This window comes from Agelaius phoeniceus (assembly GCF_051311805.1).
Source record: "Agelaius phoeniceus isolate bAgePho1 chromosome W unlocalized genomic scaffold, bAgePho1.hap1 SUPER_W_unloc_2, whole genome shotgun sequence".
In the NCBI taxonomy this organism is placed as follows: domain Eukaryota; kingdom Metazoa; phylum Chordata; class Aves; order Passeriformes; family Icteridae; genus Agelaius; species Agelaius phoeniceus.
Window position 1 is genome coordinate 9,377,508 of NW_027509867.1, and position 141,335 is coordinate 9,518,842.

General features: G+C 53.5%; 3 protein-coding genes across 3 annotated transcripts; all 3 read left to right on the top strand.

Moving 5' to 3' along the window:
* Positions 1 to 8,467: 8,467 nt before the first annotated feature.
* LOC143692715 (uncharacterized) lies at positions 8,468 to 86,162 on the top strand. The gene is made up of 3 exons (XM_077172957.1): positions 8,468 to 8,683; positions 28,128 to 29,145; positions 85,510 to 86,162. Exons 1-3 carry the CDS (start codon positions 8,468 to 8,470, stop codon positions 86,160 to 86,162), a joined length of 1,887 nt encoding a protein of 628 aa, XP_077029072.1.
* On the top strand, positions 36,995 to 37,927 carry LOC143692733 (olfactory receptor 14A16-like). The gene has a single exon (XM_077172976.1). It carries the CDS (start codon positions 36,995 to 36,997, stop codon positions 37,925 to 37,927), a length of 933 nt encoding a protein of 310 aa, XP_077029091.1.
* A 6,730-nt stretch (positions 86,163 to 92,892) lies between the features above and the next one.
* LOC143692735 (olfactory receptor 14J1-like) lies at positions 92,893 to 93,825 on the top strand. The gene has a single exon (XM_077172978.1). The coding sequence runs from the start codon at positions 92,893 to 92,895 to the stop codon at positions 93,823 to 93,825; it is 933 nt and encodes a 310-aa protein (XP_077029093.1).
* Positions 93,826 to 141,335: the final 47,510 nt, after the last annotated feature.

A 141,335-nucleotide genomic window follows, 5' to 3' on the forward strand; every position in this document is an offset into this window, starting at 1 on the left:
GTGGCTGCAGCTAAAGCTTTAGAACAATCAGACCATCCTGGGTGCCTGTTGAGTAAGCAAACCAATGCTGCCTCCCTCACATTGAGTGGCTGCTCTCAGACACAGAGACCATCAGACACGCCACCTTGCAGAACAGCAATAGAGTTTTTACTCTGGGCACATGGGCATGGCTGTGTAGACTCTGAGGGCATGTGCTGCATGAACCTCTCCAGCCACAGCGAGTCAATCCACAAGAGCATTCAGGTACTGAAGGAAGGGTTCAAGAAGCTTCAAGTGGAAAACAAAGACTGCGTCAATAAAGTCTTCCAATCCAAGGGACTAAAGGGTTGGATGATATCTACTAAAACAGGACTATTCATTCTCTTTGTTGTTGTTATTGTATTATTAATTGTCCCATGTTTGTCTGAATGCTTTAAGAAAGACTTAGAAAATTCTTTCAGTTCTATCTTTGTTGTAAAGCAGAAAGGGGGAAGATACCCAACACAGGCTCCTCAGGGACTACTTGGAGGAGAGAATTGGAGGCCAGGATGGCACAAAAACCTCTCAGAGACTCAGTGTGGGAAGAAAAATCCTTAAAAGTACCTAAAAGTATTCTTAAATCCATAAAGTACCTGAAAAAACTTGAGTATCTGAAAGTATTAATGAGCCCCACTGAGTGTCAGTACAAAGCTCTCAAGGGACTCATTAAAGCAGATAATTGGGGCCATGATTGCACAAACCTCTCACAGAGTCTGTAACAAAAATGAAACACCAAGTACCTTCAAATAACTGAAGTACCTTGAAGTATTAATGAGCCCCACTGAGTGTTGTTACTGACAAAGCCTCTTCAGGGACTAATTACAGCAGATAATTGGAGGCCATGATTGCACAAACCTCTCAGAGACTCCAAGGCCAAAGCCAAAGCCAAAGTCCTTTGAAAAAGCTGCAGTCCCTGCAGGGAGCATGAAGGAGCCCCCAGGGCCATTGCTGAGCAAGGCTCCCCAGGGACTCCTTGCAGCAGATCCTTGAGGCCACTGGGATGTGGGCTAGGGGGGGATGCTGAGGGCAGCACAAGGGGCTGACAGTGCCCAGCCTGGCTGGGGCTGTGCCAGGAGGCCCCAGGGCCTCAGGACAAGGTGTCTCCTCCCAGCCCTTGCTGGCACAGACCCTGCTGTGCCCCAGGGCACCAAGACTTGGCTTCTCTTTGTCCCCACCTGTCATCACTGCCTGCAGTTCTCTGCTCTGCCTGGGGCCTGGGGACACTTGCTCAGTCGTGTCCCTCAGTGGGACCCATTAAAAGTCCAAGAAACTTTGGAGTTGGATTCTGCCTTGGAGTTCCTGAGAGGTTTCTTCAGCTCCCTCTCAGGGACTGATGTTCAGGGCCTGAGCACAAAGCCCCAGAGGCTGATTAAAGTCCTTGTGCTGTGTCTGTGCTGCTGAGCTGGGCTGGGCTCCTGGCACAGAGGCAGCTCCTGGTCACCAAGAAGAGCTTCAAAAGCACATTTCTCTGGATGAGCAGCTCTTGTGCCAGCCCAGCAGGGCTGGGGCACTGCCTGCAGCCAGCCCAGGCACAGCACAGAGGCACAGAGAGCTTCAATCAGTCAGGGCTGGGAAGGGGCTGAGAAGTGCCTGGGGCACAATCACTGCCAGCCCTTGGCACAGGAACCTCTGGCTGCAGGACAGTGCAGCTGCAGCTCCTGGAGCCATCTCCTCAAGCTGGAACATGCCAATGCCTCCAGAGCCTGTGAGTACAACTCGGGGTATTTCTGGTGCAGGGGAGGTGAAAGGTTCATGAAGCTCTGACATGCTCAAGGGTTCTGGTCAGTCATAGAATATTTCCAAGTCTAGGATTTTGATAAAATAGAAGAAATTTCTTAAGACTTTGTATTCCGTTTCCTACTATTGAAGAATGGTAGGGAGGTGGTGATAATTATTAAAGGATGATTATAAATTTTGACAATTGCCTGTAATATCTGACCTGGTAAATTTTGCTTATGAATTATTATTTATGAAATTTTGAAAGTTCCCAAGACATCTGAACTGTTGCTTTTAGTGACCAATAGGTTCACAGGAGATCCCTAATGTGCTTTCAGCCACTCTGCCCATGGACAGCAGCAGCATCACCTTTGCTGGAGCCATCAGGCTCAGTCTGAGCTGTCCTTTCTCCACGCTGCAAACAGAACCTGCCCCCAGCCAGTGCCCTGCAAACAGGCAGGGTTCTTTAGGGCCAAGGAGAGTGCACAGAGATTTGGGGTCTGTGAGTGCTGGCAGGGAGAGATCAGGCACAGGGAAACACCTGCAGGAGGGAAATCTGCAGGAAGCAGAGAGAAGATCAGGCAATGAGAGAAAACAAAGCCCAGCAATGCTGTGGCAGGGAGAGTTTAGAGATGCCCACAGGAGCCCCTGCAGTGCAGCCCCTCCCTCTGAACAAGCCCCCTCCCTCCTGTGCCCCAGCCAAGCCTCTGCCCTCAGGGCCGGGGCTCCAAGGCGTGCAGCCCCTCCTGTGCAGGCAGAGCTGCAGCAGAGCCGTGGGGCAGCTCTGCAGCCCCGGGCCCAGTTCCCTCTGCAGAGCACAGGGCTGGGAGCAGCTGCCCGGCCCTGGGGGCTCTGGCAGGGGCACAGCTGGCTCAGGGTGACGCTGTCCCCAGGGCCCGGCTCTGGGCAATGCTGTCAGGGCAGCCAGGGTAGGAGCTGCATCTCCCTCAATCCAATGCCATCAAAAGGACACTTGGAAGTCTCCCTGAGATTTCAGTCCAAGCTGGGAGCTTCAATCCAAGGTGCAAACCTGTCCTAGGGCACCTCTGAGTTATGAGATTCATGGGGAAAGGCAGAGGTGTTGTGACACTGAAAATGCTTCTGGGTTGGTGAAATGAGCAAAGTGAGTCCTTGGCTACAAAAGTGGAGCTGGGCTGTGGTGGATCCATTTGCTCTCAGCAGTGCCTCGTGGAATTTAGGGGAAAACATGGGAAGGTGATCATCCTCCACCTGAGAGAGTTTAAAACCCAGATAAACTCTGAACAAGTCAGAATGACAGACAAACTCCCCTCCACCTCTTCTAATCACTTTGCCTCACAGAACTTGCTCTGTTCTCCCTGAGTGCAGAAAGAATGTTGAGGGTTTCTCATATTCAAGAATACCAGGAGACACATGGGGGGAGCGTAAAAAGAAAACCTCAGAACTCTTAAACACCGAAGCATTTAATTTAAAATCAAATTAATCCATGTATGTTACAGAGGAGGGTGTATGGGAAATGGCTTTGATTTTGGTTACAGGTATCTCCTCTAACACTTCATTGTCCCATTCTCCATGAACAGGTGCCCATGTGCAGCCCCAGCAAATGTCCAACAGCAGCTCCATCAGGCACTTCCTCCTGCTGGCATTGGCAGACACGCGGCAGCTGCAGCCCCTGCACTTCTGCCTCTTGCTGGGCATCTCCCTGGCTGCCCTCCTGGGCAACGGCCTCATCATCAGCGCCGTAGCCTGCAGCCACCACCTGCACACGCCCATGTTCTTCTTCCTGCTCAACCTGGCCCTCTCTGACCTGGGCTCCATCTGCACCACTGTCCCCAAAGCCATGCACAATTCCCTCTGGGACACCAGCAACATCTGCTACACTGGATGTGCTGCTCAGGTCTTTTTCTTTCTCTTCTTCATCTCAGCAGAGTATTTCCTCCTGACCGTGATGTGCTACGACCGCTACGTGTCCATCTGCAAACCCCTGCACTACGGGACCCTCCTGGGCAGCAGAGCTTGTGCCCACATGGCAGCAGCTGCCTGGGCCAGTGCCTTTCTCACTGCTCTCATGCACACGGCCAATACATTTTCCCTGCCCCTGTGCCATGGCAATGCCCTGGGCCAGTTCTTCTGTGAAATCCCACAGATCCTCAAGCTCTCCTGCTCAAATTCCTACCTCAGGAAACTTGGTCCCCCTATGGGTAGTGCTTTCCTGTTCTTTGACTGTTTTGTGTTCATTGTTTTCTCCTATGTGCAGATCTTCAGGGCTGTGCTGAGGATCCCCTCTGAGCAGGGACGGCACAAAGTCTTTTCCACCTGCCTCCCTCACCTGGCTGTGGTCTCACTGTTTATCAGCACCTCATTTTTTTCCTACCTGAAACCACTTTCAATGTCATCCCCATCCCTGGATCTGGCCCTGTCAGTTCTGTACTCAGTGGTGCCTCCAGCCCTGAACCCCCTCATCTACAGCCTGAGGAACCAGGAGCTCAAGGCTGCAGTGTGGAGACTGATGACTGGATGGTTTCAGAAACATTAAACTGCTGGCCAATTTCTGCAAATCACTTGCAATAAAAATACTCTTTCATACTTCTTGTTGGTTTGGTTGTGGGTCTTTTTCTTTTGTTATTTTTTTTTACTATTGCCCACAAAGAAATGTCATTGCTTGTGGCATTTCTCATTTTGTTTCCCTCCACCTATCTTGTGGCCACAGACTGTGTCAATGAGGGGCTGCAGTCTTGGGGGCTTTAAAAGAACTCTAGGATCTCCTAGCAGAGTTTTCTGCAGAGATGCCCTTGTGTTGCCTTCTCTGGAGCTGCAGCAGCAATGTCTGTGTGCAGAGCTGGGGCAGATCAGTGCTGGCCCAGCAGCTGTGCCCAGCAGCAGCAGCAGCAGCAGCACTTGGTGTTGCCAGTGCTGCTGCCGTGGCCCTGCCCCGCTGCCCTGGTGGCCCTGGTGTTGCTGCAGGGCCTGAGTGCTCTCGGGGCCGGGCACAGCCCTGGGGGTGGCAGTGCCGGGGCTGCAGCAGGGCCAGGCCATGGGCACTGCTGGGGCAGCGCTGACGCCTCAGGCCAGGCCCTGGGGGCTCCAGGCTCCTTGCCCAGGCTCTCTCAAGAACACGGCCAGGCCAATGCTCAGCACAGAAACCCCCGTCAGCAGCCCCAGGCTGGCCGTGGGCAGGCTGGGGGCAAACAGCATGGCTGGGGCTCTGCAAGGGCCCTGGGGCAGACGGGAAGGAGCAGCAGAGCAGGGGCTGATCCATGCCCAGTGCGCTGCACAGCCCAGGGCAGCGTCCCAGAGCGTCCTCATGCAGCTGCCAACAACATCCCCCCTCTGCAGCCCTGGCCTCTCCCCCAGCTCACACAGGTGCCCCATCCTTGCAGGCACAGACACGGCAGCACTGCCTCAGCAGCCCCTGTTTGCATTGCACACAGCAGGGCCAGCACCCCCATGCTGTTGCTGTGGGGACATGAACCTGAGGGAGCACAAATGCCAGCAGCCCCTGGGGCCAGCAAGGCCTGCGGGACACCAGGGAAACCACTCAGCTTTGTCCTGGCCTCTGCACTCAGCCAGAAAGTTTGTTCCCATCAGCTGGGAGTTTCCTGTGCCACTGCAGATGCTGTTGCTCAGAGCCAGGGCTGCCTGGCAGCAACCCCCAAACTGCCCTGACCATTTCCTTTGTGCCACCTTTGCTTTCTTTTCTCTTCCTGATAAGAATTTCTTCCTATTGACCACCCCAGGGGGGCTAGAACTGGACACTGCAGTCCTGCCCAACCAGTGCCCAGCACAGGGGAAGTATCCCTTCCCTGCTCTTGCTGCCCACATCATTCCTGATCCATAGAAGTGCCAGGGTTTGGATGAGGGAAATGGTGAGGAGGGGATGGGGACAAAGTGTTTTTGATTGTCAGCCATGAAGGGTCTTCTTCTTCATATCTATTCAAACTCAATTAGAAGGTGCTGAGAATGAATATCAACTGAGGAGAGCTGATATCCTTCTATAAACAGGAAAAGGAAACAAGACAAAACAATCCTCTCGCATTGTTTTCGATATAGTACATTCACTTTGAATAGAGTTCTCAAATCAGTCTAAATACCACAGAAGAATTGAAGATTTGAATTATTCCCTGGGTCTTTTCTTGTTTGGGCATTTTGAGCAAATGTTTATGAGCCTTTCTCACTGAATTCATGAACTGAAGAGCTCAAGAAAGAAGAGGCCTCTGGAGTAGTAAAACTCATCAGCAAACTCCAAGTGGCTGAGGATCCATGCCCATGAGAGCAGCAATGAGCAGAAATGGGCACAGCTTTGTGGCTGCCCCAGCTCTGGCATGGGCCCTGGGCCTGGAGCAGGAGCAGCTCTTGAGGGCCCCAAGGCCGGGGCTCTGGTGCTGCCCTGGGCAGATGGGATGGCAGCAGGGGCTGCAGAGCTGTCAGCACCTCAGCCTGAGGGGAGCAGGGCAGCCAGGGAGCCTCCTTTGGCCTTGACCAAGCACCTTCCCCCATGGCTGGGGCTGAGTCCTGTGGCAGCTGCAGCTGCTGCTGTGCCCTTGGCAGGGGCTGAGGCTGTGGGGCCAGTGGCCAGAGCAGCCTGGCCTGAGCAGAGCTGTGGGGCCAGAGCCGGCTGGGCTGGGCTGGGCTCAGAGAGGCCCTTGGTGCTGCCCAGAGCTCAGGGCAGCTGGCAGAGCTTGCAGGGAGCTGGGCTGGGCTCCGAGAGCCTGGCCCAGAAACCATCAGTGTCCATCTCAGCCTAGCTGAGCGTGCAGGGGCAGGACTCAGGCCAGGCCTTGTGGGGCAGGGCCAGCGCCTGTGCAAGGCATTGCAAACAGGCAAGTGGGCCAGAGAGGAGGCTGCTCTGTGCCCTTGGTGGCATGGACAGAGCAGGGAGGGGGCCCAGGTCATTTGTCAGCGCCAGCCTCTGTGCCCATGCGTTGGCAGCCCTGGCTGCTGAGCCCAGCTTTGGCCTGGGCTGAGTTTGGCTGTGGCCCAGCTCCATCCTCCTGCGGGGCTCAGGGCCTGTTCCCGGCCATGGCCAGCCCTGGCTGCCTCTCTGCTGGCCCAGAGGCCGGCAGAGCCCGGGGCAGGGCTGTCTGTGCAGCCCCACAGGTACCACGGGCTCTGCAGGAGCTGGCAGGGGCTGCCCAGCAGGGAGGCCATGGGGCACAGAGCCCCAAGGCTGCTGTGGGCACCACGGCACCGGGGACGTTCCCAGCCGCAATGCTCCTGGCCTGGGCTGGGCCTGCACAGGGGCTGGGCCACTGTCGCAGACATTTTTTCACTAAAAATCCTTCCTTTAGGATTTTTCCTTCTGAGAAGCTGAGAGGCCTCAGGGACAGAATGTAAACAATGGTTATCTGCTGCTGTAGAATGCAACAGGTCCACCTGTGATTGGCCCATCTTGGATGTTTATAATTAATGACCAATCAAGGACCGAGCTATGTCGGACAGAGTCTGAGAGAGCTGCCTTTTTTATCATTCTCTTCTTTTCTATTCTTAGCTTAGTTAGCATCTGAGGAAACCTTTTCCTTTCCTATTTCTTTTTAGTATAGTTATAATATAATATATATATATATCATAAAATAATAAATCAAGCCTTCTGAACATGGAGTCAACATTCTTGTCTCTTCCCTCATCCAAGAACCCCTGTGAACACGGTCACTATTCGTGACCCCGAGTGACTGAAGGGGAAAATCATCACTTGGTGAGACCCCCAGAGGAGCTGCTGCATTTGGGTAAACCCCGAGTGTGTGGCATTGCTGGTCACCTCACAAGTGACCACAGAAGTGGATTCTAGCCAGGAGCTGAAGAACTGAAGATCCTGATTTGGACAGAGTTCACAGCAAGGCTGACCACAGAGAGAACCTTCTGAAAAGCCTCTGGGAAGATGGCCAGAAAGCTCAGCAGCACCAAGCAGCTGGCCAGAGCGTGCTGGACACTGTCACAAGGTTCTGTTAGCTTTTCCCCTCCTGAAAATGCTGCCCTTCACAGTTTGTGGCTGCAAATGTGGAGGACCCCTCTCACAGAGGCAGAGGTTCCTTTCTCCCCTTCAGAGGAGAGACTTATTGCCCTCTGGCACAAATGGGGTGAAGAGGATGGAATTCTCCTGTAGGAGAGATATTTCTATGAGTTTTTCAATGGGCAAAGCTCTTTGGGTTTTCTATGAATGTACTCTATGCCCTTTATATGTTTGTGTGTGAGTGCATGGAATCCATTTTCCAAGTAGTTTTGAACAGTGGGTTCGGGTACCCCCGGATTTATCCAGTGTTCAGCGCACTTTTTCCGGTGTTGAAATGGAGAGCAGCTGTTTTTCCCTAGATTGCTAACTGCATGGGGCAAGCCCCATTCCCCCCAGTTCTTGTGGGAGGAGACCCTTTGGAGGGGGACGATCTGCTGCTTCCCAGCCCCCCTGAATCGCAGCAGGGGGGGGGCGAAGTTTTGCCCGGAGCCAAAGAAGTTTTTTTTCCTGCGTTTTTGGAGCATGCTCAGACGGAGCCGTCTTTTCCCCCCCTCGTCTCTCTCCGGGGCGGCACCGCCCTGGCAGCCCTGCAGGCCCCACCCCGCCTGGGCCCCTGGACCCCGCCCTGCTCAGAGCTGGGGGCGACATCAGTGCCCGAGGTCCCGTCTCTGGGGCCCGCGGGGCCGCCTCCCGTGCCTGGGGGGCCGCTCCAGCTCTCCCCGCGGCCGCTTCTCTGGGCAGCCCCGCCCGCGGCTCCACCGGCTTCTGCGCCTGGGCGGCTGACCTCCGAAACAGCGCTTCCCACGGATGCGCCGGTGTTGCCAGGCAACGGAGATCCGGCATCGCTTCCGCCGCTTCCCGCGGCTGCACCGGTGTTGCCAGGCAACAGAGATCCGGTGTCGCTTCCACCGCTTCCCGCGGCTGCGCCGGTGTTGCCAGGCAATGGAGATCCGGTGTCGCTTCCGCCGCTTCCCGCGGCTGCGCCGGTGTTGCCAGGCGACAACGACGCGGCTGCTGCTTCCGGCCCGGCGGGGGGTGCATTCTCTTCGGCCTCACTGCCCCCTCCAGCCCCACCGGCGGCTTCGCCACCTTACGCCGAATCAGTCCCAGTTCAGGATGCTGCTGAAAATGACACCGAGCCCGGGAGCCCCTCGGAGCTGCCCACGGTCCCGCCGCCCCCGGCAGCAGCTGCCACGGCGGCTCCTGCACCCAGCGTGACTCCCCCCTGAGTTTTTCGGGCTGTCCCGGGGCGGCCTCTGTGGGTGGAGCTGGGACAGGGGAAGAGGGCGTCTGCCTCTCCTTCCATGGAGGAGGCATGGCCCGACAGCTGGGTGTGGGTGCAGCCCGGCTGCCTGCTTTCAAACTCAGCGCTCTTGGCAGGGTGGGGGGTGTTTGGTCGGGGACTGCCCCTTGGAGGTTGCCATCCCTGCCGTCCCTCACGAGCCCCAGTGGCATCAGGGAGGTGGCTCCAGAAAGTTCTGCCCCCGGTCCCCTGGCCGGAGAGGTTTGGCGTGGTGCTGGGAGGCAGATGGGAGGAACACCTTTTGCATTTGCATTGCAGAGGCAAGGGGAACAGCGGGAAGCGGTCATCACTTGTTTGCTATGGGGAACAAACATTCCCAGACCCGAGATGAAGATCCTCGGGGCAGCTTCTGTCCCCCCATTGCTGGCATGCCTCGGTGATTTTGGGGGAGGAAGCGTTTGGTCACCTGTTCTGCCATTGTACTGGCAGCAGGGTGCAGGTCTGTGCCAATGCAGAGCCTGCCACGTGGGCCAGGCCTGGGCTGTTGGGCTCGGGTCCCTGGACCAGGGCCACCTCCTGGCCTCCTGCTGGGTTTGGGGGCTTTGCTTCCCCCTTCAGGTCCTGGGCCACCGTTTTGTGGGCCAGGTCTGGGGTTCCTGATCCTTCCACATGGGCCAGGGCACACCAGGGCCTCTCTCTGGCTCCTCTGCTGCTGCTGCTCTTTCCGACAAGAAAAAAAAAAAAAAAATTGAATAAAAAAGGGTGAAAGAGCTGGCAGCAGCTCAGAGGCATTGAGGAGCCAGGGATTGGCTTCAGCCCAAGTTGTTCAATAAAGGGCTGTGGCAAGACATTTCAGAAATTTTCTCAAAATTGTTTGAAGACTGTCAATGGACTTTTGATAACTATTGATGGACTTTTCTGTAGCAAGCCTGTTTCAGGACCAAAAGAAACTTTCAGATATGGCAAAGAGGAACATCTTCAAGCCATGGACTTTTCCTGAAACTCAGCTGCTTGGACTTGAATTTTCTTTGCATTGTTTTTGCATTTTCTTATATTATAAAATTGTTTTAGTAATATGATAGAATTTTATGTTCTACGGGTGAAGAAATTCCCAGTGCATTCTACAGGAGCACTTGAGTGGAGTTTGATTGGCAACAGATAACCTGTCAAGTGTTTGTCTTTTTCTTCGGCATGAGTACAGCAGAGAAAATTACAAACACTTTTTCCTTTTAATTTAACTAAATAAAAAATGGTGACATGTCGCAGACATCTTTTGTGAAAAATCCTTTCTTAGGATTTTTCCTTGTGAGAAGCTGCAGTTTCAGTAACCAAAGTAAACAATGGTTATCTGCTGCTGTGGAATGCAACAGGTAGACCCATGATTGGTCTCCTGTGGGTGTTTGGATTTCTTGACCACTCATGGCAGAGCTGGCTCTTGCTCTGTCTGAGACACAGATCTTTGTTATTCATTCTTTTCTATTCTTAGCTTAGCTAGCTTCTCAAGAAACCTTTTCCTTTCTATTGCTTTTAGTATAGTCTTAATGTAACATATATCATAAAATAATACATCAAGCCTTCAGATCATGGAGTCAACATTCTCGTCTCTTCTTCATCCTGAAAACCCTTGTGACCACAGTCACAGGGTACGGCTACAAGGGCTGAGATTTCATCTCCTTCCAGCTGGGACGCGGGAGCTTTGCAGGGTCGGACGATGCTGCCTGGATCACCCAGAGGTGCTGGGAATCCAAAAGGATCATGGTGGAGCAAGTGAAGCATTTCCTGGTACACACCTGTGTGGAAGGGCCCCCAAAATACATCAGACATGGTCGGGAGGCTCTGGAGCACAAAGGTGGGCGTGGGAGGGGAAGGGCAATTCCTATGGGAATGGGGTATTCAGGAATGGGGGACTTGGGAATGCAGGAATTGCCATGGAATTTCCATGGCCAGATCTCACTCTCATTCCAGTCAGGTGAGAATTCCATGGATGGATCTCCCCCCTAACCCACTGCCATGGGAATTCCATGGAGAAATGATTTGAATTGATGACCAATCCAATGCCAGCAGTGCAATGAGATCTAATCCCTGCTGGGATTCCATGGGACCTCAATCCCAATCCTTTACCCAGGCTGGCTCTGCTGTGCCCGTGGCAGCACCAGGGGAGTGCCCTGTCCCTGCCCTGAGCCCAGCACGAGCCTTTCCTTGGCTGTTCTGTGCCCTGCCCGGGGCAGGAGGGCACAGCCAGAGTGGCTTTGGTGGCCCCGGGCACCCGGCTAGGCTGCAGCCACTGCAGGGGCTCCTGGGAAATGTTCCAGAGCAAAGCTTAAAGCAAACAACAGTTCCTGGAGGGGATTCTGCCCCTGGGCCTGTGCTGGGAGCCCAAGGGCAACAGCCCAAAGTGCTGGAGCTCAGTGTCCCTTGGCCAGGCCGTGTTCCCTGGCTGTGCCCTGTCCCTCAGCTGTGCCCTGTCCCTGTCCCCTGTCCCTCAGCTGTGCCCTGTCCCTCAGCTGTGCCCTGTCCCTGTCCCCTGTCCCTCGGCTCTGTGGGGCCGGGGCTGGCAGCAGGACCCAGAGCAGCCCTGGGGGAGAACAACCCTGAGCCCCAGCTGGGCCAGTTCCCCCCAGGTCACTCCCACCATGGGCCCTGTGGCTCCCAGTCACCCCCAGGATGGTCCCAGTCACTTCCAGTTACACTCAGTATGTTCCCAGTATCATCCCGGTCACTCCCAGTATGATCTCAGTATAATCCCAGCATGATCCCAGCACAGTCCCAGGTGTTTCCATTCACCCCTACTATAGTTCCAGGCACTGCCAGTATGGTTCCAGCCACTCCCAGTATGATTCCAGTATGAACCCAGTCACTCTCAGTACGGTGCCATTTGCCCCCAGTATGGTCCCAGTCACTCCAAGTCACCCAGTATGATTCCAGTCACTCCCAGATGCCCCCAGTATTATTCCAGTAACTTCTTTTATGGTTCCTCTGTGATCCCAGTCACTCCCGGTCTCCGCCAGTATATCCTAATTGCTCCCAGTACCTTCCAGCATGATTCCAGTTGCTCATAGCCACTCCCAGTCACCTCCAGCACAATTCCAGTCACTTCCTGTATATCCCAGTTGCCCCAGCATGGTCTCAGTTGCCCTCAGTCTGCTCCCAGTCACTTCCAGTGAGATCCCAGAATGACCCCAGTCACCCTCACTCAGTGTGGTTCCAGTTGCTCCCAGTATGATCCCATTTGTCCCAGCATGGTCCCATTTCCTCCCAGTGTGATCCCAGTTGCCTCTAGCACAGACCCAGTCCATCCCAGTATGATCCTACTCTGATGCCATGATGATTCCAGTTGCTCCCAGTATGGTCCTGGTTGCTCCCAGTCTGATCCCAGTTGCTCTCAGTGGCCCCTAGCATAGACCCATCGACCCAAGAATGATCCCAGTATGAGTCCACTATGATCCCAGTCTCCCCCAGTATGGTCCCAGTCAATCCCAGTTGCCCCAAGTATAGACTAGTCACTGCCAATTCCTCCAGGCGTCCATGGTTGAGATTGGGTTTGCACCTCCAAAATTCCCTATATCCAAAGACTGCTCCAAAACAAAATCTGCCATTCCTGACAAGTCTGGCTGGCCTTGGCCTGGTGAGGCTCTCACCTGCCTCCCAAACACTGGGGCTCCGTGCTTTCCTTCCTATGGAAAAGAACTGCCCTTCTTGTCCAGATCCCCATGGCCAAATTTGTGTTCCACCTCCAACATTGCCTGTTGTGACAGATTGTAGGAGATTGTTGGCTCAAAACTTTTCATATGGGGGAGGATGAAGGGGCAGGTCAAGCCTTGCCCTGCCCTGTGACCCCAGCCCTGCCCTGCCCTGGAACCCCAATCCCCCCAGAGCCTCTATCCCAGCCCAGCAGTGGCTGCCAGTCCCTGGCACAGCACAGGCAATGCTCCACAGCCACCTCTGCAGCCCCAGCCCAGCTCCTGAGGGACCAAATGAGCCCAAGCCCCACCTGGGGGAAGGGCCCAGGGAGACCAAGGGGTATTGAAGGCTGACCACAAGGCAAGCACACATCTTGACCCTGCATCCTCTTGGAATTTCCATCTGAACAGTGCTGGAATCCAGGAGTTGGTAGTTGTGTGTGTGTGCTTCTCTAAATCTTATTTGTCTTCCTCTCTCTCTCTGTCTACTTCTTATATTTTCGTCCTCTTGCAAATTTTGAGTAACTTGAAATTGAACAGGCTTAGAGTTTGTGTAGTTGAATGGGCCAAGTTAATGCTTTGAGAAGTGTTTTTTGTCGATTGAATGTTGTACCAAAACTTTTGCCAAAGTTTCTCTGATTTTCTAAAGTTACCAGTAAAGGCTGGTTTGTTGTTTTGACCTTGTGAGAATCTCTTGTTGGTATTACTGCAGTACATCCAACTCAGAGTACACAAACAGCTGTAATTCCTTTTAAATGTCTCACTGAGGGAGTTGTTCGGGGGATGGGAGTCAGGGATTCTCTGTCCTGTCCCCACGGTCTCTGGGCAGGGATGGCCTCACTGGGGGCTGCTGACATCCTCAGCAACTTGGAGGCTGCTGCTGAATTTTCCTGCTCCAGAGGCTTGTTCAGCCTTCAGCTCTTCAGTGCAGGAATTCAGTGTCCCAGGGCTCATGAACATTCAGAACACCTGCACAAGCCAAGCCTCTGGGAATCATTTGATTTTAATTTTCAAATAATTTGTGGTTACGTCAATCTCAGTAGTGTATTCAAAGTGAATACATGATATTTAAAAAGACAGTGAGAAAACATTTTTTAGGTCCTGTTAAGGATTTTTTCCTGTTTATAAATCGATATGTGCAGTCTCCAATTGACACTGAGTCCAAGCACCTCCTCATGCAGTTTGAATAGAGATGAAAATCAAGACCCTTCCTGGCTGACAATCAATCAGACTCTGTCCCTACCCCCAGCCCACCATTTCCCCCATCCAAGCCCTGGCACTCAGAGCAGCCTTGTGCAAATCTGAGCTCCCTCCAGACCAGGCTGCACCTGCAGCTTTCAGCTCCTTGGCTCCAACTCCCACCTGCTTTCCTTGGAGAAGGAGCTGCCCGAGACACAGAGGGATGTTTATTTCTTGTCAGCCAGCAAAGCCAAGGGAAGGCACAGCTCCATCAAATGCCAAAGTCATTCTTCTCCCTGGCTCTGCCCTGCCCCTGATTCCCCCATCCTCTCCTGTTTCCTTCATCCTTCCTTTGCCAGGCAATTTCTGGGTCAAGGCAGCTCTGCTCTGGGGATGGAGGGAGGTCCAAGTGCCACCACTGGAGTGGGAACCACAACTCATCAGGTTTGTGTCCTTTGAGGGAGCAGGAACTCATGAGACTCAGAGGCAACGAAATGTTTCTTCTCATGGCCAACATAATAAAAATTGTGACCATGATAAAATTTAAGAAACATCAGAAGACTTCCCTCAATTCCTTGTGAAATCTCAGCAATATCTGACATGTCTACCAGCCACAAGGGATAGCCATAAAGGAAGGTCTTTAGACAAAGACATAAGAAGAGGTGAGATAAAAGATAAAACTACAACTAAGATGCTGATTAATGAGTTATTTAAACTTCTGAAAGAGTGGGCAACTCCCTTAAGCTCAAAGCATGAAGCCAGTCAAGGGACACTCATTGGAAGGACCAGAAAACAGCTGCAGGAGGAAATCTAGGAGAAAGGGGAAGGACATAGATCCAGCTGCTCTAAATAAAGACATGTCCTTAGACATGGCCATTTAACCAGGAGAGCTGGAAACACCTAAAGGAAGAGGGTCATGACATATTAGACTGAGTGTTGGTGACAAGAGCAGAGGGGAAGATCAGTATTTCTTCTCCTGCAATCAGTAGAAGGATCCAGTAAATCCAGGAAATTCCTTTTCTTGGCAGGAATACTTTGCCATTTCTTAAAAGTACTCAAACGACCCAGATAATTAAGATTTGCTTGTATATTAACAAACAAACAGGTATTAACACCTGTGCCCCTTTCAGGCAGACATCCACTGTGTGCCCATGAACAGGCAGTGCCACTTGTGCCCTGAGGTGCGCAGCTGGGATTGGATCTCTCCCAGAGCACCTGAGGGAGAGCAGAGCACCTTGCAAGCTGCAGGTCCCTGACAGCCCCACAGGGCTCCTGTCCCATCAACATCTGCTCTGCTCCAGTCTGAAACAGGGCCCAGCATGGTGCCGGGATCATCAGAGAGCTGAGGTGTGAGCTGGAATTCAATGGCCTCCCCATCCCGCAGCAGCCCTGCATTTCCCTGCTGCAGCCTTGGTCTCCAGCCCAGCCATGGAGGCTCTTTGGGCTCTGGAGTGTTGCTGCAGCCCCCAAGGGCAGCTGAGCTCTGCCTTTGGCACAGTCAGGCCTGGCCAGCGCAGGCCATGCTCAGCAATTGCTTGTGTGTGCCTGGCCTTGCTGTCAGCCCCGTGAGCGGCTGCGTGGCCCCTTTGTGGCCCTGTGCTGGCCCAGCCATGGTGGCCCAGCCCCTGTGCAGGCCCAGCCCAGGCCAGGAGCATTGCGGCTGGGAGCAGCCCCTGTGCCGTGGTGCCCACAGCAGCCTTGGGGCTCTGTGCCCCATGGCCTCCCTGCTGGGCAGCCTCTGCCAGCTCCTGCAGAGCCCGTGGCACCTGTGGGGCTGCACAGACAGCCCTGCCCCGGGCTCTGCCGGTCTCTGGGCCAGCAGAGAGGCAGCCAGGGCTGGCCATGGCCGGGAACAGGCCCTGAGCCCCGCAGGAGGATGGAGCTGGGCCACAGCCAAACTCAGCCCAGGCCAAAGCTGGGCTCAGCAGCCAGGGCTGCCAACGCATGGGCACAGAGGCTGGCGCTGACAAATGTCCTGGGCCCCCTCCCTGCTCTGTCCCTGCCACAGAGGGCACAGAGCAGCCTCCTCTCTGGGCCACTTGCCTGTTTGCAATGCCTTGCACAGGCGCTGGCCCTGCCCCACAAGGCCTGGCCTGAGTCCTGCCCCTGCACGCTCAGCCAGGCTGAGATGGACACTGATGGTTTCTGGGCCAGGCTCTCGGAGCCCAGCCCAGCTCCCTGCAAGCTCTGCCAGCTGCCCTGAGCTCTGGGCAGCACCAAGGGCCTCTCTGAGCCCAGCCCAGCCCAGCCGGCTCTGGCCCCACAGCTCTGCTCAGGCCAGGCTGCTCTGGCCACTGGCCCCACGGCCTCAGCCCCTGCCAAGGGCACAGCAGCAGCTGCAGCTGCCACAGGACTCAGCCCCAGCCATGGGGGAAGGTGCTGGGCCAAGGCCAAAGGAGGCTCCCTGGCTGCCCTGCTCCCCTCGGCCTGAGGTGCTGAGAGCTCTGCAGCCCCTGCTGCCATCCCATCTGCCCAGGGCAGCACAACAGCCCCGGCCTTGGGGCCCTCAAGAGCTGCTCCTGCTCCAGGCCCAGGACCCATGCCAAAGCTGGGACAGCAGCCACAAAGCTGTGCCCATTTCTGTTCATTGCTGTTTTGATGGGGATGGATCCTCAGCCACTTGGATTTCACTGATGAATTTTAATACTCCAGAGGCCTCTTCTTTCTTGAGCTCTTCAGATCAGGAAATCAGTGAGAAGAGATCATAAACATTTGTTCAGAATACCTGAACAAGAAAAGGCCCTGGGGAATATTTCAAATTTTCAATTCTTAATGTGTTTAGTTGTACAAATGACAGAAGTCTACTCAAAGTGAATATACAATAGTATAAAACAATGCTGACAGCACAGTTTTCTTCAGTTAAGTTTTATTTTCCTGTTTATAGCTTGATCTTAGCAATTTCCAATTGATATTGATCCCCAGCAGCTTTTAATGCAGTCGGAACAGATATGAAGATCAAGACCCTTCATGGCTAACAATCAATAACACTTTGTCCCCACCCCCTCCCCACCATTTCTCTCATCCAACCCCTGGAACTCCTATGGATCAGGAATGGTGTGGCCAGCAGGAGCAGGGCAGTGATTCTTCCCCTGTGCTCAGCACTGCTTGGGCAGCACCTTGAGTGCTGTGTCCCGTTCTGGGCCCCCCAATTTAGGAAGGACATGGAGAGGATGGAGCATGTGCAGAGAAGGGCAATGAAGCTGATGAGGCTTCTGGAACACAAGTCATGTGAGGAGTGGCTGAGGGAGCTGGGATTGTTTATCCTGGAGAAGAGGAGGCTCAGGGGAGACAAGGCAGTGTCAGGGCACAGGTTGGACTTGATGATCCCCAAGGCCTTTTCCAACCTTGCTGATTCTGGGGTTCTCTGAAACCACCCTTGGAGCAGTTGCAGGATGAGCCCTGGGCCTCCTCTTCAGAAGCTCCAGCAGCCCAGGTCCCTCAGCTTCTCCTGGCAGCCCCAAAGCCCATCCTGTCAGTCCTGCAGAGCCTCTGCAGCTCCTCCTCATTGCCCAGAACAGGGAGCCCCAGAGGCAGACACAGCAGCCCAGATGTGCCCCCCTGGCTGGGGTGCCTCTGGCAAGGGAGCAGCAGCAGGCACTGCAGGAGCCTGCAGACAATTCCTGCAGCACTTGTAGGATGATCCTGCTGCCCAAGGGACGTTCCCATGGGGCCAAGTAAGGAACTGCAATGGGGAGTGGGGCCAGAGAGGAAAGGGCAAACAGGGATGGGCTGTTTGCAGGGGAGGGAACACAGGAGGGCAATTGGAAGAAATTTGTACCAGGGAAGAGTAAAGAAAGCAAAGGTGCAGCCAAGGAAATGCTCAGGGCAGTTTGGGGGTGGCTGTCAAGCAGCCCTGGCTCTGAGCAACAGCGTCTGCAGTGGCACAGGAAACTCCCAGCTGATGGGAACAAACTTTCTGGCTGAGTGCAGAGGCCAGGACAAAGCTGAGTGGTTTCCCTGGTGTCCCCCAGCCCTGGCTGGCCCCAGGGGCTGGTGGCATTTGTGCTCCCTCAGGTTCATGTCCCCACAGCAACAGCATGGGGGTGCTGGCCCTGCTGTGTGCAATGCAAACAGGGGCTGCTGAGGCAGTGCTGCCGTGTCTGTGCCTGCAAGGATGGGGCACCTGTGTGAGCTGGGGGAGAGGCCAGGGCTGCAGAGGGGGGATGTTGTTGGCAGCTGCATGAGGACGCTCTGGGATGCTGCCCTGGGCTGGGCAGCGCACTGGGCATGGATCAGCACCTGCTCTGCTGCTCCTTCCCATCTGCCCCAGGGCCCTTGCAGAGCCCCAGCCATGCTGTTTGCCCCCAGCCTGCCCACGGCCAGCCTGGGGCTGCTGACGGGGGTTTCTGTGCTGAGCCTTGGCCTGGCCGTGCTCTTGAGAGAGCCTGGGCAAGGAGCCTGGAGCCCCCAGGGCCTGGCCTGAGGCGTCAGCGCTGCCCCAGCAGTGCCCATGGCCTGTCCCTGCTGCAGCCCCGGCACTGCCACCCCAGGGCTGTGCCCGGCCCCGAGAGCACTCAGGCCCTGCAGCAACACCAGGGCCACCAGGGCAGCGGGGCAGGGCCACGGCAGCAGCACTGGCAACACCAAGTGCTGCTGCTGCTGCTGCTGCTGGGCACAGCTGCTGGGCCAGCACTGATCTGCCCCAGCTCTGCACACAGACATTGCTGCTGCAGCTCCAGAGAAGGCAACACAAGGGCATCTCTGCAGAAAACTCTGCTGGGAGGTACTTTAGTTCCTTTTGTGCCCCCAAGAGCACAGCCCCTCATTGACACAGTCTGTGTCCACAGGGAAGGAGGAGAGAAACAAAATGAGAAATTGCACAAGGAATGGCTTTTCTTCTTTGACAATATGAAAAAAGAAAAACAAAGGAAAAGTGAAAGAAAAAACAAAGGAAATGAAACCACAGAGAAAAATAAAAGATGAGTTTTATTACAAGTGATTTGTAAACACTGGCCAGCAGTTTAATGACCCTGAAAGCATCCAGTCATCAGTCTCCACACTGCTGCCTTGAGCTCCTGGTTCCTCAGGCTGTAGATGAGGGGGTTCAGGGCTGGAGGCACCACCGAGTACAGAACTGACAGGGCCAGATCCAGGGATGGGGAGGACATGGAGGGGGGCTTCAGGTGGGTAAATATGCTAGTACTGACTAAGAGAGAGACCACAGCCAGGTGAGGGAGGCAGGTGGAAAAGGCTTTGTGCCGTCCCTGCTCAGAGGGGATCCTTACCACAGCCCCGAAGATCTGCACATAGGAGAAAACAATGAACACAAAACAGCCAAAACCTAAAGAGGCACTGACAGCAATGAGCCCAAGTTCTCTGAGGTTGGACTGTGAGCAGGAGAGCTTGAGGATCTGTGGGATTTCACAGAAGAACTGGCCCACGGCATTGCCATGGCACAGGGGCAGGGAAAATGTATTGGCTGTGTGCGTGAGAGCAGTGAGAAAGGCACTGGCCCAGGCAGCTGCTGCCATGTGGGCACAAGCTCTGCTGCCCAGGAGGGTCCCGTAGTGCAGGGGTTTGCAGATGGACACGTAGCGGTCGTAGCACATCACGGTCAGGAGGAAATACTCTGTTGAAATGAAGAAGAGAAAGAAAAAGAGCTGAGCAGCACATCCAGTGTAGGAGATGTTGCTGGTGTCCCAGAGGGAATTGTGCATGGCTTTGGGGACAGTGGTGCAGATGGAGCCCAGGTCAGCGAGGGCCAGGTTGAGCAGGAAGAAGAACATGGGCGTGTGCAGGTGGTGGCCGCAGGCTACGGCGCTGATGATGAGGCCGTTGCCCAGGAGGGCAGCCAGGGAGATGCCCAGCAAGAGGCAGAAGTGCAGGAGCTGCAGCTGCCGCATGTCTGCCAATGCCAGCAGGAGGAAGTGCCTGATGGAGCTGCTGTTGGACATTTGCTGGGGCTGCACATGGGCACCTGTTCATGGAGAAAAGGACAGTGAAGTTTTGGAGGACATACCTGTAACCAAAATCAAAGCCATTTCCAATACCCCCTCCCTCGGAAAATACACAGATACTCTTTTGTTTTTAGGAGTTCTGGGTTTTTTTAAAAACCTCCCCCATGTTTTTCCTGGTGTTCTAGGATATCAGAAAGCCTCAGAATTTCTGCTGCCCCCAGGGAAAACAGAGTGCATTCTGCGAGTCAAAGTGATGAGTGGAGAGTGAGGGGATATGGTCTGGTTCATTCTGACTTATTCAGAGTTCCTCAGGGTTTTACCTTGCTCAGGTGGAGGGTGATCACCTTCCCATGCTTCCCCAAAAATGTCACCAGGCACTGCTTAGAGCAGATGATTCCACCACAGCCCAGCTCCACATTTGTAGCCAAGGACTCACATTGGTCATTTCACCAACCCAGCAGCATTTTCAGTGTCACAACACCTCTGCCTTTGCCCATCAATCTCATAACTCAGAGATGCTCTAGGACAGGTTTGTGCCCTGGATTGGAGCTCCCAGCTTGGACTGAAATCTCAGGGAGACTTCCAATTGTCCTTCTGATGGCATTGGATTGAGGGAGATGCAGCTCATTCCCTGGCTGCACTGACAGCATTGCCCAGAGCTGGGCACTGGGGACAGCGTCACCCTGAGCCAGCTGTGCCCCCTCCAGAGCCCCCAGGGCCGGGCAGCTGCTCCCAGCCCTGTGCTCTGCAGAGGGAACTGGGCCCGGGGCTGCAGAGCTGCCCCATGGCTCTGCTGCAGCTCTGCCTGCACAGGAGGGGCTGCACGCCTTGGAGCCCCGGGCCTGAGGGCAGAGGCTTGGCTGGGGCACAGGAGGGAGGGGGCTTGTTCAGAGGGAGGGGCTGCACTGCAGGGGCTCCTGTGGGCATCTCTAAACTCTCCCTGCCACAGCATTGCTGGGCTTTGTTTTCTCCCATTGCCTGATCTTCTCTCTGCTTCCTGCAGATTTCCCTCCTGCAGGTGTTTCCCTGTGCCTGATCTCTCCCTGCCAGCACTCACAGACCCCAAATCTCTGTGCACTCTCCTTGGCCCTACAGAACCCTGCCTGTTTGCAGGGCACTGGCTGGGGGCAGGTTCTGTTTGCAGCGTGGAGAAAGGGCAGCTCAGACTGAGCCTGATGGCTCCAGCAAAGGTGATGCTGCTGCTGTCCATGGGCAGAGTGGCTGAAAGCACATTAGGGATCTCCTGTGAACCTCCTGATCACTAAAAGTAACAGTCTGGATGTCTCAGGCACTTGTCAAAATTGATGATTAATAATTCATTATCATCCTTTTAATATTTTTACTGCCCCCCCCCCTTCCCTTCTTCCCCATATTTTTCATACAGTTGGAAACAGAATAGAAAGTCTTTGGAAATTTCCTCATTTTTATCAAAATCCTTGTCTTGGAAATATTCTGTGACTGATCAGGACCCCTCAGCATGTCAGAGCTTCATGAGCATTTCACCTCCCCTGCACCAGAAATACTCAGAGTTGTACTCACAGAGTCTGTAGTCATTGGGATGTTCCAGCTGCAGGAGATGGCTCCAGGAGCTGCAGCTGCATTGTCCTGCAGCCAGAGGTTCCTGTGCCAAGGGCTGGCAGTGATTGTGCCCCAGGCACTTCTCAGCCCCTTCCCAGCCCTGACTGATTGAAGCTCTCTGTGCCTCTGGGCTGTGCCCGGGCTGGCTGCAGGCAGTGCCCCAGCCCTGCTGGGCTGGCAGAAGAGCTGCTCATCCAGAGAAATGTGCTTTTGAAGCTCTTCTTGGTGACCAGGAGCTGCCTCTGTGCCAGGAGCCCAGCCCAGCTCAGCAGCACAGACACAGCACAAGGACTTTAATCAGCCTCTGGGGCTTTGTGCTCAGGCCCTGAACATCAGTCCCTGAGAGGGAGCTGAAGAAACCTCTCCAGAACTCCCAAGGCAGAATGCAACTCCAAAGTTTCTTGGACTTTTAATGGCTCCCAGAGAGGGACACGACTGAGCAAGTGTCCCCAGGCCTCAGGCAGAGCAGAGAACTGCAGGCAGTGATGACAGGTGGGGACAAAGAGAAGCCAAGTCTTGGTGCCCTGGGGCACAGCAGGGTCTGTGCCAGCAAGGGCTGGGAGGAGACACCTTGTCCTGAGGCCCTGGGGCCTCCTGGCACAGCCCCAGCCAGGCTGGGCACTGTCAGCCCCTTGTGCTGCCCTCAGCATCCCCCCCTAGCCCACATCCCAGTGGCCTCAAGGATCTGCTGCAAGGAGTCCCTGGGAAGCCTTGCTCAGCAATGGCCCTGGGGGCTCCTTCATGCTCCCTGCAGGGACTGCAGGTTTTTCAAAGGACTTTGGCTTTGGCTTTTGCCTTGGAGTCTCTGAGAGCTTTGTGCAATCCTGGCCTCCAATTATCTGCTGTAATTAGTCCCTGGAGAGGCTTTGTCAGTAACAACACTCAGTGGGGCTCATTAATACTTCGGGGTACTTCAGTTATTTGAAGGTACTTGGTGTTTCCCTTTTGATACAGACTCTGTGAGAGGTTTGTGCAATCATGGCCCCAATTATCTGCTTTAATGAGTCCCTGGAGAGCGTTATACTGACACTCAGTCGTGCTCAGTAATGCTTTGAGCTTCTCAAATTTTTTAAGGTAGTTTGGAATTTCCTTTCTACACTGAGACTCTGAGAGGTTTTTGGTCAATCCTGGCCTCCAATTGTCTCCTCCAAGGAGTCCATGAGGAGCCTGTGAGGGGCATGGACCTCACTGAGACCCATTCATGCTTTGAGACACTTTGGGGTTTTCTTCTGCCTTTGACTCCTGGAAAGGTTTGTGCAATCTCCTCTCAGGCCCTGAGGTTCCAGGGCTCAGCTCCAAATGCACCACAGGTTTCATCAGGATGCAGCAAGTCCTGACAAACCATGGCTCTGCTGATGGGATCCCAGAAGCACAGAATTGGCTGAGCTGGGAGGGACCCATCAGGATCCTCCAGTCCAACTGCTGGCCCTGCACAGGACACCCCAACAATGCCAGCCTGGGCCTGGCAGCGCTGGCCAAACGCTGCTGCAGCTCAGAGAGCCCTGGAGCTGGGACCCTGCCCTGGGGAGCCTGGCCAGGGCCCCAGCAGCCTCTGGCCAAAAACCTTTTCCTGACATCCAAGCTGAGCCTGCCCCGACTCAGCTGCAGCCGCTCCCTCCACTCCTGTCCCTGGGCACCAGAGGGAAGAGGTTCCCACAGCCCCAGCCAGGGACCCGCTCCCAAGGCTGCTGCCATGGCCACCAGGGCTGCCACCAGCTGGGATGCTCGGTTTCCACGGGCCAGGCTTCAGGAATGGGATTCCCCAATTTCCTGCTCCTGCTAAAACCGCGCTGCCCTTGCTGCCCTCCCGCCTGCCATGGAAAGCACAAAAGGCAAAGATCCCAGGCTGGGATAAGAACAATTTATTGGGAACAGCAAGGAGATAAGGAACAAAAGGAACAGAAACAATATTGATAACAGAAGGGATAAGTAAAACTATTTACAGAGAAAACTACAACATCAACAACTAGTTCTTCCTGGCAATGTATTTCCTCCTGTCTGGAAAGGACACCCTTTTCCTCAGGGAGAGAGAGAGAGAGTCCCTTTCCTGCCCCGGGCAATGACCTGAGGTGGGAGTGAATGTAATGACAGGGCCATGGCCAGACCCTCATGTTCTCCAATCCCACATAAAGTCATTGGCGGGGCAACCAAAGGTACAGGTGTCTTCCCAGCATGGATCACAGGGAACATGGATCACTAGGGCTCTGACCAACGTGGTGTCTCCAATGGGGGATTTAGCTGGAGCAGTGCATGAAGCTCTTCCTGCAGTTGGGGCATGTGCAGGGCTTCCCTTACCGGTGCCTCCATTGGTGTCTGGTCAAGTGAGAGCTGCTGGTGAAGGTCTTCCCACACTGGGGACACTCGTAGGGCCTCTCCCCAGTGTGGATGCGCCGGTGGGTGACGAGGATGGAGTTGTGCTTGAAGCCCTTCCCGCAGTCGGGGCAGAGGAAGGGCCTCTCATCCATGTGAATTCGCTGGTGCTGGAGGAGCTGAGAGCTGGTGTGAAACCTCTTCCCACACTCGGGGCACTGGTAGGACCTCTCCCCTGTGTGGATCATTTGGTGGATGATCATCTGGGTCTTCCTACTAAAGGTCATTCCACATTCCCCACAGTTGTATGGCCTTTCCCCAGTGTGGATCCTCTGGTGGCAGATCAAGAGAGACTTCTGCCTAAAGCTCTTCCCACATTCCCCACATTCTTAGGGTCGTTCCCTGGTGTGGGTCTTGTGGTGGGAGATCAGGTTAGAGTTCTGGATGAAGCTCATCCCACATTCCCCACACTCGTACGGCTTCTCCCCGGTGTGGATCCGCTGGTGCCTGATGAGGTGGGAGTTGCGCTTGAAGCCCATCCCACAGTCAGGGCAGCGGAAGGGCCTCTCATCCGTGTGGATCCGCTCATGCAGGAGGAGATCAGAGCTGGTGTAAAACCTCTTCTGACACTGGGGACACTCGCAGGGCCTCTTCCTCTCCCCAGCGTGAATGCGCTGGTGGGTGATGAGGGTGGAGTTGCGCTTGAAGCCTCTCCCACAGTCAGGGCAGTGGAAGGGACTCTCATCAGTGTGAATCTGCTGGTGCTGGAGGAGACTGGAGCTGGTCTGAAACCTCTTCTGACACTGGGGACACTCATAGGGCCTCTCCCCAGTGTGGATGCTTTGGTGGATGATGAGGGCAGAGCTGCAGCTGAAGCCCTTCCCACACTCCCCACACTCGTAGGGCCATTCCCCAGTGTGGATCATCTGGTGGCTGATCAGGGTGCTGCTCTGCCTGAAGCTCTTCCCACACTCCAAGCACTTCTGGGGCTTCTCCCCATTGTGAAGCTGCCCATGGACCACCAGCTCCATGCTCTGGCTGAAGCTCTGTCCACCTTCCTGGCTCAGGGTGGGTCTTTCCTCCTCACCCTGGGCTGGGTTTGGAGCTCCTCCTCTTGTGGAATCTCTGGGGATTTTCCTCCCCATTGGATTCCTGTGCCCTGGAGTCACGCAAAATGGCCTCTTCCATGAGGTCCTGCCCTGGGGATTTTTCCTCCCTGGTCTCAATGCTCAGCTCCTTGTCTGGGGGAGGAAGGACAAGGAGAGGATTGGATTTGCCTCCGTGCCACAGGGAAGGGGAAGGAGATTCCTCCAGTGCATCCCCAGCAGGACGGGGTTGGCAGCAGGGTTGTCCTGCAGCCGGGGGCTGTGCTGGGCTGGGAGATGGAGCAGGAGAGAGGGGGAAAGGGGCACTGACTTCCTCCTCACCTGCCTGGCTGTCCCAGGGCATTGTGTCAGTTTGAAAAGACAGGGGTCTGCTAAGGAAGGCAGGAGACTCCCCTGAAATCGAAAATTTAATCCCTTCCCTTGGAATTATAATTTTCAAAACAAGGGGCTGTCAAGCAAAGTCTATGGGAATAGGAATAACAGTTCTTCAGAAGGAAAATTAAAAATACAAATGCAGTAGTACTACAAACTACTTACGGAGTAAGAATATGACCTGACACCCTGTGGGTCAGAGTGTTGGTAGCACTCCTGTTAAATGGTGGCTGCAGTGCTCCTGCAGGGACAGGTGTGGTTCTGTTGGAGCAGTGATCCTGTGGAATGGTGGAGTTTTCCTCTGAAGGTCCAGTTGTGGCATCAATTGGCCTGGTCTTCCTCTGGGATCCAGTGGAGCTGAAAGCTGCTCTTCTGGGAATCCTGTGGGAGAAGGCTGACTCTGTTGTTCACATTCTCAGATGATATCCAGGTAGGAATGCTTGGCTCCTCCCTCTGGGCAGATCTTCTCACAATGGGATGATGGAATTTTTATCAGTGACACTCAATGGCCCATTAACAGAAGATATCTCCCTGGAGGGATGATTCATGTGGAAGAGATAAAGTAAACTGCTCAATTAACAGATGATAATTGCCCCATCTTTAACAGAGGGTAATTGAATACACACCCAGCTAAACCTGAGACACTGTTCCAGCCTTGGAAAGCAGGATTTGGTACCAGGATTCTTTAGGGAATGCAACCCTGATTGAAGGCAGAGATAGAATCTCCAGAGCCTGCAGCCAGAAATGGACAGTTGTGTGATACTCATTTCAACATCTTCTCTTTTGGAATTATTTACTAATGATTATTTGCTTTGCCTACCTAATATTTTTGTAATTTTTTGCAAATTTGCATTATCTAAATTACACTGTTCCTTAAGTTAGGTTGGTGTCTGTGTCTTTGGTACGGGCCCTGCCCACTGGCGAAACAGGGCCCAATCCTGCCTAAGTGTTACCTGGGGAGACAAAACCCTCACTGCAAATGTGCCCCCTTCCTCCTTGTTCCCCACACTTCATGCACTGATCATGATGTCCTATGGTCTGGGCTATCCCTGGGGTCAGCTGGGATCTCCTGTCCTGGCTGTGTCCCCTCCCAAGCTCCCCCACACCCTCAGCCCCTCCCCAGCGTGGGCAAATGAGGGGCAGGACAGGCCTTGGCTCAGTGCGAGCTCAGCAAGAACAAAACCATCTCTGTGTGCTCAGCCCTGTGCTCAGCCCCCGGGCCCGGCATTTCCTCCACTGCCTCCCCGGACCCCCTTTCCCACCCCTCTGCCCCACGGCCACCGCAGCACCGGCTGACAATAGAAGCAATTCTCGGGCAATTCCAAGTTTCCTTGGTTCCTGCACAGCTCCAGCTCAGCTCCTGGCAGGTTACAATTAATGAAAAGTGCAAATTCGGCCCAATACAGATATTATTAAAGGAAGGGAAAGCTCTGTGTAGCTGTCACAAAGGTGACAGGGATGAAGAGAATAATGATTCTCACATTTGGAAAAAACCCAAGCCTGGGAATTCAGTAGTTATTTGGGAATTTAGCTACTTGAGCTGGGCTTCTTGTGGGACTTTTAGCAGCCTTGTGTTCCTCACCATGTGGTGAATGAACCTTGTCAGTCTTGCTGGTATTATTTGCTCCATTTCCTCCAGTGATTTTACAAACTTTTCAAGGAGGGACAACAAAATATTTTCTTTACACTCCAGTCCCACAACAGCCATTTTCCTCATCAGTTCTCCCATAGGTCGCTCAGACGAAGCTGCATCCAAGTTTCCAAGAGTTCCTCCAGAGAGACCCACAACCTCCTCAGAGGAAGGAAGCATGCTGTTGTCAAAGGCAACTGGGGTCAAAGAACAGTGCCCTGAACTCACTGTGCCAAAATAATTTTGCAATCTGGTTAAGAAAATATTAGAGAGATGCCATTTGCCCTGGGGCAGGGCAAGTGTGACATTGTCCCCTGTGTGTGTGGCCTTCCCGGGGTGGGGGTTTTACACCTGAGCCAGTTTGGGTAAGGGGGGTGGTGCTCACCCTCTGAGCAGGGATTACCCCACTGTTTCAGGCTGCAATGTAAGATGGAACCAAATGCATGTTTTCAATGCCCATCTTCATCAACTGCTATAAACAGGTGGGGCAGTGTTCTTTATCTCCCATGACTCAGCCCTGATAATGCCCTCCAGGGGAGATATCTTCTGGGAATGGGCCATTGAGTGTCACTGCAGGACTGATAAAATTCCATCATCCCATTGTGGGATGCTCCGCCCAGGGGGAGGATCCAAGCATTCCTACCTGCATATAAGGTGAGCCTTGCAACACCAGGAGCAGCTTGCCTACTGGATTCCCAGAGGACAAGAGCTCCAGAACCACCCCTGGGCCTTCAGAGGAAGACCAGACCCTTCTACAGGATCACTGCTTGGACAGAATCACGTTCATCACTCCAACAGGACTGCAGCCACCATTTAATGGGACTGCAGCCACCACCCTGAGCAGCAACAGGGTGTCAGGTTATATCCAGACTCTGTCAGTTTAAGGCAGTGTTTCTGCATCATTGCCTCGATCTTCATTTTCTTATTAAATTGTAATCCTGGTTTAGACCCTCCCCAGGTTTGCCTTCAAACAAGTACAAAATTCAATGTACTTATCCCTTGTTTTCTTCTCAAAACAGGATTTTCCATCCCTTAAACTTGGCCAGATGGAGGAGGAGGCTGTGAGGAAGAAGAAGGTGCCCCAGGAGCCCCAGGCAGGTGAGGAGGAAGTCAATGCCCCTTTCCCCCTCTCTCCTGCTCCATCTCCCAGCCCAGCACAGCCCCCGGCTGCAGGACAACCCTGCTGCCAACCCCGTCCTGCTGGGGATGCACTGGGGGGATCTCCTTCCCCTTCCCTGTGGCACAGAGGCAAATCCCATCCTCTCCTTGTCCTTCCTCCCCCAGAAAAGGAGCTGAGGATGGAGACCAGGGAGGGCAAATCCCTGTTGCAGAACCTCATGGAAGAGGCCAATTCGAGTGGCTCCACAGTGCAGAATTCCAATGTGGAGGACAAGTCCCAGAGATCCCACAGGAGAAGGGGCTCCAAACCCAGCCCAGGGTGCTCTGAGGAGGAAAGACCCACCCTGAGGCAGGAAGGTGGACAGAGCTTCAGCCAGAGCTCGGAGCTGGTGGCCCATGAGCAGCTTCATGATGGGAAAAAGCCCCACAAGTGCTTGGAGTGTGGGAAGAGCTTCAGGCAGAGCAGCACCCTGATCAGCCACCAGATGATCCACACTGGGGAATGGCCCTACGAGTGTGGGGAGTGTGGGAAGGGCTTCAGCTGCAGCTCTGCCCTCATCATCCACCAACGCATCCACACTGGGGAGAGGCCCTATGAGTGTCCCCAGTGTCAGAAGAGGTTTCAGACCAGCTCCAGTCTCCTCCAGCACCAGCAGATTCACACAGAGGAGAGGCCCTTCAACTGCCCTGACTGTGGGAAGGGCTTCAAGCGCAACTCCACCCTCATCACCCACCAGCGCATCCACGCTGGGGAGAGGGAGAGGCCCTGCGAGTGTCCCCAGTGTCAGAAGAGGTTTTACACCAGCTCTGATCTCCTCCTGCATGAGCGGATCCACACGGATGAGAGGCCCTTCCGCTGCCCTGACTGTGGGATGGGCTTCAAGCGCAACTCCCACCTCATCAGGCACCGGCGGATCCACACCGGGGAGAAGCCCTACGAGTGTGGGGAATGTGGGATGAGCTTCAGCCAGAACTCTAACCTGATCTCCCACCACAAGACCCACACCAGGGAACGACCCTATGAGTGTGGGGAATGTGGGAAGAGCTTTAGGCAGAAGTCTCTCTTGATCTGCCACCAGAGGATCCACACTGGGGAAAGGCCATACAACTGCGGGGAATGTGGGATGACCTTTAGTAGGAAGACCCAAATGATCATCCACCAAATGATCCACACTGGGGAGCGGCCCTACAAGTGCCCCGAGTGTGGGAAGAGGTTTCACACCAGCTCTCAGCTCCTCCAGCACCAGCGGATTCACACCAAGGAGAGGCCCTTCCTCTGCCCCGACTGCGGGAAGGGCTTCAAGCACAACTCCACCCTCGTCACCCACCGGCGCATCCACACTGGGGAGAGGCCCTACGAGTGTCCCCAGTGTGGGAAGACCTTCACCAGCAGCTCTCACTTGAGCAGACACCAACGGAGCCACCAGTAAAAGAAGCCCTGCACATGCCTCAGCTGCAGGAAGAGCTTCATGCACTGCTCCAGCTTTATCCCCCATTGGAGACCCCACGTTGGTCAGAGTCCTGGTGATCCATGTTCCCTGTGATCCATGCTGGGAAGACACCTGTCCCTTTTCCTGCCCCTTTTCATGTCCTGTCCCTTTTCATGTCCCAATGACATGATGTGGGATTGGAGAACATGAGGGTCTGGCCATGGTCCTGTCATTACATTCACTCCCACCTCAGGTCATTGCCCGGGGCAGGAAAGGGACTCTCTCTCTCTCTCTCCCTGAGGAGAAGGGTGTCCTTTCCAGACAGGAGGAAATACATTGCCAGGAAGAACTAGTTGTTGATGTTGTAGTTTTCTCTGTAAATAGTTTTACTTATCCGTTCTGTTATCAATATTGTTTTTGTTCCTGTTTGTTCTTTATCTCATTGCAGTTCCCAATAAATTGTTCTTATCCCAGCCTGGGATCTTTGCCTTTTGTGCTTTCCATGGGAGGCGGGAGGGCAGCGAGGGCAGCGCGGTTTTAGCGGGAGCAGGAAATTGGGGAATCCCATTCCTGAAGCCCGGCCCGTGGAAAGCGAGCATCCCAGCTGGTGCCAGCCCTGGTGGCCATGGCAACCACCCCGGTATGGGGTCTCCATGGAGCTGCCAAGGGACTGAGCATAGCAACAGGGGGCTGGTGATGGTTGCTATGGAAACTGCCCATAGCAACAGTGGACTGGTGATGGTTGCCTGCTAAGGATCAGATTTGTCACAGGCCCTCAGAGGGGTTCCATGGGGACATTCCAAGAATCTCCAGGCTGTTCCAGAGCTGGAATGTCACAGGCAGGGGCTCCATGGAGACCTCCCAGGGGTTTCTGGGATGGTAAAGAGCCCTGTGGTCAGAGGCAGTCACAGCCATTCCATGGTGACATCCCAGGAGTCCCCAGGCTGCCAGAGAGCTGGGATGTCCCAGACACTCACATGGGTTCCTGTGATGGGCACAGTGGGAGCTTCAGGCAGCGTTTATTAGAGGAGCTCCTGTTGGGTCACAAGGTCCAGAAACGATCCCCAGTGCTCCCCATAGATCCCCAAATGTCACTGTTGAATCAGTGTTCCGTGGTTTCTTTCCAATGGAAAACAAGCATCCTTATCCTCCAGGTGTCCATGTCTGAAATTGGGATTCCACCTCCAAAATTCTGGATATCCAAAGGTTACTCCCAGGCACAATCTGCCAGTACCATCAAGCCTGGCTGGCCTTGGCCTCTGGATGGCTGCCCCTGCAACACTGGGGCTGGGTTCTTCCCTTCCCATGGAGATAACTGGGACACTGTGGAGACCTCATGGAACCAAGGGGATCCTTGTGGCACCACTGGAGCCCATGGAACCAAGGGGCCATGGTGACCCAGCGGGGCTTCATGGAACCCAGAGACCATTATGGCTCCGTGGGGCCTGATGGAACCATAGAGACCATTGGGACCCTTCAGGGCCTGGTGTCACCAAGGGGGCATTATGGCACCTCAGGGCCTCAGGGAAGCGAGGGACCATTGGGACAATGTGGGGCCTGATGGAACTGAGGGAACATGGAACAGGCCTGGCTGGCTTGGCTTCCCAGGGGCCACCTGAAAGGTCTGGCTGATGTGGGGATGTCAAGGGCTGCCTCTCATCAGCTCCTGGAACACTGGGGCTCCATGCTTTTCTTGCTATAGAAAAGAACCGTCCCTCTTTTTAAATGTCCATTGCCAAAATTGGTATTCTCTCTAAAAATTTTCCTATATGCAAGGGTTTCTCTCAGAAAAAAAACCTGCCACTTCTGGCTGGCCTTGTCCTCTGGTGGTCACTCTCTTCTGCCTGGCAAACACTGGGGCTCTGTTCCTTCCTTCCTATGGAAAAGAACCAACCTTCATGTCCAGGGTCCATGGCCAAAATTAGAATTTGGCCTCCCAAATTCCATATATCCAAAGATTGCTTCCAGACAACAGTAGCAAGGACAGACATGTCAGGCTGGCCATGTCTTCTGGTGATTTTCTTAGACTCTGAGTTGAATGCTTTCAGTTGAAAAAACCTTGGAAAGGGTCCAGAGATCTCCCAAGAAGTGTTTTTGAGGACTTGGGCACATGAGCACTACATATGGACAAAGGAGCTCTGTGCTCTGTGCTGTTGTGGTGGTTTTGCATCATGTAAGTGATGTCCTAAGAGAAGCTGCTAGCAGTTTCCTCCGTGTCTGACAAAAAAAACAATCAGTAATTAGCTTTGAGAACTGACAATCTGTTAAACCACTAAGGAAACTGTACACGCCTCTGTGAAGACACATGTTAAAGATGGGAAAGCCTGGGAGGGTCTCTTTCCCTTCTGGCTGGCACAGAGGTAACAAGGCTGACCCGGCCCCGTCTCAGCCAGGCCAGGCCGGGCGGCTCCTGCCGTGGGGCCGGGCCCCTTCCCAGGGACCCCGCCAGGCCCCATCGGCTGCTGGGCAGGGCAGGGGAGGCCGCGGGGCCGAGGCCGGGCCGGGCCATGGCTGCAGTTGGGAACATCTGGGCCCTGCTGAGCCCTGCCCCGCCGCCAGCCCGGGCCCAGCCAGGATCCGCCGGGCCCCAGGAGCAGCCCCGGGCCGGGCCGGCTCGGCCAAGATTCTGCCACCCTTGGGCTTCAGCCGCAAGCCCCGGGCAGGGGCAGGAGAAGCCATCGGCCCCCGGCCGTGCTGCTGCTGTGCTCTGGCCTGGCTGCTGAGATCCTGGCCCTGCCCCAGCGCAGCCCATCCTGACACAGCCCCAGTGCAGCCGCTGCAGAAACCTCCATCGTAAAACAGCTCCGTCCGCAAGCACCGAGCCCAGCCGGGGGCACGGAACCATCTGCAGGTCCCGGGTGAGATATGAACTCTTTCAGTGCTTCCATCCTCCCTCCAGTGAGAGAAAAGGACAAACTGCAGGCACACAGGGGAGCAACATGAAGACACCGAGGTCACTGAAGGGGAAGCTGAGTCCCAGATGGGAGGGATGAGGAGATGCCTTGATCTTGGGGCTGAAATCTTCTTGTAAAGCTATGGAGAAGGATGTAATTAATATATCAGACTCTCTTTTTCCCTATAACTAATTGAAAATATGGGGAGATGACCTGTTCAGCAAAAACCTCCATGCTAAAGTAAGCAAATGTTGAAGTAGCTGTGATCCCATCAGAAGTTTAAACAGAGAAAGAAAGAAGAGTAGTGAGATGCTGTGCCCTCAGGGAGAGAAGAAGAAGATCTCTGTTCTCAGAGATGAAGATGATTTCAGAAATAGATGAAGAGAATCTTTGCTCTTCAACAGCTCATCTTTAAACTCATACCCCATTAGTTGACATGGCCCATAAACACAGCTGTGGGAAAAGCTATGAAAAATGGAAGGGACTTCACACTTGCAGATTTTCTGGGCAGCTGCTCTTTGTGGGAATTGAGAGCCACGAGAGAACTTTTTTCTTATGGAGAAGTCTCCATAGCATGAAAGAGAGACTCCTCTCCCTAAGTGAACTGAAGAAAGACTGTTCTAGATGGTGTAAACTGACTGAAACTTTCAGGTTTTGTCTCCTTGCATTGTCAGTAAGAAAGAAAAGGTTGTAGGGAGAGGAGAAGTGTTCAGATTCTTATTACTCTTTCTTCTATTTACTGGTAATAAACTTTTCTATATACCCCTTTAAAATTTAAGCCTACGTTGCCTTTCTCCTAATGCTGTCTCACAGCAGGAAATGAGTAAATATATTCCAGTGAGTGAAATTGGTAATTAGCCAACACTGATCCCACTGCACGAAGACATGCATTGGCTGAGAAATCTCAAATTAGCAAACCAAAATCACTCCAGATACGTTCCTGATAAACTGCATTAGAGCAGAGGGAAATCAAGGCAGAGCCATGGCTTGTCAGGACTTGCTGCAGCCTGATGAGCCCTGTGGTGCATTTGGAGCTGAGCCTTTGAACCTCAGCGCCTGAGAGGAGATTGCACAAACCTTTCCAGGAGTCAAAGGCAGAAGAAAACCCCAAAGTGTCTCAAAGCATGAATGGGTCTCAGTGAGACCATCCCCAACACAGGCTCCTCATGGACTCCTTGGAGGAGACAATTGGAGGCGAGGATGGACCAAAAACCTCTCAGAGTCTCAATGTGGAAAGGAAATTCCAAACTACCTTAAAAATTTTGAGTATCTCAAAGCATTTCTGAGCACCAGAGTGTCAGTACAAAGCTCTCAAGGGACTCGTTAAAGCAGATAATTGGAGCCATGATTGCAGAAACCTCTCACAGAGTCTCTATCAAAATGGAAACACCAAGTACCTTAAAATAACTCAAGTACCTTGAAGTATTAATGAGCCCCACTGAGTGTTGTTACTGACAAAGCCTCTCCAGGGACTAATTACAGCAGATAATTGGAGGCCATGATTGCACAAACCTCTCAGAGACTCCAAGGCAAAAGCCAAAGCCAAAGTCCTTTGAAAAACCTGCAGTCCCTGCAGGGAGCATGAAGGAGCCCCCAGGGCCATTGCTGAGCAAGGCTCCCCAGGGACTCCTTGCAGCAGATCCTTGAGGCCACTGGGATGTGGGCTAGGGGGGGATGCTGAGGGCAGCACAAGGGGCTGCCAGTGCCCAGCCTGGCTGGGGCTGTGCCAGGAGGCCCCAGGGCCTCAGGACAAGGTGTCTCCTCCCAGCCCTTGCTGGCACAGACCCTGCTGTGCCCCAGGGCACCAAGACTTGGCTTCTCTTTGTCCCCACCTGTCATCACTGCCTGCAGTTCTCTGCTCTGCCTGGGGCCTGGGGACACTTGCTCAGTCGTGTCCCTCTCTGGGAGCCATTAAAAGTCCAAGAAACTTTTGAGTTGGATTCTGGCTTGCAGTTCTGGAGAGGTTTCTTCATCTCCCTCTCAGGGACTGATGTTCAGGGCCTGAGCACAAAGCCCCAGAGGCTGATTAAAGTCCTTGTGCTGTGTCTGTGCTGCTGAGCTGGGCTGGGCTCCTGGCACAGAGGCAGCTCCTGGTCACCAAGAAGAGCTTCAAAAGCACATTTCTCTTGATGAGCAGCTCTTGTGCCAGCCCAGCAGGGCTGGGGCACTGCCTGCAGCCAGCCCGGGCACAGCCCAGAGGCACAGAGAGCTTCAATCAGTCAGGGCTGGGAACAGTGCAGCTGCAGGACAATGCAGCTGCAGCTCCTGGAGCCATCTGCTCAAGCTGGAACATGCCAATGCCTGCAGAGCCTGTGAGTACATTCTCTGCTTGTCTCTTGTGCAGAGCAGCCAGGGGTGCCCAGGGCTGTCCTGCAGAGCAGGGTCCTGCAGCCCAGGGCGCTGTGCTGGGGCAGGGACTCTGCTGCCTGCCAGGGACAGCTCTCAGCCAGCCCTGGCAGCTGCTCCCAGCGCTGGGCAGAAGCTCTGGGGGGAAGGAGCCGCCCTGAGCAGGGCAGGGGCTGCTGCTGAGAGGGGCTGGGTGGGGCAGGGCTGCTCCCAGCTCCAGACCAGCCTGGGCACAGCTCCGCAGGGCACTTCCCAAAGAAGGTAAGCCTGGGATTGCTGGAATGATCACGAGCTTTCCTGAGAGTGATTTCCATTTCCTGCTTGGAGAAGGATGGGAAAGTTGGGGTGATGACAAAAGGATTTTTGCTTTTTAAATATTTTTATATATTCATAGATCTGTTAATTACTGCTATATAGTTATAAAACTATAATCCTTACTTAAATCTATTAAACTCTTAACTAACTCTATTAAAGTACTATTATATACTTATATAACTTTTATCCTTAATTTAGTCTAGCATGTTTCCTTACCTCTCTCTTAGATTTTAGAACAATAACCTGACTGTCTAAATACAGTCCTGAAATATTGTATGGTCTTATAGGAAGAGGACCTATAGGAACATTTTGGTTTTTAACCAGAATCTGAGCAGTCATTACAAAAAGTGAAGGCAAAGAAGCCCTTGCACCTATTCCAAAGTTTTGAGCCAGGGGTGTGTAACTGGGGCAACTGAATCTCCTATAGGATGTTTCTGTTAAATTTCCTAATTAATCAACCATAATAAATTGCTGAAATCAGGGGCTGGGTGTGCCCCATCCCCACTGGGACACCTGACAGCTTCCATTTTATGTCTGGTTTGTACTTTACTGTTCTAACACTGTTGCAAGGGTTTTTATTTTTTTCTCGTTTGATTATAGACAACAAGGGGATGAGAGAAGCAGAACAGGAATTGTAATCAGATACAGAATATTCTGAGTTGAAAGGGACAGACAGGATCATCAAAGGAATGTCTGAACATTTACAGAGAGTCCAGAACTGTAACTTAGGGTGGTCAGTGTCTCTGCTGGGAGCCTCCCAAATGCCCTCAGCCACTCCTCAGCCCTGCACAGCAGCAGCAGCATCACCTTTGCAGGGCCCAGCAGGGCTCTCCTGAGCTGCCCTTGCCCAGCTGCACACAGAGCCTGCCCCAGCCAGGGCCCTGCACACAGGCAGGTTTCTGTAGGGCCCCAGCCAGGGCACACAGGCTGGGATGGGCTCTGTGAGCGCTGGCAGGGACAAGGCTCCTCTCAGGAGGGAATGTCCAGGCCCAGGGAGATGCTCAGGGAAGCAGAGGGGGCTGAAGAGAGCAGGGCTGGGGCAGGAGGGCACTGTTGGTGTGTGGGAGGTGCCGGGCACAGCTGGGCATGGGAACACTGTCCTGAGTGCCCGGCTGTCTCTGCCCTGCCCTCTCAGGCACAGCACCACAACATCTGCTCTTGCTTCTGCACTGCCCTGACATTGGCACTGTTATCTGCTGCTCTCAGGGAGGCTCTGGCATCTGCAGCAGCTGAGTCAGGCACTGCCCTTGGCATTCCTGCCAGGCAGGGCTGTCCATGGGAATGGGGTGTCCAAGCTTGCCTGGCACCTGTGGGGCTGTGGGCAAAGCAGTCCATGGCAAAGGGGAATGAGCTGAGCCCCCTCCCTGAGATCCCATCATGGGCACAGCAAGGGATCTCCTTGCTGTGCCCTGCCAGGCTCTGAGCTGCCCTGCTGGGTGCAAATCTGTGCCAGAGCCTCTGGGAGTTCCCTGAATGTCCCACGGGGAAGGGCAGAGCTGCCACAGCTGAGGAAATGCTGCTGGGTTTGCCCAGGGAGCCGTGAGTGTCCTTGGCACAAGGGGGTGCTGAGACCTTGCCCAGAGACCTTGAGAGAGGGTGAGACACTCAGGGATCCCTCTGCTCTGGGCAGGGTCTGGTTTATTCCAGACTGACCTGGGAGTGTGATTGGGCTCTGATTGCAGCCAAAGGTGCAAAGCCAGGGCAGTTGGGAACAAGCCCATGCAGCCCCTCACCTTCCCTGAGCCACGGGGAATCCTTTGCCTCTCCCATCTCTCCGTGGCAAACATTGAGTGCAGCAGAAATGCTGGGGATTTGTGACCTCAGAGAGCCAGGAATGATGTGTGGGTAGGAAAAAAATTCCAAAAATAAATTCCCACAATCCTTTGAAAGTGGGAGTGGAGAGGCTACCACGCCTTTCTGCATTAGGAGGGATTCCCCTGACCAATTTTGACTATCCAGTCCCTCTGCCCCATGGCCACAAACCCAGGGCAGTGGGGCAGGGATGGCTCCTCGAGAGCCCCCATGCACAGGCCTGGCTGCTCCTGGCACACTCAGCCAGCACAACTGGAGCTCAGGCAGGGACCTGGGTGAAGGTTTTCCCAAAGCAGGAACAAGGCTGGGTGAGCCCCATCAGGGCAGTCTGCAGGGAATGGCCCAGGTTTGGCCCAAAGCAGCCTCTCCTGACTTGCCACTGTCCTTTCTCCATGAACAGATCCCCATGTGCAGCCCCAGCAAATGTCCAACAGCAGCTGCATCAGGCACTTCCTCCTGCTGGCATTGGCAGACACGCGGCAGCTGCAGCTCCTGCACTTCTGCCTCTTGCTGGGCATCTCCCTGGCTGCCCTCCTGGGCAACGGCCTCATCATCAGCGCCGTAGCCTGCAGCCACCACCTGCACACGCCCATGTTCTTCTTCCTGCTCAACCTGGCCCTCGCTGACCTGGGCTCCATCTGCACCACTGTCCCCAAAGCCATGCACAATTCCCTCTGGGACACCAGCAACATCTCCTACACTGGATGTGCTGCTCAGCTCTTTTTCTTTATGTTCTTCATCTCAGCAGAATTTTCCCTCCTGACCGTGATGTGCTACGACCGCTACGTGTCCATCTGCAAACCCCTGCACTATGGGACCCTCCTGGGCAGCAGAGCTTGTGCCCACATGGCAGCAGCTGCCTGGGCCAGTGCCTTTCTCAATGCTCTCATGCACACAGCCAATACATTTTCCCTGCCCCTGTGCCATGGCAATGCCCTGGGCCAGTTCTTCTGTGAAGTCCCACAGATCCTCAAGCTCTCCTGCTCACACTCCAACCTCAGGAAACTTGGGCTTATTGTAGTTAGCCTTTGTTTATCATTTGGCTGTTTTGTGTTCATTGTTTTCTCCTATGTGCAGATCTTCAGGGCCGTGCTGAAGATCCCCTCTGAGCAGGGACGGCACAAAGCCTTTTCCACCTGCCTCCCTCACCTGGCCGTGGTGTCCTTGTTTATCAGCACTGGCACATTTGCTCATGTGAAGCCCCCCTCTATCTCCTCCCCATCCCTGGATCTGTCAGTGTCCGTTCTGTACTCGGTGGTGCCTCCAGCCCTGAACCCCCTCATCTACAGCCTGAGGAACCAGGAGCTCAAGGCTGCAGTGTGGAGACTGATGACTGGATGCTTTCAGGGACATTAATGTGTTGGCCAATTTCTGCAAATCACTTGCAATAGAAGTCATATTTGTAATTTCTAGTGGGTTTGGTTGTGATGGCATATTTTCCTTTGTTTTAGGTATTCATATTGTCCACAATAAAAAGCCACTGTTTGTACCGATTCTCATTTTGTTTCTCTCCACCTTCCCTGTGGCCACAGACTGTGTCAAGGAGGGGCTGTGCTCTCGGTGCCTTTAAAGGAACTAAAGGATCTCCCAGCAAAGTTTTCTGCAGAGATGCCCTTTTGTTGCCATCTCTGGAGCTGCAGCAGCAATGTCTGTGTGCAGAGCTGGGGCAGATCAGTGCTGGCCCAGCAGCTGTGCCCAGCAGCAGCAGCAGCAGCACTTGGTGTTGCCAGTGCTGCTGCCGTGGCCCTGCCCCGCTGCCCTGGTGGCCCTGGTGTTGCTGCAGGGCCTGAGTGCTCTCGGGGCCGGGCACAGCCCTGGGGGTGGCAGTGCCGGGGCTGCAGCAGGGACAGGCCATGGGCACTGCTGGGGCAGCGCTGACGCCTCAGGCCAGGCCCTGGGGGCTCCAGGCTCCTTGCCCAGTCTCTCTCAAGAACACGGCCAGGCCAAGGCTCAGCACAGAAACCCCCGTCAGCAGCCCCAGGCTGGCCGTGGGCAGGCTGGGGGCAAACAGCATGGCTGGGGCTCTGCAAGGGCCCTGGGGCAGACGGGAAGGAGCAGCAGAGCAGGGGCTGATCCATGCCCAGTGCGCTGCACAGCCCAGGGCAGCGTCCCAGAGCCTCCTCATGCAGCTGCCAACAACATCCCCCCTCTGCAGCCCTGGCCTCTCCCCCAGCTCACACAGGTGCCCCATCCTTGCAGGCACAGACACGGCAGCACTGCCTCAGCAGCCCCTGTTTGCATTGCACACAGCAGGGGCAGCACCCCCATGCTGTTGCTGTGGGGACATGAACCTGAGGGAGCACAAATGCCACCAGCCCCTGGGGCCAGCCAGGGCTGGGGGACACCAGGGAAACCACTCAGCTTTGTCCTGGCCTCTGCACTCAGCCAGAAAGTTTGTTCCCATCAGCTGGGAGTTTCCTGTGCCACTGCAGACGCTGTTGCTCAGAGCCAGGGCTGCCTGGCAGCCACCCCCAAACTGCCCTGAGCATTTCTTTTGCTTCTCCTTTGCTTTCTCCACTCTTCCTGCTTCAAATGTCTTCCAATTGCACAGCCCTGTTCCCTGCCCTGCAAACAGCCCATCCCTGTTTGCCCTTTCCTCTCTGGCCCCACTCCCCATTGCAGTTCCTGACTTGGCCCCATGGGAACGTCCCTTGGGGAGCAGGATCATCCTACAAGTGCTGCAGGAATTGTCTGCAGGCTCCTGCAGTGCCTGCTGCTGCTCCCTTGCCAGAGGCACCCCAGGCCAGGGGGGCACATCTGGGCTGCTGTGTCTGCCTCTGGGGCTCCCTGTTCTGGGCAATGAGGAGGAGCTGCAGAGGCTCTGCAGGACTGACAGGATGGGCTTTGGGGCTGCCAGGAGAAGCTGAGGGACCTGGGCTGCTGGAGCTTCTGCAGAGGAGGCCCAGGGCTCATCCTGCAACTGCTCCAAGGGTGGTTTCAGAGAATCCCAGAATCAGCAAGGTTGGAAAAGGCCTTGGAGATCAAGTCCAACCTGTGCCCTGACACTGCCTTGTCTCCCTTGAGCCTCCTCTTCTCCAGGATAAACAACCCCAGCAGTTCCCTCAGCTGCTCCTCACAGGACTTGTGCTCCAGACCCCTCCCCAGCCTTGTTTCCCTTCTCTGGACACGCTCCAGCCCCTCCAGGTCCTTCCTAAATTGGGGGACCCAGAACTGGACACAGCATTTGAGGTGCTGCCCAGACAGTGCCGAGCACAGGGGAAGAATCCCTGCCCTGCTCCTGCTGGCCACACCATTCCTGATCCAGGCCAGGAGCCATTGGCCTTCTTGGCCACCTGGGCACACTGCTGCCTCATGTCCAGCCTGCTGTCCATCAGTCCCTGCAGGTCCCTTTCTGCCTGGCTGCTCTCCAGCCACTCTGTCCCCAGCCTGTAGTGCTGCAGGGGTTGTTGTGGCCAAAGTGGAGGACCCAGCACTTGGACTTGTTAAACCTCACCTCGTTGGATTTGGGCTCTGGATCCAGCCTTTCCAGGGCCCTGTGCAGAGCCCTCCTACCCTCCAGCAGATCCACACTCACACCCAGCTTGGTGTCATCCGCAAATTTGCTGATGCTGAACTCAATCCCCTCATCCAGACCATCAGTGCAGATATTGAAATCCACGCTGGCTGGCTCTGATCCCTGGGCTATCCTGTGGCTGCCCTGTGATGGCACTCAAGGTGATCTGTTCCATAACCTTGCCGGGCACCCAGGTCAGGCTGACAGGCCTGGAGTTCCCCAGCTCCTCCTTCCAGCCCTTCCTGGGGATGGGCTCACACTGGCACCTCCAGTGCTCTGGGCCCTCCCTGCTGAGCCAGGACTGATGGTAAATGATGGAGAGCAGCCTGGGGAGCTCATCCACCAGCTCCCTCATCCCCCTGGGATGGATCCCATCTGATCCCATACACCTGTGAGCATCTGAGTGGCTCAGCAGGTCAGCAGCTGCTTCCTCCTGGATTCCAGGGGCTGTTCTGCTCCCTGTGCCCAACTACCAGCTCAGGAGATCACTTGTCTTGAGGACAACCTGTCCTAATATTAAAAAATTGAGAAAAACAAGGTGTTAAGTAGCTTAGCCATTTCCTTGTCTTTAGTTACTATTTTCTCCACTTTATCTAAGAAAGAGTAGAGGTTCTCCTTCTCCCTCCTTTTTGCTATTAAATTTTATATAAAAACTACTTCACATTTTTTTTTCAGATGCTGCCAGGTTTATTTCTAATTCAGCTTTAACCTGTCAACTTTTTTTTCTGTATAACCTAACTACATCCTTAAACACTTTCTGAGTTAATGGTCCTTTTTCCCCCTGAGTTCCCACAAAAGCTCCATGGACAGCCAGGACAGTCCTTTTCCTCACCAGCTCATCTTTTGCCACACTGGGACAGGCTGTTCCTTCCCCCTTAAGATTACTTTCTTGAAATGTGTCCATCCTTCCTGGACCCCTTTTTTTTAATGGCTGTTTCCCTTAAAAGAATCCGTACATGATTCGGTACTCCCCAAATCAGCATCCTAAACAGGCCAAAGCCTGCCCTTCCTAATTCCAGTGTCAGCAATAAAGAGATTGAACTGACCAGGCCCCAACCCTGAGCTGTGGGGACAACCCTGAATGTGACTCCATTTATGAGCTGCTCTGAGTGGCTGGGATTGAATGAGGGAAATGGTGGTGTGGGGGTAGGGACAAAGTCTGATTGATTGTAAGCCATGAAGGGTCTGGATTTTCATACCAGTCTGGATTTTCATACCTGTTCAAACTTCATGAGGAGGTGCTAGGGATAAATATCAACTGGACATTGCTGATATCAATCCATAAACCGGAGAAGGTACAAGGACAGAACAGTTCTCTCTGCATTGTTTTCAATATTTTATATTCACCTCGCATATACTTCTGAAAAATGACTAATTAGCCACAGAAGAATTGAAAACTTAAATTTTTCCCAAGGGCTTTTCTTCTTCCGGCGTTTTGAAAAAATGTTTATGAGCTTCTCTCACTGAATTCCTAAACTGAACAGCTCAATAAAGACAAGGCCTCTGGAGTAGGAAAATTCATCAGCAACCTCCAAGTGGCTGCAGATCCATCCCCATCAGAGCAGCAATGAACAGAAATGGGCACAGCTTTGTGGCTGCCCCAGCTCTGGGATGGGCCCTGGGCCTGGAGCAGGAGCGGCTCTTGAGGGCCCCAAGGCCGGGGCTCTTGTGCTGCCCTGGGCAGATGGGATGGCAGCAGGGGCTGCAGAGCTCTCAGCACCTCAGCCCCAGGGGAGCAGGGCAGCCAGGGAGTCTCCTTTGGCCTTGGCCAAGCACCTTCCCCCATGGCTGGGGCTGAGTCCTGTGGCAGCTGCTGCTGCTGCTGTGGCCTTGGCAGGGGCTGAGGCCGTGGGGCCAGTGGCCAGAGCAGCCTGGCCTGAGCAGAGCTGTGGGGCCAGAGCCGGCTGGGCTGGGCTGGGCTCAGAGAGGCCCTTGGTGCTGCCCAGAGCTCAGGGCAGCTGGCAGAGCTTGCAGGGAGCTGGGCTGGGCTCCGAGAGCCTGGCCCAGAAACCATCAGTGTCCATCTCAGCCTGGCTGAGCGTGCAGGGGCAGGACTCAGGCCAGGCCTTGTGGGGCAGGGCCAGCGCCTGTGCAAGGCATTGCAAACAGGCAAGTGGGCCAGAGAGGAGGCTGCTCTGTGCCCTTGGGGGCAGGGACAGAGCAGGCAGGGGGCCCAGGACATTTGTCAGCGCCAGCCTCTGTGCCCATGCGTTGGCAGCCCTGGCTGCTGAGCCCAGCTTTGGCCTGGGCTGAGTTTGGCTGTGGCCCAGCTCCATCCTCCTTCGGGGCTCAGGGCCTGTTCCCGGCCATGGCCAGCACTGGCTGCCTCTCTGCTGGCCCAGAGGCCGGCAGAGCCCGGGGCAGGGCTGTCTGTGCAGCCCCACAGGTGCCACGGGCTCTGCAGGAGCTGGCAGAGGCTGCCCAGCAGGGAGGCCATGGGGCACAGAGCCCCAAGGCTGCTGTGGGCACCACGGCACAGGGGCCGTTCCCAGCCGCAATGCTCCTGGCCTGGGCTGGGCCTGCACAGGGGCTGGGCCACCATGGCTGGGCCAGCACAGGGCCACAAAGGGGCCACTCAGCCGCTGCTGGGGCTGACAGCAAGGCCAGGCACACACAAGCAATTGCTGAGCATGGCCTGCGCTGGCCAGGCCTGACTGTGCCAAAGGCAGAGCTCAGCTGCCCTTGGGGCTGCAGCAACACTCCAGAGCCCAAAGAGCCTCCATGGCTGGGCTGGAGACCAAGGCTGCAGCAGGGAAATGCAGGGCTGCTGCGGGATGGGGAGGCCATTGAATTCCAGCACACACCTCAGCTCTCTGATGATCCCAGCACCATGCTGGGCCCTGTTTCAGACTGGAGCAGAGCAGATGTTGATGGCACAGGAGCCCTGCGGGGCTGTCAGGGACCTGCAGTTTGCAAGGTGCTGTGCTCTCCCTCAGGTGCTCTGGGAGAGATCCAATCCCAGCTGGGCACCTCAGGGCACAAGTGGCGCTGCCTGTTCATGGGCACACAACTGATGTCAGCCTGGAAAGGGGCACAGGTGTTAATGCCTGTTTGTTTCCTAATATACAAGAAAATCGTTATTATGTCGGTAATCTGAGTTGTTTTGAGAAATGCAAAGTTTTCCCATCAGGAACAGGAATTTTCTGGATCTACTGGATTGTTCTACTAATGGCAGGAGAAGAAATGCTGATGATTCCATCTACTTGTGTCACCAATATTCAGTCTATTATTTAATCTCCTTTTTTCATCAGGTGCTTTTAGCTCTCCTGATGAAATGGCCATGTCTAAGTGGCCATCTCTTCACTAGACTGGCTGGATCTATGTCCTTTCCATTGCTCCCAGATTTCGTCCTCCAGATGCTCTCTGGTCATTCAAGTGCCTCTCAACTGACTGGTTTCATGCTTTAAGCTCCAGAAAGTTCCCAGTCTTTCTGATGTTAAAATAAACACCATATTAGTCAACATCTTAATTGTGTTTATATCTATCACAGAATTTTGTTTTCTTATGTCCTTGGCTAGAACTTTTCCTTTTTGGAAATGCCTTGGGGACCTGGACATGTCAGATGCTGCTGGGACATCCCAGAGAGCTGAGGGAAGAGCTGTGATGGTTCTTAAACTGTTCAAATGTTCATCTTCTATTTATTGGCAAGAAACCTTTCTGTGCCTCTGAGTGTCACCAGGCCCTGAGCCCAAAGGACACAAACCTGATGAGTTGTGGTTCCCACTGCAGGGGCAGCACCTGGACCTTGGCTCTGCACAGGAGAGCTCTTCATCCCCTTTCTCTCTTTTCCTCCCTCTGGGCATGGAGGGAGCTCCTGACTTCAGCCTGTGACTCGTGTGTGCAAAGAGCAAATCTGGGCAGAATCGGGGCAGGGAGGGTTTGGGGGGACCTTGGGATCTGTGCTGGGCACAGAAGGTGTTTTCCATTGCTCTGAGACTGTCTGCTGTGCAAAGTGGATTTAATATCCAGCAGAGGAATGACTTTGGCATTGGATGGAGCTGTGCCTTCCCTTGGCTTTGCTGGCTGAAAAGAAATGAACATCCCTCTGTGTCTCGAGCAGCACCTTCTCCAAGGAAAGCAGGTGGGAGTGGGAGCCAAGGAGCTGAAAGCTGCAGGTGCAGCCTGGGCTGGAGGGAGCTGAGATTTGCACAAGGCTGCTCTGAGTGCCAGGGCTTGGATGGGGGAAATGGTGGGGTGGGGGTAGGGACAGAGTCTGATTGATTGTCAGCCATGAAGGGTCTTGATTTTTATATCCAAACTGCATGAGGAGGTACTTGGATTCAGTGTCAATTGGAGATTGCACATATCAGTGAATTAACTGGAAAACAAAACTAAACAGGACCTAAAAAATGTTTTCTCGCTGTCTTTTTAAATATCATGTATTCAGTTTCAATACACTACTGAGATCTACTTAACCACAAATTATTTGAAAATTAAAATCAAATGATTCCCAGAGGCTTGGCTTGTTCAGGTGTTCTGAATGTTCATGAGCCCTGGGACACTGAATTCCTGCACTGAAGAACTGAACTGAACAAGTGATTTGAAAATTAAATCAAATTATTCCCAGAAGCTTGGCTTGTTCAGGTGTTCTGAATGTTCATGAGCGCTGGGCCACTGAATTCCTGCACTGAAGAGCTGAAGGCTGAACAAGCCTCTGGAGCAGTGAAATTCAGCAGCAGCCTCCAAGTTGCTGAGGATGTCAGCAGCCCCCAGTGAGGCCATCCCTGCCCAGAGACCGTGGGGGAATGGGCAGACAAGGAGAGCGTCCCTGGGGCTGGGGCAGCACAACTCAGAGGCACCAGCGGCTCCAGCTGGGCAATGGAGTGTGGAATGTGGCTGGGAAAGCCCTGCCTGGGCTGGGCCAAGCAGCACAGACAAGCCCTGACCCCCATCCACTAAACAACTCTCTCAAGGAGACATTTAAAAGGAATTACATTTGTTTGTGTCTTCTGAGTTGGAGAAATACCAACAAGGGATTGTCAGGAGCTCAAAGCAACAAAACAGACTTTACTGACAAATTTAGAAAATCAGAGAAACTTTGGCAAAAGGTTTAATATGACATTCAATCAACACAAAACACTTCTCAAAGCATTAACTTGGCCCATTCAACTTCAAAAATTCATAGCTTGTTCAATTTTAAGTTACTCAAAATTTGCAAGGGGACAAAAATAGAAGAAGACACAGGAAGAGAGAAAAATGTGATATAGAGAAGCACACACACAGCTACCAACTCCTGCATTCCAGCACTGTTCAGATGGAAATTCCTAGAAGAGGTAGGGTCAACATGTGTGCTTGCCTTGTGGTCAGCCTTCAATACCCCTTGGTCTCCCTGGGCCCTTCCCCCAGGTGGGGCTTGGGCTCATTTGGTCCCTCAGGAGCTGGGCTGGGGCTGCAGAGGTGGCTGTGGAGCATTGCCTGTGCTGTGCCAGGGCCTGGCAGCCACTGCTGGGCTGGGATAGAGGCTCTGGGGGGATTGGGGTTCCAGGGCAGGGCAGGGCTGGGGTTCCAGGGCAGGGCAGGGCTGGACCTGACCTTTCCTCCCCCACGCATGAAATATTTTGAGCAAACAATCTCCTCCAGTCTGTCACAACAGGCAGTGTTGCAGGTGAAATCCCAAATTTGGCCATGGGTGCCTGGCCCAGAAGGACATTTCTTTTCCATAGGAAGGAAAGCACAGAGCCCCAGTGTTTGGAAGGCAAGTGAGAGCCTCTCTAGTCCAAGGCCAGCCAGACTTGTCAGGAATCGCAGATTTTGTCTGGGAGCAGTCTTTGGATATAGGGAATTTGGAGGTGACTCTTTGTGTCTGTGTGCACACAGGAGTGCCTGTGCTGGGGAAATGTGGCAGAAATGCTACTCTCTGAGGGCTTTGAGAGCCTTGGATAGCTGAGTCAGTCAGGCCTGTAAGTAAGATTACATCATGAGGAATAAGTTAAAAGCTATTAAGAGCTTTTTTTTTCCAAGTAACCTTTCATGTGATATAAGTTAAATTGAATATTGTTTAATGTTATTCTACCATTAAATCATTAAGTTATAGGTTATAAGTTAGGTTAAATACTGTTTGTGGAATCCATAAAATTAGAGGGTTCTAGGACAGCTACAAAAGGCAGGCCTTATATACAGCAGAATTGTGAACAGTGCTAAAGCAACAGTCATGAGATAGGTCAGCAGAAAAATTATTTAAACTGTAGAAAAGGCAAGGGCAAATAGAACAATAGCCTATGTATTAATGCTTGTCTGAATAGCTCTCTAAGTTCAGAAAGTTTATCTAGCAAGATATTAGGAAGGTTAAAGCTTAATAATGGAGCTCTGTGCATTGTCTCTTACAAACAGGTATTGTATTGTAAATGAGCAAGCATTGTTTTAACCAAAGGTACGTGTGCTTATTGGATAGAACTACTGTCAGTATGATTTTGCTTTGTGTGATTGGTCAAGAAGCTTATAAAGTATGTTGTAACATTATGTTTTCTGGCCTGCTGCCTGGATTGTGAGCTGCTAGCATCTTCCCATTATCATAATCATGTAATGAGACTGATGCTGAAAAAATGAACAGCTTCCGTATAGCAGCCCTATCTAGTTCATGTCTCTAAATAAACCCCCGGCTGGCGTCAAAGTTAAGTGCTGTTCTTTTGCTAAATTTTCAAGTTGAAGGTATCAGTTAAGGTTAAAGTGTAAGTTAAGTCCTGTTAAGTTTGAGCTCTGTTCAGCTTTTGGGCCATATTCCTTTTATCCTTGCCCTCACTGTCCTTTTGTCACACACACACACAGGGACAGTTCTTGGTTCATTTCTGGTTTGATTGCCTGGATGTGGTTTGGTTTTGTTGTTGCTTTGTTTCCTTGGTGTGCCTGAAGTGTCCAGTCAGGAGCAGAGTGACTCTTGCCAAGGAACTTTGTTCCGCTGTCCCTTAATATTCAATCTGGTTTTTGCTGATCCCTTGCTGGGGATTTTTTCAGCGCTCTCAAGGCCTCATTGGTACCAGGGTGAAGGAGCCCTGTCCCAGGCTCTGGCCCTGGGGGACACGGGGACGCTGCCGGGGGGTCCCTGTCCCCCTGTGCCACCCCCAGGGCCCCAGCCCCCCATCCCTGTGTCAGGCTCTGGGGTCGATCTCGTGGAACATCCTCTGGGGGAGGCTGCGGCGCCGGGGGCGGGGGGACCCGGGGGGACAGGGGACCCCGCTGTGCACGAGCAGGGTTGGACTGCTCTGGGGGGAACTGTGAGGGGGGCCGGGGCAGAGTGACCTCCCCAGTGACCTCACACAGCCCCTGTGATGTCACACTGCCCCGGAGATGTCACACAGCCTCTGTGATGTCACACAGCAACCTGTGATGTCACACAGTCCCCTGTGATGTTACACAGCTGCTCTGTGATGTCACAGAAGACTCTTATATCAAAGAGTCATGCTGCGATGTCACAGTTTGTTCTGTGATGTCACAGGCTGCTCAGTGATGTTACACAGCCACCCAGTGATGTCACAACCCACTCCCTCATGTCACAGAGCCACCCTCTGTGCTGGCAAGATCTGCTCTATGGCCTCACACTATGATGTCACAGAAAGCTGTGTGATGTCACAATCTCCTCAGTGATGCCAGAAAACCCTCTCTGTGTTTTCATACTGCCACTCTGTAATGTCACAGCACAGACTTTAACCTCACAGCCAGCTCTATGATGTCATACAGCCATGCCATGATGTCACAGCCTGCTCTGTGATGTCACACAGTTCCCTCTATGATGCAATAGCTGCTCAGTGACCTCACACAACGAGCTCTGTGATGTCAGAGCCCAATCTGTGACCTCACACAGCTCACTCTGGGCTGTCACACAGCCCCTTGCTGACATCACAGCTGCTCTGTGCCTCCATGACACAGCCACAGAGGAGCTGCTGGGACACAGCCCCCTCTGGGACATGCCACAGCCCCTGCCAGTGCTGAGCCCCTGGGAGCTCTGTCTGTGCCCTGCTGGTGTCCCTGAGGGGCCCTGGCAGTGGCCCAGCCCTGCTGGGCTGTGCCCAGGAGCTGCTCCTGGCCAGAGCTGTCTCTCTGCAGCTCTGCTGCCCTTGCCAGGAGCTGCCTCTGGGCCAGGAGCCCGGCCCAGCCCAGCAGCACAGACACAGCACAAGGGCTTTAATGACCCTCTGGGGCTTTGGTGCTCTTTGTGTCTGCCATGGCCAAAGTGCTGCCATAGTCGGCTCTGTCAGGGCTGCCTTGCAGCTGCTGCCCATCCCTGTGCCCTGTGCAGCCCAGGCTGTCCTACGGTGTCCCTGCCCTGCGCCTCTCTCCCTGCAGGCTGTTGGCATCCCCCGGCTGCCCCACCTGGCTGGGCCCTTCCTTTGCTGACAGCTCTGCCTCCTGCCTGCCTCTGCCTGCCCACACAAAGCCTTGGGCTTGATATCAAAAGGGTTAATTCAATTTTTACTGTGCCTGTGAACTTTTAGCACAGGAACAAGGCATGCAGGGGCTGCTTTCCCAGCAAGGATGGCTGGAAGACAGGAAGACATCTGGCTCAAGAGTCTAGTGGCAGAAAAAAGAAGGACTGAAACTGGGAACTTGGAGTGGGTTTTATGGTAATGAGTAAATTGTAATACACATTTAGCGACGCTGATAGAATTACATGTCCACATAAGATTGGGGCTATCCCTCACTAGACCTCAGGCCTGAATAAATGATACCCTCTTAAATAGGAAATTAGTGTTATGGAGCCTTATTCTGATATTTCAGAGACTTGGTGACAGCAAGGCCTCACAGAACAAGAGTCAGCTGTGGGACTGTGCAAACTCATGGAACAAAGGGTCCATTGTGACTCTGCAGAACCCCATGGAACCAAAATCCATTTTGGCACATTGGGGCTACATTGAACCAATTGTGATACACCACATGGTGATACTGCAGATCCAAGGACACCATTGTGACCCTGAGAAACCTCTTGGAACCAAGGGGCCATTCTGACTCATCAAGGTGTTGTGGAATCATGTGTCCATTGTGACACTGCAGAACCAAGGAGACTGCTGTGGGCTGTGTGAAAGCCCATGGAACCAGAAATCCATTGTGACACAACAAGGCCTTATGGACCCAAGGGTCCCTTGTTAAAATCTGTGGCCTCATGGAATCATGAGCCATTGTGACACAGCGTGGCCACATGGAGCCAAGGGGCCACTGTGACACTGCAGATCCAAGGAGACCATTGTGACTGAGGAACCTCATGGAACCGAGAGTCCATTGTTACACTGTGGGGCCGGTGGAACTAAGGGGGCCACAGTGACTTTGTGGGGCCTCGTGGAACAATGGAGACTATTCTGACACTTTGGGACCCACTGGAACCAAGGGGCCATTATAGCATGGCAGGGCCTCATGGAATCAAGGGGACTACAGTGAACCCTGGGGGTCTCCATGGTATAAAGGGTCCAAGGAACCAAGGATACCATTGTGACACTCTGGGGCCTCATGGAACCAAAGGTCCATTGTGACGCAGCAGGGTCTTGTGGAGCCAAGGGGACCACAGTGACACTGTGAGGCTCAGTGAAACCAATGGTCTGTTGTGACACTGCAAGGCCTTAGGGAATCATGGAGACCATGGTGACACCAAAGGCCTCATTGAAACACGGGGTCATTGTGACACTACAAGGCCTCTTGGAAGCAAAGAATCATTGTGGTACCATGGAGTGTTGGCAGGCCAAGGGGCAGTTGTCACACTGTGTGGCACCAAGGAGTCCATTGTGACACTACAGGGCCCCATGGAACTAAGGATTTGTGGAACAGTGCTGGAACACATGGAACCAAAGGTCCATTGTGACACTGCGGGGCCTCATGTAATCCTGGAGGCCATTATGACGCTTTGAGGCCTCATTGAATCAAGGGGCTCTGCAGGGCCTCATGGAACCAAGGAGCCCATTCTGACATTGTGAGTCCCCATGGAACCAAGGTCCAGTGTGACGCCATGGAACCAAGGAGACTGTTGTTATCTGGTTTTGGCAGTACAAAAGTTCATGGAACAAAAAGTCCATTGTGATGTTGTGGGGCCTCACAGAACCATGGAGACTGATATGACACTTAGGGACCCACTGGAACCAAGGGGCCATTGTGTCATCTCAGCGTCTCGTAGAACCAAGGCAATCACTGTGACACTGCAAGGTCTCATGGAAGCAAGGGGCCATTGTGACACTGTGGGTCCCCATGGAAGCAAGGGGCCAGTGTAACACATCCAGGCTTGGTGGAACCAAGGGGCCATTGTGATCCTGGGGAACCCAATAGAACCAAGGGGCCAGTTTGAGACTCTGCCATGTGATGGAACCAAGGGGCCATTGTGGCATTGCGCAGTCCCATGGAAACAAGGAAACCACTGTGACACTGCAAGGTCTCATGGAAGCAAGGGGCCATTGTGCCACTGTGGACCCAAGGAGACCATTGTTATATCATTGGGCCTCATGGAAACAAAGATCTGTTGTGATCCTACAGGGCCTCATGGAACCAAGGGCTCATTGTCATGCTGGAGGGCCCCAAGGATCCAAGAACATGGAACAGGTCTGGCTGGCTGGGCCTGCTGGGGGCTGCCTGACTGGTCTAGCTGACCTTGGCACGTTGAAGGTCACTTCTCATCTGCCCCTGAAACCCTGGAGTTGTGTGCTTCCATTTCTGTGAGAAAGAACTGTCCTTCTCCTCCAGGGGTTCATGGCTGAAATTGGGATCCCTCCTCCAAATTTGATTATATCCAAGGATTATTGCCATATGAAACCTGCCAGGACAGACAGCTCTGGCTGGCCTTGGCCTCTTGGGGGCCACCTCTCATCTGCCTTCAAAACACCAGGGGCCTGTGCTTTTCCTCCCATGGAAAAAAACATCTTTCAAGTCCAGGCATCCATGGCCAAAATTGGTAATCCACCTCCAAAATTCCTTAAATCCAAGGATAGCTTCCAGACAAAAGCTGCCAGGAGTGTTTAGGTTCCCTTGGTTTCCTGAGGGCCAGCTCTCATCTACCTTTGAAACTCTTGGGTTCCACACTTTCCTTGCTATGGAAAGGAACTGTCCTTCTCATCCAGATCCCTGTAGACAAAAGTGGGGTTTGGCCTCCCAAATTCTGTCTGTCCAAGGATTCTTCCCTGACAACAAGTCTGGCTGGCCTTGGCCTCCTTGGGGCCGCCTCTAATCAGCCCTTAAAACACTGGGGCTCTGCCCTTTCCTTCCTATGGAGAACTGTCATTCCAGTCCAGGAACCCATGGCTGAAATGGAATTCCACCTCCCAACTTCCCCATATATCCAAAGGCTGCTTTCAGTCAAAAGCTGCAAGGACAGACAGGTCTGGCTTGCCTTGGCCTCTGGTGACTGCTTCTCATCTGCCTTCAAACCCTGGGGTTCTGTGGTTTCCTTCCTATAGAAAAGAACTGTCCCTCTTGTCCAGGCACTCTTGGCCTCAGGCACTTGACCACTCTATAGGGACACAGGAGCTCTGTGCTCAGTGGGGTGGAGACTGAGGACATCAGAGGAGAGCCCTGGGAGGGATTGAAGAGTGGTTTCAGAGATGGTGGATCTTTTTGACATAGTAGAAAACAGCCAGAGAAAGAAAGAATTAATGCCAAGGCCAGCTGGGAAGGCCCAGACTGGACATGAAGAGAAAGGAATTTCCCTGCCAGGGCAGGGCTGTGGTGCAGCACGTCCCCCAGCAGGAGCCTGGAGCAGCCCAAGGCTTTGTGTGGGCAGGCAGGGGCAGGCAGGAGGCAGAGCTGTCAGCAAAGGAAGGGCCCAGCCAGGTGGGGCAGCCGGGGGATGCCCACAGCCTGCAGGGACAGAGGCGCAGGGCATGGACACCATAGGACAGCCTGGGCTGCACAGGGCACAGGGATGGGCAGCAGCTGCAAAGCCCTGACAGAGCCAACTTGGGCAGCACTTTGGCCATGGCTGCTGGCCCTGGGCCTGAGGCCATGAGGGGACAAGTGACCCTTGCAGGCCTGGGGCCTCATTGCCTCCTTGTCCCTGCTCAGCAGCCTGGCAGGGGCCGCCCCATGCTCCTGCCCTTGGCATTGCCCATCCCCACATGCCCGTGCCCATCCTGGGAAGAGCCCTGAGCACTGAGGGAGGGACAGGATCTGCCTGGCCAGGGGCTGGGGTTCAGGCCTTGGCCCTTTGCATTCCTGAAACACATCCAGCTTTGCTCAGCACCAGAGACACCTTTTCCTTGCTTGTCCCCAGCTGTCATCACTGCCTCCAGTGTTCTGCTCTACCTGGAACTTGGGGACACTTTCCCAGTTGTCTCCCTCAGTGGGACCCATTAAAACTTCAAGAAACTTCAGAGTTTCAATTTAACTTTGAGTTTCTGGGAAGTTTTTTGAAGACTCTCTCAGGGACTGAGTCTGATGTAAACACCAAATCCCTGAGAGGCTCATTAAAGTCCTTGTGCTGTGTCTGTGCTGCTGAGCTTTAAAGGAACAGCTCTTCCCAGGGCCAGCTCCTCTCCCAGCCCAGCAGGGCTGAGGGCTCTGCCTGCAGGCACTGAGGGGACAGGAGCCGGGCAGAGACAGGCTGAAGGCAATCAGGATTGGGAAGACATTGAACTGAGACTCCACTTGGGGAAAGATCTTCACAGCCCTGTGCATGGTGAGTGTGTGGGTGCAGGGCAATGTCCCCTGTGCTCCTGGAGGGATCTCCTGAAGCCAGCACACCCCACAGCCTGGGGGATGTGTCAGGAGGACTCTCCCAGTTTGTGGCAGAGGAGGAGGAGGAGGAGGAGGATGTGCTGCAGAGCAGGGCACCCCTTCTTAGGGGATTTTTCATGAGCTCATTCAGGGCAGGAATTTCCTGCTTGGGTCTCTGCTTTCCTGAATCTGTGCTCCCACTTTTCCCTGGCTCATCTGGGTGGTAATGGAAACTCAGCTGTGCAGGGCAGAGCAGGGGCTGAGGCTCTTAAACCATCACACTGAGGATTCCTGGGCACCTCAGCAAGTGCTTGCACCTGCCCAGCCTCCAGATCCATGCAGCATCGCCTTTCCATGGTGCCCAGTCTGGGGGAAGCTGCTCTTTAATCCCTGCAGGGCCGAGCAGCTGCAGGGCAGGGCTGGCCCAGGGGCTGGGCTGGGCTCTGGCAGCTCTGGCAGGGAAGGAGCCCAGGGCCACAGGAGCAGCTTGGGCTGGGACAGCTCCAGCAGCAGAGATGTGGGCAGGGAGGGAGGGAGGCAGTGCTGAGGGCAGCCCTGCTGCAGGGCAGATGTGGCACCTGCCGGGCCTGCCCTGCAGGGCAGACACTGCCCTGAGCAGCACAGCTCTTGTGTCCCCTCCCAGCCAGCACAGCCCCCAGCGCGGGGGGGCTCAGGACCCTCAGTCCCTCGTGGGCCAGCAGAGCAGCCCCAGAGATGAAGGGGCCACTTCATCTTGGCCACATGGCCACACTCTGGCCATGTGCCCATTCCCTTCTGACCAGGGCCTGGGGGCCACTGTCCTGCCCTGCTGCTGCTGCCTGGCAGGGGCTGAGCAGGGCTGGGCAGGGAGAGGCTTTTCCTCAGGCCCGGCTCTCTCTCTCCCCTTGCCTGGCCCAGGTGCTGCTGGCATTGCTGAGGGGCTCTCTGGAATGGCAGTTCCAGCTGCAGGGCCAGGCCCAGGCCTTGGGCTCCTCCTGTGCAGGCTGAGCAGAGCAATGGGGTGTCCCAGCTCCCTGTGCCCGGGGAGCTCTGGGCAGGGCAGCCTGGGAGGCTGGCAATGAGCCCACTCTCCTGACTCTGGGAAAGGCAGGAGCCACTTTGTGTGCCAGGGATCCCTCTGCTCTCTGCAGTGTCTCCTGGCTGTCCAGGGTAACATGGGAGTGGATTTCAGAAAGGTGCCAGTCCAGGGCAGCTGGAACAGGAGAGAGGGACAGAGCAGCTCCCCTCAGTCTGCACTAAGCCTCAGGCAACCCTCCTGCCTCACTGGACACTCTGTTCTTCCACAGTGCAGCAGAATCTCTCATTCTGCCTCCTGTCATCCCCATCCCTTCCCCCATGCAGCTCCTCTGCCTTAGCTGAACATTTTTATCCAAGTCCCAACACCAGTACTGGCCCCTGCCCTCACTGTTCCCCTGCACTGACTGGGGGTCAGGGCTGACTCCCAGGTGTCCTGCAGATCAAGGTCCAGCTCCTGACACAACATTGGCCAGCAGCAAGCAGGGCTCCAGCAACAGAGCTGAAGGAAGATCTCTGAGACATGGTCAGGGGAAGCTGTTCAGTGGCAGGAAAGACTCTATGAGAAAGGGCTTTGATAATTCTGAGAGAAATCTCCCTTCCATTGCCCTGTCTTTCCACCTTCTGCAGGTTGAAATGCCCAGTCACAGAAAATGTCCAACAGCAGCTCCATCAGGCACTTCCTCCTGCTGGCATTGGCAGACACGCGGCAGCTGCAGCTCCTGCACTTCTGCCTCTTGCTGGGCATCTCCCTGGCTGCCCTCCTGGGCAACGGCCTCATCATCAGCGCCGTAGCCTGCGGCCACCACCTGCACATGCCCATGTTCTTCTTCCTGCTCAACCTGGCCCTCGCTGACCTGGGCTCCATCTGCACCACTGTCCCCAAAGCCATGCACAATTCCCTCTGGGACACCAGCAACATCTCCTACACTGGATGTGCTGCACAGCTCTTTCTATTTGTCTTTTTCTTTTCAACAGAGCTTGCCCTCCTGACTGTGATGTGCTACGACCGCTACGTGTCCATCTGCAAACCCCTGCACTATGGGACCCTCCTGGGCAGCAGAGCTTGTGCCCACATGGCAGCAGCTGCCTGGGCCAGTGCCTTTCTCTATTCACTGCTGCACACGGCCAATACATTTTCCCTGCCCCTGTGCCATGGCAATGCCCTGGGCCAGTTCTTCTGTGAAATCCCTCAGATCCTCAAGCTCTCCTGTGCCAAATCCTACTTCAGGGAACTTGGGCTTCTTGCTGCTAGTGTTGGTTTAGCTTTTGGCTGTTTTGTGTTCATTGTTTTCTCCTATGTGCAAATCTTCAGGGCTGTGCTGAGGATCCCCTCTGAGCAGGGACGGCACAAAGCCTTTTCCACATGCCTCCCTCACCTGGCTGTGGTCTCCCTGTTCGTCAGCACTGCAGCCTTTGGCTACCTGAAGCCCCCCTTCCTGTCCTCCCCATCCCTGGATCTGTCCCTGTCAGTTCTGTATTCGGTGGTGCCTCCAGCCCTGAACCCCCTCATCTACAGCCTGAGGAACCAGGAGCTCAAGGAAGCCCTGAGAAAATTGATCGGACTGTATTTTCAGAAGCATTTCAGAACCATTTTCTGCTACAGAGCCTTCAGAATTTAACTCTTTACAATCTCAGCATTTTTTCCTCCTATTTGTCCATTTTTATTTGGTAACTTTTTTCTGCTGTTGTTGTGTTTTTTACAAAATACTGCAGTATTACTCTTAGCATTTCTACATGAATACCTAACTTTCTTTTGAACCACAAAGACTTACAAGAGGTCTGTTCCCTGCGCATTTAAATAAAAACCAGTGCTTGCCCTGACCTGTGTGTCCAGGATTCTTCTTGAGCCCTTCTCTGGCTCTGCAGGGGCAGTGCCTGTGAGCAGAGGCTGAGGGAAGGGGCTCCCAGCACAGCAGCACGGCCAGGGACAATGGCCCTGCCTCTTTGCACATCTGCTCCCCCCAGCTCCACACTCCCCTTCCCAGCCCTGCTGTGGGTGCAAGGCCAGAGTGCTCTGGCAGCTTGGTCCCTGTCCTGCTGCGTGTCCCTGCTGTGACCTCAGGCAGGGACAGGCCATGGGCACTGCTGGGATACAGCTGGGCTCCAGCACAGCAGCTCCATCAGCAAAGGGCATCTCCTGAGGGCAGGGCAAGGAGGCTTTGCTCTCCTCCAGAGCTTCTGTCAGGAATGTGCTCCAGGAATGCCCTGGCACAGCAAAGCCCAGGGCCTGGGGCAGGGGGGAGTGTGCAGGGGGGGCTCATAGCAGTGTCCTGGCACAGTCAGAGCTCCTGGCATGGACCTGAGGCAGCAGCAGAGCAGGGCCTGGGCTGTGTCTTTGTTCTGGGATAGCCTGGGAAGGTGCCCCAGGGCAATTGTCCCACAGCCCCTGCAGCCACCATTGCCAGCACTGGCCTCTCCCCACCTGCAGGAGGCTGATTGTCCCTGCACGGAGGGACACTAAGGGACCAGGCCAGCAGGCCATGTTTGCTCTGTGCTGAGGAGATCGCAGCAGTGCATGGTGTGTGTGTGGGGAGATGAACCCCAGTGAGCACAAACACCATCAGCAGCACCCGGGAGTGGCACAATTCCAGTGGCACAAACAGTGCCTTGAGGCCACTTCACTCTGAGAGTAACGTCCTCTGGGAAAACACCTGAATTCTTTGCTGGGTTGTGGTTAGGACTGCATAGAGAGAAATATCCCAGTCAGGGAGGCTCCAGGAAAAAATGCTCAGGGCAGCCATGGACTGCACAGAGAGACATTGGATACAGTGAGGGTCTGTGGGGAGAAATCACAGCTGCCTCCCTTCTGAACCACCCCAAGGACCTGGACAGGGCTGTGCTGTGTTCTGGGCACTGACCTGGAACTGAGGGATGTGGAAAAGGCCTTTGATGTCAGGGCTGTTGAGAAGGCTGGGCAGTGTCACTGTGGGACCTCTCTCAAACCCCTTGGAATGCCAGAGCCATCCGAGAGGGTCCTGGGCACTTGGGAAGGGCAGACATGGAACCAGTCTGCAAACAGGGCAGGGAGGGGGACTGGGAGAGTCACAGTCTGGTCAGGCTCAGCAGGGAAGAGGATGTGGCAAATCCTCCTGCAGCCATTCCAGGCACTGGCAGGACAGGGCAGGGACTGCAGAACCCATGTGGGAGGGAAAAGAAGGGGATTTTGTGTGCCCAGACTTCAGCCAGGCCTGGGACAGGGTCTGCTGTGGTCTCCTCAGAGCCAGACTGGAGAGAGCTGGGCTGAAGGAGTGGAACATGGGCTGGGTGGCAATTTGGATGTACAATGAGGATCAAATGTAATCCATGGTACAGAGTCCTCTTGGCAGCCATGCCCTGGTGACATCCCTCATGGACCAGCCCTTGACCACCACTGTGGAATATTTCTATTGTCTCTACAATGGCATGAAATGAACTTTCAATTCCTTTATGAATGCTGCCAAATTGCAGGGAGTCTGTGACTGAACTCATCTAGTTAATGTTGACTGCAAAACGTAATTGGGCAAGATGACTGAGTTGGGTAAATTTGTCTTGCCATCAGCTGCCAGGCAAGCCACAAGAAACATCAGAAAAAACTCATGCATCAGATGAAAATCAGTTCAATAGGGAAAACCCTAACCTGACAAAAAAATCCCAAACCCAATAAAAAAAACTAAAGTAAGACCCACGCACAACAACACAAAAACCCCACAAACAAACCAACCACAAAAAGAAAAAGCCACAGAAGAAAAGCAAATCCACAGAAAATCTCCTATCAGCAGAAAATGTTTCACTACCCTGTGGCAGGAGAGGATTCTGTACGTGTAGGTGCTGTTTTGAAAGAAAAATATCTTTTAAAAGAAATTAATCTCCTACCCTCTTTGCCCCCCACTTGTCTCAGTTGATTGCTGATCATGGTGTGACATGGAATGGAACATCCCTTGGGTCAGTCCAGCCCAGATGTCCCATCCCTGTTCCCCAGGAACACTTGCCCACCCCAGGCCCATAGGTTGGGGGGGTTGCAGACGCCTCATGCGGGGCAAGCACTGAGACAAGAACAGGAGAACAGAACAACATTTACTCTTGTCAAGGACAGTAGAACAGTACAGCAAAACCTTGGAGAAACTGATTGAGGATGTGCCTCTGGCAATCAGAAGTCACACAAAATGCAAGCAGGATGCCAGCTCAGCTCTGCAAGGCTGACAAAACAGAAGTTATGCAAAACAATAATACCGCCCATACTCAAAAGGGGAGTTGAAGAACAGCCACCTAAAAAGAACACTGGATGTTGAAGACAAAACCCAAAAGAACCATAAAAGGATTTGTCATAAGTGGTGCAACCATGTCAAATAACCTCAAAGGAAGTGAGGATAGCTAATGGATACATAATCAGTGTGTGTGATAAAAACTCTGTACGTTTGATGCTCAGTGCACTCAAATGGAGGAAAGATGGCCCAAGTGGCCAGCATACTGTAATAAAGAATACCTGCTTTTAAATACGCAAAACCATGTCAAAAGGTTTCTATCCAGTGGATTTCAGTATCAGTGGTGTCCTTGGCTCCATTATGCCCCACAGTTTCACAATGGCCCCTTGGTTCCATGAGACCCTGCTGTAGAACAATGGACCCTTGGTTCCATTGGGTTCCGTACTGTCAAAATGGCCTCCTTGGTTCTGCACTGCCACAATGCTCTCTTGGTTCCACGAGGCCTTGGTGTGTCACAACAGCCCCTTGGTTCCATGAACTGCCATAGTGTCACCCTGGTCTCTTGGATCTGCAGTGTCACAATGGACAATTGGTCACAAGCAGCCCTGCTGTGTCACCATGAATATTTGGTTACACCAGGCCCCACAGTGTCACAATGGCCCCTTGGTTCCACAAGGTTCCACAGCATCCCCATGGTCTCCTTGGGTCCGCAGTATCTCCATGGAGCATTGGTTCCATGTCGCCCTGCTGTGTCACAATGGGTCCTTGGTTTCATGAAGCCCCACTGTATAACAATGGAATCTTGGTCCTGTGAGGTTCTTTACTGTCACAATGGTCTCATTGGTTCTGGACTGTAGCAATGGACCCTTGGTTCCACGAGGTTCCATGATGTCACAATGGTCTCCTTGGTTCCACAAGGCCTTACTTTGTCACAATAGACCCATGGCTCCATGAGCTTCCATGGTGTCACCATGGTCTCCTCGGATCCTCATTGTCAGAATGGACAATCGGCTCCATGGGCCCTGCTGTGTCACAATAAATCCTTAGTGCCATGAGGTTCTGTGGTGTCACAATGGTCTGCCTGGTTCAACGAGGCCCTGGAGTGTCACAATGGCTGCTTGGTTCCGTGCGCTTCCATAGCATCAACAATGGTCTCCTTGTTTCTGCAGTGTCATAATGGACCCTGGTTCCATGAGGTCCCTAAATGTCACTGGTCTCCTGGGTTCCATGTGGCCCTGATGTGTCACCATGGCCCCTTGGTTCCATGAATTTCTGTACTGTTAGCAGGGAGTCCAGGGGGGAGTCCAGGTTTCTGTATCTCCAGAGGAAGGGGCTGATGGGGGCCATGGTGGCAGTACAAAGATGGGGGCCAGTGGGGGAATGGGGAGGGAGTGGCTGAGGGACACAGAGCAAGGAGAAGGAGCCAATGGGGTCGAACAGTTTTTGAGGGAAGCTTCTTGTGTCTCCCTAACCCAGGGAAGCCTCTCAGGGTCTCCACAGCTGCAGAGTGTCACAATGGCCCCTTGGTTCTTTTGGGCTCCTCAGGATCACAGTGGCCCTTGGCTGCATGAGGCCCAGCTGTGTCACGTTTGCCCCTTGCTTCCACTGGACCCCACAGCATCACAATGGTCCCCCCTTAGTTCCATGAGGCCCCTCAATGTCACAATGGACTTTTGGTTCCATCAGTCCCACACTGTTCCATGAATCCTTGGTTCCATGGGGCCCTGTAGTGTCACAATGGTCCCTTGGTTCCGTGGCACCACACAGTGCCACAATTGCCTTTGGCCCAACATGGCATCATAGTGTCACAATGGACTCCTTGGTTCCATGGGGACACAAAGTGCCACAATGGCCCTTTGGTTTCACAAGGCCTCAGAGTGTGAAAATGGCCTCCATGGTTTCATGCAGCCATGCTGTGTCACAATGGACCCTTGACGCCATGATGCCCCATAGTGTCACAGTGGTCTCCTTGATTCTACATTTTAAGAATGCCCCCTTAGTCCCATGGAGCCCCACAGTGTCACTACTCTGCCCTTAGTTCCATGAGGCTTTGTTGTACCACAATGCTCCTTTGGTTCCATGAGGCCCCATATATCATAATGGTCTCCATGGTTCCATGAGGCCTTGCTGTGTCACAATGGCCCCTTGGTTCCATGATGTCCTGTAGCAGAGCAATGGTCTCCTTGATTCCATGGTGTCAGAATGGTCCCTTTGTCCCATGGAGCCTCACAGTGTCACTGTGGTCCCCTTGATTCCACAAGGCCCTGCAGTGTCACAATGGCTCCTTGGTTCCAATGGGTTCCAAAGGGCCATAATGTTCTCCGTGGTTCCATGAGTCCCTGCAATATCCCAATAGACCCTTGGTTCCAAGGGCCCGCAGTGTCACAAGGCTGCCTTAGTTCCATGAGGCCCTACAGTGTCATGGTGGCCCCTTTGCTCCATGAGGCAAAGCAGAATCAGAATGGCCCCTTGGTTCCATGGAGCACCACGGTGTCACCATGATCCCACTGATTCCACAGGGCCCCGCAGTGTAACAATGGACCTTTGGTTCCATGAGGTTCCTCAGTGTCTCAGTGGCCCCTTGGCTCCATGTGGCCCTGCTGTGTCACAGTGGCAGGTGGTTCCATGAGGCCTCACAGCGTCAAAATGGTCTCCTTGGTTCTGTGAAACCTTACAGAACCACAGTGAATCCTTGGTTCTAAGCAGCCCTGCTGTGCCACAATGGAATTTGATTCCATGAGCTTTCCCACTGTCAACAATGGTCTGAGTTCCACAATGTCACCATGGATCCTTTGTTCCATGAGGTTCCAAGTGTTACAGCTGGATCCTTGGTTCTGTCAGCCTCTGCTGTCACCAGATGGCCAAAATATCAGAATAAGACTCCTTAACACTAACTTGGTATTTGAAAGAGCATCATTTATTCAGGCCTGAGGTCCAGTGAGTGGACACATGATTCTACCAGTGTATAGCTTATATACAGTCACTATGAGTATATTGAAATTTACCCATTTCCATAAAACCCAACACAAGTTCCCAGATTCCGCTCTTACTTTTTCTATCATTGCATTCTTGAGTCAGATGTCTTCATCTTCTCTTCCAACCATTCCTGCTGGGAAAGCAGCCCCTGAATACCTTGTTTCTCTGTGAAAGATCACAGGCACAGGAAAAATTGAATTAACCATTTTGGTATCAGCCCAAGGCTTTGTGTGGGCAGGCAGAGGCAGGCAGGAGGCAGAGCTGCCAGCAAAGGAAGGGCCCAGCCAGGTGGGGCAGCCGGGGGATGCCCACAGCCTGCAGGGACAGAGGCGCAGGGCAGGGACACCGTAGGACAGCCTGGGCTGCACAGGGCACAGGGATGGGCAGCAGCTGCAAGACAGCCCTGACAGAGCCAGCTTGGGCAGCACTTTGGCCATGGCTGCTGGCCCTGGGCCTGAGGCCACGAGGGGACAAGTGACCCTTGCAGGCCTGGGGCCTCATTGCCTCCTTGTCCCTGCTCAGCAGCCTGGCAGGGGCCACCCCATGCTCCTGCCCTTGGCATTGCCCATCCCCACATGCCCGTGCCCATCCTGGGAAGAGCCCTGAGCACTGAGGGAGGGACAGGATCTGCCTGGCCAGGGGCTGGGGCTCAGGCCTTGGCCCTTGGCATTCCTGAAACACACCCAGGTTTGCTCAGCTCCAGAGACAGCTTTGCCTTGCTTGTCCCCACCTGTCATCACTGCCTGCACTGTTTTGCTCTACCTGGGACCTGGGGACACTTTCTCATTTGTGTCCCTGACAAGGATCTCTTCAAATTCCAAGAAACTTCAGTGTTTCAATATAACTGAGTTCTTGAGGTTTTTGTGACATCACTGAGGGGGCGGTGACACCACAGAGCTGGCTGTGACATCCCTGAGTAGGATATGAGGCCATAGAGCAGACTCTGCCATCATAGAGGGTGGCTCTGTGGCATCAGAGAGTGGGTTGTGACATCACCGGGTGGTTGTGTAGCAACATAGAGCAGGCTGTGACATCACAGAACAGATTCTGGCAACACAGAGTGACTTTGTGACATCAGTCTTCTGGAACATCACAGCAGAGCTGTATGACATCACAAGGTGACAGAGAGTTGGCTGTGTAACATCACAGGGGCAGTGTGACATCCGAGGGGGCACAGTGGTACATCACAGGGGGCTGTGTGACATCACAGGGGACTGTGTGACATCACAGAGATGGCTGTGTGACATCCCAGGGACTGTGTGACATCACTGGGGAGGTCACTCTGCCCCGGCCCTCTCACAGTTCCCCCCAGAGCAGTCCAACCCTGCTCGTGCACAGCGGGGTCCCCTGTCCCCCCGGGTCCCCCCGCCCCTGGCGCCGCAGCCTCCCCCAGAGGATGTTCCACGGGATCGACCCCAGAGCCTGACACGGGGACGGGGGGCCGGGGCCCTGGGGGTGGCACAGGGGGACAGGGACCCCCCAGCAGCGTCCCCGTGTCCCCCAGGGCCAGAGCCTGGGACAGGGCTCCTTTACCCTGGTACCAACAAGGCCTTGAGAGCGCTGAAAAAATCCCCAGCAAGGGATCAGCAAAAACCAGATTGAATATTAAGCAACAGCAGCACAAAGTTCCTTGGCAAGAGTCACTCTGCTCCTGACTGGACACTTCAGGCACAGCAGGGAAACAAAGCAACGACAAAAACAAACAAAATCCATGCAATCAAACCAGAAATTAACCCAGAACTGTCCCTGTGTGTGTGACAAGGAACAGTGAGGGCAAGGATAAAATGAATAAAGAGATAAAAGCTTAGCAGAGCTCAAACGTAACAGGACTTAACTTACATCTTAACCTTAACTGATACCTTCAACTTCGCAATTACGTACAAGAACAGCACTTAACAGTACTTAACCTAACTTATAACCTATAACTTAATGATTCAATAGTGGAATAACACATACCAATATTCAACTTAGCTAATAACTTATATTAATATTAAGAACTTAGCAAAAGAACAACTCTTAGCAGCATTGAACTTTGCTTAGACCACATGACCTAACCTCACTTCCAGGCCTGACTAACTCAGCTATCCAAGGCTCTCAAACCCCTCAGAGAGCAGCATTTCTGCCACATTTCCCCAGCACAGGCACTCCTGTGTGCACACAGACACAAAGAGTCCGTGCAAGGCATCTGTGAGAAATTCCCCTGAGGGCAGGAAATGCTCCCTGTGCATCCTTTGGCATCTCCCCAGTGGGGGAAGGGTTGAGCCTGGAGGAGTGGGGGGATTGGCCCAGGCTCCGTCGTTGTTGGGGATCCCCGAGTGCAGCAAACGGGAGAGTTCCCGGCTGGGAGAGGCCCCACTCAGAGGGAGTCGCTGGCCCAGGAGAGCTCCAAGGGCTCCTTTTGGAGCGCTGTTTGTAGGGCCCAAAGAGAGGGGCTTCAGTCCCAGCAATGGTTCATCCTGGCCACACTTGGCACCAACAGCTTTCTTTGGCAGTGTGAGAACAGGGATGTTGTGCCACTGAGGGAACAAAACCAGTTCCCAGGGCTGCTCCTCCAGAAAGCAGGAGCTGGTTGGGCAGCAGCAGTGCCTGGAGCAGACAGTGTTTGTGATGAGCTGCAGAGGAGCTGAGCCCAGGGGCTGTTGGCCAAGGCCGAGCCCCAAGGAGCATTTCTCAGCTGGCAGGGCGGCCTGAGAAGGGGAGGGGGGAATGCAGCAGCACAGGGCCTATGGAACCAAGGGAGCATTGTGAGACTGTGGGGCCCTGTGAGACCAAGGGACCATTGTGACACTGTGGCGCCTCATGGAATCATGGAGAGCACTGTGACATTGCAAGGCCTCCTGGAACCAATGGTACCATAATGACACTGTGTGGCTCCATGGAGTTTAGGGATCATTATGACACTGAGAGGGTTCATCAAACCAAGGGTCCATTGTGACACTGTGGGGCCTCATGGAACCGTGGAGACCATTATTACACTTTGGGGTGTCATGGAACCATGGGGCCATTGTGACACTACGAGACCTCATGGAGCCAAAGGTTCATTGTGACATTGCAAGGCCTCATGGAACAATGGAGACACCATTAAGACACTTGACAGCCTCATGGAACCAAGGGGCCATTCTGACACTGAGGGGACTCATGAGATCATGGAGACCATTGTGACACTATGAGGTCCCATGGAATAAGCAAAGCGCTGTGACACTGTGAGGTCTCATGGAACCAGTGAGACCATTGTGACCCTGGGGGTCCCCACAGAACCAAGAGGACCATTGTGATTCTGCGGGGCCTCATGAAACCAAGAGGCCTTTTGATACTGCAGGGCTGCATGGAACCAAAGGTCCAGGGTGACATTGCAGGGCCTGATGTCATCAGTGGTCCATTGTGACCTTGTGGAGCCAAGGAGACCATTGTGACACTGCAGGGCTTCATGGAACCATAGCTCCAGGGTGACAGAGAGGAGCCTCCTGTCATCAATGGTCCATTGTGACACTGTGGAGCCAAAGGAGACCATTGTGACACTGCAAACACCAGGGTCCAAAGGTCCATTGTGACATTGCAGGGCTCATGGAACAGAGGAGTCCCGTGACACTGTGGGGCCTGGGGAACCACTTGTGATACTTGGTGGCCTTCTGGAACCTAGGAGGAATTGTGACACTCTGGGACCCCATTGAACCAAGGGGACCACGGTGATAATGCAGGGCACCATAAAACCAATGGAACATGGAATAGGTCTGGCTTGTTTGGCCTCCCATGGACTGCCTGACTGGTCCAACTGACCTTGGCACGTTGGGGGTCTCTTCTTATCAGCTGCTGAAACACTGGGGCTCTGTGCTTTCCTTCCCAATGGAAAAGAACTCTCCTTCTCCACCAGGTACCCATGGCCAGAATTGGGATATCACCTCCAAATTTCCCTATATCCAGGGATTGTTCCCATAGGAATATTGCCAGGACAAGTCTGGATGGCAGTGGTATTACAAGGGTCACCTCCCATCTGTCCCCAAAACATTGGGGAAGGCTCTGAGCTTTCCTTCCCATGGGAAAGAACTGTCCTGCTTCTCCAGATGCCCATGGCTGAGATTGGACTTCCACTTCCATAATTCCCTACATCCAAAGATAGCTCCCAGACAAAATATGTCATTTCTGACAAGTCTGGATGGCCTTGGCCTGGTGAGGCTCTCACCTGCCTTCCAAACACTGGAGCTCTGTGCTTTCCTTCCTATGGAAAAGAACTGTCCTTCTTGTCCAGGTGACCATGGCCAGATTTGGGATTTCACCTCCAACACTGCCTGTTGTGACAGACTGATGGAGATTGTGGCTCAAAGGAGTTTGTGTTTGGGGGAGGAAGGGGCAGGTCCAGCCTTGCCCTGCCCTGCAACCCCAATTCCCCCAGAGCCTCTATCCCAGCCCAGCAGTGGCTGCCAGTCCCTGGCACAGCACAGGCAATGCTCCACAGCCACCTCTGCAGCCCCAGCCCAGCTCCTGAGGGACCAAATGAGCCCAAGCCCCACCTGGGGGAAGGGCCCAGGGAGACCAAGGGGTATTGAAGGCTGACCAAAAGGCAAGCACACATCTTGACCCAGCCTCCTCTTGGAATTTCCATCTGAACAGCACTGGAATCCAGGAGCTGGTAGCTGTGTGTGTGCTTCTCTATATCACATTTTTCTCTCTTCCTGTGTCTTCTTCTATTTTTGTCCCCTTGCAAATTTTGAGTAACTTAAAATTGAACAAGCTATGAATTTTTGAAGTTGAATGGGCCAACTTAATGCTTTGAGAAGTGTTTTGTGTTGATTGAATGTTGTATTAAACCATTTGCCAAAGTTTCTCTGATTTTCTAAAGTTGCCAGTAAAATCTGTTTTGTTGCTTTGAGCTCCTGACAATCCCTTGTTGGTATTTCTCCAGCACATCCAATTCAGAGGAAACAAACAACTGCAAATTCCTTTTAAATGTCTCCTTGAGAGAGTTGTTTGGGGAATGGGAGTCAGGGCTTGTCTGTGCTGCTTGGCCCAGCCCAGGCAGGGCTTTCCCAGCCACATTCCACACTCCATTGCCCAGCTGGAGCCGCTGGTGCCTCTGAGTTGTGCTGCCCCAGCCCCAGGGACGCTCTCCTTGTCTGCCCATTCCCCCACGGTCTCTGGGCAGGGATGGCCTCACTGGGGGCTGCTGACATCCTCAGCAACTTGGAGGCTGCTGCTGAATTTCCCTGCTCCAGAGGCTTGTTCAGCCTTCAGCTCTTCAGTGCAGGAATTCAGTGTCCTAGGGCTCATGAACATTCAGAACACCTGAACAAGCCCAGGCTCTGGGAATCATTTGATTTATTTTTCCAAATCACTTGTTCAGCCTTCAGCTCCTCAGTTCAGGAATTCAGTGTCCCAGCGCTCATTAACATTCAGAACAACTTAACAAGCCAAGCCATGGGGAAAATTAGATTTAAGTGTTCAAATCTTTTGTGGTTAATTTGACAGATTTCAGTAGTCTGTTCAAAGTGAATGCATTATATGTAAAAAGACAGTGAGAAAATATTTTTAGGTCCTGTTTAGGATATTTTCCTGTTCATAAATCAATATGTGCAGTCTCCAATTGACACTGAATCCAAGTACCTCCTCATTCAGTTGGAATAGATATGAAAATCAAGACCCTTCATGGCTGACAATCAATCAGACTCTGTCCCTACCCCCACCCCACCATTTCCCCCATCCAAGCCCTGGCACTCAGAGCAGCCTTGTGCAAATCTCAGCTCCCTCCAGCCCAGGCTGCACCTGCAGCTTTCAGCTCCTTGGCTCCCACTCCCACCTGCTTTCCTTGGAGAAGGAGCTGCCTGAGACACAGAGGGATGTTCATTTCTTGTCAGCCAACAAAGCCAAGGGAAGGCACAGCTCCATCCAATGCCAAAGTCATTCCTCTGCTGGATATTCAATCCACTTTGCACAGCAGACAGTCTCAGAGCAATGGAAAACACCTTCTGTGCCCAGCACAGATCCCAAGGTCCCCCAAACCCTCCCTGCCCCGATTCTGCCCAGATTTGCTCTTTGCACACACGAGTCGCAGGCTGAAGCCAGGAGCTCCCTCCATGCCCAGAGGGAGGAAAAGAGAGAAAGGGGATGAAGAGCTCTCCTGTGCAGAGCTCTCCTGTGCAGGAGCATTGCGGCTGGGAACGGCCCCTGTGCCGTGGTGCCCACAGCAGCCTTGGGGCTCTGTGCCCCATGGCCTCCCTGCTGGGCAGCCTCTGCCAGCTCCTGCAGAGCCCGTGGCACCTGTGGGGCTGCACAGACAGCCCTGCCCCGGGCTCTGCCGGCCTCTGGGCCAGCAGAGAGGCAGCCAGGGCTGGCCATGGCCGGGAACAGGCCCTGAGCCCCGCAGGAGGATGGAGCTGGGCCACAGCCAAACTCAGCCCAGGCCAAAGCTGGGCTCAGCAGCCAGGGCTGCCAACGCATGGGCACAGAGGCTGGCGCTGACAAATGTCCTGGGCCCCCTCCCTGCTCTGTCCATGCCACCAAGGGCACAGAGCAGCCTCCTCTCTGGGCCACTTGCCTGTTTGCAATGCCTTGCACAGGCGCTGGCCCTGCCCCACAAGGCCTGGCCTGAGTCCTGCCCCTGCACGCTCAGCCAGGCTGAGATGGACACTGATGGTTTCTGGGCCAGGCTCTCGGAGCCCAGCCCAGCTCCCTGCAAGCTCTGCCAGCTGCCCTGAGCTCTGGGCAGCACCAAGGGCCTCTCTGAGCCCACCCCAGCCCAGCCGGCTCTGGCCCCACAGCTCTGCTCAGGCCAGGCTGCTCTGGCCACTGGCCCCACGGCCTCAGCCCCTGCCAAGGCCACAGCAGCAGCTGCAGCTGCCACAGGACTCAGCCCCAGCCATGGGGGAAGGTGCTTGGCCAAGGCCAAAGGAGGCTCCCTGGCTGCCCTGCTCCCCTTGGGCTGAGGTGCTGAGAGCTCTGCAGCCCCTGCTGCCATCCCATCTGCCCAGGGCAGCACAAGAGCCCCGGCCTTGGGGCCCTCAAGAGCTGCTCCTGCTCCAGGCCCAGGGCCCATGCCAAAGCTGGGGCAGCCACAAAGCTGTGCCCATTTCTGTTCATTGCTGTTCTCACGGGCATGGATCCTCAGCCATTTGGAGGTTGCTAATGAATTTTATTACTCCAGAGGCCTCTTTCTTGAGCTCATCAGTTAAGGAATTCAGTGAAAAAGGCTCATAAACATTTTTTAAAAACACCTGAACAAGAACAGCCCTGAGGAATAATCAAAGTTTTCAGTTCTTCTCTGGTTCATTAGACAAATTTCAGAAGTATTTTCAATGTGAATCTGCTTTATTGAAAAAAAAGGAACAGATCTGTTTTATCCAGTATTCCCTTCCTATTTAGAGTTTGGTATAATCAATGTCCAATTGATCTTGACCCCCAGCACCTCCTAATGCTGTGTGAAGAGATATAAAAATCAAGACCCTTCATGGCTGACAATCAATAACACTTTGTCCCCACCCCCTCCCGACCATTTCAGTCATCCAACCCCTGGCACTCCTATGGATCAGGAATGGTGTGGCCAGCAGGAGCAGGGCAGGGATTCTTCCCCTGTGCTGGGCACTGTTTGGGCAGTACCTCAAGTGCTGTGTCCAGTTCTGGGCCCCCAATTTAGGCAGGACAAGGCTGGTCAGGGGTCTGGAGCACAAGTCCTGTGAGGAGCAGCTGAGGGAGCTGGGGTTGTTTATCCTGGAGAAGAGGAGGCTCAGGGGAGACCTCATCACTCTCTTCAACTCCCTGACAGGAGGGTGCAGCCAGGCTGGGGTCAGGCTCTTCTCCCAGGGAACAGTGACAGGACAAGAGGACACAGCCTTCAGCTGCACCAGGGGACATTTAGGCTGGACATTAGGAAATATTCTCCACACAAGGGGTGATTGGGCATTGGAATGGGCTGCCCAGGGAGGTGGGTGAGTCGCCATCCCTGGAGGTGTTTAAGGAAAGACTGGATGTGGCACTGATTGCCATGGTCTGGGTGACAAGGTGGTGTTTGGTCCCATGTTGGACTTGATGCTCTTCAAGGTCTTTTCCAGCCTGGCTGATTCTCTGATGATTGTGACACTGCAGGGCCCTGGGGAAGCAAGGGGCCATTGTGACACTGCAGGGCCTGGTGGCACTAAGAGGACCATGGTGACACTGTGTACGACATGGCAGCACAGAGCCAAGGGGCCATGGTGACACTGTGGGGCTGAATGGAAGCCAGAAGTCCATGGTGACAGTCTGGGTCCTCCTGGAACCACAGAGGCCACTGTGACCCTGCAGGGCCTTGTGGAAACATGCAGAGCCTTGTGACAGAGCAGGACCTGGTGTCACGATGGGGCCATTGTGACACTGCAGGGCCCCATGGACCCAAGGGGCCAGGGCTGCTCCTCAGGGACTCCTGCAATGAAGGAAACATGTTTGACACCGTGGTGGCCCTTGGGACCAAGAGGCCATTGTGACCCTGTGGAACCAAGGAGAGCATTGCTGCACTGCCAGACCTCATGGAACCAAGGATCCATTGTGACACTGCAGGGCCTTGGGGAACCAAGTGCCTTTGTGACACTGTGGGACCCAAGGATCCAAGGGACTTCGTGACACCAAGGGGTCCCATGGAATCAAAGGGACATTGTGACACTGGGAGGCCTCATGGAATCACAGGGACCTTTGGGACACTCTGGGGCCTCATGGAACCCTGGTGACACCAAGCTGGGTGTGAGTGTGGATCTGCTGGAGGGTAGGGGGTCTCTGCACAGGGCCCTGGACAGGCTGGATCCAGGGGCCAAATCCAACAAGGTGAGGTTTAACAAGTCCCAGTGCCGGGTCCTGCACTTTGGCCACAACAACCCCTGCAGCACTACAGGCTGGGGACAGAGTGGCTGGAGAGCAGCCAGGCAGAAAGGGACCTGCAGGGACTGATGGACAGCAGGCTGGACATGAGGCAGCAGTGTGCCCAGGTGGCCAAGAAGGCCAATGGCTCCTGGCCTGGCTCAGGAATGGTGTGGCCAGCAGGAGCAGGGCAGGGATTCTTGTCCTGTGCTCAGCACTGGTTGGGCAGCAACTCAGTGCTGTGTCCAGTGCTGGGCCTCCTGGGGTGGGCAAGAGGAAGAAATTTGTAGCAGAAGGAGTAAAGAAAGCAAAGGTGAAGCCAAGGAAATGGTCAGGGCAGTTTGGGGGTGGCTGCCAAGCAGCCCTGGCTCTGAGCAACAGCATCTGCAGTGGCACAGGAAACTCCCAGCTGATGGGAACAAACTTTCTGGCTGAGTGCAGAGGCCAGGACAAAGCTGAGTGGTTTCCCTGGTGTCCCCCAGCCCTTGCTGGCCTCAGGGGCTGATGGCATTTGTGCTCCCTCAGGTTCATGTCCCCACAGCAACAGCATGGGGGTGCTGGCCCTGCTGTGTGCAATGCAAACAGGGGCTGCTGAGGCAGTGCTGCCGTGTCTGTGCCTGCAAGGATGGGGCACCTGTGTGAGCTGGGGGAGAGGCCAGGGCTGCAGAGGGGGGATGTTGTTGGCAGCTGCATGAGGACGCTCTGGGACGCTGCCCTGGGCTGTGCAGCGCACTGGGCATGGATCAGCCCCTGCTCTGCTGCTCCTTCCTGTCTGGCCCAGGGCCCTTGCAGAGCCCCAGCCATGCTGTTTGCCCCCAGCCTGCCCACGGCCAGCCTGGGGCTGCTGACGGGGGTTTCTGTGCTGAGCATTGGCCTGGCCGTGTTCTTGAGAGAGCCTGGGCAAGGAGCCTGGAGCTCCCAGGGCCTGGCCTGAGGCATCAGCGCTGCCCCAGCAGTGCCCATGGCCTGTCCCTGCTGCAGCCCCGGCACTGCCACCCCCAGGGCTGTGCCCGGCCCCGAGAGCACTCAGGCCCTGCAGCAACACCAGGGCCACCAGGGCAGCGGGGCAGGGCCACGGCAGCAGCACTGGCAACACCAAGTGCTGCTGCTGCTGCTGCTGCTGGGCACAGCTTCTGGGCCAGCACTGATCTGCCCCAGCTCTGCACACAGACATTGCTGCTGCAGCTCCAGAGAAGGCAATAAAAGGGCAGAAAAGTTCTGCAGTTTTCTGCAGAAAACTTTGTTGGGAGAGGGCATCATTTCATTTAAAGGCACCGAGAGCGCAGCCCCTCATTGACACAGTCTGTGGCCACAGGGAAGGTGGAGAGAAACAAAATGACCAAAGACACAACCAATTACATTTCTTTGTGGAGAATAAGAAAAAAGTAAAACAAAGGTAAAGAAACTCTAAAATGAAACCAAGAAGAAGTATCAAATATGACTTTTATTACGAGTGATTTGCAAACACTGGCAAGCAGTTTAATGCTTCTGAAATTTTCCAGTCATCAGTCTCCACACTGCAGCCTTGAGCTCCTGGTTCCTTAGGCTGTAGATGAGGGGGTTCAGGGTTGGAGGCACCACCGAGTACAAAACTGATACCATCAGATCCAGGGATGGGGACGAGATGGAGAGGGGCTTCAGGTGAGCAAATATGCCAGTGCTGATATACAAGGACACCACAGCCAGGTGAGGGAGGCAGGTGGAAAAGGCTTTGTGCCATCCCTCCTCAGAGGGGATCCTCAGCACAGCCCTGAAGATCTGCACATAGGAGAAAACAATGAACACAAAACAGCCAAAAGCTAAACAAAGACTACCCACAATGAGACCAAGTTCCCTGATGTAGGAATGTGAGCAGGAGAGCTTAAGGATCTGTGGGATTTCACAGAAGAACTGGCCCAGGGCATTGCCATGGCACAGGGGCAGGGAAAATGTATTGGCCGTGTGCAGCAATGAATAGAGAAAGGCACTGGCCCAGGCAGCTGCTGCCATGTGGGCACAAGCTCTGCTGCCCAGGAGGGTCCCGTAGTGCAGGGGTTTGCAGATGGACACGTAGCGGTCGTAGCACATGATGGTCAGCAGGGAAAATTCTGCTGAGATGAAGAACATAAAGAAAAAGAGCTGAGCAGCACATCCAGTGTAGGAGATGCTCCTGGTGTCCCAGAGGGAATTGTGCATGGCTTTGGGGACAGTGGTGCAGATGGAGCCCAGGTCAGCGAGGGCCAGGTTGAGCAGGAAGAAGAACATGGGCGTGTGCAGGTGGTGGCCGCAGGCTACGGCGCTGATGATGAGGCCGTTGCCCAGGAGGGCAGCCAGGGAGATGCCCAGCAAGAGGCAGAAGTGCAGGAGCTGCAGCTGCCGCGTGTCTGCCAATGCCAGCAGGAGGAAGTGACTGATGGAGCTGCTGTTCAACATTTGCTGCGGCTGCACATGGGCACCTGTTCATGGAGAAAAGGACAGTGAAGAGTTAGAGGAGATTCCTGTAACCAAAATCAAAGCCTCTTCCCATACACCCTCCCCTGGAACACAGAGATAGCCTTTGGTGTTTAAGAATTCTAGGGTTTTCTTTTTAAGCTCCCCCTATGTCTCTCCTTCTATTCTTAGATATCAGGCACTCTCAGGCTGAGGGCAGAGGCTTGGCTGGGGCACAGGAGGGAGGGGGCTTGTTCAGAGCGAGGGGCTGCACTGCAGGGGCTCCTGTGGGCATCTCTAAACTCTCCCTGCCACAGCATTGCTGGGTTTTGTTTTCTCTCATTGCCTGATCTTCTCTTTGCTTCCTGCAGGTTTCCCTCCTGCAGGTGTTTCCCTGTGCCTGATCTCTCCCTGCCAGCACTCACAGCCCCCAAATCTCTGTGCACTCTCCTTGGCCCTACAGAACCCTGCCTGTTTGCAGGGCACTGGCTGGGGGCAGGTTCTGTTTGCAGCTTGGAGAAAGGAGAGGTCAGACTGAGCCTGATGGCTCCAGCAAAGGTGATGCTGCTGCTGTCCATGGGCAGAGTGGCTGAAAGCACATTAGGGATCTACTGTGAACCTATTGATCACTAAAAGTAACAGTGCGGATGTGTCAAGCTCTTGTCAGAATTCATAATTAATAATTAATAATCAACCTCTAATATTTATCCCCTTCTCCCTGCCATTCTCCAGTAGTAAGAAACAGAATATAAAATCTTTTGAAATTTCCTCATTTTTATCAAAATCCTTGACTTGGAAATATTCTAGGACTGATCAGAACCCCTCAGCATGTCAGAGATTCATGCACATTTCACCTCCCCTGCACCAGAAATACTCAGAGTTGTACTCACAGGCTCTGCAGGCATTGGGATGTTCCAGCTTGAGGAGATGGCTCCAGGAGCTGCAGCTGCATTGTCCTGCAGCCAGAGGTTCCTGTGCCAAGGGCTGGCAGTGATTGTGCCCCAGGCACTTCTCAGCCCCTTCCCAGCCCTGACTGATTGAAGCTCTCTGTGCCTCTGGGCTGTGCCCGGGCTGGCTGCAGGCAGTGCCCCAGCCCTGCTGGGCTGGCACAAGAGCTGCTCATCCAGAGAAATGTGCTTTTGAAGCTCTTCTTGGTGACCAGGAGCTGCCTCTGTGCCAGGAGCCCAGCCCAGCTCAGCAGCACAGACACAGCACAAGGACTTTAATCAGCCTCTGGGGCTTTGTGCTCAGGCCCTGGACATCAGTCTTTGAGAGGGAGCTGAAGAAACCTCTGCAGAACTCCAAGGCAGAATCCAACTCCAAAGTTTCTTGGACTTGTAATGGCTCCCAGAGAGGGACACGACTGAGCAAGTGTCCCCAGGCCCCAGGCAGAGCAGAGAACTGCAGGCAGTGATGACAGGTGGGGACAAAGAGAAGCCAAGTCTTGGTGCCCTGGGGCACAGCAGGGTCTGTGCCAGCAAGGGCTGGGAGGAGACACCTTGTGCTGAGGCCCTGGGGCCTCCTGGCACAGCCCCAGCCAGGCTGGGCACTGTCAGCCCCTTGTGCTGCCCTCAGCATCCCCCCCTAGCCCACATCCCAGTGGCCTCAAGGATCTGCTGCAAGGAGTCCCTGGGGAGCCTTGCTCAGCAATGGCCCTGGGGGCTCCTTCATGCTCCCTGCAGGGACTGCAGGTTTTTCAAAGGACTTTGGCTTTAGCTTTTGCCTTGGAGTCTCTGAGAGGTTTGTGCAATCATGGCCTCCAATTATCTGCTGTAATTAGTCCCTGGAGAGGCTTTGTCAGTAACAACACTCAGTGGGGCTCATTAATACTTCAGGGTACTTCAGTTATTTGAAGGTACTTAGTGTTTCCCTTTTGATGCAGACTCTGTGAGAGGTTTGTGCAATCATGGCCCCAATTATCTGCTTTAACGAGTCCCTGGAGAGCTTTGTACTGACACTCAGTGGGGCTCATTAATACTTTGAAATACTGAAGGATTTTACGGTACTTCATGGATTTAAGAATACTTTTAGGTACTTTTAAGGATTTTCCTTCCCACACTGAGTCTCTGTGAGGGTTTTGTGCCATCCTGGCCTCCAATTCTCTCCTCCAAGGAGTCCATGAGGAGCCTGTGTTGGGTATCTTCCCCCTTTCTGTTTTACAACAAAGATGGAACTGAAAGAATTTTGTAAGACTTTCTAAAAGCATCCAAACAAACACAGGACATTTAGCAATACAATAACAGCAATAAGAGAATTATAAGTCCTGTTTTAGTAGACATGATCTAACCCTTTAGTCCCTTGGATTGGAAGAGTTTATTGAACCAGTCTTTGTTTTCCACTTGAAGCTTCTTGCACTCTTCCTTCCGTTCCTGAATGCTCTTGTGGATTGACTCGCTGTGGCTGGAGAGGTTCATGCAGCACATGCCCTCAGAGTATACACAGCCATGCCCATGTGCCCAGAGTAAAAACTCTATCGCTGTTCTGCAAGGTGGCGTGTCTGATGGTCTCTGTGTCTGAGAGCAGCCACTCAATGTGAGGGAGGCAGCATTGGTTTGCTTACTTAACAGGCACCCAGGATGGTCTGATTGTCCTAAAGCTTTAGCTGCAGCCACCCAAGGTAGTCCAAATTGGGGGTGCTACCAGCCAATACCTGGATTCAAGCTTTCAAAGCCATCTCTTTGATATCATCCAATACTTCTCTGGGGATACCTGCTGCTTGATCATCTGGTAGGCTCTGTTGTCCTTCTCCAACTAGATTGTTGATTGTCAATTCTGCCCTTGCCTCATTATTAGCATAGTCTGCTATTAATTGATTTAGTAAACACTTCCATCGCCCTTCCCACAGGGTGTATTCTGTAGGTGACAACAACATGGTCATGATATATTTTAAATCATAGGGGGTTAAGACATGTGCTGTAAACATGGCCCTCATTAGGCCATTAAAACAAGGTAAGTCCTTCCTATGGTCTTTAGCTGCCCTACACAGATCCTTGATTTCCCCGTAAACCAATGGTTGATACCTAGGATTCTGCCCCCTTCTTTAATACGAGGGCAACAAGGAGTTTCGAGGCTATTTGCCAGTCTCCTTCCTTTACTGGAGGCATTGCCCAGAGTGGAGGTGGAATGATTGACAGTGGGGGCATGACCCACAGTTGTGGGGGTGGAGTCTGGAGGTTCATTCAGGGTGGAAGAGAAGGCTGTGGTAGCAGGAAGTGGAGGAGCCAAGATGGAGGGAGGATTGTTGGGTTCCTGAGCCACATTCGGGCTCCTTCCGTCTTGTGTCTCCAGGGCATGATGCTCCAAGACAGCGTGGCCATTGCCATCTTGGACCATCGTGGAAGGTTTGAGAAAGGCAGGTTTGAGGGGAGGTCCCGAGTTAGGAGTGACCAATTGATTGAGTTTTCAGCACACTGCTTGCTGGTGAAGTGTCTCAAGGATGGTGTGGACGATGGGGAGCATGCAGGGTGCAACGGGGTCCATTTTAATCAAAAGGTTGTACAATTTAACTCCCACTGAGTCCCAAAATTCAGTGGTATGGATTTCATCAGCAGAGGCATCTGGAAAATTTTTAATGATCCACCTCATGATTGATTTGAATTTGTTCTTTGAAAATATTTTGTCTTGATCAGTGAGAATTAATTTAAAGTATCCATCTGCACTCCTTTCTACTTTGGACATCTGGCTGCCCATTTTTCTCTTTCTCCGTCTTAGGGGGAACAGCCACCATAACACATCAAATCAATAATGGGACTTGGGTTCATATTGTAAAAACACAGTGGCAAAATGGGCAATAAATGTCTTGCATTTCCCCAAACCCACCTGCAATTCTATGCAGGTGAAACCATTGTTGTCCCTGCTGATCCTGTGTAAGGTCCTTTGAAGCAACGATGAATCCGCTTGGCCTGGCACTATAGTAGAGGAAATGTATTGTACTTGAATATCTGTATAGAGGCTTTGCCCCGGGAGGTCCAGGTTGTCCTTGATGGGCTGCAGCTGTGATGTCCTTCGTTGGGCTGCAGCTGTGACCAATGAAGATAACTGGGATAAAAGAGGGCAGGTTAGCCAGTCCGGGAGAGCCTTGAAGGAGCCCTAATCTAAGAGAGAACAACATGCAGAAGAAGGAGTCTGTGCTGTGAAGATCTGCAGCCATAAGAACACGCCAAGCAGGTATGGACTTTAGAAATCTGATAACAACAGTATGGGACTCCAGAAATAGAACAACAACACGGCACAATCCAAAATCCCAGGGAGCCCTGGCCTATCCATCAGCTAACCCCAGCTGACGTGACTGACACAGGGAGCCCTGAATGTCATGGTCCCTGTTCGGGCACCAAAGGTCACAGTGAAGGTGGCTGCGACAAACCTCTCTGGTTCCCTGACTTCAGGGCGAGGGCGGCAAAAATGAAAAGGAGCAGGATAAATGGAGTTGCTTAAAAGGAACTTTAATAACAGGGTGAAAAACAATAAACATGGAGAAGTCAAGAACAGTATGAGGGGCAGGATCCAAAGACCCGAGACAAAGGGGAAGCGACAACATGTACACTTGGGGGTAGAACACTCTAGAACAATAACCTATAGGGGAAACAAGTAACCAATAGGGGAGGAGAACTTGGACAAGTTAGCATAACAACACTAAAGGTTTATGGGGGAACTCTCAAGCTCACCCTAAGTTAAACAAATGATTCCCAGGGCTTGAAACTCATGCCCAATTCTTTTGGGGTAAAATCTGTCTGACTCTGAGTTACAGCCGGGCTAACTCCCACGGCACTGCTTTGCTCTGGCCCTTGGGACTATGCGGCCCAACAGAGCCACAATGATGTCCTTGGTTCCATGAGGCCTCACAGTGTCACAACGGTGCCTTGGATCCATGGTGCTCTGCAGTGTCACAATGGCCCCTTCAGTTCACAAGGCTCCCAAGTGTCACCTTGGTCTGCATAGGAAGGAAACCATGGAACCTCCATGTTTCAGGAGCTGATGAACAGCAGCGACCAGAGGCCAAGGCAAGCCTGATCTGTCTGTTCTGGCAGGTTTGCTTGGAGCAACCCTTGGATATTTGAAATTATGAATGTGGAGTCCTAATTTAAAACATTTGTGCCTGGAGAAGAGGGATGGGGTTTTTTTTCATAAAAAGAAAAGCACAGAGCCCTTTCCAGTGTTTGCAAAACAGGTGAGTTCTGGCACTCAGGAGTCAAAGACCAGCCAGACCTGTCTGTCCTGGCAACTTTTGTCTGGGAGCAATCCTTGGATACATAGAAATTTGGAGGTGAAATCCTAATTTTAGCCATGGATGCCTGGAAAAAATGGAAAGTTCTTTTCCATAAAAAGAAGAGCCCAGAGCCCCACTGTTTCAGGAGCAGATTGGAGTGGCCTTCCACATTCCAAGGTCAGCCAGACCTGTCAGGTGAGCCCTGGGAGACCAAGGCAGCCACACCTGTTTCATGTTCCCTTGGTTCTACAGGACCCTGCAGTGTCACAATGGCTCCTTGATTCCATGAGGCCTTGCAGTGTCACAATGGTTCTCTTGCTTCCATGGTGCCCTCGGGTGTCATAATGGCCCCTTGGTTACACAAGTCCTTAAGGATCTTTATGGTCTCCATGGTTCCACTAGGCCCCACAGTGTCCTGATGCTCTATTGGTTCCATGAAGCCTGGCTGTGTCCAATGGCCCCTTGGTTCCATTAGGGCCACGTAGGGCAACAATGATTCCTTTGGTTCCACAAGTTCCCAGAGTGTCACAATGATCCCTTCCCTCCACAGGGCCCTGCAGGGTCACAATGATCCCCTTGGTTCCACAAGTTCCTACAGTGTCACAGGTTCCACAAGGGCCTGCAGTGTCACCATGGCCCATTGGTTCCACAATGCTCCACAGTGTCACAATGGTCTCCATAGGAAGGAAACAAGTGAGCCCCAGTGGTTCAAGGTCAGATGAGAGGCAGCCACCAGAGGCCAAGGCTGGCCAGACTTGACTGTACGGGCAGATTCTTTCTGGGAATAACCCTTGGATATAGGGAATTTTACACAGAATCCCAATTTTGGCCATGGGTGCCTAGACAAGAAAGACAGTTCTTTCCCATAGGAATAAAAGCACAGAGCCCCAGTGCTTCACGGTCAGATGGGAAGTGGCCCTTGACATGCCAAATTCAGTGGGACCTGTCAGACAGCCCCCAGGAGGCCAAACCAGGCAGACCTGTTCCATGTTCCATTGACTTCATGGGTGCCCACACTGTCACAGTGTTCTCCTTGATTCCATGAGGTCTGGCAATGTCACAATTGCTTCTTGGTTTCATGAGCCCCAACAGAGTCACAAGGGTCCATTGGCCCCACGCAGCCCCGCTGTGAAGCAATGGCTCCTTGTTTCTATTTTAAATCAATCACAATCAAACAGCAGTTTGATCGTTGATCCTTGCTTCCATAGGGCCCATGATTTGCACAATGGTCTCCTTGATTCCATGATTCCTGGATTCCACAGTCTCACCATCGTTTCCTTGGATCTCCATTGTCACAACTGAGCCATGGCTCCATGAGGTTCCGTAGTGTCACCGTGGTTGCTGTCAGAGGCTGGATGAGATCCATGTCCCGAGACACCTTGGGATGCTCGGAATGCCCGTGTGGGGCCAGGGCCGGGTCAGGCCTTGGTTTGTGGTGGGACAGAGCCCCACCCCCAGCCCTGGCCTGGCAGAGCTGCCAATCACACAGCAGGGGGTGATGTTAACCCAGCTCTGATTGGCCCAGGTGTCAATCAATCAATCAATCAATCAATCACACAGCAGCAGCTGGTGCTACCCTGTCTCTGATTGGACAAGCAACTGGCAGTCCCACCCCAGGGGCGGGGCCATGAAGGCCCAGGGGTTTAAAAGCTGGAGCACGAGGCCAGCCCAAGGTCTGGATCCTGCCTTCTGCTGGGGTTCCTCTGTTGGTGATGCTGGAACCCAAGCAGTTGGGACCCATGTGTGTGTCTTTCTCTGGATCTTCTGTCTTTCTGTTGTTTTCTATTTCTTCTCCTTCTAATCATACTTGCCTGGATCATTTTTGGATAACTTAAAATCTTTAAAGTATTTTACGTTAAAAGTGTGGGAATCCAGGGTACAGGGAATATTTCTCTGTCTGCTCTGAGGAATCCTGACCCCCAGAGAAACACTGCCTTTAACCTTCGCCAATGGAGAGGACTTCCAGGACTTTGAGATAGATTGGAATTTACCAAAGTGTAAAATAGATTAGAGGCTAGTTTAGCATGTCACTTGGGTGAGAAATTTAGGTTTTGGGATTTTTATTATGGTGTAGATAGGAAGCAAGATGGAGGAATTTGGGTGCAGTCCCTGTCTTCTTCTTCATCTACTCCATTTTCTGCAGTGTTGGTGGCACAGGGTGATTGGTCAAGAAAAGCAAAGTGCAGAGGTTATGTGGACAGTTAAGGGATGAGTTATTGGTAGATAAATAGAAATAATGAAGCTTTTAAAAGTTAATTGCATGAGACAACTTTAAAGGACCTTGAAACCGTACATTTCAGAGCCATTTTGCGGTCTTTCTCCAGCACGCGGAGCCTGCTGTGCACAGCACGCAAAACTTTAGATAAGATAACAATAAACAAGAAGCTGAAGACTGAAAAAGTCCCATGCATCTCCTTTTACCTGGCACAGAACTGCTATAGGAGGTGTCTCCCATCCAGGGAGCCCCCAGAAGGGCCCAACATAAAAGAAACATAAATAACGGGTTCCCTGAAAATGTTTGTAATAAGTTGGCTCTTTTCCATAAAGTTGTTTACTGAAGGGTTTTTTATTAACTGGCCAATCATGTGAAATGCGTTGATTAAAGGACCAGTGAGGACCACCTGTACCAAACCAAGGCACAAAAGAAAAGGATAAAAAAAAATAGGTGGCTTTTAGCCCTTACCGTTCTGATCTGGGTCTGTGTCATCTCTGACTCCACACCGACATTTGGGGATCTGTGGGGGCTATTGGGGATCCTTTCTGTATTTTGTGACCCAACAGGAGCTCCTCTTATAAAATGTTGCCTGAAGCTCCCACTGTGGTAATGACAGGAGCCCCTGTGAGTGTCTGGGACATCCCGGCTCTTTGGCAGCCTGGGGACTCCTGGGATGTCACCGTGGAGCCCCCGTGAGTGCCTGTGACAGATGGGTGCCTTTGCAGCCCAAGGTACCCTGGGATGTCACCATGGAATGGCTGCGACTGCCTCTGACCCCAGGGCTCTTTACCATCCTAGAAAGCCCTGGGAGGTCTCCATGGAGCCCCTGTCTCTGCCTGTGACATTCCAGCTCTGGAACAGCCTGGAGACTCTTGGAAAGATCCCCATGGAGCCCCTCTGAGGGCCTGTGACAAATCTGATCCTTAGCAGGCAACCATCACCAGGCCCCTGTTGCTATGGTCAGTTTCCATGGCAACCATCACCAGGCCCCTCTTGCTATGGTCAGTTTCCATGGCAACCATCCCCAGCCCCCTGTTGCTATGGTCAGTTTCCATGGCAACCATCCCCATCCCCCTGTTGCTATGCTCAGTCCCTTGGCAGCTCCATGGAGACCCCATGCCAGGGCTGGTTGCCATGGACACCAGCTCAGGCCTGCAGCCAGAGCCCGTTGCCATGGCAACCATTGGCAGCCCCATCCCCAGGCTGATGGGATCCCAGAAGCACAGAATGGGCTGAGCTGGGAGGGACCCATCAGGATCCTCCAGTCCAACTGCTGGCCCTGCACAGGACACCCCAACAATGCCAGCCTGGGCCTGGCAGCGCTGGCCAAACGCTGCTGCAGCTCAGAGAGCCCTGGAGCTGGGACCCTGCCCTGGGGAGCCTGGCCAGGGCCCCAGCAGCCTCTGGCCAAAAACCTTTTCCTGACATCCAACCTGAGCCTGCCCCGACTCAGCTGCAGCCACTCCCTCCACTCCTGTCCCTGGGCACCAGAGGGAAGAGGTTCCCACAGCCCCAGCCAGGGACCCGCTCCCAAGGCTGCTGCCATGGCCACCAGGGCTGGCACCAGCTGGGATGCTCGGTTTCCATGGGCCGGGCTTCAGGAATGGTATTCCCCAATTTCCTGCTCCTGCTAAAACCGCGCTGCCCTCGCTGCCCTCCCGCCTCCCATGGAAAGCACAAAAGGCAAAGATCCCGTGCTGGGATGAGAACAATTTATTGGGAACAGCAATGAGATAAGGAAACAAACAGGAGCAGAAACAATATTGATAACAGAAGGGATAGGTAAAACTATTTACAGAGAAAACTACAACATCAACAACTAGTTCTTCCTGGCAATGTATGGAAAGGACACCCTTCTCCTCAGGGAGAGAGAGAGAGAGAGAGTCCCTTTCCTGCTCCTGGCAATGACCTGATGTGGGCGTGAATGTAATGACACGGCCATGGCCAGACCCTCATGTTTTTCAATGCCACATCATGTCATTGGAAGGGGCAGAAAAAGGTACAGGTGTCTTCCCAGCATGGATCACAGGGAAAATGGAACACCAGGGCTCTTCCCAATGTGGATGCTCCCATGAGGGAAAAAGCTGGAGCAGTGCATGAAGCTGTTCCTTCAGTCGGGGCATTTGCAGGGCTTCCCTTGCTGGTGGCTCCGTTGGTGTCTTGTCAAATGAGAGCTCTTGGAGAAGCTCTTCCCGCACTGGGGACACTGGTAGGGCCTCTCCCCAGTGTGGATGCGTTGGTGGATGATGAGGGCAGAGCTGCAGCTGAAGCCCTTCCCACACTCCCCACACTCATAGGGCCATTCCCCAGTGTGGATCATCTGGTGGCTGATCAGGCTGCTGCTCTGCCTGAAGCTCTTCCCACACTCCAAGCACTTGTGGGGCTTCTCCCCATTGTGAAGCTGCCCATGGACCACCAGCTCTGAGCTCTGGCTGAAGCTCTGACCACCTTCCTGGCTCAGCGTGGGTCTTTCCTCCTCAGAACACACTGGGCTGGGTTTGCAGCCCCTCCTCCTGTGTAATCTCTGGGGCTTTTCCTCCACGTTGGAATTCTGCACCGTGGAGCCACTCAAAATGGCCTCTTCCAAGATGTTCTGCTGTGGGGATTTGTCCTCCCTGGTCCCCATCCTCAGCTTCTTCCCTGGGGGAGGAAGGACAAGGAGAGGATGGGATTTGCCTCCATGCCAGAGGGAAGGGGAAGGAGATCCCCCCAGTGCATCCCCGGCAGGACGGGGTTGGCAGCAGGGTTGTCCTGCAGCCGGGGGCTGTGCTGGGCTGGGAATTGGAGCAGGAGAGAGGGGGAAAGGGGCACTGACTTCCTCCTCACCTGCCTGGCTGTCCCAGGGCATTGTGTCAGTTTGAAAAGACAGGTGTCTGCTAAGGAAGGCAGGAGACTCCCCTGAAATGGAAAATGTTAATCCCTTCACTTGGAATTATAATTTTCAAAACAAGAGGCTGTCAAGCAAAGTCTATGGGAATAGGAGTAACAGTTCTTCAGAAGGAAAATTAAAAATACAAATGCAGTAGTACTACAAACTACTTACGGAGTAAGAATATGACCTGACACCCTGTGGGTCAGAGTGTTGGTAGCACTCCTGTTAAATGGTGGCTGCAGTGCTCCTGCAGGGACAGGTGTGGTTCTGTTGGAGCAGTGATCCTGTAGAAGGGTGGAGTTTTCCTCTGAAGGTCCAGTTGTGGTGTCGATTGGCCTGGTCTTCCTCTGGGATCCAGTGGAGCTGAAAGCTGCTCTTCTGGGAATCCTGTGGGAGAAGGCTGACTCTGTTGTTCACATTCTCAGATTATATCCAGGTAGGAATGCTTGGCTCCTCCCTCTGGGCAGATCTTCTCACAATGGGATGATGGAATTTTTATCAGTGACACTCAATGGCCCATTAACAGAAGATATCTCCCTGGAGGGAGGATTCATGTGGAAGAGATAAAGTAAACTGCTCAATTAACAGATGATAATTGCCCCAGCTTTAACAGAGGGTAATTGAATACACACCCAGCTAAACCTGAGACACTGTTCCAGCCTTGGAAAGCAGGATTTGGTACCAGGATTCTTTAGGGAATGCAACCCTGATTGAAGGCAGAGATAGAATCTCCAGAGCCTGCAGCCAGAAATGGACAGTTGTGTCATACTCATTTCAACATCTTCTCTTTTGGAATTATTGACTAATGATTATTTGCTTTTCCTATCTAATATTTTTGTAATTTTTTGCAAATTTGCATTATCTAAATTACACTGTTCCTTAAGTTAAGTTGGTGTCTGTGTCTTTGGTGCGGGCCCTGCCCACTGGCGAAACAGGGCCCAATCCTGCCTAAGTGTTACCTGGGGAGACAAAACCCTGACTGCAAATGTGCCCCCTTCCTCCTTGTTCCCCACACTTCATGCACTGATCATGATGTCCTATGGTCTGGGCTATCCCTGGGGTCAGCTGGGATCTCCTGTCCTGGCTGTGTCCCCTCCCAAGCTCCCCCACACCCTCAGCCCCTCCCCAGCGTGGCCGAATGAGGGGCAGGACAGGCCTTGGCTCAGTGCGAGCTCAGCAAGGACAAAACCATCTCTGTGTGCTCAGCCCTGTGCTCAGCCCCTGGGCCCGGCATTTCCTCCACTGCCACCCCAGAGCCCCCTTTCCCACCCCTCTGCCCCACGGCCGCCGCAGCACCGGCTGACAATAGAAGCAATTCTGTGGCAATTCCAAGTTTCCTTGGTTCCTGCACAGCTCCAGCTCAGCTGCTGGCAGGTTACAATTAAAGAAAAGTGCAAATTCGGCCCAATACAGATATTATTAAAAGGAAGGGAAAGCTCTGTGTAGCTGTCACAAAGGTGACAGGGATGAAGAGAAAAATGATTCTCACATTTGGAAAAAACCCAAGCCTGGGAATTCAGTAGTTATTTGGGAATTTAGCTACTTGAGCTGGGCTTCTTGTGGGACTTTTAGCAGCCTTGTGTTCCTCACCATGTGGTGAATGAACCTTGTCAGTCTTGCTGGTATCATTTGCTCCATTTCCTCCAGTGATTTTAACAAACTTTTCAAGGAGGGACAACAAAATATTTTCTTTACACTCCAGTCCCACAACAGCCATTTTCCTCATCAGTTCTCCCATAGGTCGCTCAGACGAAGCTGCATCCAAGTTTCCAAGAGTTCCTCCAGAGAGACCCACAACCTCCTCAGAGGAAGGAACCATGCTGTTGTCAAAGGCAACTGGGGTCAAAGAACAGTGCCCTGAACTCACTGTGCCAAAATAATTTTGCAATCTGGTTAAGAAAATATTAGAGAGATGCCATTTGCCCTGGAGCAGGGCAAGTGTGACATTGTCCCCTGTGTGTGTGTGGCCTTCCAAGGGTGGGGGTTTTACACCTGAGCCAGTTTGGGTAAGGGGGGTGGTGTTCACCCCCTGAGCAGGGATTCCCCCACTGTTTCAGGCTGCAATGTAAGATGGAACCAAATGCATGTTTTCAATCCCCATCTTCATCAGCTGCTATAAACAGGCGGGGCAGTGTTCTTGATCTCTTCCATGACTCAGCCCTGATAACGCCCTCCAGGGGAGATATCTTCTGGGAATGGGCCATTGAGTGTCACTGCAGGACTGATAGAATTCCATCCTCCCATTGTGGGATGCTCCGCCCAGGGGGAGGGTCCAAGCATTCCTACCTGCATATAAGGTGAGCCTTGCAACACCAGGAGCAGCTTGCCTACTGGATTCCCAGAGGACAAGAGCTCCAGAACCACCCCTGGACCTCCAGAGGAAGACCAGACCCTTCTACAGGATCACTGCTTGGACAGAATCACGTTCATCCCTCCAACAGGACTGCAGCCACCATTTAATGGGACTGCAGCCACCAGCCTGACCAGCAGGATGTCAGGTTATATCCAGACTCTGTCAGTTTAAGGCAGTGTTTCTGCATCATTGCCTCGATCTTCATTTTCTTATTAAATTGTAATTCTGGTTTAGACCCTCCCCAGGTTTGCCTTCAAACAAGTACAAAATTCAATGTACTTATCCCTTGTTTTCTTCTCAAAACAGGATTTTCCATCCCTTAAACTTGGCCAGATGGAGGAGGAGGCTGCGAGGAAGAAGACGGTGCCCCAGGAGCCCCAGGCAGGTGAGGAGGAAGTCAGTGCCCCTTTCCCCCTCTCTCCTGCTCCATCTCCCAGCCCAGCACAGCCCCCGGCTGCAGGACAACCCTGCTGCCAACCCCGTCCTGCTAGGGATGCACTGGGGGGATCTCCTTCCCCTTCCCTCTGGCATGGAGGCAAATCCCATCCTCTCCTTGTCCTTCCTCCCCCAGGGAAGAAGCTGAGGATGGAGACCAGGGAGGACAAATCCCTGTGGCAGAACCTCATGGAAGAGGCCAATTCGAGTGGCTCCACAGTGCAGAATTCCAACGTGGAGGACAAGTCCCAGAGATTCCACAGGAGAAGGGGCTCCAAACCCAGCCCAGGGTGCTCTGAGGAGGAAAGACACACCCTGAGCCAGGAAGGTGGACAGAGCTTCAGCCAGAGCTCCGAGCTGGTGGCCCATGAGCAGCTTCATGATGGGAAAAAGCCCCACAAGTGCTTGGAGTGTGGGAAGAGCTTCAGGCAGAGCAGCACCCTGATCAGCCACCAGATGATCCACACTGGGGAATGGCCCTATGAGTGTGGGGAGTGTGGGAAGGGCTTCAGCTGCAGCTCCACCCTTTTGACCCACCAGTGCATCCACACTGGGGAGAGGCCCTACGAGTGTCCTGAGTGCCAGAAGAGGTTTCACACCAGCCCTGATCTCGCCAGGCACCGGCAGATTCACACAGAGGAAAGGCCCTTCAACTGCCCTGATTGCGGGATGGGCTTCAAGCGCAAGTACCACCTCATCAGGCACCAGCTCATCCACACTGGGGAGAGACCCTACGAGTGCCGCACGTGTGGGAAGAGGTTTCGGACCAGCTCAAATCTCCTCCTGCATGAGCGGATTCACGCGGATGAGAGGCCCTTCTACTGCCCTGACTGCGGGAAGAGCTTCAAGCACAATTCCACCCTCATCAGGCACCAGCGCATCCACACTGGGGAGAGGCAGAGGCCTTACGAGTGTCCCCAGTGTGGGAAGAGCTTCACCAGAAGCTCTCATTTGACAAGACACCAACGGAGCCACCCGTAAATGAAGCCCTGCAAGTGCCTCGATTGCAGGAACAGCTTGATGCACCACTCCAGCTTCATCCCCCATGGGAGAAGCCAGATTGCAAAGAGCCCTGGTGATCCATGTTCCCTGTGATCCATGCTGGGAAGACACCTGTACCTTTTCCTGCCCTTTGCCAATGACCTGATGTGGGATTGGAGAACATGAGGGTCTGGCCATGGCCCTGTCATTACATTCAGTCCCACCTCAGATCATTGCCAGGGACAGGAAAGGGACTCTCTCTCTCTCCCTGAGGAGAAGGGTGTCCTTTCCAGGCAAGAAATATTGTAGCCAGGCAGACCCTGTGAGTTGTCTTGTAGTTTTCCCTGTAAACAGTTTTATTGATGCCTTCTGTTATCAATATTGTTTCTGTTCCTGTTTGTTCCTTATCTCGTTGCTGTTCCCAATAAATTGTTCTTATCCCAGCCCGGGATCTTTGCCTTTTGTGCTTTCCATGGGAGGCGGGAGGGCAGCGAGGGCAGCGTGATTTTAGCAGGAGCAGGAAATTGGGGAATACCATTCCTGAAGCCCGGCCCGTGGAAAGCGAGCATCCCAGCTGGTGCCAGCCCTGGTGGCCATGGCAGCAGCCTTGGGAGCGGGTCCCTGGCTGGGGCTGTGGGAACCTCTTCCCTCTGGTGCCCAGGGACAGGAGTGGAGGGAGCGGCTGCAGCTGAGTTGGGGCAGGCTCAGGTTGGATGTCAGGAAAAGGTTTTTGGCCAGAGGCTGCTGGGGCCCTGGCCAGGCTCCCCAGGGCAGGGTCCCAGCTCCAGGGCTCTCTGAGCTGCAGCAGCGTTTGGCCAGCGCTGCCAGGCCCAGGCTGGCATTGTTGGGGTGTCCTGTGCAGGGCCAGCAGTTGGACTGGAGGATCCTGATGGGTCCCTCCCAGCTCAGCCAATTCTGTGCTTCTGGGATCCCATCAGCCTGGGGATGGGGGCTGCCAATGGTTGCCATGGCAACGGGCTCTGGCTGCAGGCCTGAGCTGGTGTCCATGGCAACCACCCCTGGCATGGGGTCTCCATGGAGCTGCCAAGGGACTGAGCATAGCAGCAGGGGGCTGGTGATGGTTGCCATGGAAACTGACCATAGCAACAGTGGACTGGTGATGGTTGCCTGCTAAGGATCAGATTTGTCACAGGTCCTCAGAAGGGTTCCATGGGGACTTTCCAAGAGTCTCCAGGCTGTTCCAGAGCTGGAATGTCACACACAGAGACAGGGGCTCCATGGATGCCTCCCAGGGCTTTCTGGGATGGTAAAGAGCCCTGTGGTCAGAGACAGTCACAGCCATCCCATGGTGACATCCCAGGAGTCCCCAGGCTGCCAAAGAGCCGGGATGTCCCAGACCCTCACATGGGTTCCTGTCATGACCACAGTGGGAGCTTCAGGCAACATTTATTAGAGAAGCTCCTGTTGGGTCACGAGGTGCAGGAACAATCCCCAATACTCCCCATAGATCCCCAAATGTCACTGTTGAATCAGTGTTCCGTGCTTTCTTTCCAATGGAAAACAAGCATCCTTATCCTCCAGGTGTCCATGTCTGAAATTGGATTCCACCTCCAAAATTCTGGATATCCAAGGGTTGCTCCCAGGCAAAATCTGCCAGTACCATCAAGCCTGGGTGGCCTGGACCTCTGGTGACTGCCCCTGCAACACTGGGGCTGGGTTCTTCCCTCCCCATGGAGATCACTGGGACACTGTGGAGACCTCATGGAACCAAGGGAATCATTGTGGCACCACTGGAGCCCATGGAACCAAGGGGCCATGGTGACACAGTGGGGCTTCATGGAACCCAGAGACCATTATGGCTCCGTGGGGCCTGATGGAACCATGGAGACCATTGGGACCCTTCAGGGCCTGGTGTCACCAAGGGGGCATTATGGCACCTCAGGGCCTCAGGGAAGCAAGGGACCATTGGGACACTGTGGGGCCCCATGGAACTGAGGGAACATGGAACAGACCTGGCTGGTTTGGCTTCCCAGGGGTCCCCTGACAGGTCTGGCTGATGTTGCAATGTCAAGGGCCGCCTCTCATCAGCTCCTGGAAAACTGGGGCTCCGTGCTTTTCTTGCTATGGGAAAGAACCGCCCCCCTTTTCAGATGCCCATTGCCAAAATTGAAACTCTCCCTAAAGCAATTCCTATATGCAAGGATATCACTCAGAACAAAATCCTGCTTGCTCTGGCTGGCCTTGGCCTCTGGTGGCCATTTCTCATCTGCCCCTGAAACACTGGGGCTCTGTTCCTTCCTTCCTATGGAAAGGAACCGGCTTTCAGGTCCAGGGACCATGGCCAAAATTAGAATTTGGCCTCTCAATTCTGTTTATCCAAGGACTGATCTCAGACAAAAGTAGCCAGGACAGACAGGTCAGGCTGGCCCTGTCCTCTGGTGATTTTCTTAGACTCTGAGCTGAATGTTTTCATTTGAAAACATCTTGGAGAGGGCCCGGAGATCTCCCAGGGAGGTATTTTGAAACCTCGGGCACATGAGCACTATATATGGACAAAGGAGGTCTGTGCTCTGCGCTGTTGTGTTGGTTTTGCATCACGGAAGTGATGTTCTAAGAGAAGCTGCTAGCAGTTTCCTCCATGTCTGACAAAAAAAACAATCAGTAATTATCTTTGAGAACTGACAATCTGTTAAACTATGAAGGAAACTGTACACGCCTCTGTGAAGACACATGTTAAAGATGAGAAAGCCTGGGAGGGTCTCTTTCCCTTCTGGCTGGCACAGAGGTAACAAGGCTGACCCGGCCCCGTCTCAGCCAGGCCGGGCCGGGCGGCTCCTGCCGTGGGGCCGGGCCCCTTCCCAGGGACCCCGCCAGGCCCCATCGGCTGCCGGGCAGGGCAGGGGAGGCCGCGGGGCCGAGGCCGGGCCGGGCCATGGCTGCAGTTGGGAACATCTGGGCCCTGCTGAGCCCTGCCCCGCCGCCAGCCCGGGCCCAGCCAGGATCCGCCGGGCCCCAGGAGCAGCCCCGGGCCGGGCCGGCTCGGCCAAGATTCTGCCACCCTTGGGCTTCAGCCGCAAGCCCTGGGCAGGGGCAGGAGAAGCCATCGGCCCCGGCCGTGCTGCTGCTGTGCTCTGGCCTGGCTGCTGAGATCCTGGCCCTGCCCCAGCGCGGCCCATCCTGACACAGCCCCAGCGCAGCCGCTGCAGAAACCTCCATCGTAAAACAGCTCCGGCCGCAAGCACCGAGCCCGGCCGGGGGCACAGAACCATCTGCAGGCCCCGGGTGAGATATGAACTCTTTCAGTGCTTCCATCCTCCCTCCAGTGAGAGAAAAGGACAAAGTGCAGGCACACAGAGGAGTAACATGAAGACTCCGAGGTCACTGAATAGGAAGTTGAGTCCCAGATGGAAGGGATGAGGAGATGCCTTGATCTTGGGGCTGAAATCCTCTTGTAAAGCTATGGAGAAGGATGTAATTAATATATCAGACTCTCTTTTTCCCTATAACGATTTGAAAATATGGGGAGATGACTTGTTCAGCAAAAACCTCCATGCTAAAGTAGGCAAATGTTGAAGTAGCTGTGATCCTATGAGAAGTTTAAACAGAGAAAGAGAGAAGAGTGGTGAGATCCTGTGGCCTCAGGGAGAGAAGAAGAAGATCTCTGTTGTCAGAGATGAAGATGATTTCAGAAATAGATGAAGAGAATCTTTGCTCTTGAACAGCTCATCTTTAAACTCATACCCCATTAGTTGACATGGCCCATAAAAACAGCTGTGGGAAAAGCTATGAAAAATGGGAGGGACTTGACAATTGCAGATTTTCTGGGCAGCTGCTCTTCATGGGAATTGAGAGCCACGAGCAAATGTTTTTCTTATGGAGAAGTCTCCATAGCATGAGAGAGAGACTCCTCTCCCTAAGTGAACTGAAGAAAGACTGTTCTAGATGGTGTAAACTGACTGAAACTTTCAGGTTTTGTCTCCTGACATTGTCAGTAAGAAAGAAAATGTTGTAGGGAAAGGAGAAGTGTTCAGATCCTTATTACTCTTTCTTCTTTTTACTGGTAATAAACTTTTCTGTATACCCTTTTAAAATTTTGAGCCTACTTTGCCTTTCTCCTAATCCTATCTCACAGCAGGAAATGAGTAAATATATTCCAGTGAGTGCAATGGTAATTAGCCAACACTGATCCCACTGCACTGATAGATGCATTGGTGAGAAATCTCAAATTAGCAAACGAAAAATCACTCCAGATACATCATTGATAAACTGCATTAGAGCAGAGGGAAATCAATGCAGAGCCATGGTTTGTCAGGATTTGCTGCATCCTGGTGAGCCCTGTGGTGCATTTGGAGCTGAGCCCTTGAACCTCAGGGCCTGAGTGGAGATTGCACAAACCTTTCAAGGAGTCAAAGTCACAAGAAAACCCCAAAGTGTCTCAAAGCATGAATGGCTCTCAGTGAGGTCCATCCCCAACACAGGCTCCTCATGGACTCCTTGGAGGAGAGAATCGGAGGCCAGGATTGACCAAAAACATCTCAGAGACTCAAAGTGGAAAGGAAATTCCAAACTACCTTAAAAATTTTGAGAAGCTCAAAGCATAACTGAGCACCACTGAGTGTCAGTACAGAGCTCTCAAGGGACTCATTAAAGCAGATAATTGGAGCCATGATTGCACAAACCTCTCACAGAGTCTGTATCAAAAGGGAAACAACAAGTACCTTAAAATAACTGAAGTACTTGAAGCATTAATGAGCCCACTGAATGTTGTTACTGATAACGGCTCTCCAGGGACTCATTAGGCAGATAATTGGAACCTGTAAATGCACAATCTTTCTCATAGAGTCTGTATCAAAAGGGAAAGAGGAAGTAGCTTAAAAAACTTAAGTACCCTGAAGTATTAATGAGTCCCAATCAATGCTGCAACAGGCAGAGAATCTCCAGGGACTAATTACAGCAGATAATTGGAGGCCATGATTGCACAAACCTCTCAGAGACTGCAAGGCAAAAGCCAAACCCAAAGTCCTTTGAAAAACCTGCAGTCCCTGCAGGGAGCATGAAGGAGCCCCCAGGGCCATTGCTGAGCAAGGCTCCCCAGGGACTCCTTGCAGCAGATCCTTGAGGCCACTGGGATGTGGGCTAGGGGGGGATGCTGAGGGCAGCACAAGGGGCTGACAGTGCCCAGCCTGGCTGGGGCTGTGCCAGGAGGCCCCAGGGCCTCAGGACAAGGTGTCTCCTCCCAGCCCTTGCTGGCACAGACCCTGCTGTGCCCCTGGGCACCAAGACTTGGCTTCTCTTTGTCCCCACCTGTCATCACTGCCTGCAGTTCTCTGCTCTGCCTGGGGCCTGGGGACACTTGCTCAGTCGTGTCCCTCTCTGGGACCCATTAAAAGTCCAAGAAACTTTGGAGTTGGATTCTGGCTTGGAGTTCTGGAGAGGTTTCTTCAGCTCCCTCTCAGGGACTGATGTCCAGGGCCTGAGCACAAAGCCCCAGAGGCTGATTAAAGTCCTTGTGCTGTGTCTGTGCTGCTGAGCTGGGCTGGGCCCCTGGCACAGAGGCAGCTCCTGCTCACCAAGAAGAGCTTCAAAAGCACATTTCTCTTGATGAGCAGCTCTTGTGCCAGCCCAGCAGGGCTGGGGCACTGCCTGCAGCCAGCCCGGGCACAGCACAGAGGCACAGAGAGCTTCAATCAGTCAGGGCTGGGAACTGGCTGAGAAGTGCCTGGGGCACAATCACTGCCAGCCCTTGGCACAGGAACCTCTGGCTGCAGGACAGTGCAGCTGCAGCTCCTGGAGCCATCTCCTCAAGCTGGAACATCCCAATGCCTACAGACTCTGTGAGTACAACTCTGGGTATTTCTGGTGCAGGGGAGGTGAAATGTTCATGAAGCTCTGACATTCTCAAGGGTTCTGGTCAGTCATAGAATATTTCCAAGTCTAGGATTTTGATAAAATACAAGAAATTTCTTAAGACTTTGTATTCAGTTTCCTACTATTGAAGAATGGTAGAGAGGTGGTGATAAATATTAAAGGATGATTATAAATTTTGACAATTGCCTGTAATATCTGACCTGGTAAATTTTGCTTATGAATTATTATTTATGAAATTTTAAAAGTTCACAAGACATCCAAACTCTTGCTTTTAGTGATCAGTAGATTTACAGGAGATCCCTAATGTGCTTTCAGCCCCTCTGCCCATGGACAGCAGCAGCATCACCTTTGCTGGAGCCATCAGGCTCAGTCTGAGCTGTCCTTTCTCCACGCTGCAAACAGAACCTGCCCCCAGGCAGTGCCCTGCAAACAGGCAGGGTTCTGTAGGGCCAAGGAGAGTGCACAGAGATTTGGGGGCTGTGAGTGCTGGCAGGGAGAGATCAGGCACAGGGAAACACCTGCAGGAGGGAAACCTGCAGGAAGCAAAGAGAAGATCAGGCAATGGTAGAAAACAAACCCCAGCAATGCTGTGGCAGGGAGAGTTTAGAGATGCCCACAGGAGCCCCTGCAGTGCAGCCCCTCCCTCTGAACAAGCCCCCTCCCTCCTGTGCCCCAGCCAAGCCTCTGCCCTCAGCCTGTGAGTTCCTGATATCTAAGAATAGAAGGAGAGATATAGGGGGAGCTTAAAAAGAAAACCCTGGAACTCTTAAACACCAAAGGCTGTCTGTGTGTTCCAGAGGAGGGTGTACGGAAAATGGCTTTGATTTTGGTTACAGGAATCTCCTCTAACTCTTCACTGTCCTATTCTCCATGAACAGGTGCCCATGTGGAGTCCCAGCAAATGTCCAACAGCAGCTCCATCAGGCACTTCCTGCTGCTGGCATTGGCAGACACGCGGCAGCTGCAGCTCCTGCACTTCTGCCTCTTGCTGGGCATCTCCCTGGCTGCCCTCCTGGGCAACGGCCTCATCATCAGCGCCGTAGCCTGCGGCCACCACCTGCACACGCCCATGTTCTTCTTCCTGCTCAACCTGGCCCTCGCTGACCTGGGCTCCATCTGCACCACTGTCCCCAAAGCCATGCACAATTCCCTCTGGGACACCAGCAACATCTCCTACACTGCATGTGCTGCACAGCTATTTTTCTTTCTCTTCTTCATCTCAGCAGAGTTCTATCTTCTGACCGTGATGTGCTATGACCGCTATGTGTCCATCTGCAAACCCCTGCACTACGGGACCCTCCTGTGCAGCAGAGCTTGTGCCCACATGGCAGCAGCTGCCTGGGCCAGTGCCTTTCTCAATGCTCTCGTGCACACGGCCAATACATTTTCCCTGCCCCTGTGCCATGGCAATGCCCTGGGCCAGTTCTTCTGTGAAATCCCCCAGATCCTCAAGCTCTCCTGCTCAGACACAAACCTGAGGGAATTTGGGCTTGTTGCTTTTAGTGCTTTTCTTTTTTTGGGTTGTTTTGTGTTCATTGTTTTCTCCTATGTGCAGATCTTCAGGGCTGTGCTGAGGATCCCCTCTGAGCAGGGACGGCACAAAGCCTTTTCCACCTGCCTCCCTCACCTGGCTGTGCTATCCCTGTTCATCATCACTGCCACATTTGCTCACTTGAAGCCCCCCTCCATGTCCTCCCCATCCCTGGATCTGGCCCTGTCAGTTCTGTACTCGGTGGTGACTCCAGCCCTGAACCCCCTCATCTACAGCCTGAGGAACCAGGAGCTCAAGGATACCCTGAGAAAAATGATGACTGTATCTTTTCAGAAACAATAAACTCTCTCTTTTCTGCTTCAGAACCTTCAGAATGTAATTCTTTACAATCTCTCGGCCATTTATTCCTATTTGTCCATTTTTTCATTGGGACTTTTTCTTATTATTTTTCCGTGTTATAATGTGTTTTATAAAATGCTGTAATACTCCACTGAGCATTTCTACATCTACTTTTTTTTTGAAACACCAAGACTTTAAGGAGGCTTGATCCCTGTGAATTTGAATAAAATCCACTGTCTGCCCTGCCTTGTGTGTCCAAGGCATTTCCTCAGCCCCTCTCTGGCTCTGCAGGGGCAGTGCCTGTGAGCTTAGGCTGAGGGAAGGGGCTCCCAGCACAGCAGCACGGCCAGGGACAATGGCCCTGCCTCTTTGCACATCTGCTCCCCCCAGCTCCACACTCCCCTCCCCAGCCCTGCTGTGGGTGCAAGGCCAGAGTGCTCTGGCAGCTTGGTCCCTGTGCTGCTGCGTGTCCCTGCTGTGACCTCAGGCAGGGACAGGCCATGGGCACTGCTGAGACACAGCTGGGCTCCAGCACAGCAGCTCCATCAGCAAAGGGCATCTCCTGAGGGCAGGGCAGGGAGGCTTTGCTCCCCTCCAGAGTCACTCTCAGGACTCTCAAGGGGCTCCTTGTGTTCCTTGTTCTCCCAGGGCTCAGTGGGATGAGATCAGGGTCTCACTGGGGCCTTCAGGGGACTCAGGTCTGGGTCAGGTTTTGCTTGTTGCTGGCCAGTGCCCATCAGATGCTGAATGGTCTGTGCTGAACCTTCCTGGGGCTCTGCAGCTTGTGCCAGGGCTGATGGCAGGGGAATGTTTGTCTGGAGGGCCTTGGGAGCTGCAGGAGAGTACAGGGGACCTGCAGGGACAGAGTGTGCCAGGGACCAGCAGGGAGTGGAGCTCACTGGGCACAGGCCTGGCCAGGGTGGGGTCACCCTGAGATCAAGGCCTGAATGTCTGCTGTGAGCCAGGAGAGCTCTGCAGCCCAGGGACACAGCAGGCACAGGGAAAGGAGTCTGGGCACTGACTCCTCTGCCCCTCAGGGATCTCCCCCAGGAGGATCCCGGGCAGCCCCGAGCCCCTCTGGAAGCCCTGGAACAAGGCAGGCACCTCTGAGCCCCTCCATGGCCCCGCAGAGCCCGTGTGGGAGGGGGTCAGGGCAGGAGCACCCTCAGCTGCCTCTGTGTCCCAGGCTGAGCAGCAGAGCCCAGCAGAGGCAGCCCAGGGCCCCGGGCAGCACAGCCCCCGTGCTCTGCAGAGCAGCAGCCCCAGCTCGGGGCTCTGGGCAGCAGGGCAGGGCTGCAGCAATGGCTGCTCGGGCCAGCACAGACGGGTTCCCCTGGGAAAGGCTCTGGGGGCAGCTGGCATGGGCCAGGAGCAGGGCAGGAGCCCGTGGGGGTGCAGAGGAGCCCTGGCAAGAGGCTGCCCTGTCCCTGGGCCAGCAGGAGCTGCCTGAGGAGCCCCGGGGCCAACTCTGCTGCTGGGCTGGGCAGCGGGGCTGGCCCTGGGGCTGCAGGAGCTGCCTGAGCTGAGCATCTGCTGAGCATCCCAGACACAGAGTGGCTGTCCCTGACCTCCAGGGCCTCCAGTTCCTGCTGCAGGGCCTGACCTGACTCTGCTGCTCTGCTGGGCTGGGGCAGGGGCAGGGAAAGGCTGAACTGGGCAGTGCCAGGGAGGGGAAAACAATGGACCCTTGTCCCCATGAGTCCCCACAGAGTCAGAATGGTATCTGTGGTTCCATGAGGCCCCAGAGTGTCACAATGGCCCCTTGGTTCCATTAGGCCCCACAGGATCACCACGGTCCCCTGGTTACAGGAGGCCCTGCAGTGTCACAATGTCCCTTGGTTCCATGGAGCCCACAGGGTCAGTTATGCCAGTGGGCAGGGTCAGCACCAAAGACACAGACTCCAACTGAAGGAATTGTGTAATTTATATAAGGTATATCTGCAAAAAATTACAAAAGCATAAGCTCAGCAAAGCACATAATCATTAGAAAATAATTACAAAAGCAGAAGCTCAGCAATGCACCCAACCATCCCCACCAAAGATTGCCTGCAGTGATTGAGAAAGATCCAGCCCCAGTTACCCTCAGCCTTTACCATCCCCCAGACCCACACAGCAGCTGGGGAAGCTGTCACAGCCAAGGGCTGCAGAGCCACTCCTGGGCACTGGCAATTCCTGCAGGTGCCTCCAGCCACAGCTGAGGCTCCAACCCCGCTGGGAGAGGGCCCAGCTCTGACAGTGCTGAATGGACAAACTGACAGCACTGCTAGTGTGGAAACATCTGGTTTCATCCTCCTCTTGGGTTCCTCCCAAAGCCTGGCCAGGGCCCCAGGAGGAACCAAGGGAGGTGACTTTGACCATTTAGCCCCAAACAAAGTCAGATGGGGCCTTTTCTGGTTTCCAAATACAGAAAAGTAAGTCCATATTTAACCAATGAACACATACAGAGATTATATTGCTAATAATGATTCATTGATGAGTGGATACAAAAATTTCATTTGGTTGGAAGGTTCATCTGGAGCTCAGCTTTGCCTCAGGGCCTGTTGTTCAGGCCTCAGTCAGGGCCTGGTGAGGCCTCAGTGCTTCAATCAGTGCTTTGACCTACAGATGAACTGCAACCTTCATAACAACTCTTTCAATAACACAGTTTAGATTTAGGTATTAGGCATAAAGGCATCACCTCTTGTTCTTCAATTAAGTACTGCCCAAGTTCATTACTTAGAGCTATAATATGCATTCATTTTAAAATAGCCCTAATAAGTTGCTATTCACTGTTCTTTATCAAAGTCCCTTTTTTCTTGAGACTGTGTCTCATTTTAGACAAGTCTCAATACTCCATTTCCAGCACAAAGTGTCACAGCAACTCTAACATGGAATCATAACATACCAAGTGCTCACACTGCAATGATGACAGACACTGCCATGAATGCATTTCACAGCAGCCTCCAATTTGGCAGCCATAAGGCCAATCCCACCAAGAAGAATTTTCTTCTTCCTTCTACTCTTCTGCTGTTCTTTCTGTCAAGGTGATTCCTGATTGTTGGAATTCAAACCCAGCACTGATCGACATTCCTGCAACATTCCTGTCCTGGAATAGCCCAGGTTCCTCCCTGGCCAGCAAGCAGATAATCCAAGGCCATGTGGTTCTGTGGAGTCCCCATTCCATCCCAGTGGAACTCCTGGGATGTGCTCTTGGATATTATAACAGGATCATTTGCTATTTCTTCTAATAATCAATTTATCTCATTACTGTAAACTCCACAGGACCAGGCAGTGCCCATGGGGCACAGGGTGAACCAGAATCTTTGGCTTTCTGAAACCCAAGGCACTCCTTGAGGGGAAAATGTTCTCTGGGCCCCAACTCTTCCTTGTGGTTGTTGCTGAAGGACCCGAAGTGGTGGCCCTGCAGCCAAGAGTGGTGTGGCACTGACACCGACCTGCTCCAGCACCCCAAGTTCTACTGACATTGGCAGTGATGGTGAAGCACAGAAATCCTCTCACATTGTGGCCTCTGGAACTAGAACAGGGCTTGGTTTCTCCTGAAGGGAAATCCTAGTGAATCCTGTCCAACTGATCATTGCATTCCTGTGTTTCCTTAACTGTCCCTTCACTGACAGTGATGAGGCAGAGCCCATGGACAGAGTTCTGGCCACCCCACAGGGTGGGCCCTCCAAGGGAGCCCCATTCCTCCCAACTCCAGCTGAGAACACACCCAGCAATTAGTGACATGCAGTACTTTGCCTGCCCTGATCTTTACATTTTCATAACTAATCATTACATTTTGATGACTAACCCCTTGGTCAAACTCTAGAGGTGTTTGTGGCAGACAAAGATTCTGGCTGACTATCAAGGTACACCTTACAGACACCAGCAGTACTTTAGTGACACCATTCTTCATCCATTTTCCTCAATCTCATTTGGGATAAGAACAACAATTCTGTTGTCCATGGAGCTGGCACCATGTTAATTCCAGAATAATGCCCCAGGCCCTTTGCTGTTCAGCTTTACCATGCTGTCTGTGGCTAACAAGGCCTGGGGGGGCCCTTTCCCCTCTGGCTGGAAGGGGCCAGGTCCCAGTCGCTGAGGGGCACCCGGGCTCCTGGATGCAATTCCTGTGCAAGTCCCTCAGTGTCACAGCAGCCTTCACATGGAGCCCCGTGGATCAGAGCATTTCCCAAAGGGGCCCTTGGGGCAAACAGGGAGATTTGGTCTGGCAGGATGTGTAAAACAATATCCTGTCAGATCTACTTGTTCTCACACAGAACACTTGGCTGCAGGGACACATTCCCATTGTTCCTGCCCAGGTTTCAGGACTCTGAGTTGTCTTTCCCAGGAGCTGCTCCTTCAGCTGCCACGGGAGGGCCATTTGGCCTCCAGACCCACACTCGGGCTCCATTATTAGGGCTGCTGCATCCAAACCCTTTATCTCCACAAACGGTGGTGATTGCAGGTGGATCTCCTTTTTTCACAATCGTTCTTAAAATTGCGATATTGATAATTGTGCTACCCTGTCATGGGGTTGACTAATCCAATCCTGGTCACTATTGTTTAACACAATTCCTTTAATTTCTCCTTGATATCTGCAACAATAATTCCTCCTCTCATGACATGACCACTTTGCAAGGCCAAGCTCCAAGGGAGCAGTTACCAAAGCAAAGTGTCCTGGAGGAATCTGAATTCCTGTTTCAGTATTTGCTTTGAATTTATCCAAACTAATTCCAGTGCATGAAGGCCCAGCCCTGCAGCCTCTGGGCTGGCCCTGCCAGGGGCCATCACAGCCAGAACAATTTCCCAGGCAGCCCAAGTCTCACTGCCCATGGCTGGATTTGCAAATTGGGGGCAGCCGTGCACAGCCAGGGGGTTTCCATTTCCCCATGGGCCATTGTTAAGGGCATGGAGCACATCTGGGAGATGGGTTCTCCATGGGCAAAGGTTCCCATCTCCTCATTTTTTCAGCTGCTCTTTTAACAACCCCTTCACCCGTTCAACCAATCCTGCAGCTTGTGGATTGTCTGGTACATGAAAAACCCTGCAGGCTTAATCACTGAATTTTTCACAGGAACAGACAAAGCACTCTGCATCACAGTATCAGCAAACCCTGTAAAAACAGCCAATTTCCTCCCTTCCTCCTTTTTCATTGTATACAATCTCACAAAGTTGACCACTGACATTAGGGTCCTGGCCAATCCTGTTCTGTAGGGTATTTAGGGTTACATCCCTGAGCAGCCAAAGCTACCAAATTAGTATTGTCAGCACTACTTCACATTATTATAATTTTATATGTAGATAAACATATTGATATAGATAGACAGACTTAGACATACATATAAAAATATATAAAAATATATATATGAAGGTCTTATTGTACTATAAACACATATATAGTTATTATTTATATTGATATTTCACTTGCACAAATGCATCTGAGCTCAAGATTAAAACCTTCTTCTCTTGCTCTATGTGGGAGCATTCCAACAACAGGTTTTCCTTCTGTTGCTCCTGTTTCCAATGTACTCTTAACAAATTCATCTTTGTCTGCCCAAACCCACACGTTCTTTTCCTTTTCCATGTGCAATTTTTGGATGCATTTGAAGCCATCCAGGGGTGCAGCCTCTTTTACCCGACTGCCCCACTGCTCCCATGGGGCTCCCACCTCAGCCCACTCCAGAGCCAGGGAACTCCAGGGAAGGGCTTCCCATCTGGGAATTTCTGATGGCACTGATTCCTCACATTTACACTGAACAAGTGACATTTTGTTGGGATCTGGCCAGACTGTGCCAGTTTTGTTTTGCCAGTGGGCAGGGTCAGCACCAAAGACACAGACTCCAACTGAAGGAAGCAGTGTCATTTCCTGCAGCTCAAAGCAGCAAAGAATCACAACAGGAGCAGCTCAGCAATGCACCCAACCATCCCCACCAAAGATTGCCTGCAGTGATTGAGAAAGATCCAGCCCCAGTTACCCTCAGCCTTTACCATCCCCCAGACCCACACAGCAGCTGGGGAAGCTGTCACAGCCAAGGGCTGCAGAGCCACTCCTGGGCACTGGCAATTCCTGCAGGTGCCTCCAGCCACAGCTGAGGCTCCAACCCCGCTGGGAGAGGGCCCAGCTCTGACAGTGCTGAATGGACAAACTGACAGCACTGCTAGTGTGGCAACATCTGGACCCATCCTCCTCTTGGCTCCCTCCCAAAGCCTGGCCAGGGCCCCAGGAGGAACCAAGGGAGGTGACTTTGACCATTCAGCCCCAAACAAGGCCAGATGTCAGATTTCATGGCCTGGTCTGGCTTCTAAATACACAAAGGTCAATACATGTTTCTCTAAGGAGTGGCTACATCTATCACAGAGCTAATGACCATGCATATTTCATCAGGGAGCAGATACAAAGATAACCTTTGGTTGGAAGGTTCATCCAGAGGCCACCTTTGGCTCAGGGCCTGCTGTTCAGGCCTCACTCAGGGCTGCTGTCCAGGCCTTGGCACTCCAGGGACGTGCTTTAGTGCTGGGCTTGGCACTGCTGGCTGAGCGGCTGCACTGGGTGAGCTCAGAGGGCTTTTCCAACAGAAAGGATTCTGTGATTCCATGATTCTATCCACTGCATTCAGCTGGGTCCATGTTAGCAGCATTCATTTGCTCAGAAAGTCTCCTCTTGCCCAGCTCCTGTGGCCTGAGGCTTCAGCTCCTTCAGCTCCTGGTGCTGAGCTGCTCATGCTGAACGAGACGACTCGGAGAGAAGAGCACAGTCCATGCAATTCCTTCTGGGACACGGAGAGGGGAGGCTGTGCAAACAGGAGCATTGTTTGCTGTGGCTCCTCTCTGCCCTTCACGCCTTTCAGCGCTTGGAACCAGCCAAGAGCTTTCTCCAAGAGTGCAATGGAGCAGCTGTTCCTGCTCCTGGCTCTGGCTCTCTCCAGTCTCTGCCCTTGCCTGCTTCTGTCCCTCGTGCTGTGCCCTCTGTTCCCCCAGGGCTGGCTGGCTGCTGCCCAGGACTGTGGCACTGGCACAGATCCAGTGCTCCAGAGCCTCCTTTCTGTGCCCTTGGAGCTGCCTGGGCACAGCAGCCTTTTCCATCTGCAAGCTCCCCATGGACAGGGAGTGCCCAGCTCCGTTCCTTGCACAGCCTCCAGGAGCCCAGGGCTGCCATCTCAAGTCCCTGCTGGCACTGGGGGCTCCCAGGTGCCTCAGGCTGCTGTGACACCGCTGCACACGGGAGGGAACAGGGGCAGGGGCTGTGCTGAAAGTCAGCTCCATCTGCTGCTGCTGCTGCTGCTGCTGCTGTGGGGTCATTTGTGCAGCCCTGGCCCAGAGTCAGGGATCACATCCTGCCAGTCTCTTCCAGCCCTGGCTGCTCAGAGTTTGGGCCCTGGAGCCTCAGGTGGCCAAAGGCAGCTGCTCCTGGTCCCTCTGTGTGCCCGTGTTCAGCAGTGCTGCTCCATCAGTCTGTGCCCAGCAACGGGGAAAAGCCTCAGCCCTGCAGGGCCAGGAGCTGCCGGGCTCTGCCTGAGCAGCTCAGCCAGCAGGAAGGGAGCTGCTCCACACGGGAACCAGGAGCAAAGGACATTCCTTTCATAGGACATGTTTTCTATTTAAAAGAAAAAAAAAAAAAAAAAAAGGGAAAAAAATAGGTAAATTGTAAAAGATAACAATAAAATCCAAGTGTTAGAGAAAAAACATAACATAATGTTAGTGAAAAAAACAAAACATAAATGCAAAGTTACATGTTACATTCTTTGCATTAAGAGGTAAATGATCTTTTGAAAAAGAGAACTCAGTTATTTACATTGTAAATGTGCTGATGGCATGGATCCATCTTACTGATCTCAGCAGCCTTTTAAAAGATTTTGGGCTTTGTTTCCAACAGTGGTATTTGAAATTGTGGTCAAAGCAAGAAGAAATTGCTTTGTGCCCTTCCAGCTCCAAGCAGGACTGGGAATGGAAACTCTGTCAAACCCCAAATCCTTTAGAAGATGCCCTTCCTTCTCAGCCTGGAAATGAGCTGCACATTCCCTTTGAAACTGTCAGGGGTTTCTTAAAGACACCAAGTCCCACTTAGGGCTTTTTGCTCTGGTTTGGCAGTGCAGAAGGGCAATTCTCCATCCACCAGCTCCAGACTGCACTGCCTCAGGAGCACGGCCCACTCGCCAGCTTTGGCCCATTCGTGGCACTGCTAGAGGAGGAAGAAAGTGCAACTGCACAATTCCAGCCAATCAAGAAGGAAGAGTGGGACAGACAAAACACCCTGTGCAGATCCAGGCGTTCAGCTGGGACTGTGGAGAGTTTGGGTCCTTGCCAATTGGATGTGTGTCCCCAGCTGCAATCTCTGGGCCTGCAGCAGAGTCTCACTCACCTGCCAAAGCAGAAAGCTCAGGCGCTGTGCTCGCAAGGGGCTCGTCTGATGCAGAGCTGTCAGAGCAATGTGAGGGCAGAGCCAGCCCAGCTGGGCCCAGGGCTGAGCCCAGCAGAGCCCTGGCAGAGCCCAGAGCAGCCTCAGCAGCCGCAGAGCCCGGCTGCAAGGAGAGAAAGCAGAAACCGCCCGTCAGCTAAGGGCTCCTGTGCCCTTGTGCCAAGGCCTGCGGTGCCCAGGCCATGCTGGCTGTGCCCAGAGCTGTGCCCAGAGCTGCCCATCCCTGCTGCCTTTGGCAGCAGAGCAGGAGGGCAGGACATGTGCCCAGCCTGCAGCCAGCCACGGCACATCCAGCCCTCAGCAGCTGCCCAGAGCAGGATGCTCCTGTGCTCACTGCCATCTCCCAAAAGCTCTGATCCCACCCTGCCAAGCACACAGGGACCCACCTCACGCCAGCCACGGCTGCAAGAAAAGCTGCTCCCAAACCATGGCCTCAGCCTTCTCCAAGGGCACGGCCGATCCACGCTACAGCTGCTCCCAAGCACTTCCCCATCCACACTGGACCACCTGGAATGCTTCCTCTGGAAAAACAAACAACACATTATTGAAAAGAGATTAGATGCAAAAAGGGAAAACAAGAAAAACGGGAAAAACTCTTATCTTTGTCAGGGCCTTGAGGAAGGCCCAACTCCTCCATGGTAGGGAAAAACCCAGCCATGGCTGAGGGAAGCCCACACTTTCTCTCTTCCACCCTGCACTGCCCCCCAAAATCACCGTGATCCCAAAGCAAACAAGGGCAGTGGGGCAGCCCAAGCCCTTCCTTGCCTGCACAGCAAAGCAGCCCCTGCACAGGTTCTGGAGTCCCACCTCTGCTCCCACCATGGGGCTTTGTTTGTCTCGGGCTGGCAGCCCCAGCCCCAGCCCCAGCCCAGGCCACGGTGGCTGCTGGGGGCTGTTGGCAGGGCCAGGAGCCCACTCCCATTTCGTACCCAGCCCAGCCCATCCTCCCAGCCCTGCCAAAAAGCAGCTGGGCAGCGACTGAAGGATGAGTTGCATCTGCCCCAGCAAAGGGGGAACCTTTGCTTCCCAGCCAGGCTGGGCCATGCCCAAATCTGGCAGAATTTCCCTGGGTGTGGACTCATCTGCAAATTCCCTGTGGAGTTTGGCTTTGAAGAAGGTGCCAGAATCAAAGTCCATCACCTTCAGCCTCCAGTGGCCAGGCTGAGGAAGAGCTTGTCATCCTTGATGTCATCCTGGCTGTCTCCAGCAGCAGCAGCAGCAGCAGCAGCAGCAGCATCCCCACCCGGTACAGCTTCTCCCGGGGCTCCTGCTCCTTCCCTGGGGGGAGACCAGGCTCTCAGGGCTCTGCCCAGGGCCCCAGCTGTCAGGGAACCAGCACAAGCAAAACCAGCTTGGATGGCGGCCACCAGTGCTGGGCAGAGCAGCTCAGCTCCAGCACAAGGGCTGCGTGTGCCCATCCCATGGCCCCGGTGCAGTGACACAGGCAGCACAAAAAGGTCTGGGTTCCTCTGCTTCTCATTGCCACGGCATGTGTGGAGCTGCAACTTACCAGGGCCCTGCATCAAAGTGTGCCTGTGGCTCTCTCCCTTCTTCTATGGCAGAGGAATATCCTGCACCCAAGGATCACAGACCAGGTCTTCTAATGTGGGTCTTTCCAAGGAGTTCACGGATAAACACCACCTGATCAGATCTTTGCACTCTGGCAAGAGAAAGCAGAAACTGCCGGTCAGCCAGAGAAGGCTCCCCTCTGCTTTGCCCCACTATTCTCATGGCCAGGCCATTCTGGATGAGCTCAGGGTTGGGCCTAAACTTTCCCATCAATTCCCTGTTTTGGAGGAGAGCAGGACATGTGCCACCTCCTCAGCAGCTGCCAGAGCGGGATGCTCACGAGCCCGCTGCTGGCTGCCAGCACTGGGATTCCCCCTGTGCCCAGAGAAGAGGATCCACCTTGAGAGAGCCCTTGTGGCAGCGGGAGCTGGCCCCAGCTGAGGTTCCGGCCCCTCCTGAACGGGTGCTCCCCGCAGACCATCTGGTGCAGCAGGATGCCCAGGGACCAGATCGTTGCTGCCTCGCCATGGTACCAGCCAAAGTCGTTCCATTCCGGGGGGCTGTAGGACAGTGTTCCTATGGAATACAGATGGAGTTCAGCAGGGGGATGCTGCTGCTCCCACAGCCTGGCCCCAGCATCCCTGGGCCTGCAGGGGCTGCATCAGTGGCACACAGGGTGACCACTGCCCTCTTGCCAGCACCTGGGACTTGTGCACAAACTTAGGCTTGGAAAAGAAGCCACTGGTGTCAGAAGAGGGCAGAGGAAGCCCTGGCTAAGCCTGACCCTGACCTGCAAAGGAAAAACCCTCTCCATGCTGGGGAAAAAACATGCCCTTATCCTCCCTGCCTGCATTGCCCCAAAAATATTAGGAAGCCAAGGCAAACAGGGTGAGTGGAGCAGTCCAAGCCCTTCCTCTCGCCTGCACACCAAACTGGCTGGGGCACAGGTTCCGCCCCCCTCTCTGCTACCCCCACCCACGGGGGTTTTGGTCGGGCTGGCTGCCCCAGCCCAGCCCCAGTCCTGGGCAGAGTGGCTGGCAAAGGCTGCCAGCAGGGCTGGAAGATGGCTCCCCACCCAGCCCCGCTCTAAAGCAACTCAGCTGAAGACTCAGTCCCCTGACTGGCAGCAAAAGGGAGAATCCCCGCTGCCACAGCCAGCTTGGGCTGGGAGATGTTGGGCCATGAGATCCCGGGACCAGGAGTACACCCTTACGTGGGCTCACCTGCAAAGTGGGTGTAGGCTGTCTCTTGCAGGTAGGTGCCACAGCCAAAGTCGATCAGTTTGGCCTTCCCGGTGTGCAGGTCGAGCAGGATGTTCTCGGGCTTGATGTCCCTGTGCAGGACCCCGCAGCTGGTGCAGTGCCGCACGGCCTCCAGCACCTGGCGGAACAGCGCCCGCGCCACCTCCTCGGGCAGGAACCGCCGTGCCCCAATGAAACGCTGCAGGTCCTGACACCGCTCTGGCCGCTCCAGCACCATCACGATGTGGTTGGGCAGCTCAAGCCACTCCAGCAGCTGCACCACACCAGGGAAGCCAGTGGACACCTTGGCCTGCAGCACGACCTCCAGCGGGGCCCTGCTGCCGTCGGGCTGCGGGAGGAGCACGATGCCCTCAGTGGGGCCGATGCCGTGCCGGGGCTCGGGGAGCCCTCAGCCAGCCCGGGATGCTCTGCGCCCTGCGCTGGACCCACGCCCGCTCTCCCTCGAGGCGTCCTGGCGGCTTCCACCGTGCCGGGCCCCGGCTCATCCCCGCCCGGCAGCCCCGGCTGCTGCCGCTGGCCCCGCTCACTCACCAGCTCGCCCCAGTGCCGGACGCGGTTCCGTGGCACCCTTTTGATGGCCACCTGCAAGCCAAGGACAGCAGCGGGCTCAGCTCGCCGCCCGCGCTGCCCAGCCCCATCCTCCTCCTCCTCCTCCTCCGCCCCCTCCTCCTGCGCCCGCCGCCGGCCCCGCCGCTCACCAGGGCGCCGTCCGAGAGCCGCGTGGCCGCGAAGACGCTGCCGAATCCTCCGCGCCCCAGCAGCGAACCCAGCCGGTACCGCTCCTGCAGGGCCTCCTGCGCCTTCCCTGCGGGCGAGACGCGGCTGTCAGCGCTCGGCCCCAGGCCAGCAACGGCCCCCGAGCGCTCCTCAGCCGCCCCGGGCCGGCCATGCCCAGGCCTTCGCTCTTTGGGAGGCGGCACGGGAGGCTCGGGGCCGGCGGCCGCGCTGTCGAGCGGCGGAGCTCGGGCCGGGGAAGCCGCAGCGGAGGCGGCGGGAGCGGCAGCGTCGCCTGTGTCCTCCACGGGCCCCGGGAGGAGCCGGGGCCGGGGCCGGGGTCGGGGCCGGGCTCGGGCCAGGCGGAGCCGAAGGGCGGCGATGCCGCCCCCGCACCAGGCACTGACGCCCGCCCAGCAGCGCCACCGCCAGTACGGCCAGAGCCGGGCGGAGGCGAGAGCGCGGCGGGACGGCCGGGGCCGGGCACGGGGCAGCCCCGCCCGGGGCCGGGGGCGGGCCGGGGGCATGGCCCGGCCCGGCAGGGGAGAGGGAGGCGGGGAGAGGAGAGGGACGCCGGGCAAGGGACCCCGAGAGAAGGGTGCCCGACAGCGGGAACGGGAGAGAAAGAAAAACAGAAGGAAAAACAGAGAAGGAAAAAGAGAAAGAGAAAGAAAGAAAGAGTGCTCTAAAATATCTGTTCTGCTGCTGTCGCTGCTGCTGCTGTCGCTGCTGCTGCTGCTGCTGCTGTCGCTGCCGCCGCTGCAACTGAAGCACCGGGGCCGTTCGTCCCCGTGTCCGTTCCCCGCTCGCCCCACGAGCCCCACGTTCGAGCCCCGCGTGCCCCGGGCACAGCCCCTGAGTCTGTCCAAACACGGGAACTTTGCAGCGGTGAGCCCAGATGCAGAGCCCTGACTCCTGCACACTGGCACAGCAATCCCCTCGCTTGCTGCTCTGCATTGGCCTGGCTGAGGCTCAAACACTGTCGGGCCACCTTCCCTTGCTGTAGGATTCCTACCTGACCCCAGCACTGCACTTACATCTCCAGTCTTGCCTTCCAGTAAAACCAGGGGAAGGAAAACTCTGTGTGGCTCATGGTATTTTTGAGTGTCTAAAAATCACTAAGTCACCGATCTTAGAGGTGAGGTGCATCTGGAATTCCTGGGATGGAGAAGTAGTGCAACATGGAAAAGGGGAGCATAGAAATAAATAGAGGAAAACATCTTGGATTGTTTCTTTCATTTTCATTTCACTTCTGGAAGGCTGTTTCAGTTTTCCAGGAATCTCCTGTCTGCTCTTCCCAAGAATGTCTCATGGAGAACAAGGTCAAGCTTCTGTCCCAAGATTTGCCAGCAGGAAATTATGCCACTGGTGAAATTTTCATGATGACTGTTTGTGCTGGCTTAGGGCAAATTTGGGGAGGAAACCTCCAGAAGGGGCTGTCTAGAAAGCAAGTTCAAGCAGCCCCTCCCCCTACTAGTTCAGGAAAAGACTTCCCTCGAAAAAAGTGAAAAAAACCCAAGTAAAGTATTCAGAAGCATGAAAAATGAATAATATTAAATAAAATCTCTGACAGTGCTGAAGAGATGGCAAATTCAGAAAGTCCTTTTTGTGGGTAGTAGTTGGCTCACTCGGTCTCTTCTAAGTCCCTCTGGTGCTGGAATGCAGCATCCCAGAGCTCAGTGGGCCACAGGTGTGAGCTGACGGTGTTTTTCTGGGTTTTCAGTCCAGAGCAGGTTTAAACAGTTCCCAGAAAAAGGAAAGTCACAGTCCAAGGAACTTCTCTGCCTAAGCTAGCTAAAACCAAATTGCTAGACCTGGGCTGTGAAGGCATCGGGAAATTTCCAAATCTGGGCACTGGCGGTCCCAGCAAACACCAGATTTGGATGGTGCTGGAGCCAGAACCTGCAGATTTCCAAATTTTGGCTTTCTGTGCCAGCAAATCACTGGACTTGGGCTCTGCCAGCACCAGGAAGTTTTCAGATCTGGGCACTGGCGCTGCCAGCAAACACCAGATCTGGGTGGTGTCGTTGCCAGCAACAGAAATCTGCTGGATTTGGGCTCTGCTGGCACCGGGAAATTTCCAAATCTGGGCACTGGTGCAGCAAACACAAGATGTGGGCGGTGCCAGAGCCAGTAGCAGAAAGTTGCCGGGTTTTGGATTTCTGTGCCAGTAAATTGCTGCTGCACATGGGCTGTGTCAGAATAGGGAAATTTCCAGATCTGGGCACTGGTGGTGCCAGCAAACACCAGTGAAACCTTCTGGCCCTCGTCCGGACCATTGGCCAGTGGTCTCCCTGAGAACCAGCTCTGGCCACTTTACAGAGAGGGACTGCTTTCATCTGGTGCTCTGGAAACAGAACTTTAATGAAGGCAAACACAACAAACAGGACGGCGTGCACAGTAGAGAGAGCAAAGCAGAAAAAAGCCTGGGTCCAGGGTCTAGCAGGGATATTTATCCATTTATTTATGGGGAGGGGTTAAGGTGGGATCTGAGGGAAGGATCCAAGAGGAAGGAAGGATTAAGAATATTACAATTTTTGCAGTATAAAGTAACCAATGGTAGCAAAGAGAACTCAGAACTTTCTAGTAACAATCTGCATAACTCAACAAGAGGATTATGGGCGGGAGCTCCTGCTGACCCTAACTAAAGAGGGTTTTCCCACAGCCTTAAGCCGAGGTCTGCCTCTTCTTTTAAACCAACCCCAGCACACCAGATCTGGGCAGTGCTGGGTTTTGGCTTTCTTTGCCAGACAATTGCTGCATTTGGGTTGTGGTGGCACAGGGAAATTGCCAGATCTGGGCACTGGCGGTGCCAGCTAACCACAGATCTGAGTGGTGCCGGTGCTATCACCAGAAAATTGCCGGGTTTTGTCTTTCTGTGCCAGCAAACTGCTGGACTTGGGCTGTGCTGCCAAATTGCCAGATCTGGGCACTGGCAGTGCCAGCAAACACCAGGTCTGGGTGGGGCCAGCACCAGGTATTTGCAAGGTTTTGGCTTTCTTTGCCAGAAAATTACTTGACTGGGGCTGTGCCGGCATCAGGAAATTCCTGCATCTGGGCACTGGTGGTGCCAGCAAACACCAGATCTTGGCATTGCCAATGACAGTAGCAGGGAATTGCCAGATTTTGGCTTTCTTTGCCAGAAAATTGCTGGACTTGGCTCTGCCAGAACAGGGAAATGTCCAGATCTGAGCACTGGCAGTGGCAGCAAACACCAGGTCTGGGCGCCTGTATTGGCATCAGGAAATTGCCGGATTTTGGCTTTCTGTGCCAGCAAATTGCTGGACTTGTGCTGTGCCAGCCCTGGGAAATTTCTGGATCTGGGCACTTGCGCAGCAAACACCAGATCTGGGTGGTGTGTTGTAGTGTGTTGTTATACTTTGTAATAGTTTTGTAATAGTTTTGGGTTTGAATTCCCGTATTTTTCCCAAATGGTTCATCCCAGATGGTACCCCCCTCCCTTTACCTGTGTAATCCCTTTCCCTTGCTGAGATCATCCCCAAATCCCCACCCTGGCTCTCTGTCAATCACTCAGCATCCCATCCCTCCATCCAGAAGCTTCATTCCAGGATGTCGAGTGATCAGCCAGAGGCCAGGGGTCAGCCCCCCAAGCCCTGCCCCATATGCTGTCCTAAATGTCCATCCCCCAGTACCCATCCCTTAGGGTCACTTCTTGGTTAGTAAAATGTTATCTACCTTGGGTTTCCACCTCCCTTTAAATGTAACCTTGGCACATCTCCCGGGGCTCTTGGCAGGAGGCCCCTGAGGTGTAGGGGCTCCTTTGGGACTCCTAGAATAAAACCTTGGATTAACCCCTGCTAAGAGTGGGCCCTTTATCTTCTACCGATGTCTCTGGTGTCTCTTGTGCTGCACAGGCGCCCAGCCCAGGTGCCCTCAGTACCCTCGGGGCACAGAGAGTGTCTCCCTGCTGTCGGCCATGTCGGGGCTGCCCCCGGTGTCTGCCGACTCGGGACTGGCCCAGGGTTCCTGAGAGGCTCCCAGAGGGACAGAGACAGCGCCCATATAGATAAACTGAATCGCCCTGGGATTTTGGAGGTAATTACAAATGGGCCCGAAGGTGCGAATTTTGGTGTCACAGATGAAGAACAAAACCAGCAACACGGGCTTATGAAGCTCCTCCTTCTGATCCCAACTGCCCCCAGAGGAAACACGCTACGCTCTTTTCACTGACGGTTCCTGTCGCATCGTAGGGATGAACCGGAAGTGGAAAGCAGCCATATGGAGCCCCACACGACAGGTCGCAGAGGCCACTGAAGGTGAAGGTGGATCAAGCCAACTTGCAGAACTCAAAGCTGTTCAGCTGGCCCTGGACATTGCAGAAAGAGAGAAGTGGCCAAAGCTCTACCTCTACACTGATTCATGGATGGTAGCCAATGCCCTGTGGGGATGGCTGGAGAGGTGGAATGAGTCCAACTGGCAGCATAGAGGAAAACCAATTTGGGCTGCTGAAGAGTGGAAAGACATTGCTACCAGGGTAGGGAGGCTACCTGTGAAAGTCCACCATGTAGATGCCCATGTCCCCAAGAGTAGAGCCAATGAAGAGCACCAAAACAATGAGCAGGTAGACCAGGTAGCAAAGATAGAAGTGTCAAAGACAGACTTAAATTGGCAACATAAAGGAGATTTATTCCCAGCTCAATGGGCCCATGATGCCTCAGGCCATCAGGGCAGAGATGCCACCTATAAGTGGGCACGAGACCGAGGGGTGGATTTAACCATGGACAGTATTTCTCAGGTTATCCATGACTGTGAGACGTGTGCTGCCATCAAGCAGGCCAAGCGAGTGAAGCCCCTATGGTACGGTGGGCGGGGGTCCAAGTACAAGTATGGGGAGGCCTGGCAGATTGACTCCATCCCACTGCCCCAGACACGCCAGGGCAAGCGCTACGTGCTGACCATGGTGGAAGCCACCACTGGATGGTTGCAAACCCACCCTGTGCTTCATGCTACTGCCCAGAACACCATCCTGGGCCTGGAAAAGCAAATCCTGTGGAGACATGGTACCCCTGAGAGGATTGAGTCAGACAATGGGACTCATTTCAAGAACAGCCTTATCAGCACCTGGGCTAGGGAACATGGCATTGAGTGGGTGTACCATATCCCCTACCATGCACCAGCTGCAGGCAAAGTGGAGAGGTACAATGGACTACTAAAAACCCAGCTGAAAGCTTTGGGTGGGGGATCTTTCAAAAATTGGGAGCAGCATTTAGCAAAGGCCACCTGGTTAGTTAACACCCGAGGTTCCACCAACCAAGCAGGTCTTGCTCAGTCTGAGTCCCTGAATATAACAGATGGAGATAAAGTCCCAGTGGTCCATGTCAGAGGTTTGTTGGGGAAGACTGTGTGGATCAATTCTGCCTTGAGTACAGACAAACCCATTTGTGGGGTTGTCTTTGCTCAGGGACCAGGTTGCACATGGTGGATAATGCAAAGAGATGGAACAACACGATGTGTACCTCAGGGAGATCTTATTGTGGGGTGAGAATGATATGCAATATCACTGTTCGTTGGATGTTACTGCCATTGTCTGTACATTAAACCATACAGACATGAGACAGAAGGAAATGTGTAAGTGTTGAAGGTCTGAGCAAGTGATAGATGGAGCTTTGAGTGAGTAAGGTGAAAGGGGTGAAATCCTGCAGCTCTGTAGTATAGGGCCTGGATTCAGTGGTCCAGTGTGGGGATGTGATGAGGGCATGATGAGTATTGCTTGTAATTTTTGGGGGAACAGATGGAAATTTTGCGTGAATAAATGCATGATGTGTGGTAGTATGTTGATGATATGGGGATAAGGGGTGGAATGTCCTACGGTGACATTATGATGCTTGTATCCCCATTCATGTGTTCTGTTTATGCTGGATATTATGTTCTATGCCTTTAAGACTGGCTCTGAAGAGTGAAAGTTTTGCTTTGGTTTTCTTATCAGCCTGGCGGGACACAGAGACGGGCAGTACATAGTGCTGCTTTTGCTTTTTGCCTTTGCTTTTTTCATTGCTCTCTCACTCTTGCTTCTGCTCATTAGCTAGTTTAGCTAAACAGTCCAAATTTCTTCCTGGACTGTTTCTCCTTTCCTTTTTGAACCATCTCGTACCTGCTCCGGATTGGGACCTGGGAACACCGAGCGTTTGCACCCTGTGGCCTGCAGCAGCTGCCCCAGAGCCGGAGGGACTGATAACACAGCAACCAACCCCAAGAGAGACTTTCTGAATTTGCCATCTTTTTCAGAGTGGTGTCATCCGGTATTGTTCATTTTGTGTGCTGGGGGTGCTGTGCCTGTTAAATAAACAGGTTCTTTCCACTTCTCTCCAAGGAATTCTTCCCGAACTGGCTGGGGGAAGGGGCCATGTGGGTTTGCTTTCTGGAGGGGCCCTCCTTTGGAGATTCTCTTCCAAATTTGCCAGGACACCCCAATATGGGATGGCAAACAGGATTGATTCAGACCGGGGAACTCATTTCACATCAAAGATATTGCAGAAAGTTGTTCAGGCCCTGGCAGTAAAATTGGAATTACACACTCCATGGCAACCATAGAGTTCTGGTCAGGTTGAGAGAATGAATCAAACTCTTAAAAGAGCTCTAGTTAAGAAAATGATTGGAACCCAAATGTCATGGATAAAATGTCTCCCTTGGGCCTTATCAAGAATTAGAACCCAACCCCAGTCAGATCTGGGGGTGTCACCCTATGAAATGATGTTTGGGTTGCCCTTCCTGACCCCTCCCCAGAAGGTTGCCACCTATGAGGAAGGGGAAGCCAATGCCAAGAAATAAGTGATGTCTATAGCACAAACCTTAGAAGGGCTAAGACATAAAGGGGCAATTCCTCAAACTACCACCCTGGATTTCAGAATCCATAATATTAATCCCAGGAATTGGGTGATGATTAAGCCATGGAGAGATCAGCCTCTAACTCCTCAGAGGGAAGGTCCCTTTCAGGCACTGCTCACCACCGAATCGGCCGTGCGAGCTGCAGAGCGGGGATGGACTCATGGCAACAGAGTCAAAGGCCCAGGAGAAGAACCCAAAGAGTGACTGTAACATCCAGGCTGGGTGAAACAAGATTGACTCTCAAGCAGACACTGAGAGACAACCAGAAAAACACCAAGATGCCCAAAAAGTAGAGTCAAGCTTCCACCAGCCAGCTCGAGAACTGCCTTCCTGTTTTCATGGGTGAGAATTACCAGCATCTGTTGAGGGGAAACACACAAGGGACTGTAAAAGGTAATGGGACAGCTTCTTTAAGAAAATAAGACAAAGGAAGGAGGGCAAGGCCGGGTTGGCCCCTTTGTTTGCTACCAAGAAGGCTCCATAGCCCTGCTGTGGGTAGCAATCCCATAGGCATGGTAAGGTAGGGACAAAAGGCCATTCCAGACCTCTACAATTCCTCAGTTGTCTTTTAATTCAACAGGGACTGGAGGGCAGGACCGAGTTGGCCTCTGTGCTCACCCCTAAGATGCACCAACTATGGGTAGCAGCCACACAGGCACGGTAGATGGGAGTCAAAGCCACACTGGACCTCTGGGGTGCCCTTTTGTCCATTGCAAATGAATGTATCTAAGGAAAACCTGAGATTTTTTTCTCCTGTTCCCACTGTCCTTGCCCATATCAACAGATGCTGGTATGACTCATTCAAGAGAGAGACAAAGTTTTTACTTAATTGTTTGAGCAAAATGACTTACAGAAAAAGAAAAGGGGGGTTTGTTATAGATGAGTAATCCTATGGTTGGCTCTCACAATTAAGGGGTGCATATTAAATCTATGTTAAGAGAAGTTTTGTAGATGTACAGTTATCCTTCCCCTCCCCCTTGCATTGCTATCACAGGATGGCCTCAGTAGTTGGGGCATTTGGGAGGGTTGGCTTGTTCCTATGGCAGCACCTGACCTCCAATCAAGGTGTGAGACAGTGATCTCCACCACTGGACAGAGAAGAAGGAGTCGATTGACAAGAATTTGGGAGGGGCTGGAGGTATAAAAGACAGAACATCCATTTTGTAGATGAGCACACAGTGACTGAATCCTTTGCTCCCAGTGCTGTATTCTTTTCTTGATTCAGTCTTCTGTTGTATTTTGATAAGGCCTTAATAAACCATTTAAATTTTTGAAACCAGAAATAATTTCTCCCATAGGGTTGGGGAATGTGGGATAAGGTTGTCTATGCTGGATCAGCTCTCAAGGTACAACTTCTCTGACCTGGCCAGACCTCCTTAGGAGAGACCCTGGATCACTATCAATCACGGAAGGCTGCAATCAGCTCTTTGATAATATGAACAGCAATAAAGGCACCCATTAAGATAGGAATACATATTTCTTAGAAGCTCTTTGAAATATTTCTCCATAACTGTAAAAGGAAAACTTCCCGATGAACTGCACAAAAGCAGAGGGAAATCAAGGCAGAGCCATGGTTTGTCAGAACTTGCTTGATCCTAATGAGCCCTGAGGTGCACTTGGAGCTGAGCCCTGGAACCTCAGGACCTAAAAGGGGATTGCACAAACCTTTCCAGGAATCAAAGTCAGAGGAAACACCCAAAGTGTCTCAAAGCATGAGTGGGTCCCACTGAGGTCCATCCCCAACACAGGATCCTCATGGACTCCTGGAAGAGAGAATTGGAGGCCAGAATTGGACAAAAACCTCTCAGAGATTCAGAGTGGAAAGGAACATCCAAAGTACCTTAAAAACTTTGAGTATCTCAAGGAATTAATGAGCCCCACTGAGTGTCAGTACAAAGCTCTCAAGGGACTCATTAAAGCAGATAATTGGGGCCATGATTGCACAAACCTCTCACAGAGTCTCTATCAAAATGGAAACACCAAGTACCTTAAAATAACTGAAGTACCTTGAAGTATTAATGCACCCCACTGAGTGTTGTTACTGACAAAGCCTCTCCAGGGACTAATTACAGCAGATAATTGGAGGCCATGATTGCACAAACCTCTCAGAGACTCCAAGGCAAAAGCCAAGCCCAAAGTCCTTTGAAAAACCTGCAGTCCCTGCAGGGAGCATGAGGGAGCCCCCAGGGCCATTGCTGAGCAAGGCTCCCCAGGGACTCCTTGCAGCAGATCCTTGGGGCCACTGGGATGTGGGCTAGGGGGGGATGCTGAGGGCAGCACAAGGGGCTGACAGTGCCCAGCCTGGCTGGGGCTGTGCCAGGAGGCCCCAGGGCCTCAGGACAAGGTGTCTCCTCCCAGCCCTTGCTGGCACAGACCCTGCTGTGCCCCAGGGCACCAAGACTTGGCTTCTCTTTGTCCCCACCTGTCATCACTGCCTGCAGTTCTCTGCTCTGCCTGGGGCCTGGGGACACTTGCTCAGTCCTGTCCCTCAGTGGGACCCATTAAAAGTCCAAGAAACTTTGGAGTTGGATTCTGCCTTGGAGTTCTGGAGAGGTTTCTTCAGCTCCCTCTCAGGGACTGATGTTCAGGGCCTGAGCACAAAGCCCCAGAGGCTGATTAAAGTCCTTGTGCTGTGTCTGTGCTGCTGAGCTGGGCTGGGCTCCTGGCCCAGAGGCAGCTCCTGCTCACCAAGAAGAGCTTCAAAAGCACATTTCTCTGGATGAGCAGCTCTTGTGCCAGCCCAGCAGGGCTGGGGCACTGCCTGCAGCCAGCCTGGGCACAGCCCAGAGGCACAGAGAGCTTCAATCAGTCAGGGCTGGGAAGGGGCTGAGAAGTGCCTGGGGCACAATCACTGCCAGCCCTTGGCACAGGAACCTCTGGCTGCAGGACAATGCAGCTGCAGCTCCTGGAGCCATCTCCTGCAGCTGGAACATGCCAATGCCTGCAGAGCCTGTGAGTACATTCTCTGCTTGTCTCTTGTGCAGAGCAGCCAGGGGTGCCCAGGGCTGTCCTGCAGAGCAGGGTCCTGCAGCCCAGGGCGCTGTGCTGGGGCAGGGACTCTGCTGCCTGCCAGGGACAGCTCTCAGCCAGCCCTGGCAGCTGCTGCCAGCACTGGGGGACAAGATCTGGCTGGGAGGAGACAGCTGGTGAGGCTTGGAAGTGTTCTCCATGTGTGGGGAGGATGCTGCATTGTTCAGGACTGCTCCCAGCATGGCAGTGAACTGCAGAACATTTCCAAGTAGATTATACAGGGTGCACAGTGAGGCAGGGGCTGCATAAAGGGGAAAATCCTGCTTTTTTAATCTACTGCTCTGGGTTGCTGTGATGGGAAACTGCACATAGATATTCTTCTCCCAGTTCAGGTTAATAAAAAAAAAATTTATTTCTCAGATCTTACAAAACAACAGTTATAGAAATCACCACAGGGCCCCTCACAGGCAGCATCAGTGTTGCTTTTCCAGCCTCCTCAGGGTTGCTCTGATGGCAACAGAGGTAGAGCTGCACCTGGGCAGTGCCTGAGCTGGGAGGGCTCTGCAGGGCAGAGCTGAGCCCCCAGGGCTGGGCTGGGCTCTGGCAGCACTGGCAGGGCCCAGCCCTGGGCACAGGGAAGCAGCTGCTGGCAGGGACAGCTCCAGGCAGCAGAGCCCTGGGCAGGCAGTGGGGGCAAAGTGCCCCCAGGCTCTGCTGGGATATTTCAAGTCCTCTCCAAACCCAACTATTCCATGATTACTTTTCTTACAGATCCCCATGTGCAGCCCCAGCAAATGTCGAACAGCAGCTCCATCAGGCACTTCCTGCTGCTGGCATTGGCAGACACGCGGCAGCTGCAGCTCCTGCACTTCTGCCTCTTGCTGGGCATCTCCCTGGCTGCCCTCCTGGGCAACGGCCTCATCATCAGCGCCGTAGCCTGCGGCCACCGCCTGCACACGCCCATGTTCTTCTTCCTGCTCAACCTGGCCCTCGCTGACCTGGGCTCCATCTGCACCACTGTCCCCAAAGCCATGCACAATTCCCTCTGGGACACCAGCAACATCTCCTACACTGGATGTGCTGCTCAGCTCTTTTTCTTTACGTTCTTCATCTCAGCAGAGCTTTCCCTGCTGACCATCATGTGCTACGACCGCTACGTGTCCATCTGCAAACCCCTGCACTACGGGACCCTCCTGGGCAGCAGAGCTTGTGCCCACATGGCAGCAGCTGCCTGGGCCAGTGCCTTTCTCTATTCACTGCTGCACACGGCCAATACATTTTCCCTGCCCCTGTGCCATGGCAATGCCCTGGGCCAGTTCTTCTGTGAAATCCCACAGATCCTCAAGCTCTCCTGTGCCAAATCCTACCTCAGGGAACTTCGGCTTCTTGCTGTTAGTGCCTGTTTATTTTCTGGATGTTTTGCATTCATTGTTTTCTCCTATGTGCAGATCTTCAGGGCTGTACTGAGGATCCCGTCTGAGCAGGGACGGCACAAAGCCTTTTCCACCTGCCTCCCTCACCTGGCCGTGCTCTCTCTGTTCCTCAGCACTGGTATATTTTCCTACCTGAAGCCCCCCTCCATGTCCTCCCCATCCCTGGATCTGGCCCTGTCAGTTCTGTACTCGGTGGTGCCTCCAGCCCTGAACCCCCTCATCTACAGCCTGAGGAACCAGGAGCTCAAGGCTGCAGTGTGGAGACTGATGACTGGATGCTTTCAGAAACATTGAACTGTTGGCCAATTTCTGCAAATCACTTGTAATAAAAGTTATCTTTGATCCTTCTTGTTCATTTAATTTTGGAGGTTCTTTTCCTTTGTTTTAGTATTTTCATATTGTCAACAAAGAAATGTCAATCTTGGTGCCATTTCTCATTTCATTTCTGTCCACCTTACCTGTGGCCACAGACTGTGTCAGTGAGGGGTTGTGCTCTTGGTGGCTTTAGAGGAACTAATGGATCTCCCAGCAGAGTTTTCTGCAGAGATGCCCTTTTGTTGCCTTCTCTGGAGCTGCAGCAGCAATGTCTGTGTGCAGAGCTGGGGCAGATCAGTGCTGGCCCAGCAGCTGTGCCCAGCAGCAGCAGCAGCAGCACTTGGTGTTGCCAGTGCTGCTGCCGAGGCCCTGCCCCGCTGCCCTGGTGGCCCTGGTGTTGCTGCAGGGCCTGAGTGCTCTCGGGGCCGGGCACAGCCCTGGGGGTGGCAGTGCCGGGGCTGCAGCAGGGACAGGCCATGGGCACTGCTGGGGCAGCGCTGACGCCTCAGGCCAGGCCCTGGGGGCTCCAGGCTCCTTGCCCAGGCTCTCTCAAGAACACGGCCAGGCCAATGCTCAGCACAGAAACCCCCGTCAGCAGCCCCAGGCTGGCCGTGGGCAGGCTGGGGGCAAACAGCATGGCTGGGGCTCTGCAAGGGCCCTGGGCCAGACGGGAAGGAGCAGCAGAGCAGGGGCTGATCCATGCCCAGTGCGCTGCACAGCCCAGGGCAGCGTCCCAGAGCGTCCTCATGCAGCTGCCAACAACATCCCCCCTCTGCAGCCCTGGCCTCTCCCCCAGCTCACACAGGTGCCCCATCCTTGCAGGCACAGACATGGCAGCACTGCCTCAGCAGCCCCTGTTTGCATTGCACACAGCAGGGGCAGCACCCCCATGCTGTTGCTGTGGGGACATGAACCTGAGGGAGCACAAATGCCATCAGCCCCTGGGGCCAGCAAGGCCTGCGGGACACCAGGGAAACCACTCAGCTTTGTCCTGGCCTCTGCACTCAGCCAGAAAGTTTGTTCCCATCAGCTGGGAGTTTCCTGTGCCACTGCAGACGCTGTTGCTCAGAGTCAGGGCTGCCTGGCAGCCACCCCCAAACTGCCCTCAGCATTTCCTGTGTGCCACCTTTGCTTTCTTTACTCTTCCCTGGTACAAGTTTCTTCCCATTGCCCACCCCTGCTCCCTCCCCTGCAATCTGCCCATCTCTGTCCTGGTCCTGCTGGCCACACCATTCCTGATCCAGGCCAGGAGCCATTGGCCTTCTTGCCCACCTGGGCACACTGCTGCCTCATGTCCAGCCTGCTGTCCATCAGTCCCTGCAGGTCCCTTTCTGCCTTGCTGCTCTCCAGCCACTCTGTCCCCAGCCTGTAGTGCTGCAGGGCTTGTTGTGGCCAAAGTGCAGGATCCGGCACTAGGACTTGTTCAACCTCACCTTGTTGGATTTGGGCCCTGGATCCAGCCTGTCCAGGGCCCTGTGCAGAGCCCTCCTACCCTCCAGCAGATCCACACTCCCAGAAAACTTGGGGTCACCAGGGTTCCATGAGGCCCCAGAGTGTCCCAAGGGTCTCCATGATTCCATGAGGCCTCCCAGTGTCACAATGTCCCTTTGGTTCCATGGGACCACTTGGTGTCACAAAGTCCCTTGGATCCTTGGGCGCTGCAGTGTCACAATGGATCCTTGGTCTCCCAAGGCCCTGCAGTGTCACAATGGATCCTTGGTTCCATGAGGTCTGGCATTGCAGCAATGCTCTCCTTGCTTCCACAGTGGCACAATGGCCTCTTGGTCCCAAGGGCCACCATGGTGTCCAACATGTTTCCTTCATTCCAGGAGTCCCTGAGGAGCAGCCCTGGCCCCTTGGTTCCATGGGGCCCTGCAGTGTCACAGTGGCCCCATCGTGACACCAGGTCCTGCTCTGTCACAATGCTCTGCATGGTTCGACAAGGCCCTGCAGTGTCACAGTGGCCTCTGTGGTTCCAGGAAGACCCAGACTGTCACCATGGACTCCTTGCTTCCATCCAGCCCCACAGTGTCACCATGGCCCCTTGGCTCTGTGCTGCCATGTCGTACACAGTGTCACCATGGTCCTCTTAGTGCCACCAGGCCCTGCAGTGTCACAATGGCCGCTTGCTTCCCCAGGGCCCTGCAGTGTCACAATCATCAGAGAATCAACCAGGCTGGAAAAGACCTTGGAGAGCACCAAGTCCAACCTGGGACCCAACACCACCTTGTCACCCAGGCCATGGCACTGAGTGCCACATCCAGTCTTTACGTAAACACCACCACAGCTGGTGACTCACCCACCTCCCTGGGCAGCCCATTCCGATGCCCAATCACCGTTTGTGTGAAGAATATTTCCTAATGTCCAGCCTAAATATCCCCTGAAGGCTGTGTCCTCTTGTCCTGTCTCTGTTCCCTAGGAAAAGGGCCTGACCCCCACCTGGCTGCACCCTCCTGTCAGGGAGTTGCAGAGAGTGATGAGGTCTCCCCTGAGCCTCCTCTTCTCCAGGATAAACAACCCCAGCTCCCTCAGCTGCTCCTCTCAGGACTTGTGCTCCAGACACCTCCCCAGCCTTGTTGCCCTTCTCTGGACACGCTCCAGTCCCTCCATGTGCTTCCTAAATTGGGGGCCCAGAACTGGACACAGCACTCGAGGTGCTGCCCAACCAGGGCCCCACACAGGGGAAGAATCCCTGCCCTGCTCCTGCTGGTCACACCATTCCTGATCCATAGGAGCACCAGGGACTGGATGAGGGAAATGGTGGGGAGGGGGTGGGGACAAAGTGTTATTGATTGTCAGCCATGAAGGGTCTTGATTTTCATATCTCTTCACACAGCATTAGGAGGTCCTGGGGGTCAATATCAATTGGACATTGATAATACCAAACTATAAACAGGAAAAGAATACTGGATAAAACAATTCCCTTCCCTATTTATTCAATACAGCAGATTCAAATTGAAAATACTTGTGAAATTTGTCTAATTAACCACAGAAGAATTGAAAACTTCGATTGTTCCTCGGGGCTGTTTTTGTTCAAGTGTTTTAAACAAATATTTATGAGCCTTTTTCACTGAATTCCTGAACTGAAGATCTCAGGAAAGAGGCCTCTGGAGTATCAAAATTCATCAGCAACCTCCAAATGGATGAGGATCCATCCCCATGAGAGCAGCAATTAACAGAAATTGGCACAGCTTTGTGGCTGCCCCAGCTTTGGCATGGGCCCTGGGCCTGGAGCAGGAGCAGCTCTTGAGGGCCCCAAGGCCGGGGCTCTGGTGCTGCCCTGGGCAGATGGGATGGCAGCAGGGGCTGCAGAGCTCTCAGCACCTCAGCCAGAGGGGAGCAGGGCAGCCAGGGAGCCTCCTTTGGCCTTGGCCAAGCACCTTCCCCCATGGCTGGGGCTGAGTCCTGTGGCAGCTGCAGCTGCTGCTGTGGCCTTGGCAGGGGCTGAGGCCGTGGGGCCAGTGGCCAGAGCAGCCTGGCCTGAGCAGAGCTGTGGGGCCAGAGCCGGCTGGGCTGGGGTGGGCTCAGAGAGGCCCTTGGTGCTGCCCAGAGCTCAGGGCAGCTGGCAGAGCTTGCAGGGAGCTGGGCTGGGCTCCGAGAGCCTGGCCCAGAAACCATCAGTGTCCATCTCAGCCTGGCTGAGCGTGCAGGGGCAGGACTCAGGCCAGGCCTTGTGGGGCAGGGCCAGCGCCTGTGCAAGGCATTGCAAACAGGCAAGTGGCCCAGAGAGGAGGCTGCTCTGTGCCCTTGGTGGCATGGACAGAGCAGGGAGGGGGCCCAGGACATTTGTCAGCGCCAGTCTCTGTGTCCATGCGTTGGCAGCCCTGGCTGCTGAGCCCAGCTTTGGCCTGGGCTGAGTTTGGCTGTGGCCCAGCTCCATCCTCCTGCGGGGCTCAGGGCCTGTTCCCGGCCATGGCCAGCCCTGGCTGCCTCTCTGCTGGCCCAGAGGCCGGCAGAGCCCGGGGCAGGGCTGTCTGTGCAGCCCCACAGGTGCCAGGGGCTCTGCAGGAGCTGGCAGAGGCTGCCCAGCAGGGAGGCCATGGGGCACAGAGCCCCAAGGCTGCCGTGGGCACCACGGCACAGGGGCCGTTCCCAGCCGCAATGCTCCTGGCCTGGGCTGGGCCTGCACAGGGGCTGGGCCACCATGGCTGGGCCAGCACAGGGCCACAAAGGGGCCACGCGGCCGCTGCCAGGGCTCACAGCAAGGCCAGGCACACACAAGCAATTGCTGAGCATGGCCTGCGCTGGCCAGGTCTGACTGTGCCAAAGGCAGAGCTCAGCTGCCCTTGGGGGCTGCAGCAACACTCCAGAGCCCAAAGAGCCTCCATGGCTGGGCTGGAGACCAAGGCTGCAGCAGGGAAATGCAGGGCTGCTACGGGATGGGGAGGCCATTGAATTCCAGCACACACCTCAGCTCTCTGATGATCCCAGCACCATGCTGGGCCCTGTTTCAGACTGGAGCAGAGCAGATGTTGATGGGACAGGAGCCCTGCGGGCCTGGCAGGGACCTGCAGCTTGCAAGGTGCTCTGCTCTCCCTCAGGTGCTCTGGGAGAGATCCAATCCCAGCTGGGCACCTCAGGGCACAAGTGGCACTGCCTGTTCATGGTCACACAGCTGATGTCTGCCTTGAAAGGGGCAGTTTTTAATAACTCTTAGTTTCATAATATGCAAGGAAATAGTTATTATCTGGGTCATTTGAGTCCTTTTAAGAAATTGGAATGTTTTCCCATCAGGAAAGGGGGTCTCCTGGAAGCATTCTGATGGCAGGGGAAGACACAGATCTTTCCATCAACTTGTGTCACCAATATTCAGTCTATTATTTAACATCTCTTTTCCATCAGGTGTTTCCGTCTGTCCTGGTTAAATTGCCATGTCTAAGTACATCTCTTCACTAGACCAGATGGATCTATGACTTTTTCATTGCTCCCAGATTTCCTCCCCCAGGTGTTCTCTGGTCATTCAAGTGCCTCTCAACTGACTGGTTTCATGCTTTGACCTCCAGGGAGTTGCCCAATTTTCTGATGTTCAAATAAATATGACATTAGTAAACATCCTAATTGTCTTTATATCTGTCACAGAATTACCTTTTCTTATGTCTCTGTCTAAAACTGTTCCAATACAGAAATCCCCTGGGGATCTGGACATGTCAGATGCATCTGGGACATCCCAGAGAGCTGAAGGAAGAGCTGTGATGGTTATTACACTGCTCAAATGTTCATCTTGTGTTTGTTGGCGAGAAACCTTTCTGTGCCTCTGAGTGTCACCAGGCCCTGAGCCCAAAGGACACAAACCTGATGAGTTGTGGTTCCCACTGCAGGGGCTGCACTTGGACCTTGGCTCTGCACAGGAGAGCTCTTCATCCCCTTTCTCTCTTTTCCTCCCTCTCGGCATGGAGGGAGCTCCTGACTTCAGCGTGTGACTCGTGTGTGCAAAGAGCAAATCTGGGCAGAATCGGGGCAGGGAGGGTTTGGGGGGACCTTGGAATCTGTGCTGGGAACAGAAGGTGTTTTCCATTGCTCTGAGACTGTCTGCTGTGCAAAGTGGATTGAATATCCGGCAGAGGAATGACTTTGGCATTTGATGGAGCTGTGCCTTCCCTTGGCTTTGTTGGCTGACAAGAAATGAGCATCCCTCTGTGTCTCAGGCAGCTCCTTCTCCAAGGAAAGCAGGTGGGAGTTGGAGCCAAGGAGCTGAAAGCTGCAGGTGCAGCCTGGGCTGGAGGGAGCTCAGATTTGCACAAGGCTGCTCTGAGTGCCAGGGCTTGGATGGAGGAAATGGTGGGGTGGGGGTAGGGACAGAGTCTGATCGATTTTCATATCTATTTAACTGCTTGAGGAGTTACTTGGATTCAGTGTCAATTGGAGATTGCACATTTCAACGTATTAACAGGAAAAAAAAAACCCTAAACAGCATCTAAGAAAATCTTTTCTTACTGTTGTTGTAAATAAAATACATTCACTTTGAATACACTACTGAAATCTGTCAAATTAACCACAGAAGATTTGGAAACTGAAATCAAATGATTCCCAGAGGCTTGGCTTGTTCAGGTGTTCTGAATGTTAATGAGCCCTGGGACACTGAATTCCTGCACTGAAGAGCTGAAGGCTGAACAAGCCTCTGGAGCAGGGAAATTCAGCAGCAGCCTCCAAGTTGCTGAGGATGTCAGCAGCCCCCAGTGAGGCCATCCCTGCCCAGAGACCGTGGGGGAATGGGCAGACAAGGAGAGCGTCCCTGGGGCTGGGGCAGCACAACTCAGAGGCACCAGCGGCTCCAGCTGGGCAATGGAGTGTGGAATGTGGCTGGGAAAGCCCTGCTTGGGCTGGGCCAAGCAGGACACACAAGCCCTGACCCCCATTCCCCAAACAATTCTCTCAAGGAGACATTTAAAATAATTGCAATTGTCTACTCTGAGTTGTATGTACTGGAGAAATACCAAGAAGAGATTCTCAGGAGCTGAAAACAACCAAACAGCCTTTACTGGCAACTTTAGAAAATCAGAGAAACTTTGGCAAAAGGTTTATTACAACATTCAATCAACAGAAAACACTTCTCAAAGCATTAATTTGTGCCATTCAACTTCAAAAATTCTAGGCCTGTTCAATTTTAAGTTGCTCAAAATTTTACAACAAGTGGGAATAGGAAAGATACAGGGAATCACACACACAGCTACCAACTCCTGGATTCCAGCAGAGTTCAGATGGAAATTCCAAGAGGATGCAGGGTCAAGATGTGTGCTTGCCTTGTGGTCAGCCTTCAATACCCCTTGGTCTCCCTGGGCCCTTCCCCCAGGTGGGGCTTGGGCTCATTTGGTCCCTCAGGAGCTGGGCTGGGGGCTGCAGAGGTGGCTGTGGATCATTGCCTGTGCTGTGCCAGGGACTGGCAGCCACTGCTGGGCTGGGATAGAGGCTCTGGGGGGATTGGGGTTCCAGGGCAGGGCAGGGCTGGGGTTCCAGGGCAGGGCAAGGCTGGACCTGCCCCTTCCTCCCCCACACACGAAATGTTTGGAGCCGACAATCTCCTCCAGTCTCTCACAACAGGCAATGTTGGAGGTGAAATCCCAATTCTGGCCATGGGCACCTGGCCAAGAAGGGCAGTTCTTTTTCATAGGAAGGAAAGCACAGAGCTCCAGTGCTTGGAAGGAAGGTGAGAGCCTCACTAGGCCAAGGCCATCCAGACTTGTCAGAAATGACATATTTTGTCTGGGTCCTATCTTTGGATGTAGGTAATTTTGGAGGTGGAAGTCCAATCTCAGCCATGGGCATCTGGAGAAGCAGGACAGTTCTTTCCCATGGGAAGCAAAGCTCAGAGCCTTTCCCAGTGTTTTGGGGACAGATGGGAGGTAACCCTTTTAAAACCAATGCAAGACAGACTTGTTCTGGCAATATTCCTCTGGGAACAATCTCTGAATACAAGAAAATTTGGAGGTGAAATCCCAATTCTGGCCCTGGGTACCTGGTGGAGAAGCAGAGTTCTTTTCCATTGGGAAGGAAAGCACAGAGCCCCAGTGTTTCAATAGCAGATGAGAAGAGACCCTCAACATTCCAGGGTCATTTGGACCAGTCAGGCAGTCAACGGGAGGCCAGACCAGCCAGACCTGTTCCATGTTCCCTTGCTTTTATGAGGTCCTGCAGTATCACCATGGTCCCCTTGGTTCAATGGGGCCCCGTACTGTCCCAGTGGTGCTTTGATTCCATGGGGTCCAGCAGTGTCACAATGGACCCTTGGTTCCAGAAGGCTCTGCAGTGTCACAATGGTCTCTGTGGTCCACAGGCCCCACAATGACACGGGACTCCTCTGTTCCATGAGCCCTGCAGTGTCACAATGACCTTTGGACCCTGGGGTTTTGCAGTGTCACAATGGTCTCCTTTGGCTCCACAGTGCCACAGTGGACCACTGATGACATCAGGTCCTGCAATATCACCCTGGAGCTTTGGTTCCATGCAGCCCTGCAGTGTCACAAAGGCCTCTTGGATTCACCAGGCCCCACAGTATCACAATGGTCCTCTTGGTTCTGTGGGGACCCCAAGGGTCACAATGGTCTCACTGTTTCCATGAGGCCTCACAGTGTCACAATGCTTTGCCTATTCCATTCGCCGACATAGCACCACAATGGTCTCCATGATTCCATGAGTCCCCTCAGTGTCACAATGGTCTCCTTGGTGCCATGAGGCTATGCAGTGTCTTAATGGATTCCCCATGTTTCCATGATGCCTTGCAATGTCACAGTGGACCCTTGGCACCATTGTGAGACCATGGGGTCTCGCAGTGTCACAATGGCCCCTTGGTTCCATGACCCCCCAAAGTGTCACAATGGTCTCCACAGTTCCATGAGGCCCCACAGTGTCACAATGGTCCCTTGGTCTCACAGGGCCCCACAGTGTCACAATGCTCCCTTGGTTCCATGGGCCCTGTGCTGCTGCATTCCCCCCTCCCCTTCTCAGGCCGCCCTGCCAGCTGAGAAATGCTCCTTGGGGCTCGGCCTTGGCCAACAGCCCCTGGGCTCAGCTCCTCTGCAGCTCATCACAAACACTGTCTGCTCCAGGCACTGCTGCTGCCCAACCAGCTCCTGCTTTCTGTAGGAGCAGCCCTGGGAGCTGGTTTTGTTCCCTCAGTGGCACAACATCCCTGTTCTCACACTGCCAAAGAAAGCTGTTGGTGCCAAGTGCAGCCAGGATGAACCATTGCTGGGACTGAAGCCCCTCTCTTGGGGCCCTGCAAACAGCGCTCCAAAAGGAGCCCTTGGAGTTCTCCTGGGCCAGCGACTCCCTCTGAGTGGGGCCTCTCCCAGCCGGGAACTCTCCCGTTTGCTGCACTCGGGGATCCCCAACAACGATGGAGCCTGGGCCGATCCCCCCACTCCTCCAGGCTCAACCCTTCACCCGCTGGGGAGATGCCAAAGGATCCACAGGGAGCATTTCCTGCCCTCAGGGGAATTTCTCCCAGGTGTCTTGCCCTGACTCTTTGTGTCTGTGTGCACACAGGAGTGCCTGTGCTGGGGAAATGTGGCAGAAATGCTGCTCTCTGAGGGGTTTGAGTGCCTTGGATAGCTGAGTCAGTGAGGCCTGTAAGTGAGGTTAAGTCATGAGGTCTATGTGAAATCAAATGCTGCTAAGAGTTGTTCTTTTGCCAAGGTATTAAGTTTAATTTAATTTACTAGCTACGTTGAATATTAAATGGTATTCCTCTGTTAAATTGCTAAGTCATATGTTTTAAGTTTGGTTAAATAGTGTTAAGTGCTGTTCTTTTGCTAAATTGTAAAATTGAATGTATCAGTTAAGAATAAGGTATAAGTTAAGTCTTGTTAAGTTTGAGCTCTGTTAAGCTTTCGGGCCATATTCCTTTTATCCTTGCCCTCACTGTCCTTTTGTCACACACACACACAGGGACAGTTCTAGGTTTGTTTCTGGTTTGATTGTCTGGATTTTGTTTGGTTTTGTTGTTGCTTTGTTTCCTTGGTGTGCCTGAAGTGTCCAGTCAGGAGCAGAGTGACTCTTGCCAAGGAACTTTGTGCTGCTGTCCCTTAATATTCAATCTGTTTTTGCTGATCCCTTGCTGGGGATTTTTTCAGCGCTCTCAAGGCCTCGTTGGTACCAGGGTGAAGGAGCCCTGGCCCAGGCTCTGGCCCTGGGGGACACGGGGACGCTGCCGGGGGGTCCCTGTCCCCCTGTGCCACCCCCAGGGCCCCGGCCCCCCGTCCCCGTGTCAGGCTCTGGGGTCGATCTCGTGGAACATCCTCTGGGGGAGGCTGCGGCGCCGGGGGCAGGGGGACCCGGGGGGACAGGGGACCCCGCTGTGCACGAGCAGGGTTGGACTGCTCTGGGGGGAACTGTGAGGGGGGCCAGGGCAGAGTGACCTCCCCAGTGATCTCACACAGCCCCTGTGATGTCACACAGCCATCTGTGATGCTGCACAGCCCCCTGTGATGTCACATTGCCTCCTATGATGTCACACAGTCCCCTGTGATGTTACACAGTTGCTCTGTGATGTCACAGAAGACTCTGATGTCAGAGTCACACTGCGATGTCACAGTTTGTTCTCTCATGTCACAGGCTGTTCTATGATGTTACACAGCCACCCAGTGATGTCACAACCCCCTCCCTCATGTCACAGAGCCACCCTCTATGATGGCAAGATCTGCTCTATGGCCTCACATTATGATGTCACAGACAGCTGTGGGATGTCACAATCCCCTCAGTGATGTCACAATGCCCTCTCTGTGATGTCACCCTACCACTCTGTAATGTCACAGCGCACACATTGGCCTCACACCTGGCTCTATGATATCATACAGCCATGCCATGATGTCACAGACTGCTCTGTGATGTCACAGAATGCCCTCTATAATGCCATAGCTGTTCAATGACCTCACACAACAAACTCTGTGGTGTCATAGCCCAGTCTGTTGACTTCAAAATTGCTGCCTAGAACACTATATTCTAATTATTGTTGTAGCTCCTGAACTGTGGAGTAAATAACTGTGGTTAAGATCTTTCTGTCCGATCATGATCAGAATCAATTGGAGCTCTATTTATATAAATTTATCTGGTGTTCGATCATTAATCCTGTGGGACAAATTGGGTTGAAGTTCAATTCCACCTGTCCAATCTTTTACACATAAACCTTGGACAAATTCATGGGCTGGGATTTGATCCACACACTCCCAGTCTCCTCTCTTAGAGGGAATTTAAGAAGTCTAGGGGCCCTGCGGGGGTAGAGGATCCATGGTGTCTGTTGAGTCTCATTTCTCCATCTCATGACTCAGAAGGAGTTTCTCCAATAAAGAAATAAAGCTTTTGCCTGAAGCTCCCACTGTGCCCATGACAGGAACCCCTGTGAGTGTCTGGGCCATCCCGGCTCTTTGGCAGCCTGGGGACTCCTGGGATGTCACCGTGGAGCCCCCGTGAGTGCCTGTGACAGATGGGTGCCTTTGCAGCCCAAGGTGCCCTGGGATGTCACCATGGAATGGCTGTGACTGCCTCTGACCACAGGGCTCTTTACCATCCCAGAAAGCCCTGGGAGGTCTCCATGGAGCCCCTGTCTCTGCCTGTGACATTCCAGCTCTGGAACAGCCTGGAGACTCTTGGAATGTCCCCATGGAGCCCCTCTGAGGGCCTGTGACAAATCTGATCCTTAGCAGGCAACCATCCCCAGCCCCATGTTGCTATGGTCAGTTTCCATGGCAACCATCACCAAACCCCTGTTGCTATGGTCAGTTTCCATGGCAACCATCCCCAGCCTCCTATTGCTATGCTAAGTCCCTTGGCAGCTCCATGGAGACCCCATGCCAGGGGTGGTTGCCATGGACACCAGCTCAGGCCTGCAGCCAGAGCCCGTTGCCATGGCAACCATTGGCAGCCCCCATCCCCAGGCTGATGGGATCCCAGAAGCACAGAATTGGCTGAGCTGGGAGGGACCCATCAGGATCCTCCAGTCCAACTGCTGGCCCTGCACAGGACACCCCAACAATGCCAGCCTGGGCCTGGCAGCGCTGGCCAAACGCTGCTGCAGCTCAGAGAGCCCTGGAGCTGGGACCCTGCCCTGGGGAGCCTGGCCAGGGCCCCAGCAGCCTCTGGGCAAAAACCTTTTCCTGACATCCAACCTGAGCCTGCCCCAACTCAGCTGCAGCTGCTCCCTCCACTCCTGTCCCTGGGCACCAGAGGGAAGAGGTTCCCACAGCCCCAGCCAGGGACCCGCTCCCAAGGCTGCTGCCATGGTCACCAGGGCTGCCACCAGCTGGGATGCTCGGTTTCCACAGGCCGGGCTTTAGAAATGGGATTTCCCAATTTCCTGCTCCCGCTAAAACCGTGCTGCCCTCACTGCCCTCCCGCCTGCCATGGAAAGCACAAAAGGTAAAGATCCCGGACTGGGTTAAGAACAATTTAATGGGAACAGCAACGGGATAAGGAACAAACAGGAACAGAAACAATATTGATAACAGAAGGGATAAATAAAACTGTTTACAGGGAAAACTACAACACAACTCACAGGGTCTGCCTGGCTACAATATTTCTTGCCTGGAAAGGACACCCTTCTCCTCAGGGAGAGAGAGTCCCTTTCCTGTCCCTGGCAATGATCTGAGGTGGGAGTGAATGTAATGACAGGGCCATGGCCAGACCCTCATGTTTTTCAATGCCACATCAGGTCATTGGCAAAGGGCAGGAAAAGGTACAGGTGTCTTCCCAGCATGGATCACAGGGAACATGGATCACCAGGGCTCTTTGCAATCTGGCTTCTCCCATGGGGGATGAAGCTGGAGTGGTGCATGAAGCTGTTCCTGCAATCGAGGCACTTGCAGGGCTTCATTTACGGGTGGCTCCGTTGGTGTCTTTTCAAATGAGAGTTTCTGGTGAAGCTCTTCCCACACTGGGGACACTCGTAGGGCCTCTGCCTCTCCCCAGTGTGGATGCGCTGGTGCCTGATGAGGGTGGAGTTGTGCTTGAAGCTCTTCCCGCAGTCAGGGCAGTAGAAGGGCCTCTCATCCACGTGAATCCGCTCATGCAGGTGGAGATTTGAGCTGGTCCAAAACCTCTTCCCACACGTGCGGCACTCGTAGGGTCTCTCCCCAGTGTGGATGAGCTGGTGCCTGATGAGGTGGGACTTGCGCTTGAAGCCCATCCCGCAATCAGGGCAGTGGAAGGGCCTTTCTTCTGTGTGAATCTGCCAGTGCCTGGCGAGATCAGGGCTGGTCTGAAACCTCTTCTGGCACTCAGGACACTCGTAGGGCCTCTCCCCAGTGTGGATGCATTGGTGGGTCAAAAGGGTGGAGCTGCAGCTGAAGCCCTTCCCACACTCCCCACACTCGTAGGGCCATTCCCCGGTGTGGATCATCTGGTGGCTGATCAGGGTGCTGCTCTGCCTGAAGCTCTTCCCACACTCCAAGCACTTGTGGGGCTTTTTCCCATCATGAAGCTGCTCATGGGGCACCAGCTCTGAGCTCTGGCTGAAGCTCTGTCCACCTTCCTGCCTCAGGGTGGGTCTTTCCTCCTCAGAGCACCCTGGGCTGGGTTTGGAGCCCCTTCTCCTGTGGGATCTCTGGGACTTGGCCTCCACGTTGGAATTCTGCACTGTGGAGCCACTGGAATTGGCCTCTTCCATGAGGTTCTGCCACAGGGATTTGCCCTCCCTGATCTCCATCCTCAGCTTCTTCCCTGGGGGAGGAAGGGCAAGGAGAGGATGGGATTTGCCTCTGTGCCAGAGGGAAGGGGAAGGAGATCCCCCCAGTGCATCCCCAGCAGGACGGGGTTGGCAGCAGGGTTGTCCTGCAGCCGGGGGCTGTGCTGGGCTGGGAGATGGAGCAGGAGAGAGGGGGAAAGGGGCACTGACTTCCTCCTCACCTGCCTGGGGCTCCTGGGGCACCGTCTTCTTCCTCGCAGCCTCCTCCTCCATCTGGCCAAGTTTAAGGGATGGAAAATCCTGTTTTGAGAAGAAAACAAGGGATAAGTACATTGAATTTTGTACTTGTTTGAAGGCAAACCTGGGGAGGGTCTAAACCAGGATTACAATTTAATAAGAAAATGAAGATCGAGGCAATGATGCAGAAACACTGCCTTAAACTGACAGAGTCTGGATATACCCTGACACCCTGCTGGTCAGGCTGGTGGCTGCAGTCCCATTAAATGGTGGCTGCAGTCCTGTTGGAGTGATGAACGTGATTCTGTCCAAGCAGTGATCCAGTAGAAGCGTCTGGTCTTCCTCTGAAGGTCCAGGGGTGGTTCTGGAGCTCTTGTCCTCTGGGAATCCAGTAGGCAAGCTGCTCCTGGTGTTGCAAGGCTCAGCTTATATGCAGGTAGGAATGCTTGGATCCTCCCCCTGGGCAGAGCATCCCACAATGGATGATGGAATTTGATCAGTCCTGCAGTGACACTCAATGGCCCATTCACAGAAGATATCTCCCCTGGAGGGCGTTATCAGGGCTGAGTCATGGAAGAGATCAAGAACACTGCTCCTCCTGTTTATAGCAGTTGAAGATGGGGATTGAAAACATGCATTTGGTTCCATCTTACATTGCAGCCTGAAACAGTGGGGGAATCCCTGCTCAGGGGGTGAACACCACCCCCCTTACCCAAACTGGCTCAGGTGTAAAACCCCCACCCAGGGAAGGCAACACACACAGGGGACAATGTCACACTTGCCCTGCTCCAGGGCAAATGGCATCTCTCTAATATTTTCTTAACCAGATTGCAAAATTATTTTGGCACAGTGAGTTCAGGGCACTGTTCTTTGACCCCAGTTGCCTTTGACAACAGCATGGTTCCCTACTCTGAGGAGGTTGTGGGTCTCTCTGGAGGAACTCTTGGAAACTTGGATGCAGCTTCGTCTGAGCGACCTATGGGAGATCTGATGAGGAAAATGGCTGTTGTGGGACTGGAGTGTAAAGAAAATACTTTGTTGTCCCTACTTGAAAAGTTTGTTAAAATCACTGGAGGAAATGGAGCAAATAATACAAGCAAGACTGACAAGGTTCATTCACCACATGGTGAGGAACACAAGGCTGCTAAAAGTCCCACAAGAAGCCCAGCTCAAGTAGCTAAATTCCCGAATAACTACTGAATTCCCAGGCTTGGGTTTTTTCCAAATGTGAGAATCATTATTCTCTTCATCCCTGTCACCTTTGTGACAGCTACACAGAGCTTCCACTGCCTTTTAATAATATCTGTATTGGGCCGAATTTGCACTTTTCTTTAATTGTAACCTGCCAGCAGCTGAGCTGGAGCTGTGCAGGAACCAAGGAAACTTGGAATTGCCACAGATTTGCTTCTATTGTCAGCCGGTGCTGCGGCGGCCGTGGGGCAGAGGGGTGGGAAAGGGGGCTCCGGGCTGGCAGTGGAGGAAATGCCGGGCCCGGGGGCTGAGCACAGGGCTGAGCACACAGAGATGGTTTTGTTCTTGCTGAGCTCGCACTGAGCCAAGGCCTGTCCTGCCCCTCATTCGGCCACGCTGGGGAGGGGCTGAGGGTGTGGGGGGAGCTTGGGAGGGGACACAGCCAGGACAGGAGATCCCAGCTGACCCCAGGGATACCCCAGACCATAGGACATCATGATCAGTGCATGAAGTGTGGGGAACAAGGAGGAAGGGGGCACATTTGCAGTGAGGGTTTTGTCTCCCCAGGTAACACTTAGGCAGGATTGGGCCCTGTTTCACCAGTGGGCAGGGCCCGCACCAAAGACACAGACACCAACCTAACTTAAGGAACAGTGTAATTTAGATAATGCAAATTTGGAAAAAATTACAAAAATATTAGGTAGGCAAAGCAAATACTAATTAGTAAATAATTCCGAAAGAGAAGATGTTGAAATGAGTATCACACAACTGTCCATTTCTGGCTGCAGGCTCTGGAGATTCTATCTCTGCCTTCAATCAGGGTTGCATTCCCTAAAGAATCCTGGTACCAAATCTTGCTTTCCAAGGCTGGAACAGTGTCTCAGGTTTAGCTGGGTGTGTATTCAATTACCCTCTGTTAAAGATGGGGCAATTATCATCTGTTAATTGAGCAGTTTACTTTATCTCTTCCACATGAATCCTCCCTCCAGGGAGATATCTTCTGTTAATGGGCCATTGAGTGTCACTGATAAAAATTCCATCATCCCATTGTCAGAAGCTCTGCCCAGAGGGAGGAGCCAAGCATTCCTAGCTGGATATAATCTGAGAATGTGAACAACAGAGTCAGCCTTCTCCCAGAAGATTCCCAGAAGAGCAGCTTTCAGCTCCACTGGATCCCAGAGGAAGACCAGGCCGATCGACGCCACAACTGAACCTTCAGAGGAAAACTCCACCCTTCTACAGGATCCCTGCTCCAACAGAACCACACCTGTCCCTGCAGGAGCACTGCAGCCACCATTTAACAGGAGTGCTGCCAACACTCTGACCCACAGGGTGTCAGGTCGTATTCTGACTCTGTAAGTAGTTTTTAGTACTACTGTATTTGTATTTTTAATTTTCCTTCTGAAGAACTGTTATTCCTATTCCCATAGACTTTGCTTGACAGCTCCTTGTTTTGAAAATTATAATTCCAAGGGAAAGGATTAACATTTTCCATTTCAAGGGAGTCTCCTGCCTTCCTTAGCAGACACCTGTCTTTTCAAACTGACACAATGCCCTGGGACACCCAGGAAGGTGAGGAGGAAGTCAGTGCCCCTTTCCCCCTCTCTCCTGCTCCATCTCCCAGCCCAGCACGGCCCCCGGCTCCAGGACAACCCTGCTGCCAACCCCGTCCTGCTGGGCATGCACTGGGGGGATCTCCTTCCCCTTCCCTCTGGCACGGAGGCAAATCCCATCCTCTCCTTGTCCTTCCTCCCCCAGGGAAGAAGCTGAGGATAGAGACCAGGGAGGACAAATCCCCACAGCAGAACCTCCTGGACGATGTCATTTTAAGTGGCTCCACAGTGCAGAATTCCAATGTGGAGCAAAAGCCCCAGAGATTCCATAGGAGGAGGGGCTCCAAACCCAGCCCAGGGTGCTCTGAGGAGGAAAGACCCACCCTGAGCCAGGAAGGTGGACAGAGCTTCAGCCAGAGCTCAGAGCTGGTGCCCCATGAGCAGCTTCATGATGGGAAAAAGCCCCACAAGTGCTTGGAGTGTGGGAAGAGCTTCAGGCCGAGCAGCACCCTGATCAGCCACCAGATGATCCACACTGGGGAATGGCCCTACGAGTGTGGGGAGTGTGGGAAAGGCTTTAGCTGCAGCTCCGCCCTTGTCATCCACGGGAATCCCATTCCTGAAGCCCGGCCCAAGGAAACTGACTATCCTAGCTGGTGCCAGCCCTGGTTGCCTTGTCAACCACCCCGGCATGGGGTCTCCATGGAATTGCCAACAGACTGAGCATAGCAACATGGTCCTGGTGATGGTTGCCTGCTAAGGATCAGATTTGTCACAGGCCCCCAAAGGGGTTCCATGGGGATATTTCCAAGAGTCTCCAGGCTATTCCAGAGCTGGAATGTCACAGGCAGAGAGACAGGGGCTCCATGGAGACCTCCCAGGGCTTTCTGGGGATGGTAAAGAGCCCTGTTTTCAGAGGCAGTCACAGCCATTCCATGGTGACATCCCAGGCCACCTTGGGCTGCAAAGGCACTGATCTGTCACAGGCATTCACGGGGGCTCCACGGTGACATCCCAGGAGTCCCCAGGCTGCCAAAGAGCTGGGATGTCCCAGACACTCACAGGGGTTCCTGCCATGGGCACAGTGGGAGCTTCAGGCAAAGTTTACTACAAAAGTTCCTGTTGGGTGAGAAGGTACAGAAAGAAGCCCCAATAGTCTCCACAGATCCCAAGATACCCCCAAGGACCTCCAGACTTCCTAAACTCCTTCTAGGAGTGGAGCATTGGAGCAGCTGGTTCCAATCTCAGCCTCAGACTTTTCAAGTGTTTGTGTGTAAAAAATTATCAAGGGGGAATTAAATCGTTACAGTATTTGTCCCACAGGATTAAGGATAGGAAAACAGAGATATTTATATAATTACCTACTATGGTAATGATTAAATAAAATTATCTTTATCAGAAATATTTACAGCAAGGTATTGGAGTTGTAACATTTATATAACATTATATTATATTATATTATATTATATTATATTATATTAAACACTATGAAGTGATTTCAAAGCAATTTTGTTTAAGCAAAACCAGTAATTAAGCAGAGATTGATGTCAGTCCCCCAGAACAATGACCATGGGCAAATCCCTTTGGCTCAGCCTGGAGCAGTGAATGACCTTGAGGGTGTCCCCATACAGAGAGGAAACTCTACACCCTCCAAGAAAGGAAATGTCAGGAGATGCTGCGGTTAAGATTTGGGACAAGGCTTTTCTAGTCTGAGGTGCTGCTCTGTCAGTCGGGTGTGCCCAGGCTGGGCCAGCTCAGCAGCTCTGCAGAAGCTCTCAGTGGTGTCACTTGGTTTTCCTTACTCTGGGGATTTTCCAGCACTCTCACAGCTTCAGCTCCCTCTGAGGATGTTCAACTTTGGGATGGAAGAGTCAGGCTGGTTTCTGCATTATTCACCCCAAAAGCAGCATGACCCCCACCCCTCTTCGTTTCCCACTGGGGCCTTTGCAAACACGGTGTTGCTGGAGTTGTTGGAGGCCATTGCAGGCAGAGCCTCCTGCTCCAGCAGGAACTGCCTTTCCTGTGCCATCAGCAGGGCAGGTCCCACTGCAGGAAAAGCCCCAGGCCAGCCCCAGCACAGGGAAGGCCTCGGGCACAAGGGCAGAGTGCCGTGCTGGGAGCTGTGCCAGGGAGAGCCTGAGGCACCAAAGGCACCTTGGCAGCAGCAGCTGCTTGCAGGCCATGGCCAGAAGCCTCCCTTGGCAGCCCGGCCTGGTGGCCACCACTGCAGAGCTGCTGCCTCAGGGCTCATTCCTGGCTGGCCTCTGAAAAGCCACTGCTGCTCCAGGAGCCTGACTGGGAAGCCATTGGCCCCAGCACCTTGGGGACAACATATCAATGACAAAACTCTTCATGCCAGCAGAGCCAAGGCAGGGGCAGAGGAAAGGGCAGAGCCAGGCCCAGGGGACAGGGCTGCCATGGTGATGGCTGTGAGGTCACTGCCCCTGCAGCAGCCTGGCTGCCCTCAGCAGACATTCTGGCCAGAAGCGTTGTGAGGGCACCCAGCACATCAGAGAACCCACACTGCAGGAATTCTGTCACTGGGGATGGGAGGGGATTTCACTGGGTCAGGCTGCACAAAGCTCCTGTTCCTGGACAATTCGTGGGATGAGGCATTCCCTTCTCTAGAAAAACAGTTGCAGTTTCATGCCACTCTCATGATTGTAAAATATTTCCTTTTCTGACAAATGTTAATTCACCCTTGTTCAGTTTAAAGGTATTGACCCAAGATTTGGGAGAAAACAACTTTGATCACTATTTTTCCATTTTCACAGACCTTATTTTTTTTCCAAAAATCTCCCAAGATGGGGTTTGGAGACCTCATCACAAAACAAGCTGGTAGAGTCTGCAGGGTCTGGAGTCAGTGGTGTGGAGACTGAGGAAAGAACAGGAATAGCCTGGGAGGGATTGGAGGGTGGTTCCAGAGAGGCTGGAGCTTTTCTTCATAGTGGGAATGAGCCTGAGGTAATAATAATCATACAAAGGGCAGCTGGGGAGGCGCAGGTTGGACACCAGGAGAAAGGAATTTCCCTGCCAGGGCAGGGCTGTGGTGCAGCACGTCCCCCAGCAGGAGCCTGGAGCAGCCCCAGGCTTTGTGTGGGCAGGCAGAGGCAGGCAGGAGGCAGAGCTGTCAGCAAAGGAAGGGGCCAGCCAGGTGGGGCAGCCGGGGGATGCCCACAGCCTGCAGGGACAGAGGCACAGGATTGCTCAGCACCAGAGACACCTTTGCCTTGCTTGTCCCCAGCTGTCATCACTGACACCAGTGTTCTGCTCTAGCTGGAACCTGGGGACATTTTCTCAGTCCTGTCCCTCAGAAGGATCTATTTAAAGTATGAGAAACTTCATTGTTTCACCCTCTTTATGAGTCCCTGAGAAGTTCTTTGAGCACACTGTGAGGGACTGAGTCTGATGCAAAGAGCACCAAAGCCCCAGAGGGTCATTACAGCCCTTGTGCTGTGTCTGTGCTGCTGAGCTGGGCCGGGCTCCTGGCCCAGAGGCAGCTCCTGGCAAGGGCAGCAGAGCTGCAGAGAGTCAGCTCTGGCCAGGAGCAGCTCCTGTGCACAGCCCAGCAGGGCTGGGGCACTGCCAGGGCCCCTCAGGGACACCAGCAGGGCACAGACAGAGCTCCCAGGGGCTCAGCACTGCCAGGGGCTGTGGCATGTCCCAGAGGGGGCTGTGTCCCAGCAGCTCCTCTGTGGCTGTCTCATGGAGGCACAGAGCAGCTGTGATGTCAGCAAGGGGCTGTGTGACAGCACAGAGTGGGCTGTGTGAGGTCACAGATTGGGCTATGACATCACAGAGGTTTTTTTGCGAGGTCATTAAAGAGCTACAGCATCATAGAGGGGATTCTGTGTGACATCACAGAGCAGGCTGTGACAGTATGGCATGGCTGTATGATATCATAAGTCCAAGTGTGAGGTCAAAGCGTGTGGTGTGAGATTACAGAGTGGCAGTATGACATCACAGAGAGGGTTTTGTGGCATCACTGAGGGGGTTGTGGCATCACACAGCTGTCTGTGACATCATAGAGTAGGGTGTGAGGTCATAGAGCAGATCCTGCCATCATAGAGGGTGGCTCTGTGACATCAGAGTGGGGTTGTGACATCACCAGGTGGTGGTGTAATATCATAGAGCAGCCTGTGACATGACAGAGACTTCTGCAACAACACAGAGCAGCTGTATCACATCATAGGGTGACATCACAGGGGCTGTGTGATGTCACAGGGGGGCTGTGTGACATCACAGTGGCTGTGTGACATCACAGGGGCTGTGTGAGGTCACTGGAGAAGTCACTCTGCCCCGGCCCCTCTCACAGTTCCCCCCAGAGCAGTCCAACCCTGCTCGTGCACAGCGGGGTCCCCTGTCCCCCCGGGTCCCTCTGCCCCTGGCGCCGCAGCCTCCCCCAGAGGATGTTCCACGAGATCGACCCCAGAGCCTGACACGGGGACGGGGGGCCGGGGCCCTGGGGGTGGCACAGGGGGACAGGGACCCCCCGGCAGCGTCCCCGTGTCCCTCAGGGCCAGAGCCTGGGCCAAGGCTCCTTCACCCTGGTACCAATGAGGCCTTGAGAGCGCTGAAAAAATCCCCAGCAAGGGATCAGCAAAAACCAGATTTAATATTAAAGGACAGCAGCACAAAGTTCCTTGGCAAGAGTCACTCTGCTCCTGACTGGACACTTCAGGCACACCAAGAAAACAAAGCAACAACGAAACCAAACAAAATCCATGCAATCAAACCAGAAATGAACCAAGAACTGTCCCTGTGTGTGTGTATGACAAAAGTACAGTGACGGCCAGGATAAAAGGAATATGGCCCAAAGGTTTAACAGAGCTCAAACTTAACAGGACTTAACCATACCTGATAGCTTAAATGTCACAATTCAGGCAAAAAGAGCAGCTAACAGTATTTAACCTAAATTATAACCTATGACTTTGCAATTTAACAGAGGAATAACACTTAACAGTATTTAACTTAGCCTAATAACTTACATTAAAATAACAACTTAGCAAGAGAACAACTCTCAGGAGCATTTATCTTAGCTCATACCTCATGACTGAACATTCCATACAGGCCTGAGTGTCTCAACTATCCAAGGCACTCAAACCCCTCAGAGAGCAGCATTTCTGCCACATTTCCCCAGCACAGGCACTCCTGTGTGCACACAGACACAAAGAGTCAGTGCAAGGCACCTGGGAGAAATTCCCCTGAGGGCAGGAAATGCTCCCTGAGGATCCTTTGGCATCTCCCCAGAGGGTGAAGGGTTGAGCCTGGAGGAGTGGGGGGATCAGCCCAGGCTCTGTCGTTGTTGGGGATCCCCGAGTGCAGCAAACGGGAGAGTTCCCGGCTGGGAGAGGCCCCACTCAGAGGGAGTCGCTGGCCCAGGAGAGCTCCAAGGGCTCCTTTTGGAGTGCTGTTTGTAGGGCCCCAAGAGAGGGGCTTCAGTCCCAGCAATGGTTCATCCTGGCCACACTTGGCACCAACAGCTTTCTTTGGCAGTGTGAGAACAGGGATGTTGTGCCACTGAGGGAACAAAACCAGTTCCCAGGGCTGCTCCTCCAGAAAACAGGAGCTGGTTGGGCAGCAGCAGTGCCTGGAGCAGACCGTGTTTGGGATGAGCTGCAGAGGAGCTGAGCCCAGGGGCTGTTGGCCAAGGCCGAGCCCCAAGGAGCATTTCTCAGCTGGCAGGGCAGCCTGAGAAGGGGAGGGGGGAATGCAGCAGCACAGGGCCCATGGAACCAAGGGAGCATTGTGACACTGTGGGGCCCTGTGAGACCAAGGGACCATTGTGACACTGTGGGGCCTCATGGAATCATGGAGAGCACTGTGACATGTCTGGACCTCATGGAACCAAGGGGACCATACTGATGCTGTTTGGCTCCATGGAATGCAGAGATCATTGAGACACTGAGAGGCTGCATCAAACCAAGGGTCCATCATGACACCACAGGGGCCACATGGAGCCAAAGGTCCATTGTAACATTTCATGTCCTCATGGAACCATAGAGAGACCATTAAGACACTTCACAGCCTCATGGAACAACCAAGGGGCCATTGTGACCCTGAGGGGACTCATGGGATCATGGAGACCATTGTGACACTGTGAGGCCCAATGGAATAAGCAAAGCATTGTGACACTGTGAGGCCTCATGGAACAAGTGAGACCATTGTGACCCTGGGGGTCCCCGCAGAACCAAGAGCACCATTGTGATACTGTGGGGCCTCATGAAACCAAGAGGCCTTTGTGACACTGCAGGGCTGCATGGAACCAAAGGTCCAGTGTGACATTGTGGGGTCTCATGTCATCAGTGGACCACTGTGACACTGTGGAGCCAAAGGAGACCATTGTGACACTGCAGGGCTGCATGGAACCAAGGGGCCATGGTGACATTGTGGAACCCCATTGGACCAAGGAGTTGTTGTAACACTGCAGGGCTGCGTGGAACCAAAGCTCCAGGGTGGCCCAGAGGGGCCTCCTGTCATCAATGGTCCATTGTGACACTGTGGAGCCAAAGGAGACCATTGTGACACTGCAAACCCCCAGGGTCCAAAGGTCCATTGTGACATCACACGGTCATGGAACAAAGTTACATGACATTGTGGGGCCTGGGGAACCACTGAGACCATTGTGACACTGCAGGGCCCCATAAAACCAAGAAAACTCAGAACAGGTCTGGCTTGGCCTCCGAGGGGCCACCTGATTGGTCCAGCTTACCTTATCATGTTGAGGGTCTCTTCTCTTTTGCTAATAAAACAATGGGGCTCTGTACTTTCCTTCCTATGGGAAAGATCTTCATCTCCAGGTATCCATTGCCAGAACTGGGATTTCACCTCCAAATTTCCTTATATCCAGTGATTGTTCCAAAAGGAATATTGCCAGGACAAGTCTGTCTTGCAGTGGTTTTACGAGGGTCACTTCCCATCTGTCCCCAAACCACTGGGGAAGGCTCCATACATTCCTTCCTATAGAAAAAAACTGTCCTGCTTCTCCAGGAGCCTATGGCTAAGATGGGGCTTCCACCTCCAGAATTCCCATAATCCAAAGACAGCTTCCAGACAAAATCTGCCATTACTGACAAGTCTGCATGGCCTTGGCCTACTGAGGCTCTCACCTGCCTTTCAAACATTGGGCTCTGTGCTTTTCTTCCTATGCAAAAGAACTGTCCTGCTCCTCTAGGCACCCATGGCCAGAATTGGGATTTCACCTGCAACATTCCCTGTTGTGACAGACTGGAGGAGATTGTTGGCTCAAAACATTTCATGTGTGGGGGAGGAAGGGGCAGGTTCAGCCTTGCCCTGCCCTGGAACCCCAATCCCCCCAGAGCCTCTATCCCAGCCCAGCAGTGGCTGCCAGTCCCTGGCACAGCACAGGCAATGCTCCACAGCCACCTCTGCAGCCCCAGCCCAGCTCCTGAGGGACCAAATGAGCCTAAGCTCCACCTGGGGGAAGGGCCCAGGGAGACCAAGGGGTATTTCAGGGGCTGAACACAAGGCAAGCACACATCTTGACCCAGCCTCCTCTTGGAATTTCCATCTGAACAGTGCTGGATTCTAGGAGTAGGTAGCTGTGTGTGTGCTTCTCTGTATCTTTTTTGTCTTTCCTTCTGTGTCTTCTTCTGTTTCTGTGCTCCTGTAAATTTTGATTAACTTAAAATTGAACAGGCCTAGAGTTTTTGAAGTTGAATGGCCAAGTCAATGCTTTGAGAAGTGGTTTTTTTTTTGAATATCTGTTGTAGTTTGACATGAGAAGAATTTTAAAAAGTAATACAAAACTTTTTGTGTTACTGACAATCTGTTAAACCACTGAGATAATGAACACGCCTCTGTTAAACACAAATGTTAAAGACAAAAAAACCCAGGAACCTCCTCTTTCTTTTCCAGTCAACAAAGAAGCAGCAGGCCCTGGCCCTGGCGGCCATCTCAACCAAACCAAACCAAACCAAACCAAACCAAACCAAACCAAGCAACCCTGCC

Excerpts from the sequence above, each read along its gene's own strand:
- LOC143692715 (XM_077172957.1), top strand. The coding sequence starts at position 8,468 with ATGCGCCGGTGTTGCCAGGCAACGGAGATCCGGCATCGCTTCCGCCGC. Across the intron at positions 8,684-28,127 it reads CGACGCGGCTGCTGCTTCCG|GAAGGTGGACAGAGCTTCAG; the intron begins GCCCGGCGGGGG and ends ACCCTGAGGCAG. Across the intron at positions 29,146-85,509 it reads GCCCTACGAGTGTCCCCAGT|GTGGACAGAGCTTCAGCCAG; the intron begins GTGGGAAGACCT and ends TGAGCCAGGAAG.
- LOC143692733 (XM_077172976.1), top strand. The coding sequence starts at position 36,995 with ATGTCCAACAGCAGCTGCATCAGGCACTTCCTCCTGCTGGCATTGGCA.
- LOC143692735 (XM_077172978.1), top strand. The coding sequence starts at position 92,893 with ATGTCCAACAGCAGCTCCATCAGGCACTTCCTGCTGCTGGCATTGGCA.